The following is a 144,179-nucleotide window of genomic DNA, read 5'->3' as shown; positions in this document are numbered from 1 at the left end:
AATTTGGGGAATTTTTTTTGCTGAATTTTTGGATTTTTGTCAGACAAGGAAACAATATTTTTTGGTGCCTGTAAATGAGGACAGCAGGAGGGTTAAAGATAAGAATGCATGCAATATTCTTCAAAACACCTTCAGTCAGACGCGGCACAGATCACACATGATGTACTGAGGAATTCATGACGTCTCTCAAATGGTTTAGCTGACGGATGAGGGGTGGCAGAACGCGATGCCAAAACGGATTGAACTTTGGGACATCTCTGCTTTGGACAGCTTCAACAAGCAGAGGGCAGGCGGCGGTCACCGGGGGCAGGGCTCCGGTCAATGGGGGCTGGCACAACATCCCGAGGAGGGTGTCGGGTACAGAGGGGGGGGAGGAAGAGGAGGAGGGTGAGGATGGAGGTGGGGAGGAGGACCGGGGCAAACGAGGCGTTGCGGTGTCACCGTAATGTCAGCCCGTGTCAAGTGCAATCATCGTTAGCTGTAATTTTCTGAGCAATTAGAGTGCTTATATTGAGAACGCTCGCCAGCTGAAAAACAGGCAGATTGGCTGAAGGAGTTCCTCAAAGCGACGCCGCCAACACAAACACACAACGTCTAAAAGAGTGCAGGCAAATGTTGAACAACAGCCAGCAGTCCACACTTTTCTGCACCGTTGTTTTGTCGCCATCAGGTCGACTGTGGTCAGTTTTTACCTCCACCAGTGCGTGTACGTCTAGCAGTTTATCAGATATGGAAGGTAGGGCTGCACACGGATCAACATCACAATGTGTGGAGAGCAAAGTGAAGAAATGCAAATTAACTCAAACACTTCATGCTAGCACGTTTTTTCCTGCTTGATGCAAAACACAAAAAAAGAAAACTCGCACGTTGTCATCTTCTGCCAGACAGAGTGCCTGATAGAACATCATTTAATGCTTATTGGAAGCACTTTTTTTCAAACTTCATTACCAAAACACTGTCAACACGCAGGCTCCACCACAAAATGAGCAAAGAACAAGAGAGAAACACTGAAAAGGAAGATTTAGCGGCAAAAAGAAACACAATGAGTTGTTTGTTTCAGCAACAAAATGACAAAAACAGGTAGTCTATCACCAGTGTGTGACCATTTAAATCAGCACCACGAAGCTCTGTTTGATGAGCAAAAAAGGCCGATCTGAACCAACCAAAGCAAACAAAAATCACATGAGAAGGGTTCCAAACTATTTTTTGTTAATTATTTTGAATTTGCGATGCAGATGCAGTCCCCTACAAAATCAGCGCAATCATTATAGGATGATTACATCTCTCCAAATAGAGGTATTCAGGTCATCTGGTGAAAAAAAACTGCGTTTTTTCATATTGAAAGAAAACAAAACTTCATCCTGCAGCATAAATAAAGTTGTAGCACGACATATTGAACATATTAGATGTCTAATATCATTTTTTCTCAATTTTGTGCAGCTCAGACTCTCATTCTGAGGCATATACGCTGTGATTTATGTGTACACAACACATAAATGCAAACTAAATGGTAGCATAACTGTCACAGAAAACACAACTTACTAAAAAAATGTTTCTGTTGAAAAGAGACCCCAAAAACTGGAGGTGTGTTTGTTGTCGTGCTGCTGCTGGTGTTTGACAGGGACATGATTTGGAGATGCAACCTCAATCTGACACAGTTAAAAGAGGGGCATGTGGTCCCAGTCCACTCAAACTGGGTGATGACTGACCCCACCCACCCCCATCATCACTTCAACCCCACCGCACACGCACACACGCACACACGCACACACGCACACACGCACACACGCACACACGCACACACGCACACACGCACACACGCACACACGCACACACACACACACACACACAAATACCGACAGTTAGCGTGAGCAAACCAATCCAGACACAAAAAACAAACACGTGCACAACTCAAACTGTCTAAATTCAAGACATCCATATGTAAACTGGCCTTTGGTAAATTTACAATGGTTCCAATTCAAAAATACCTGAAAAGAACAAACATGCTACAGATCACAGTGAACAAAACACACACGCTGTAGGTGTATGTGACACTGAGTAAGCATGAACAAACCAATCCAGACACAAACACACAAGTATGTGCAGAATCTGCACATTTTTTGCACATATTTGAAGAATAAGAACATACATGTGCACGACAAACTCTTCTTGAGATGCAACATTTAAGTATTCATCATATAAACTGGCCTTTTGCTAAATTTGCTGCACCTAATTACAAAATATAGACCCAAAAAAAGACTACAGAAGTCAGTGAACGACACTTGCAGTCACATATATCTACCTACAAACACACAAGCATGTGCAGAATTTGCACATTTTCTACACATATTTGTAGAATAAAAACAGAGATGTGCACAACTTATACTCTCTATAAGAAATTAAATTCAAGAATTCATTATATAAACTGGCCTTTTGGTAAATTTGCTCTAATTCAAAAATATAATCCTAAAAAACAAACATACTACAGATCTCATTGAACAACTCACACAGACACATGTACCTAATGTAAGTAACCAATCCTGACACAAACACACAAATATGTGCAGAATTTGCGGATTTTCTGCACATATTTGAAGAATAAGAACACATATATGCAGAACTCAAACTCTTCATAAGATGCTAAATTTAAGAATAATCATATAAGCTAGCATTTCATGAATATGCATCAACCTAAAAACCATAAAGACTACAGATCTCAGTGAATAACACACACATACATACCTGCAAACCCTCAAGTATGTGCAGAATTTGCACATTTCCTACACATATTTGAACACATGCATAAATTACAATTAAACTCAAGAATTTGTTTTATAATCTGGCCTCTGGTACATTTGTTATGACTATGAATTCAAATATATATACCTTAAAACAAAGCCACTACAGCTTTCAGTGAACAACCACAGAGTGACGTATACCTGACGCAAGTGTGAACAAACCAATCCAGGCACCAACACATGAGTATGTGCAGAATTTGCACATTTTCTGCACATATTTGAAGAATATAAACACACGTGCACAACTCCAACTCTCCATGAGATGCTAAATTCAAGAATTCATGATATAAATTGGACTTTAATTCACAAATATCTTAAAAAAAAAAAAAAAACAGACTACAGATATCAGTAAACAACACACACACAGTCACATATACCTGATGTGTGAACAAACCAATCCCAGACACAAACATATGACTATGTGCAGAATTTGCACATTTGTTGCACATATTTAAAGAATAAAAACTCACATGTGCACAACTCCAACTCTCCATGAGATGCTAAATTCAAGAATTCATGATATAAACAGGACTTTAATTAAAAAATACCTTAAAAAAACAAATGCATTACAGGTCTCAGTGAACAAAAACGATAAATTACTTCATAAAAGCCAACTGATCTCTCACTGAGCTCCAGATCTGTTGAGCTTTATAGAGAGCAGAGTGCCTTGCAAGAGTTAGGAGGGTGGTGTATTTTCTAAGCGTAAGTGGAGTCAGTTCTCATGCATAAAAACAGACCACAAGAGAGGAAAAGGAAGAACAATCAAGAGAGAAGAAAGCCAAAGATGGACAGTTTGATAAGAGTCAGCTAATCATCCTGCTGAACTGTGTAAAGATAAATGTATACACATTATTCATGCGCCTCAGTTGCAGCTCTGCAGCCTTGCAGTGGATTAAAACAGACGTATATTCAGTCTCACTTTCTGTCTCCCTTGAATACTTTCAGAAAGCTTTAGCATCTCTTCCCCCCTGCATGGGCATCCTCCCATGTCACCCAGCTCTGTTTTACTGACATGCGTCTATCTGGGACGAGCTGCTGCCCACATCCTGTCTGCTCACGTTGGCTGGTCCCTCGTCACCACGGCCGCCAGAGCAACCAGCATCTGTCTCCACCGACCCCCGGACACTGAGAGCATCAGGATGTGACACCACCAGCCTGAAACGCAGGCACAGCCACCAGCCCTGACGCTTTACACAGTAAATTTCACCTCAGATACAGCTGTGGTTTTTCGACAGGCAGCAGCAGCAGCTACAGAGACAGGCAGCCACACATGTCGTAAGATTAAAAATATGAAGCTGCACAGCAAATTATAGAAAGCTCTCAAGTAGATGGGCCGAGATCACGATTATTCATTGTTTTTCGAGACAAAACATTCGTATTGTGCACTGTGTTTCACTTCCATGTTGTGCTACATTCATGCTAAGGTTTAAATCGTTGCTTCAAAAACAGGCCTAAAATAATCTTTAACTGAATTTGGTGCAACTTCTACATGCAAAATATACATCAAATTGTACAAAAACATCTTATTTGCTGAACATCTCCTTAATCAAAACACTAAAATTGACCACTGTTCCACAAACGCCTCATGTGCAGGCTACGCTAGCTAGCAAGACAGCTGCAGCGCCGTGCAAAGAGAAGCTTCTATTCTTCACTCAGTGCAGCGCAGCAACTCAGACAGGTGTGAGAACAAAAGTTACTTTTAAAAGAGTGAAATAAGGTGTGCTCATATTAGATTTACCCAAGCTGAAAGTAATGGGAGGCCAAAACTGCGATTAATCGTGCAGCTGTACTCTCAAGTTATAAAAGCTTGCAATAAATGTCACATCAGATATGTATTCTTACTGTCGTTAAGATGGTATTTTATGTAGTTCTTACATGACTTGTGCTTAGACGGCATTTATTATAAGGACTTTGTCTTTTATCCTGAATTTATATTTTAAAAGAAAATAAAAGTTCATATTTCAGAAAAGCAGCCATGAAATAAAAAAACACCCCTATGTGTTGCATCCCAAAATGTGTTAAATACTTAAAAGTGAGTTGTAACTTCAATACAGTACAGTAAAAATAAAAGGAAGCAAAAAATAAAATGTGTGAAAACCGTCAACCAAATTTTGAAAGAGCATATTAGATGGTTGCTGATCAGCGGCCACTGTGGCCACAAGTGGTAAATGTAAAAAAAAAAAAAAAAAAAAAACAATCTGTAGAGACTGTTTGCTTTAAAGAATACTCATTTTACTTTTGTAATAAAGGTGCATAAAGTGCACATTCAAGAGGGACGTGGCCTCCAGGTGTGAAAAGACAGTTTAGAAGTGCCTTAAGCTTGCATTCTTTCTAACAGCCACCAGGGGGCGACTCCTGGGCTGGACTCCTACAGAAGTCCATGAGAAAATGAACTAATTTCATACTAAGTCTGTTACTTCTGTAGACATTTTCCTCATGAGTTTGTGGTCTCAACTGCTAGTTTTAAGACTTTTTGAACACAGCAGGATCTTAATTTAGTAAATTATGGTTTCATTTAGCGGAAAATAGATGAGAACTTCTAGGGCAAATAAAAGATTCAGCTAAAAAAAAGTGAACTGATTAAATTATGTTTGAAATGGCCGTTTATGGTTTTAGCTAATGCTAGCCACCATGAGCTAATGGCCAAACCAGACCAAGTGAGGCTGCAGGAACAAAAAAAAAACTCAGTGTATTGAGTTGTGCAAAGATATCTGTGAATATTTATAGATCAAACACTTAATTTGTAATAGAAGTACAGAGTTATTTGTTCTGTAAAGTTTCAAACTCTTGCTTACATGCTAAACACTTAACTACATGTTGCAAAGGTTTTCCTATTAAAATAATCACTTCCTGCCTGAAAATGACTTTCATGTAGCTTGCTCAAAGGAGTGCCATTCTACGTAGCCGTTGGTCCAGCAGCTCGAGCACACCAGCTCCCCTGTAACTCTGTTTAAACACTGTAAAACTACACTATGCAAAAAAATGGCAAATTCTGATATTGGAGAAATTCAACAATACATGCTAAGAACCAGAAACCAGAAGCTGACAGGATTGGTTCTTAAAGTTTGTCGTGTACGAAACTCCAAAAATCTGAATCTGTCTTTCTGAGACCATCACCGGAACACTTCAGTGTCAAGGTTTAAATGCTCAGCAACGCTGTTGACTGATTATTTTTGTACCATATGGACATGTTACCCTGATAAAATACTTGATTTTCACCAAGCAAGGGTTTTAAAAGGGCATATTTTGTTCCTTTTCCACCTCATACATCCAACTCAAACACTTTAAAATCAAAAGAATTCGCTGTATTGTGCTCCAGTGTGTGATGGTACATCCTTGTCCGATCCTGTATTTCTTGTTTTACTCCGACAGCGGCGGGTGCGAACAGGCGAGAGGGGAGGCAGAAAGAGACGAATGTTGAGACGTACCAGACAAAGACAGAGGAAGGTAAACAGAGAAAGGGAGAGGATACACAGCAGACAGGGAGGAAGACTCAGGCCTTCCCCTCCTGCCTCCCCCCCTCCATCATGTGTAGGTGCCGGGTGTATAAATACCCCACATCCCCCCGGGGCCCGACTCAGCCCAGCAGGAGCCCCTCCATGCCCCCCTCTCGCCTCCTTGTCCAGCTCCCCTCTTCTTCTTCTTACCCCCTCCGCTCACCTCCCCTCTTCCAGCGTCTAATTAGGATCTTGGGCCTCGTTAGGGCCGGCAGCCCCCGGGGGCCCGGCTGATACAAAAGCTGATTCCATCCGACGTAACAAGTCAATGCCAAGGGGACGGATGCTAATTTTAATTAATTAAATGGAAGGGTCAGCTCGTGACAAACAAGGGCCAAAGGGAGGGTTGGTCGGCGGAGCGCGTGGACCAGCCAGACCCCCGTGTTCCTCTGGAGGGGGAAGATCAGCCCAGCGGTTGTTATTGCTGCGCTCCCAGATGAGAACTTTGCAGGCAAGTCATGGCTGGTAGGCAGGAGGTGTTGGCATCCACCTTGTTAGCACAATTTGTAACATGTATAACCCCTCTTTGGGGGCGAGATTTCGGAGGATATGATGCTTTACCTGCCATAATGTCCACGGCTGATTTAATTAATGAGACTTCTTTGCTGCTGCAGCGGAAAAAAAATCTGGGAAAATATCAACATTAGGGCTACAATCATCGTTTATTGAAGTGTCTTTAATTTTCCAAACCCAAAGATATCAGATTCAACATCATAAATACAGAGAAAAGTAGAACATTTGACAAAATTTCCTGATAAATTATAAGTTAATTTACTCATAATCCAAACTGTTGTTCAGTATTCTGTTGATTGACCCCAGATGTCTCTAGGTAGTGATGTAAGTTTTTTTTTTTTTTTTTTTTTTTTTTTAAATACAACTGCTGAGTTTTGGTGCCTTAGTTTCAAAAATCTACTAAACTTTCTGGTTATGTAGACGTCAAACAAGCAGTAGTACAGAATCTTTTCCGTCTCCCCAAAATAAGATGCATCATTTAAACAGCCAGTATGATGAGAAAAGATTAGAATTCTGTCTAGATTATGCCTCTATCAGTAAAACAAGGAAGGCAATTAAAGTAATAAAAGTTTTTGCCATTTTGCAAAATATTCTTGCTGAAAATAGCAAACAGGTGCAGCAAATATATTTCTGAAAAAACGAAAATTTCCGTATTTAAGAGATTTACAAATTGTATAATTGTTATTTTACAGATTGCACTGTTTTGTGAAATAATAGATTGTATAGCAAAATCACAAAAAATATTAATTTGCATGTAAAAAAAAGACCAAAATTGTACATAATCTTCACATCAAAAAAATTTCTTTTACAAGCATTTATTGTAAAAAAAAAATTGCACTTCTCTTACTGTGAATAAATCAGCTAAAAACATTATTTTGTAGATATTTGGCATTTTCTTCAGTTTGTACAGTTTTTGAACGTCTGTTTTTCTACAGATGTTTTATCTTTTCTGTTTTTTTAACAAAGTGTATGACAAAAAAATTGATTGAAATTGTAAAAAGTTGGCTAAAGTTTCATTTAAACCATCAACTATTTGACTAAAAAGATATCTGATGCCAACTTTTGTCACTCCTCGTGGGATAACATTAAATCATTGACACCAATCTCTAAACTTTGAGGTGGAGGTCTGACTTACAATGAACCCAAATAAACAGAAGGTTCAGAGAAATAAATGAAAGTAAACAAGGAGAAAATTAAAATATAAAAAGAATAAATTAATGAAATCTGTAAGAAAACAATACAGCAATCAAGATTTAAGAGAAGATGAAACAACTAGACAAGAACAGAAGATGAAATAAGATGAAATTAAATACCTATCAAAGATAAAAAATGAGCCAAGCTGTGGATTCTATTGCATCTTTTTCAAGGTTACAAGTGCACAGTGAATGAAACATGAATTCACAACTTCAGTACAAAAAGCTGCAAAACACCTGAAAAATAATCAGCTGCAAAATCATAGAGGTTGAAGTGGACCCAGATGTTTCTCAGTATGAATATTTCACATTTCTACCCTTCACTCTGAAGCTTTCAGTAGAAGTTCTTTTACTACCTTCGTCAGTATCAGTTGCTGTTTGTGTAGAGCGGCGTGGAGAACCTGTGGTAAGAACCACAGGTGTCTATTTAACTGCATGGACCAAACCAACGCTGACAACGAAACCACAAGCCTGTCATTGTCTGCTGGCCTCCGATGCCGTCGCCCTGATAACCGTCAGCTTGGGCTTTGACAGAGACGTTCGAAAGCCGTAGCTGAGTGGATGATGATGGTGATCTGGTGGGTTTTAGTTTAAGGTGATGAGTTTTTGTAAATATTAAGAACCCCTCCACCTCCACCACCCTCCCTGTCTCTCCTCTCTCTCTTCCCCCTGACCTAGTTCTGGCATTTGATCCTGACTGGAAGATCAACCCCTAGAGGGTGCACAGTGTCAGCCTTGTACCACGTCAATTCCCACACAAAGGGCAGCCTTTGTCACTTCATATTTTCAAGGCTCCAAAACGCAGGGTTTTTCATTGTTGTTTGTGTGGCAGGGGTCACTTCCTGGTGCTGGCCCTGCCTCCCCCGCTGTTCCTCCCCGTGGTGCACCTGCTGCCCTTGTTGACCATCACACACCAGGGAGCCAAATGTCTCCGTTCACAGATTATAGATCTGAACCTGATCCAGCACACCTCCAGCGGTGCACAGAAAATCTGTCCTCTAACAACAACGCATGAGTGGTACGAGGAGTCACTTAACCAGAGGGAGGAACCTTAGCGTAAAAACAGACTTTGGAGTGACAACGCTTACAGAAAATAGCAGCAACCCATCAATTACAAAAAAGTCCCAATTTAGGTTAAAAAAAACTATATTTTTTGTATTTTTTGATTGTAAAATTACACAATTTTTAAGCTATATTTATATTAGAAAAAACACATTATTTTACAAATATTTTCAGTCACTACAAGAAAATATTTATATATATTGAAAAATTTCAAATAATATTTCAAGCTGTTATTTTACAGATATATGCCTCGTTTTGGTATTTCTGACATTTGATGAACAAAAATGCCTGTTTTGCTTGGGAAAATGGTTCAAAATGATTTAAAAAATGGTAATAATTGCCAAAAAATAAACCATTTGCTTTAAACAGATTCTGTCAAAAATGACAAATTAAAATCTCCTTAGTAAAAAAAAATATATTTTTCAAATGTTTTAACAGTTTTCAACTAGAATATTTACTAAATTTGCTGTTATTTTACAGATTTTCAAAATTTTATTACATTACAGAAAATATGTTTAAAAAATCATAGGAAAAAAATCCTAATTTAGGTGTAAACTCAATTTTTTTTAAAAAACATACAGTTTTATTAATATCAATTTGTTCTTTTATGACATTTGACCATAAAATTACACTATTTCTTTACTCTAAATTTGCAAAAAATAGAATTATTTTACTCATATTTTCAATCACTGAAAGAAAAAATATGTACATTAAAAAATTGCAAGTAATATTTTAAGCAATTATTTTATAGACATATGCATTCTTTGTAATTTCCGACCATTTAATAAACAAAAAGTCCTATTTTGCTTGAGGCAATGGATAGAAATGGTTTGAAAATATTAATAATTGCCTAAAATAAACTGTTTGCTCGAACCAGATTCTGTCAAAAATGATAAATTATGAGCTCCTTGTTCCACCTGATCCTCGTTGACTGACTCAGCTTTGATCAAAAATTTAGAGAGTTTTCCATTTTTATTATCTTGGCCTATTCAGGATTATTCAGCTGCTTTTAAAGAATATTTCCTTTTCTTTTTTTTTTTACCTTTGGCTTCCAAAACAGCTGACGTGTTGTAAAGAAGCTGTTTCACCTAATTATCTAAAGTACTTTATTTGGAAATAAAATCACAAATGTGAAATGTTGATACACACGACTGGAGAAAGTACAGTTTGACAAAGTCAAGCCAAGATTTTGGTTGGTTAACTGTTATTGTTTAAAATAAATGATAAAGGTCATCCTTCATTTCCTCTTCTAAATGAGTCTGTCTAATCTTAGGGTTTGTTTACATACTGATCATCAGACTTTTTTAAAACACTTTTGCTGCATAAATAGTAAAACTGATGGCAAACCTGCAAAAATTAGAGTCTAACAAACCACAAAAATCTGTTAATTCTCTTGAGAAAGTTTTGTTCCAAACACTTTCAGACACTCCCTCATCCGTCTCCATGACTCAGAGTCGTGGGGCATTAGAACAAGGCGTCCTTGATGAGGCCCGGCACAAATTACCCAAAGTGCCATCTTTGCCATCGCCACTTACTGTTTGACAGCAGGAGAGTGAGGGCCGCTCCTGGCAGGAAGTGAGCCCAGAAACCTGGCATCGTCGGTGGCCGACACCGGCCGAGCGTCACGGCCAGCGCTCCGCCGGCGGTCAGCAGCCATCACACGGGGCGGCCTAATGCTGCTGATGAGAGGGAGGCCGCCTCGCAGGCCTGCACAGCCCCGAGGTGTGGCCGCTCGCCGTCAGGTTAACCTGAGCTGACAGATTTGTCCACCATGATGCACTCACGCTGCCGTGCACGCCCTCAAACACACACGGCCTTTTATCAACACACACATATGAGCACACACGCACGGATTCATAAAAATACCCACAGCCACACAAAACCAAAAGCACAGTCACGCACATACAAGCTGCACAGTTATTGTGGAGATAGAAGCACATCTTATACTCATTTATAAGTGGCATTTATATCATGTTAATAATATTTCAATTCTCCACCCAGTAGTTTACAGAAAAATAAGACAAAAGGTCAGAAGTTACTATGAATGAGGCCTGAAGCTGCAGCTTTGCTTCCCTCACTGAGTTCAAAAAACTCAGAAATCCAGGTGCATGACAAGAGAAAATTCAGAAACTTTAGATAAATATTTATAAAAATCAGCCCAGAGTCAAGTGTAATCAGTCCAGTAAAACAGGATGTCCATCCATCCATTATCTATACACCGTTTAATCCTCATTAGCATCACATTGGGGTTAGAGCGTATCTCAGCTGATTCAGGGTGAAGACAGGTCACCAGTCCATCATAGGGCTACACACACATTCACACCTTCAGACAATTTAGAATCACAAATCAACCTGAGCATGTTTTTGGACTGTGGGAGGAAGCTGTAGGAAACCACGCATGCACAGGGAGAACATGCAGACTCCACACAGAAAGATCCCAGGTCCAGTCCGGAACGTGATTTGGGGATCTTCTATCTGCGAGGCGACAGTGCTAACCACCGATCCACTGTGCAGCCCTTAAACAGGATGTACCACACCAAAAAAAGACCAGGGTCATGATCACAGCCCAGTGCAGATAAGGCACCAAAATACCAAACAGAGTTGAGAACTTTGGCACTATTGTAGTTTTAAAACTGTTTCAGCATTTACTTTAAGATGAACACAACGTCCAGCGCTCTGACTTCAAACTGCATCCTGGACCTTAAGAAGATCCAGCAGTGCCTCCACTGTCCTCATAGGATTGGATCTTTTCAGGCCAATAACCAGATTTTTTTCTCTTCTTTCTTTAAATCAATGACTTTAAGTGTTCAGCAGCCCCTCAGTGAAGCCTAAACCAAACAATTTAAACAAAATCTGTACAAGGATTATTACTGGCCAAACTATACAACACTCTTTATGCAGCTCACAACATGAGCGTGCTCACACTTGCTAATAATATCTCCTCTGATCTTCACACATCTTAAACAGCGTCTACAAACTTCTGTCCTCAAACGGGCGATTTAGACTTCCTCACTTTGACTGTGTTGTCTTGAAGACCTCCTTTATACATCAGTGTATTCTGCTAGTTAACCAGGATCTTTGTGTTGCTTAATACTGGAATTTGTATGATTGTTATGTATGAGTACAGTTGGTGAAGGGTCCCATGAATTTACCTCTTTGACAAAGTCAGCCTTGAGGATGCAAAGTGAATATCAGTGTAAAGTAACAGTAAAGTTGTATCATGTGACACTACAACATTTAAGCAGTGATGTGTAGTACGGCAGATATGTCAGAAAACAACTAGTGCAGTCAGAAAGTATAGAAATTACCTGTTCAACACAAATGAACCTCAGAACTGCAGATGAATCCAATCAAATACTGCAAATAAGAGTCTGCAAATAAGGAAAAAATAAGGAAAATGGTCCAAAAGTGTTTGAAGACCAGTGAAATTGACTCAAAAAGTGTACAAAATTAGACAAAATTGATCCAAAATTTCTCAAATTTGTCCAAAATGTCTTGAAGTTTAGCTGCATTTTTTGTCTTTTAGACCGTGACACCTGGATGGATGTAAAACTGATATGGCTGCAGTTCATGAGGAAGTTTTTGATGCTGCAGATGAAAAAAGAAGCTTCAGAGGAAAGTTTACCATCTGAGATGTAAACAGATTAATGGTTAGTCGCACTGCAGCACTAAATGAAAACTAAACATCTAATCCATCATTACAGTTGCAGCTTTAAGTATTTTTATGTTCACAGTCAGTCTGCTGAGGTATAGCAGTACTTTGAGCTAAATGCTAACAGGCTAACAGTGACGATGCTAACATGCAGGTATGATGCTAACAATGCTCTCTCTGCTAGTTTAGCATGTTAGCATGCAAACATTTGCTACAATTTGCTAATTAGCACAACATACCTACAAGTGAGGCTAACAGGAATAGCTTTGTGTTAAAGTAACGGTCAAACGGAAAGAATTAACTCAATACTGACTTGGTGTTGACCGATCACTGGCCTGGCTGATTATCAGATCAGTTCTTTGACTTTTTTCCATTTTTCGTCACTGTTAAAAGTTGTTGAAAGTGTTATTGTGGCTTTGATGCAGCTGATTCTTTATCTGTAGTCACCATTCTGTATGGGATAAATGTGCAAAATTAAGCATGAAAACATAAATAAACACATGCATTTCAATGAGTTTTTTATTGGAGTTAGTTTAAATTATGAGACCAACTTTTTTTTTAGTTTTACTGCAAATGATTATCTCTTCCAGATATCCGTTATCAGTCTCCTTGCTTCTACTAATCTGCTTCTGGCCTGATAAAACCTTGTCTGTCACTAGAGGAAGTAACAAGCTCACCAGTGTGATTTACTCTGATCGTAATCCCACTAAACACAGTGGAAACGCTTTCACTGAAAACAACAATTTCAGTCTCGTGGAGGTAGAAGAAAGGTCGACGAAATGATGAAAACTACTAGGATTATTCAGCTAGGAACCATTAATATTTGTGCAAAAGTTTGAGCAAATCCATGGAGCAGAGGCTGACACATTTGTCAAGTTTAGTAAAAACTTAGTCTACAAGAAAGTCAGAGGATTACTGTAGGTTACATCTATCTGTGCACAACTTCATGGCAGTTTGTCCAATAGATGTTGAGCTATTTCAAAGGTGACAGACAACGCTAAAGCCACGACACTCGCCTGGCTATAAATGGATTTCTACGCAAGTCAACTAAAGTTGACAAACAGAAATAAATCCAAAGCACAGAATAAACTTCTCTCCTTCTGCGGTCTTCCTATCAACTATAAAATGCATCACACATTCACAGAAATAAAAATTTTAAAAAAGGGGCAAAGGTCTGAGGGGATGTGATGGTTTTCACACCCAGCAAGTTCATGTGGGCATCATGCGGTTAGAAACATAAGAGTGGAAACTGCTGTAGGTCAAACGTAACCCTGCTGAAGTTCAGCGTATTTTTATCAAACCAAACAACTAATGACTACACAGAGGTCAGTACTTCACATGTTGTGAAGTTTACAGCGGATGGTTGATTTGTATTTTTATTCTAATTATTCTGAGTTAAAATTTGGCAGCGCAGAACTGATCAGTTTCAACAAATACCTCCATGAGACTCATGTTTCCCTTCATACAGCCCAGACTGCGGGTTGGGATTCGGTGCTTTGCTCAAGGGCTTTTCTAGGCAGCAGCAGTGGTGGGAGGTTAAGGTGGAACACCGGGCAGCACAACGTTTAAAATATCACTTCAAAATGTCACTTCAGATCTCACCATCTGAGTCATTAGGAAGCATCGGTGCTCCACGGGGGAAAAATAAACCTCAATTTTCATCACTGGTGGAATTTCCAGCGTCTAATATTTCAGCTTTGAGTAGAATAAATTTATTTATGGGAACACCAAGTTCAGCAGATCAACAAAAACCACAAGACAAAGCTGTGAAAATCGACCACAGGATACATGAGATCAACAGCAGTTAAAGCCCGTTGAAACAAAGCCAGCAGCAGCAAGTAAAGATGCTTTAAAACCAAACAGCAGCAGGTCATTAGTTCAACAGGAATGAATAAACAGCAGAAGTGTCAGTGTACACTTGAGAAATTTGGCAATTAATGTGCATGAGTTTAATTGCAGTGTTACCAAGAAAACAGAAGCTCAACAGTTAACAGTTACAGCAACGACATATCGAAAATAAATGTAGATGCGATTAACTTTTATGTCACAAATATGTTCCCAAAAAATAAGGAAATGGTCGTAAATAACCATACATACCCTCATACTTTGTTTAAATGCAAAAACAGTGCAGTCCATAGCACCTAAACCACATAAATAGCACAAAGCAGCACTGTGCCAATCAATAACCAAATGAAAACCCAACTTCAACCACAACAATCCAGTTTACAATCAATGCAAACACTGCAGACAGGTAGAAAACAGCAGCAGCGTTGGAGCAGAAATCAACCGAGCCTCAAAGCTTTCTGACATTTCCGAGCAGAAACACTGAAAAAAAGCAAAGCAGCACTTACCCTGACTACATGCAGCGGTGCAGCTTTTCCTGGAGGAGTCTCTGTGATCCCAAACAGCAGGCCGGGAAACTCCCAACGTCAGGTTCAGGTGAGGCTTCGAGGCCTGCAGGTGATATCAGCAACAATTAGCACCATTAGTTTGTCCACCAAACGATCGTCAAAGCAGCAAGACCGACCTGAAGTGTTTTAAGGATGCCGAACAAGCAGGAATAGCAAGTGTTAAAGCAGAACTAGCAGCAGCAGCACAGCAGAACTAACAGGTTAAATAACCCGCCTTGCAGCAAAGGGTGCGTTTGATATAAGCTACAGGGGACAGAAAATGATCTCAGCAGCAACTGGAAAAGTCTGCAGGCTTCATACCAATTGTGTTTATCCTTACACAATCCATTATCCAAAATTACTCACTCACAATGGCTCATATTAGGAACTGAATTTGGGCTGCACAAATTAAAAAATGTAATCTTCCAAGTTCCTTTTTTTGTGTGTTTTTTGCAGCTTTTCCATCATTTTACTCCAGACTCATATAGCTGAACAACTGTTTGATGGACTGTTGTGAAATTCTGCACAGATTATGAATATCTATGGCAGGGCTACTCAACTTACCATTGCTCATGGGCCACATAGAAAAATATCTCTGTTTGTGTGGGCCGCAACCTAAAAGTACTAATTTAATATGACTGAATTATGTAAAAGGCATTTAAATAATCACGGTAATATTCAATAACAAAATATTTTAAATGCACTACAATAGAAAGACAATTTCATTAGGCTTTTGTAAAAGTAAAATAAGACTTTGTTGAAAATATATTATACTTGACCTTATAGATCTATTTGTGGCTGTTTTCTGCATTTCCAGTAAAAGCAAAAAGGCCAAATGTCATGACATAAAAAAATTGTCATATATTTCAAATTACAAAATGGGGCTTTATTCACAAAATATGAACAAAATACATACTTACTGCATATTAGCACTTTTTTGTAACAAACAAAAGCACTGTTTCAAAGTTTTTAAAATATTTTTCAAGCAATGCTTTTTTGAGAAATTAACTAAATTACATCAAAAAACTAAGTAGGCTTTATTGCAAAAAAAAAGTAAATAAATTAAGAGATTGCTTATAAAAATTAATTGGCCTACTACTCCAAAAAATAAAGTAAAAATTAAATCTTGCAGATCACAGAAAAGTTCATCTGTGGCCAAAAACCAACCATTGTAAAACATATGAACATAGCTCTTTAGGTGACCTACTTTTTTGAGCATTAGGTATTACCAAATGAAATAAAAAAACATATAGGTGTGCATTATTCCCAGAAAGTGTGCATCAACAGGCAGCCCTGACAGAAGAGGTCAAAGCTAAAACAATTACACTCAGTTGAAATCAGGACATTGTACCACATTTCTTAGCATGGAGAAGAAAAGTCAAATTCACGCAGGATTTAAAATAAGAAAAAAAACTTTCTGAAGTGTCTCAGTAACAAAATAGTGACAAAGTTCACCCGAATACTGAACACAGAGCAGGTTCAACTGACTGACCTGTGAAGGTAGGTTTGGGAAGTGTGTGAAGTCATTGTCACCAAGCTGGTCTTCATAAAGAGAGAGTTTCTCCATGAAAGCAGAAACATCATCCACCAAGGCAGGCAGCAATTTGGTGTTTCCCTCGAGCTTCAAATTTAGGAAGTTCAAGTGCTTGGTTGTCAGCCAGAAAAGCTGCTTCCAGTGCAAACTTCTTATCGTTGACATAATACAGATCGGTATGCTTTCTCTGTGCAATGATCGAATCACCATCAGTAAATCCACAAACTTCTCCAGTACAATGCTTCTGCTTAACCATCGCACTGCGGCCTGCAGCATCAGGTCTTCATATTGTGTGTCATATTCTTCTGCTAAGGTGCGGAACTGTCTGTGCTTAAGAGCATCGCCTCTAATGTAGTTAACAACTTTCACCACCTTACCCATCGCTGTTTTCACTTCACCACCTGTGAGTTTGCAGCAGAGCTGTTCTTGGTGAAGAATACAATGGTAGGCAAAAAAAAAAAAGTCGGGAAATGCGTCTTCTTTTCTCATTAATGCAACAAGTCCTCTTTCTTTTCCAACCATCGACGGTGCACCATCGCTGGTAACTGACACCAGTTTCCCCAAATCAATCTCTCTCCCTGGTCCCCAGAAAAAGTCAGTGAGTGGCAAACAAATGTCCTCTCCTCTTGTTTGGCCAGTCAGTGGCAAAAGAGCCAGCATTTCCTCCATGAATGCGTCGCCATTAAGAAACCGAGCCCATATCATAAGTTGCGCTGTATCCGACACATCAGTGGACTCGTCTATGGCCAGGCTGAAGAGCTGCGTTTTCTGAAGATCGTCGATCAATTTTATGAACAAATCATCCGAAATGTTTTCCACACGTCTGCTGAGGGTTGAATCTGAACGCTGCAGTTTGGATATCTGTCTGGTGATCTCAGCTTTGTTTTTAAACTTGGTAAAAAGGGATTCACTGCAGTCCAGAAAACACTTTTTATCAGCTCTCCCTCAGTGAAAGGCCGCTGACTCCTTGCTACATTCTACGCTACTTTGAATGATGCCTCCGTGATTCTGTCACTTTCTTTACAGCTGAATCTCAAAACAGTTTGTTGACCACAAAGATTTCCAATGAGACTGCATATTCTGTCTTTTCTTATATTACTGCCATGGTGGAAAGTCAGCTTTGAAGCCTTTGTGACAGTCTTTGTGTCGTGGTGGCGCTGGAGATTCGTTCGTTTTGGAATGGACTGTTTCTGGCAAAGAAGACACACTGGCTTGTTATTTACCTCCACAAAAGCAAATTCTTCCTCCCATGACTGTTGAAATGTCCTGTGTTCATCACATAACTTGCGTTTAACTTTACCGGCGGCAGCCATGAACTCCACTTCCATTAGTCTTCTTTTGAGTCTTTTTTTTTTTTGGCGGTTAGCAAACAACCTTTTGCTGCATTACCGCCACCAACTGGTACAGTGCCGCAACTGCAACACTTACCTGATGATTTTTCCCATCTGCCACATATGGTACTGCTCCAAAAAAATCCTCCAAATATCCATCCATCCATCCATCCATTATCTATACACCGCTTAATCCTCACTAGGGTCATGGGGGGGCTGGAGTCTATCCCAGCTGACTGAGGTGAAGGCAGGGGACACCCTAGACAGGTCACCAGTCTGTCACAGGGCTACATACAGAGACAAATAATCACTCTCACATTCACACCTACGGGCAATTTAGAATGATCAATTAACCTCAGCATATTTTTGGACTGTGGGAGGAAGCCGGAGTACCCGGAGAGAACCCACGCATGCACAGGGAGAACATGCAAACTCCATGCAGAAAGATCCCGGCAAAGCCGGGACGCGAACCAGGGATCTTCTTGCTGCAAGGCGAAAGTGCTAACCACTACATCACTGTGCAGCATCCTCCAAATACAATAGAAAAAATGAGCTATTTTGTATGATTTTTTTTAATGCTTAATGTTTTTTGTTTTGCTAACCTGTCCATCACTTTCATCCAGACTCAAATATCTGAACAACTACCATTCAAAAGTTTGGGGTCACTTAGAAATGTCCTTATTTTCAAACAAAATCTTTTTTTTCAATGAAGATAACCTTAAATTAATCATAAATCCAGTTTAGACATTCTCATTGTGATAAATGACTATTTTAGCTGGAAACGGCTGATTTTTAATGGAATATCTCCATAGAGGTACAGAGGAACATTTCCAGCAACCATCACTCCTGTGTTCTAATGCTACATTGTGTTAGCTAATGGTGTTGAAAGGCTCATTGATGGTTAGAAAACCCTTGTACAGTTATGTTAGCACATGGATAAAAGTGGGAGTTTTCATGGAAAACATGGAATTGCCCGGGTGACCTCAAACTTTTGAACGGTGGTGTATTTAATAGACTCGTGAAATTCAGCACAGATTATTAATGTAAACGTTGCTGTCACTTAGCCTTACTGCTATTTTTTCAAAGCTGCTGCTGGTATTGCTGCTCCGCTATGAAAAAATACTCCAAATGCAAAATATATATATATTTTTTTTGTGGTTGTTTAAATTTTCCCAAAACATAGAGAAGAGAAAGCTATTTGAGCGACTGCAATGCCAATAAGTCAACAAAAAAAAAAAAAAAACACTGCACAGCCTGCAGCTTTTGGCATCTCAGGGAATCTTTGGACTTTTCAATGAGTTTTTGTGTGACTCAGCAACTACTGGTGGATTTCCAATGACATTTTATCACATAAGAGTGAGTTCTAATTATTTCAGTGTCCCTCAAACTTCATAATCATTAGCTATTTTTTCAAAAAATATTTCCAATTCTTCGGTTTATGGTGAAAATTTTCCCAAAGCATATGAGAAGAGAATTTTTTTTGAGCGAATGCAACACCAACAGGCCAAAACAATATTTACTGCAAAATCTGTAGCTTTCGGTATCTCAGGGAATATTTTGACTTTTCTATGAGTTTTGTATGAATCAGTAGTTATTAGATGAATTTTAGTAAAATCTTATCACATCAAGATAAGCTGTAATCATGTTGGTGTCGCTCAGTCACATTTAAATATTTCAAGTCCTTTGGTTTATGGTGAAATATCTGCTAAACTCAAGATATTCCCACAGCCTCAAGTGTACTCTTCGCATTGTGCTAATTCACAAAATGTTAGCATTGTGACGTACAAGTTCCAAGCTGACTAAAGAAACTTTTTTGACACCCAAGAATTTCCAACCAGCAAAGCAAGGGTTAAAAAAAAACGTCCTTCCAAAGTCCTTCCAACCTTAAAGTCGGTGATTAATTACATCGGTGTGATGATTAACATCTTTCCATGACACGGGTTTGGATGAGTGAAAATCATCCTCTGATGTATTGATATGAAACCGTCATCCTCCGCCGAGGCACTTATCTGTCTCATCGTCCAACTGGAAGCCAGCAGCCGCCAGCATTTCTAACACACATAGCCGAAAAGGCTGCGATGATTTAGGAGGGAGAAGCAGCATCGGTTTCCAAAAGAATATTTGCGAAGAAATACAGAGTTTATAGAGATTCGTCTCATTGCAGCAACTCGCATTTCACTAGAAAAGGTATGAAATAGAAGAGAAAAAGCATGTGAAACGTGACAGTTGCAAAGGGTATCATTGCAGATGCTGAGCTGCCACAAATGATGAGATAATGTGTAAAATATAAAGTGTAACCGCAGAACAAGAACAGATGAGTCAAAAAAGTTGGTGATCACACAACAAATTCCACCTTAGGTTTGCTAAAAGTGGCTAACAAGACCAGCTGTATTAGCTAAACTCATTAATGTGGTATTTTATTGCGTTTGTAAGAGGAAAAATGTGATATTTCTTCTTTCTTGAAATCATGTTTTAAAGTTTTTCTTCTGTCTCTCCGAAGGACAGTGTGTTTTAATTAGGGAAGCCTACAATGAATATTATTCTTGTTTTGGATGCTTGAGAACGCCTGTATTTGAAACAGAATGTTCCAGTCAAATACAGCATTTGATTTTCTTTTCTATTACCAGTGCATTGCTCTAAACTGGTGCAGAGCTTGTGGTGGGCGGCAGGGTGGTGGATGTGGGTTGGGGGTGAAAGGAAACACCGTGGTGTTGATCTCCTGGAATGCAGCATGCCAGAGAGCTGGCTCGACTGGCACCAAACCAAATGCCTTCAGCCTCCCCCTCCAGCCCCTCCACCACCACCACCACCACCACCACCACCACCACCACCACTCTCCCACTTTCTCCTGCTCTCCGACTCTTCCACAGCCCATGAAACAGGAGAGCCGCCATCTCCGCTTCCTCCGACAGGATCAGCGTTCGCTCTGCCCAGGCCTCCGGACAGACGGCATTCCTTCCCCCCCTTCTGCTGCTGCTGCTGCTGCTGCTGCTGCTGTTGCTGGCCGGCTGTCGCAGCGGGCATCTAGAATAGATCTGTGACGTCCGCCCGGTTACTAGAATACGCCACCGTCCTGAGAATCAAAGGGACACGCAACACTGACACACAACATGGAGCTAATTCATCTACACACAGCTTTCAGAGTCCATCGTGGCCGCAGAGATGGAGCCTTCCAGTGTTCCTGTGAGGCTCAACGATGGGGGAAGGGACGAACTGTTGGTCTAAATAGTGACCAGATTTCGACCCCGTTTACTAATTGCACGTATCAATACTAACAATTCAAACAAGTTGAACTGCTGCAGCCAAGGTCATTCACAGCCTTTAATTAGATTTTTCTGCTGCCTGATGTAAACACCCAGAACATATTTTATGTGAAAAGAACATTAAAGTCCTATCTTTTCTATTGAAGGGACTCTAGGGATGGCAGTTGTGGTGTTTCCCCTGATTCGTACTGAAATATCCCAGCATCTGTTGTATGGATTGATATGAAATTCAACACTTATGCATGTTGTTGTGGTTTTGAATCCTTATGACTTTGGTGACCCTCTGACTTCTTATTTAGCACCACTAGCAAGTCAAAGTTTTACTTTTTTTGTGAAAAATGTTAACATCTGGAAGACGAAGCCTTTATTTGTCATGAATACATTTTACAGCACTGAGAATTGTTGTTTTCACATAACCCAATTGGGGTCAGAGCGCAGGGTCAGCCATGGTACAGCAGCCCTGGAGCAGGAAGGGTTAAAGGACTTGCTCAAGGGCCCAATAATGGTGGCACTGGGGTTTTGACCTTTCACCTCCTAATCAGTAGCCCAGAGACTTGACCGTTGCCCCGCCACTGCCCAATCTATTTCATGAATTGGCACAAAATTTGCCCCAGATGTTCACGGTCCACAGAGGATGAACCCTGCTCATCCTGCATGTTTCATTTCACACCACAATTAGGTCAGGATTGCAATATGTCCAATGTTTACATGTAAAATCACCTTCCCACCAGAATCTGATGTACTTCGTTGTTAGTGCTAATAGGAATATCTAGAATGAGATGGTGGCATTTTAGCTTTAGCATTTTGAGCATGTTAGCATGCTCACATGAGCTTTTGCTTAACAATCTCAGATGGATTTAATAGGTCATGATTGTAGTTTTAAGGTCTGTTAAATGTGACACGTTTTATTGTTGTATTGTTAGAAACTAGTGTGGCTGCACTACTTTTACGCATTAATTTTATTTATCACTGTGGCGGGGTTTTTTAGAAATGGGCATCCAATGGTAAAGCCCTGAATGTTTAATGATCTATAAGTTTATTTTTGTCTTGTTTTTTTCTCTTTTTTGTATTAGACAACAGTCACATCTAACTTCTCAGTGCAGAAATTCTAAAATCAATGGAGAAACGGTTTTATATTACCATCTTCTGTAGCAATATATGTAAGTATTAACATGAGAAGGAGATAGTAAGTTTATCAACATTTTAAAAACAGCCAGTTTGTAAGTTAAAATGAACAATAAAAAGAAAACAAGGTTTAAAAAATTATCTGTAGCAGACCAGAAAGAAAAATTTTTCACTTAATGAAAAGAGTAGAGTAGTTATATGGAGATTGTAGTTAAAGAAGAGTGATTTTAAAAACATCAAGCAGTAAAAAACAAATGCAATACAACAGGAAGTTCTCTCGTGAAGAAACTTTAAAAAGGCTAGGGAGGAAATGAGCGAGGGGCTCGGCGGCGGTTGGCACGGTTGTCACTTTGGCTGGCGTCCATTTGCGTGATTCATGTTGACTGAAGCCCTGCGTTTGTCAGGGGAGGTGTCTGCAGTAAAAGTGCCACAGCCCTCCAGATTGACACTCATTAGTGAGGGGCTCGGAGGCAGAGCCGGGCCCGCAGGGGGGCAAGAGGGCAGGGAGGAGGGCGAGAGGCCACATCCCACTAAAAATAAATGATTTCTAATGATTGATACAGATAGCAGTGGACTGATCGGGCCAGATGAATCACAGAGGGGCTTAGGTGGTGGCGGTGGCGGGCAAGACCTCTGGTTGGCAAGCTGTTGGCAGCTGAAACGCCGCTTAAAGCCACCGAGTCCAGCGAAAACGTGTCCGTAGCCAACACACACCAGCTTTAGTAGCGGCTCATATCCCACCACCCCTCCTCCACCGCCTCACTTGTTGTGTTCCACTACCCCCAGCACTGCCCCTCTGCCTGCTGCCACTCAAGCCCTACACACAAATACACTCACATTACACACAAATGCCAGCGTTCGCCCAGGAGGGAGTTGAGACAAACACACACTCTGCAGTCTTGGCCACTTGTACAGTAACCCTGCTGCACTTTCCACGGCTGCACATCCCCCAGAAACACACCGTCCGCCGCCGCTGTGCGTTCAAGTCCGCAGACTCGGGTCATTCACGGCACATGTCTCAAGCTGCCAATCATTCAATCAATCGCAGCTTCATTACGGTGATTGTAATGTCGAGGCCGCCAGCGTCAAGATTGCAGGACGTTGAGGAGCAAAGGGGGCAGGATAATTTTAATACAGCGTTCAGATCGGATCTCCTTCAAAAGTGATTCTGTGCTGCACCTTCTTAGGCGGTGTTTTTCAAAGACTGAGGCAGGCTGCAAAAGTTTTGAGTGGACCTCAGACCGCGAGGTGACAAAGTTGGACAATTTCTAAGCTATGGCAGGACCCGCTAGCATGTTAACAAGCAGACATCTGAGTGTTTTTACCTTCCTCTGCCTCCACCATGTGAAATAAAAATGCACTTTCCTCACTTTTAAGGTCTTGCATTCCATAAACTTGAAAACTTTAAGCATCTGAATCTAAAAACCCACTACCATGTATCCTTTTTAAAAAAAAAAAAAAAATCTGCAAAAGGCAACATTTATCAGTGCAAGAAAACAGGTCAAACTGTCAGATGTTCAACTTGCCAACAGTACAATGTGTGACGTATAGTTCTGTTGGGGAAAAAAGAACCAAATCTCAGCCTAAAATGGTAATATTTCATCAAAAATCACTTTATTCTACATATTTCATTCAAAGATTTGCCTGAAGTAAACCAGTTGCATTAAATCTGGTAACAAAAGTCACAAGACAAAAACTCAGATGAACTGCAGGCTGTGTTTGCACAGAGCTGAGAGGTGAAAAAAAATCTATAAAATGAATGTGGAGTGGCTCAGACATGGTATACAGAGGAGCAAGTTGCTGGAAGATACATTCCGCATGGTGAACATCCTTCTAGAATTAATGTGCAGAGTAGCGTGAAAAACACTTTGTAGAGATTTTAAACATGTTCGTGGTTAAATATCTATGTATATCCAGTATTGGTGATGTATGTTTGGACTTGGAAAAATGTTGTATATGCTGATTCCAGGCTTTTTGAGTCTTTCTAGGATAAATAATCAACAGAGTTAGACTTTTTAAAATGAATTTCAACAAGACATTTTTGAGTTTCCTCTACTTCTAGCTATGGTTGTGCTCTTTTTAGAGGTCCAGAACTGCTATATTGCAGTGAAAATGAACCCACAGTGAGGAAAAATGTGACAGGCACAAGAAAACGCTCAGAAAAATGGAAAATGTATGAATCAAATGGTGTCTACAGGGAGGAAATAGAAGGTCTGAAACAATATAAGTTGGAACTAGCAGAGATTGTACAGAAAAGATGCTTGTGATAATCTGCAAAAAAGATGTTGAGAAGTTGACCAGTTGACAAAGTCTGGATTAGTGAAAACTCACCAGGTCTTCCCCTCTGACAGAACACCGTCAGCGTTGTCACCAGGGTTGGACCACGGTGACCCCATCAGAGCCCCTTTGAGCCCGACTCAAAGGAAAGAAAAACATGGCTGCATCCTTACATGATCTTTTCCCTGTCTCTCCCTCCATGGACAGCAGTGAAGCACTATGTTTCCATCAGTAATCCTTCACTGCAGCTACCAAATATAGCACTCAAACAGCAGAGGTGTCAGGTAGAGGCAGACGGTGGGAAGATGGCAAGGAAAGGTGGCCAAGTGGGTCAATGTGACTGTAAGGACAGAGAAAGTGTTTCAGCTCACTAACCGACAGTGTGAGGTTGATAGGCGTACTGAAAAAAGACATTTGGTTGGGTTGAAATTAAGCAAATCAGCAGGAAGGGAGAAATGTGACGTAATTCACTGAATATTCCACCAGCAGGATTCATCATCTCCTCCTTCTGCTGGTATCTCCTCCAAATTCCACCAGTTACACTACTCAAAGGATAATGAAGCCATTTCTCAAGCATCAGCATGGGATTAAGACAGCAGGGCCGACTCCGACCTACAACAGAAACCACGTTGGGTGAATACATGCCCCGACCCTGTATGAGGGTTGATCAATTATTAAGCGAACACCACTGTGCCTTTGTCTGGAGAGGTGACACAGACCCGTGGAAATCCTCGGCTGAATTGACAGCACCTGACACCTAGTTCAGCAGGATTTATGGCCTCATAATTAGGCATTAGGAGGAGAGAGGCAGCTGATGTACAGCTGCCTCTCTGGATAGACAGAAACAACAGAGCCGGCCGCTGAAGGGAAGCATACTGTATTTTCCAGTGTCCTCAATAACTTCAGTTAGACAAGCACTGTAGAATGAGCACAGTCAGAAAGATAAAGAAAAGTGTGACCTACAAACTTAGCATGGTGTTTTAGATAATGGTTTTTAATCAAGGTTGTCGAAGCCTAGTGGTTAAATGCAAAAAATCAAGATTTGGGGCTTTTCTTTGCAGGCTGAAACAAGACAAGCAAACTGTAGAAAGACGGGAAGCTGCAAACTCTGTAAGATGCAAATATTTTACTGCAGTTTCGGTTAAGTTCAAATATGTGTCCATTTAAAATGACTCAAATTGTTACATTTTTCTGTTAAAGGATTAGCTCTTCTTAAGTTCTTGACAAGAGTTAGGTCAAGGTAATATTTTCTTATGGTGTAAATTCCATCATGTCACCGGGTATGTGGTATACACCAATCAGCCACAACATTATGACCACTGACAGGTGAAGTGAATAACAACATCGATCATCTTGTAACGCAACGTTCTGTTGGGAAACCTTGAGTCCTGACATTCACGTGGATGTTTGACATGTACCACCCACCTCAACATTGCAGGTCAAGCCACCCCTAACCCATCACCCTCTGTAGCAAATTCAGTCCTTGATGTCAGTTTCCACCCTCGGCAGGACAATGCACCCCGACACACCACAAAAACTGCTCAGGAGTGGCCTGGGGAGCACGACAGAGCTAAGATGTTCACCTGGGTTACATCTTATTGAGCATCTGTGGGATGTGCCAGGATAATCCTGATCTAGGCAGGTCCCACCCTGCAACCCACAGGACCCACAGAGTTCACTGCCACCATCCCGGTGCCACAGGACATCCCAGAGGTCCTGTTTCCATGCCCTGCTGGGTCAGAGGATGTTTTAGCAACATAAAGGGAACCAACACAATGTAAGGCAGGTGGTCATGATGTTGTGTCTGATCAGTGTAATTTCTGCTAATATTTGCATGCACAGTCGATGTAGCGATTATGCAACAAGGGCAGTAGTGTACATGCTCAGCAGTAGCGTGTATGCATGGAATACAAGCTACTGCACATGTATAAGATGAGATAAGCTAAGATAGGATAGAACTCCATTAATCCTGAAGGAAATTACTGTTGCTTATGTTGTTGCATGATACCAAGTCTTCCAAGAAGACTGCCATAGATTATAAAAGTAGTATATTGACAATAACTACATGTCTATGAGTGTTCAGTAATATAATCAACCCTTTATATGAAATATGATTTTCATATCTGTCTAGTAAATGTGTAGCTGCAGCATGGAAACAGTTATCTTTATCATATCTTATGTAATCTTTTATTAGCATAGCCTGAAAACAAGGACTCACCATCCTCTTTACGTCTTAGGACCCATTCACACCTAACTCATTTGGTTCGAACATTTAGATTTGTAAATGTAGCTCTAATCAAACCAAAAACTGATTTGGGAAACATCCCCTTAAATATCGGTCCAACAAAAAAATATGATCACGGTTCAGCTCAATCTAAACCATGGTTTTGTGTGTTTCTTGTGTGAAAATGTTTTGTGGATGGTTTGGACTTTCTTTCCAATTACACACAGCTATGGCAGACTGTCAATAGAACCAGAAAATGGAAAAATGAGCCATAGCAGCACAAGTTTTTATCTGAAAAAAGGTCTGATGGAATTATTAAACATTAACTGGGAGCAACCCAATAGCCAAGTGGCACCATTTGTTGCATTCTTCTGTTTTTCCTGTCTCCCTACACGATCTTATAAAAAAGAGGTAAAAGGACCAAAAAATGATATCTTAAATAAAAAGAAAATTGATCAAAACTCTTAAAAATGCCAATATTTTCAGGTATTTTTGAAGGGGATGGGAAAGAGAAGCTGCAAGAGGACAGGAAAACAATTACACCTAACGCAGTAGCATAAAGAGGTGCAATTACAAACAAGGGTAAATTGCATCTTTATGACGACCTGGACAGCATTCTGGGCACTCGTCCATAAGCCATTCTATGTTGACTATAGACACTGATATGCAGTTCATGTAGGTGATGACAACAGGGCATAGGTATGTCATGTAAAGCTCTTTAGTCTTTAGAGCGCTTGCATAATTGCAATATGAAACCAAAACTAACTGGACCAAACTGACATAAATATGAACCTTTATTAGACTTTAAATTTAACAAAATCAATATAAAATTGAAGAACTAATCAATTTAAGCTCATTATTATAACATGTTTATCAACTTTATCTGTGCAACAATCAAACTTCCATTGTTCAAGATGAATTAAAATTCAGATTAACAAAAGAGTGTTATTAAATGGATTTTGTTACCTTCAGACAGCCTGATTCTCTGGTCCTATGCTAAGCTAGCTCCATATTTTGCCCACAGACTTGAAAAGGGTATAATCTTATCCTTTAACAATTACGTTTTCTATCATCTATTTCTTCATGAACTCTTCCAAACTGCAAACATTTAAATTTAGAAGCCTCTGTTTGCTTATTTTCTGCACAAAATCATGGAAACATCTGGTCTCACTTCCATATTCTCTTGCTTACTCATGTTAAAACATACTATGAGAACTTGGCAACACGCCACATACGTGCTCTGGATCATTCGTCACTGAATACACGACCACTCATTCACAATCTCAGCCATAAGTGAAGAAATTCAGGCCTTTAATGGGCAGTAACTGTATTTACTGTCATTCCATTTTAGTCTTTATGCTCTGTCTTCTATAAACTTATAGTTTCCCTGTAATTAAACCCCAACAGTAGCTGCACACATATCTGACCCAGGAGCAGCTGACTCTGACTGCAACACTGAGTATAGCAGGGTCAGCTTGGACCTGACAAGGGTGATGACTTCTTAATGTAGTCGCAGGGCAAGTGGACGGAGGCTGAGGTGGGGGAGTCCGTCTGCGTACGAGGTGGGTCGGGTGGGAGGTATGGTGTCTGTAAGGGAAGCCTAGCGATGTTTTTTGGGGAGGGTGAGGCTGGAGCGGTGGTGGCGACCATGGAGCATGCCGGAGGAATGTGGGGGAAATGCACAGCTGCCCTGTTTTGTCATAGCTGTGCGCTGCGCTGTCTGTCTGGGTAACATAAAGCTGCCAGTGTTGTGTGCTCATGTGCAAGGACCTCCCATGGATCCGCCGGGCCTGAGATGCACAACCCAGCATGAGGGAACCGACACGGGGCAGCAACTTCAGTGGAGCCAGTGCTGGGCTTGAAAGCAACACTGGCCATCAGTCAGATACAAGTAGTTTAGTTGAGCCTCATAATTCTGTCAAATCTACTACATGCTTTCAGCAAACAGTATGATGTATTGCTGGTCTTTTACAGGCAGAAAATTCAGGTTAAAATAACGTAAGTAACCACATAAAATGTAACTGGTTTTACACATACAATAGAGGTCACTTTCCTTGTCAAGGTGGGACAACCTGTGAAAGTAATATCTTGTAGGTTCTTCAGGATGAAGCAAGAAAAGCTGCAGACTGTGTAAGAGATTTGACTGTAATTTAAGTTAAAATGGGTCTACACCTAAAATAGCCCAAATTAGTTCCTTTTATTGTTACAGGAATAGTTCTTCTTTAATGACAGCCAGAAGAAAACATTATTTTATGATTATTTTAGTCTAAATAATACTAGGTATGTCCTACTTCTCATAAAATTTTACTTCCTTGTACTCTTGTTTGTCACACTTGACCTTTAAACATTCTGGCTTTAATTTTGTCATTGGGGGGGTCTTGGTCCATGTTACAAGCTGGCTGCAAGTTGAAAAGTGTAGAAACTAATGTGTTTGTGGTGCTTGATTCATTTTAGGGACACTTGTGCTGCTGTTTCAGCTGAATAAATACAATCACCTTCACCATTCTCTATTCCAGACTGAGCTGGAAGGTGAAGTCCTCAATTTACCAGCTGATCTAAGTTCCAACCATCACCTATGGTCATTAGCTTTGGGTTGTGACCAAAAGAATACGGAAAAAAAGCCCAGTCAAAAATAAGTTTGACTGTGCTTGGTTTTAGAGATAAGATGATGACCTTGGACATCCAAACGGAGGTTGAGTATAGTCCAGCTCTGTTGCATCAAAAAGAAGCCAACTGAGGTGTTTCCAGCATCTGGCTAGACGACTCGCTTTGGAGGTTTTCCAGACAACTGAGAGAAGACCCTGAGGTAGACCAAAAACTCGCCAGAGGGATTATATAGCTCATCTGGCCTGGGAACACCTTGGGATACCCTGGGAAGAAGAGAGACATCTGGAAGGACCTGCTTCACCTGCTGCCTCCATGACTCGACCTCATTTAACTGGAAGAAAATGGACGGACGGAAGGACCTTCAACACTCATTACGTCATTATCAATAACACTGGGGCAATGGTAGTTTTGAAAGAAAAGAAATGTCATAGGAGTTTCTTTAAATGTCTGAAAGTCATTGTGAAAGTTTTGACGCGTTCCAAGCTCCAGCCACTGATTAGTGCATCGGCCACAAATGCTTTGTCATGACTGAAACCCACGTAGACACAACTGGCTGACATTGTTTCAGTCATATAATGTGGCTTATATAGTCTGACTCACCAGACGTAGACTATAGGTACGAGCCTGTGATCTCAAGCTGGATTCTCATTCCCTTCTTGTTGCATTTTCCAAATTTCCCTTCACTACAGGACACAACAACATCATCTGAGCAGGGACCTTTTGGTAAGTTTCATCAAAGATTTGCACTATGCAATAAGGAAGGCCTGCTTGGGTCTTTTGGTGAATTCGCCATTTTTATGATCTTGCTTGCCTTCCCACTTGCAAATGCTCCCCCTAAACAAATCTCCATGACACTATGTTTGTGTTTACATGTGAAAATCTAGTTATTTATGTCCCTCTATTCAAAATAAATGCTTGAAGCCCAGTAACAAAACTAACTAGCAACTTCATTTTACATTGTATTTGATTAAATCAGTCTTGTATGGACCTAACTGAAGGATGTGTCTTTGGTATTCATCCATAATAGTGATGAGTGGAAAAGTTTTGGTGGAATATTTGCATGCATGGAGGTAAGACCTGTCATTAAAATGGATAATCTACTGAAAAAAACAGCAGGACTGCCATATTACACAATCCAAAAATTCTGCAAAACTTGAAATTCTCAGTGTGGTCAGTTGCCAACTCAGAGGTCGTTGTTGTTTCCCACTACTAACCCTAGTCAATGGCAGCCTACATTTGGTGAGTCAACCGCCTTGTTTCCAGCAATGGAAAGACAAAACTGACAGGAAATAATAAACATGTCCTCCACTTTGACCGGTGTCGGGATGTTACACTAATGCTGTCATGCAGAATAAAGGAGGCATGGATTAAGATATGCAGCCATGACAGGTGGAATAGAGTCGTCATGATGGAGTTCAGAGAGGAGTTAAAATTTCCATATGAGTAGTGCATCCTTGCGGAACCAGTTCATGATACCATATGAGTGTGTTTTTTAATTGGGAAGTTGTGTGGAATGTTGTTTGGTTGCTAATCAGTTTAGAGTTCACAGAATCAAAGTAAAAAAAAAAGTTTGATGTGTGTTATGTTGCAGTATGTTGGACAAATCAATGAGCCCCTTCATTGAAGTCAAAAGCAAGATGGAAACTATCCAGATAGTCTGAGTTTCTGGGAGTCATTTTAGCTGCACAGGTTGTCAGCAGTGGTCAGAAACTGGAATTACATTTCTATTTGTATCTGTCAGAGTAGTCAGCTAGCAAAATTTGCTTTCTCAATGCAGAGATAGCAACTTATCCAAGTTACTAATAACTGGATATGATGTTTACATGTGCATCCACAAAAACAGGATACTTCAAAAACATGGTTTTAGCTGAACGCAGTGTATCTTGTCGGGACAACATTGCTGCATCCTGGGCTTAGGACCAGCCAAGATAATTGTGACTGGGCTGAAGGAATACAAAGGTCTGGTTGTACAAGACTATGGCTGTCAGACTGTATCTGGTTGACTAGTCTGTACTGTTAATTCATTATGTGAGCATATTGAAGATGGAGCTCAAGCTGGTATCCCAAAACAGCAATTTGCAAATGGAGAACTGCCTGTCTAATGGGCACAAAGAGATTCCTGAGATACTCTATAAGATATGATAATCACTGGTGTCAAAAGCAGCGTTAAGGTCAAGTGGAGTCAAGACAAAGAATGTGTCAGCGTCGGCAGCAAAAAGACATTTGTCAGTACGTCGATTACAGTCCAGCTAGATGATTGGAGCTCAAAGTGTGGAGGGCTACGTGTTGATCTTGAAAACTGAGATACAGGTTCAGTTGTGGACGGTAAGGCCATGACTTGGACACGACTGTCTGCTGCCTCCGGTTTACACTCACTCTCTCTGTATTTATAGGGGTTAGCCAGTGTTCAGAGGTCAACCACTGAGTGCACACTGTCCCATTACTCTCCCAGCACTACACTCCACCCCTTCTTAAACAAGCTGGAGGAGAAAGTGGGAAGTGTCTGGGAGGATCACACCACAGCATGTGCCAATGGAGATGTTTATGAACTCCTCTGGGGAAATAGCATCAATTCAAAGGTTAGGCAGAGTTTTTTCAAAGGATCCTCAAAAGGTCACATCAGAAAAAGAAGCCGTGTGGCCTCACTTGAACTTGCATCAAAATTCTACATTGTGTGTCCTGCTGCCGTGTTTTTTCAGGCAGCGCTGACACGTGAGGAACACTTTCCGAAAACACGGCTTAATACGCTTTATGTTGGATTGTCATCAGAGACATGAGAGTACAGCTGCAGGTCTAGTGTTGCCCCACGATGGCTGGGGATGTCTGACAGGACAGAAACCCACCCAGCATTGATTACCAGCTAATTATAGGCTAAGGAAGTGGCAGCTTGTTTGTTTCTGGGTTGCTGAGGAATACATTTGCACTTCACCAAGAGTTCATGAGCTATCGGGTGCGAATTCCGCTGAGCACTAAGTGCTATCTTTTCTATCTCGCTCTGTCTGGAGCTCACAAGATCTCTCCATTCTCTCTTTACTCACTTAATTCCGCCACCCTCTGTTTTCACAGCCTCTGTGGGTGGTGCCTCCTGAAGCCCTGTTTCACACCCAGCTCCAAGATTTGAATAAACATATGTTGCGTTAATTATGAGCCAGTGCCGCGGTGCCTCAGACAGGAAGGCGTTTTTCAGGAGTCGCTTTGGAGAGTCGGAGCTCCAGCTAAGTCAGTCTAATGAGGAACGTTTACATGGTGATTATGAGGGACATCCTCAATCTGGCTTCTCACAGCTTCCAAACACCTGCTACCAGCACTGACACTCAAACGCATCAGAACTGAAACCAGGCTTTATCACAACTTTCCTTTTTACTTCGATCTTTGACCAACTTATCAGCACCTCCGCACCATGTAGCCTGTATGAATATGTACCAATAAAATACTTGTTGGCTCCTACTGCTACATAAAATGTAGGTATAGCTGAACAAAATATAGAATATCACTATTTTTAGTCTGAATAACACTAATTATGTCCTATTTCTGATTAAATATGACTCCCTTGTACACTAATTTTGGTACACTTGACCTTAAGCTCAGGTCAGATAAGTGTTTCTGAAGGTTTCTAGAATGTATGATGATCTTCCACACCAACTGCTCTAAATAACATATTCATGCACGCTTAGCGAGTTAACACCAGCTTTTTAACGATGTGATTTTTCTTTGCTTCTACAAACAGACAGCGGAGAATATATACCAATTAAGCAGAATATTTACCAAAATCATTCACCTTGTTACTATGTCTTAATATCTGATAGTTGCAGCTACACAAGAAGTTGCAGGAACAATTGGGAAAGCCCTGCAAGAGTCTTTTTAAAAGCTTTAGTGATAATCTGAATTTTTCATTGCAAAATGCTCAGTTGATACTAAAAAAATAATAATTTAAATGGAACAATATGTGCAGGGAACATCATCGCTCACAACTCAAAGAAAACTCATTGTGAGCTAAAATTGATCCTGAGACCCCCAAAAATTCCCAACAACTGCCTGGTGGCCTAAAATTTTAGAGTCTTCGTGCCACAGAAATAAAAAGTCTATTATATATTTGGATTGCCGTGTCATTTTTTTTAACTTGGAGGTCAGTAATAAATCTTACATGTGTGTCTCTATGTGATGATAACGTCATATTTTTTAATTGGCCTTCTTGCAACATGCGCCAAACTGGTGTCCAAGTGAAATGAATGCCTGCACGTTGAGTTTGATTTGTGAACTTGGTGTCAGTCATGCCATGCCCACCCACATCGGCGCAATGTCAAGACCAGATATTTAAGGCTGAGGGGTTAAGCATCCAGAAGGCAGTTGACGTAAATCATGACCGAAGAGGTTAATTAGAAAAAAAGATAAAGAAACCCAACAAAATAACACCACAGCGATTATTATTCTGAAGCTGTAATGAGGTTCAAATATAGACTTTTGTGGCTGAAACACAGTATATAGGAAGTGGATATTAATGACAAGTATATATGAGTTTGACATAGTGAACATTGTGGTCATGAGTTAGAGCAACATGTAGCCTCCTCGGGTTTCAAATGGGGGTTGGTGGGCCTTTCCAGTGCAGATTCAGCAGGAACAAGCTGTAAACTAAGTGGTGTCAACTTGAAAACTTTATACCTTCAGGGTTCACATGAATGAAGAGTCATTTAGACGAAGAAAGTGTTTATACAAGAACGTCCTACATATGTCTACACTCAGCTGAGAGACAGAACAGAAGCACAACTGTTATAAAGCTGCAAAGTCTATGTGAGGAGGAGGTTGGGGTGGATGGATGGGTTAAAAGCAAAAAACTAAACTTCATGTTTTTCTTAAAATTTCAATCAATAGTTAACGCTGATTTCTTTTAATCATTCGCAGTCTTTGCAAAGTAGTTCCGACAGTAACCTTAAACCCATGATGACCACATGAGGGCAGCAGAAACAAGTTGTCAATGTTAAGAAGAACACATTAACAAATGACTTATATATGCATCCAGCTAGCATGAAGTAATATTAGCATTAATTTGGAGTTGTGATAAGTCCAACTTTCCCCTATTTTTTCCAATTTCCACCAACTCCAGAGGTAAATATCAGTTTTTCTTTGCTGCTAAATGCTAACTAGCATTGTCTATCTGCTGTTTGGTGCAGAAGAGGTAGAGTACAGTGGGCTTTTTGCAGCTTTCTCACAAATTATATACTACCGCTCAAAAGTTTGGGGTCATCCATAATTGTTACACTTTTATTCATGTGCTAACATAATTGCACAAAGGTTTTCTAGTCATCAATGAGCCTTTCAACACCATTAGCTAACACAATGTAGCATTAGAACACAGGAGTGATGGTTGCTGGAAATGTTCCTCTGTACCTCTATGGAGATATTCCACAATGAGAATGTCTAGACTGGATTTATGATTCATTTAATGTTATCTGCATTGAAAATAAGGACATTTCCAAGTGACCCCAAACTTTTGAACAGTAGCGTAGCTGCTTACTGCATCTGAAAACGAAACTATGAAAGCTAATCAGAATAACAAAGCTCAACAAGACCCTGACACTCATTATGAAGGTTCATAAAGGTAAGTTGAGCTGCAGCTTCAGCTGATGATTCACTGCAGGTTCGTCACTTCAAGAAGCTTCTTTCACTATGTTTCCACATTATCATTTGAAGTCAGTTTAACCCAAACCACAGTGCTTCCCTAACTAACTCTTTTTTTCTGCTTGAACCTAACAAACCACAATCATAGTGCTGTAAGATCAAAAAACAGTTTTATTTGTTAAACTGTCATTAGAAGCTTATATGTGTACATTCTGGTAGAAATGGACTAGCTGTATATTTTGTTGTTTAATTTGGAAGACTTCTTGGCTTCAATACAGCAACTCTGTTATCTTGAAATAACATACAGTCCTGATTCACAACAGAAAAAACATTTTTAAATAACCATAATACCACCTAGAGTGCTATTTTCTATGAATACAATGAGGAAATCTTGCAAATTAATTTACCTTGCAAGCTTAAAATCACCAATGCTAAGCTTATCAGTAAAAATAATCTCATCTTTCAGAAAAAATATCAGATTCTGAGAGATAATATCCGCGTAGAGTGACTACAGCTATATTAGATTGTTGGTTCTGTTTCGGTGCACAGCAGACTTGAGGAAGATCATGTTAAAAGTCAAGAATGATTTCAAACATGAAAGACATCATCATTATCAAGATTTAACCACAATCACAAACCAAGGCGAAGCGTAAGCATGGATGTAAAACCTCACATCACAACACATGAAGTCCTGCACTTTAATCACCCATCGTCCACAATGACCCAGAAATATGTCACTTTATTCAGCTGATTACTGAGTTTGGCAAAAGATCGGAATTGGGAGAAGAGTTTAGTAACATATAGACGTAAGGTTGCATAAAGAGCAGTACAATGGGGATGTCCACATGTACTTTGAGAGCATTTTGCATTCAGTTTTAAGCAAGAAAAGACCCAGAGAATGAAGTTCAAACTTTGGTTTTTGTCTCATTTCTGCACATCTTGGTTACTACAACCTGAAACGACCTTAACAATTTACAAGAACTGCCTCCAACTGAAACACCCAAACACTTTCAACCATCTGACAAGTACACTGTGACGCCTTCATTATCAGGCAGGGATCCACAGTGTTCTTCACTGCAGGCCAAATCAAGTCTTCTCCTGCTATGCTTTACACCACCACAATCACACCATCTCTTAATCACCACCATCTCTTCCGTCTAACAGAATATCATGTGTTTTAATGAAGCAGTCGGGTGATACTGTTAATGAAGACACCCGATGATGTGTCTGTCTCTCACTTCTAAATCTGTCAGGCCCACAGAAGCTGCACACCAACTAACCACACTCGCTTTTACTGCATTCTTTTACGGCCATCGAGATTTTTACATCCGTGTCAGGTTGCAGAGCAGCTTCGAGTACGAGAGGGAGGTTTATAATCCACTATTTATACCTCCTGCTCACGGTCATACTTGCATGTGCATTATGGTGCATTCAGCAGCAGAAAGTTGGGATTCAGGAGCTTCCATCACGATTAAAAATGCTTCACTTTCGGCCTGCGCCACCTGACAGAAAATGAAAGCTTCACAAGGTGATGGCCTGGGGGCCGTCACCGGAAGCAGCACAGAGGAAGTGGTGAGTCCGGCCTAAAGGGGGGAGAGTGAGGGGGAGAGCTGGGAGGGCAGTTGGACACGCCTGGCTAGCCGTGGTGTCGCTCACACTGTGGCCCTCTCGCCACCCGTGTCAACACCGATGACTTCAGCCGGCGCCCTTGTGAGCTCACCTTGCTAGGAGAGACGCAGGATGTGGGATTAGAGAGGAGTGTGTCATACCTGCACTGGAGGGGGGTTTCATCTATTAATGTGGTCGCACACACACATGCAGCCGCTAATACCCCGGGGTTAGCTCTTTCATCTGTGTTTATCAAGCAGATCCTCCGTCCAGGCTGACCACTGACACACAAAGCACACAAAACGCACAAAACACAGCACTAAAAGGCCTTAAAGAGCCGCTGCTGCAGCACAAACCGCCCAGGTGTGGTCAGAATGCTTTCAGGGAACATTTGTGAAAGTTCATTTCTGCATATTTGACCAGGACTGAAACTTTACCTGCTGCTGTCTGAGACAACTTCTCCAAAAATATAATCTATATTCTGCACCAACTTCCCAGCATGTCAGTATTCTGGCCTAAGACAGGCTGATGCTTGAAGTCAGACCTTTTTCAACCTGAGTTTCCTCCTCATTTCCATTTTCAGTTTGTCTTCTGCAGCTTTGTACTCACTTGTTCCTCTCAGAGATTTGGCAAACCTCTCAGGAAGGAAACCCCCACTTAAACAAACATTTTATTTCATTTTGTGTCCAGCACATGACTTTGACACACATTTTTTTCCTGTATTCTTCTGCTATGTTGACAAAATACCAGGATTTGTTGAGTTTCTCTCCATAATATGCTCTAAAATCTTTCCTTTACTGTCTCAGGCTATTTGAGATTACCTGTGTTGTGAATTGAAACTGAAACTCAATTTAAAAAATAGGTTCTATCATTAACAAATACAAGAAATACACAAAAATGTGTCCATTTTCATTTCATCTTTTCATAAAGGATGCTGAACCACTTTCATTTCACCAGAAAATGAATTTTAGTAAAGTTTAAATCCGGTTTTGCTCCCTTAAAAACGTCCATGGATCACGTTTCTTAATTGCCACAGATATGATTAATACAATAAAGTCATTAAAGCTATTTTAAAATGAACAGCAAGTGGTTTTGTTGCTCGTATTTTTTGAAATACCATTTTTTTTCTTGACGCATTTCGTGTCTCAAATAGAAATTGAAAATAAAAACCATGCTGATGATTCACACCGGTGCTGATTTTTGATGAGGAAAAACAGAAAAGGTGAATAATCCCGCGACACAGAGTGGGTGAGGCGTTTTTTTTTTTTTTTAAAGAAATGTTTTTCACGTGTTACATAAATTATAATAAATCACAATTTGATAGCGAATAAGGTTCAGTTTTAGAAGGGAATGGCTAATAGAGTTTTTTTTTCGACTGAGCAGTGAGAAATAAAAGAAGTCATTATAACATAACATAATTCTAATCAGTCTCCTTAAAAATAGGATTTATAAGATTAACGACAGCAAAATGTAGAAACAAAAGGCGTTATATTCTATTTCATCTCTAAATTATGAATGGAGACTGCGGTGCCTTTCTTAAACTTACAAGTCTGAAGTTAAATTATTGGCCCAATTAATGACAGGCAGTACTAAATTATTTTTTCTTTAGTTTGAGTTCCCATAAATCCATTAAAATATTTACTTTTGCGTGTTAAAAAACAAATCATATCGTTAAATCTCAACGTGCGCAAACGAAAATGCGTAAAATGTGTCCAAGAAACTTTGTGTTGATCAGTTTTACATTTAAAGCAGCAGTTTTTTTTGGGGGGGGGATCATTCAAGTGTCCATATTTAAATATATTGTGCAGAAACAGAGCAGATTGAGCGCAAAGGGCAGCGTGTGTGTAACTGAGTGTTGTGGAGTTGTGATGAGGGGAAGGCGCTTTCATATCTGGAGCCTATCACGTCCTGCCTTCGCATCAGACACACCTCCAGAATATGACCACTTACAAAATGTATATATCATAGCTTAGAAACGCGAGCATGTGTTTGAGTCACTGGTAGCGACTTCGCACGTCAAAAAAGACAAGACAGTCACCTGCTCGTCTCATAAAAAGTTTCTGCATAGATATTCTAAATCAGATCGAGTGAGGGATGATTTCAGATGTGATCCTCTGAGCGGCGGAGGTCGAGCTGAAATTCCTGTCAGTGCGCTTTAGGTGAGGAAAAAAGTCCACAGTGTTGTTTTGTGATTTCTTTTTTTTTTTTTTTTTTTTTCTCTTATTCAGCTGGACGCCGGAGCGCAAACTTATGACATTTGACACCGCCCGGGAGCGGGGCTGCAAATGGGCGGCATAGGTGGCAACCTCTACCTCAGCATGTTGAATGGGACTGAAACGCAAACTTTCGGAAAGAACGCCGACATCAGCAGTCACCTCCACCGCGGCGGCAAGGATCTAGCCGAGTTTAAAATGGGGATTCAGGACGCGAGGTTCTTCTACCCGGACTCTGTTCAGGGCGGCCAGGACGCTCTGGCTCTGCCGTACCACTCGGAGCAGGCGGTGGGAGGGTACGCGGCGCAGCCCGGCAGGTTTTACGCACAGACCCTGAGCAGCTGCCCGTACGGCGGCGTGCGGTCTCCGCCGAGGAGCGCATCCGGCCAGGGCTACATCCCCACGGCGGGAGACGGGTTTCCCACCGGCGGTAAAGACGTGTACTCTCCCTCCCCGGAGAATTACCCCGCCAGCTTTCAGCACGGCTACCAGCGGCCGCCTCTCTACCCTTTACCTGGGCTACAGGTGTGCGGCAAGACTCAGGCTCTGCTCAATAACTACCCGCTGTGGGCCAAGTTCCACAAGTTCCAGACCGAGATGATAATCACCAAACAGGGGAGGTAAGTTCAACAGACAAACCCACAAATTCTCTTTGTCTTTCGCACTAATAAAACTTCGTAATTTTTTTTTGTAGGGAACTGGGTAAAAAAAAAACTATTATTTCGCTGTGTTGCTCTTTTAATTTTACACATTTTCCAATGTACGTATTCACCAATCTCATCCTCACCACAATGTAACCAAACAGGCACTTTTTCCATGAGGGTTAAAAAACTTTGACGCGTCAAGGATCACTTTTACGCATCTTTCAGCTCATGTGCACTTCAGCACTTTGCAGGCTTCACCACCTCATCACCGGTCAGCTGACAGAGGTGCTGGCAGCTTTGGGGTTTTAGTTGGCATAATGGTAAGAAGAACCACAGAAATTCTGTTAGACATAATATATACACCGAATTTACACTTGGAAGATTGTGCGTAAAATTGCTCCGAGCTGAGTCATGATTGGAGAATCTTAAAGTGTGACAATTTATAAGGAATCCAACTTGCACAAAGTTGCAAAATTTACATAAATAATTAAGATGTGCCTCAATAAATTGATCAGTGATTGGCCTTTTTGTGCAGTTAGTTGCAATTGAAGCTGAATGATGGCCTTTTGAGTGAATCTAAATTAATTTTGGACTAGAGTTGCTGCAAAGCTGCAGGCTGCTTCACCTCAAAAGTTACTGTGGCGTCTTCACGTTATAAAAGCCAAAAATGACCTTTTCCCTTCTTAACAGAGGAAAAAAAACGCACATTTCTTGGCTTTTTTTCGTCACTGGTCGTGAAACTTCACTTTTCCTGACGGCATTTCATCTTTTCTTCACTTCACAATTGATTAAAAAAAAACAAAAAAAAAAACAAAAAACGCACGTTTCCTTCCCGTGTTTGCAAAAAACAAACTCTCTGAGCTGATGACACTCACACGAATGCAGGATTTTCTCGATAATTAAACCTCGACCGTGAATATGCAGGTTTAAAAATAATAACAGGGAGGCTGTGATTAAAAAAACATGCGAGAGGCTGCAGCAGCAGGTCTCAGCGGAGCACAAAGCTCCTGACCTGAGAGGGAAGAGACGCCGCTGCCGGGCTCCTCTGATAGGTCACCGAGCATTAAGATGCAGCCACGTCGAGGAGGATTAATTCTCTAATGTGCGACACTTGTGTTTGGCAGAAGGTTTCAGGCCATAAGTTTCTCATGGCTCGGATCTGTGCACAGAAAACAATTGCGCTGTCACATTATAGGACACTGATATATTTCCAATGACTCCACTGTGCGCTGAAGCCTTCATTTTTTTATTAAAATAACTTCAGTAAAATTATAATTCAAATAATCTCATAATTATCTTTACATTTAAAACTTGATTTGGTGCGTTTTTGTCAATTTTACGCATTTTTTTGCGTTTTAAAACCTTCAGGTTTAAGAGTTTTAAATCAAGAATTTCACTTTACCAGCTGCATGTTCAACCTGCAGGGTTTCTCTGCTTTCTGCTTGACTGAAAGAACTATTCTGTGTGCAGTTCAGACTCATTTTTAGAAGTAAAAAGTGGATTTCTTGACATTTATTCAAACCTGAGCAAAAAAAATGTGCAAAATTTATGGAAGAATTATCTAAATTTATTTAGTTTGTATGTAGTTATTTTGTGAATGCACACAAAGATTCAGGCTGCAAATGTGTATTTTATTGTGTTATTTTTATCCAAGTGTGTGTGTGTGTGTGTGTGTGTGTGTGTGTGTGTGTCTCCTGTCATTTGACATAACCAGTTGTGGCAGTTTCCTCTCCAGAAACTGCTCACTGTGGTCACTAGCTATTATCTGTCCGCTCATGTAATCTAAGTTTTATTTTAAACCGGCTAATTTCCCCCCCGAGAGCAAAGACGAAACATTCTCACGTCAAACACCTGAGCAAACACCAGCCGCAATAATACCAGGGTCTGTGAAATACGCAGAGGTGTTATCCTTTCCACGTGTGACAAAAAGCAAATTTTCACGTCTTGCAAAAACCACAGACCTCATGTTGCGAAAATTTCAAATCCTGACAATGAAAACCTTCTGTGTCTTTTATCTCTCTCACGTGAACTGCAGCACAACCAGCGATGGAGGTGAGACTTTTTGAAACGCACAAAAAAATGCATAAAATTCTGCAAGATTTTGGAGAAGTTGAGCAAAAGAACACAAAAAAAAAATATCAATATCAGAAGCGACGTCCTTCTTAAAATTTCATCCCGAGTTCAGGCTCCCACAGTAATTTTGCTGTGATTTTAGAGAGGGCCTGCAATGTTAATCAAAACCCTGGTGCCTGTAAGAGAAAAGGCTGAAAGGAATTCTAGAGAAATGTAGAGAGAAGGGTCAAACAGCACTGAGGCTTTAGATGGCCACGCTGAGGAAGGTGAGGCGCCTTTGAAGTGCAGGAAGTAAAAGGCTAGATTCTCTTTTTTTTCTGCTTTCTTCAGCCTCCACTAGACGCTGGCTGTAAAAGCTGACAGATCTTCTCAGAGGCTTTGCTCGTGTGCCACACCTGGGCTTTGAAATCGAGGCGCATTTTCATGGCTTGTAGCAAAGGAGGGCCGAATTCATCTGCACTTCTCATGAGCTAAATTCAGATCACCTCACTGGTCGGTGCCATTTCAGGCTCCTCGGCTTCTGTTCGACTCAGGCAAAGTTCACGACGGAGCTGCACAGCGAGGCGCAGGTCAAAAAGGGCATTTGGGTGCTAAATAATGGGAATTTTTGTGTAAATTCATGTGACTAAAGCCGAAAAGAGAAAGTGAAGCTTTTGCTTCCTTGAGCTGATCCTACACCTGCTGTGTTCTTGGTTCAGATATGAGTCAAGAAGGCAAACTTTTCCCTGCAGCAGTTTCCAAGAAGTGCATGCATTTAAGGGAACTTTTTTCTGGAGATTTTTTAACAAAATAGTACAAAAACAATATAATTCACACTCAAATGTGCCTTGAATTGAATCAAAAACTGACATATTTTCCAGCAGATAACAAAAGCTCACAAAGAATGCCTTGACCAAACAATTCTATGTTCTAGGAAGAAGAAGGTTCTGACTAAGTTCTTACCATGAAAAAGCACCTTTTAGGGAAATAACGAACTAAACTTCAAACTCAGAGGAATCATGCTCATCCGCTCTCTCTGCTCCACTGACTCCAAACATGTAACGGTCTGATGTCTGCTGGGTTTTTTTTAGTAAGGAAACAATCCTTTGATTTGTTTTGCTCCCAAGAACAGGAGGTGACTACAAGGAAGTGTAATGAGTCGCTAAAAAGAAAGTTTCATGCAGAATTAACAAACCAGAACATCACAATAATCTTCCAATCTGAAATGTTTTGTTCTTACAAAGTGTTTATGAGCATAAAAGCAGCAGCTAAGTGAAAATTTCTCTAGTGTATTTCACTTTTCAAAGTAGTTATGTCATATTTTTGGAAATGATCACTTTGCCTCATCATGGAAACGAGGGTGGGCGTGTTCTGTATCACGCCTGGCTGCAGGCATTCCTGTTAAACGTGTCATATGAGACAAAAAAATGCAAGAGTTTTTATCACTCTCAGTGCAAGATGCCCTTTTGGGGAATGTTTGGAAGTCATGTGCGTTCATTTTCTCGCTCTCTCTGAAAGCAGAAGTGGGACTATTTCAAGGTTTTGACAGTATGACCTGTCACTTCCTGTTCAGCTGTTTATGTGTGTCTTTGCAGCTTTTCACAGAAACATCAAGTGCCAATATTTTCAGATGGCTAAATGAGCACTTCCTCTTACCTCCTCTAATGACTGAGTGGTTCGAGTCTACTTCAGCCGCAGGCCTGTTCCTGCTGGCCTCAGCGCTGGTATTTTCACTGGCGTTTCTCTATATTTGTTCTCTGAGAGAGTTGGTAAAAAACACTGAAGCTGAGAAAAGTGCTGCTAATTTAGCATGGAGATAATCAGATGCAAAATATAAACTGGCTGCTTGTCTGCAAGCTTGGTTTTTACTCACTGTTAATGAAACCCACAAAAACAACAAATTAATCCCATTATTAAGTATCTAAAGACCAATATTTGTCATCTGAATGTGCCACAGTGGTAACATATTGCCCTAAAGCTATGAAAAACACATTAAGAAGCCCACATACACCATCCTGCTCCTCCTGCTGCTGCAAATACCAACTAGTACACCAAATATGTATTAATCCACCACTGAAAATAGTCCCCAACAAACACACCGTTTACTCCAGTTTAAGTAACATTTGCTGAAAACTACAATGCTCAGCTGTTTACTTTTTTCCCCCAAGAAAGCATATGTTTGTGACCTATTTTACTACACTACAAGAACCAATGGCCTTGAGACATCAAAGTCAAAACATGTCATCGGTTTTGGGATTTCTTTTCAAAAATAACTGTAGTCTTTTTCTTCATGAGGCAGGAAATCAACAGTACCTGATGACATCATACCACAGCACTCAACCGTTGTTCTAAAACGACTAAAAACACATCAAGAATCCCAAAGACAACAGCGTGCTGCTGCAACAGCTAGAGCACCAAATATGTATTAATCCGCCACTGAAAATAGTCCCCAACAAACACACCATTTACTCCAGTTTGAGCAAAACTACAACACCCAGATGTTCAGAAAAATCTTCTTCTCGTGTTTTTTAAAAAAATATGTACATCTTTGTGACTTATTTTAAAAACTCACTACAAAAATTTGGGGCCTTGAGGCATCACAGTTGAAACACATTATCGGTTTGGTCTTTTTATGGGAATTTCTTGTCAAAAATGTGCAAAAAACTGCAGCTGTATTCTTTTCTAAATCAGGAAATCAACAGTATCAGAGGAGAGAGTGCCACAGTGCTCAACTGCTGTCCTAATACTACCAAAACTACATCAACAATCCCAAATACACCAATATGATGTTGGAAATACCCACAACAGCACCAAATGTGTATTAATCCGCCACTGAAAATAGTCCCCAACAATTACTCTATTTACTCCAATTTGAGCAACATTTGCTCAAACCCACAATGCCCAGATGTTCAGAAAAGTCTTCTTCTCTTGGTATTTAAAAAAAAAATTATCTTTTTGTGACTCATTTTAAATATTTACACATTTACTACAGGAACTAATAACCTTGAGGTGAAACACATCAATGGTTTTTGGTCTTGCTATGGGATTTCTTGTCAAAAATGTAAAATAGCTGCAGAATTATTCTTTTTTTAAGGCAGAAAATCAATAGTATCAGATGACATAGTGCCACAGTGTTCAACTGTTGTCCTAAAATGGCTAAAAACACATCAGTAATCCCACATACACCAACATGATGTTGGAAATACCCACTAAAGCACCAAATGCGTATTGATCCGCCACTGAAAAGTATTTCTCTCTTGTCTAATTTTTAAAAAAAAAACTCTATATATGTGACTTATTTTAAATATTTACACATTTACTACAGCAACTAATGACCATGAGATGAAACACATCATTGGTTTTAGCATTATTATGGGATTTCTTGGTAAAAATGTAAAATAACTGGAGCATTATTCTTTTTAAAAGCAGGAAATCAACAGTATCAGATGGCATAGCGCCACAGTGCTCAACTGTTGTCATAAAATTACTGAAACTCAATCACAAATCCCACATGCACCATTATGATGCTGGAAACACCCACTAGAGCAGCAAAAGTGTATTAATCCGCCACTGAAAAGTCTTCCTCTCTTGCTATTTAAAAAAAATCTCCATATATATGTGACTTATTTTAAATATTTACACATTTACTACAGCAACTAATGACCATGAGGCGAAACACATCATTGGTTTTAGTCTTTTCGTGGGATTTCTTGGTAAAATGTAGAATAACTGCAGCCTTATTCTTTATAAGACATGAAACTCACAGTATCAGATGACATAGTGCTCAACTGTTGTCCTAAAACTACTAAAAACATATCAACCATACCCATTAGAGCACCAAATGTGTATTAATCCACCTCTAAAAAAGAAGTTCCCAACAAATGCACCATTTACTCCAGTCTGAGTAGCGTATAAATCTTTACATTTACATTCACTTTAAGAATTTCATGGCCCTGAGGCGAAACACATTGTCACTTTTGGTCTTTTAATGGGATTTCTTGACAAAAACATAGAATAACTGCAGCCTTGTTCTTTATAAGGCATGAAATCAACAGTATCAGATGACATCCTGCAGTCCAAAATGGAAATTTCAACACCTCTAGTGGCTGCAATCCTCTGCGATAAGTCAACACAGAAAGCAGAGTGTCTGCGTGTTAAAGAGCGCTTGTGTCCGGCAGCAGCTGTAGACTGGCATGTTTTCGTCACAGATGATCAAGCGTACCCACGGTGACAAAAACTGGACCTGAACTCCTGTCCGGATGAATCAGCAGGTGCGCTCATGTAGAAAAGTCCTCTCCCCGGTGAATACCCAGCTCCTCTCCTCCGCTCGAGCTTCTGCCTCGCATCCTCCAGGACAAAAAAAAAAAAAAAAAAAAAGAAAAACCCAACCACCACCACCACCCCTCCCTGCATTCACTCCACCCTCTGCTCTTTCCTTTTTCCTTTTTCTAACCTTCGTTTCCCCCTGTGGTTTCCCCTCCCGTGTCCTCCATCTACCCAACCCCCTTCACCCTTCCAACATCCACACAGTTTATTTTGATTTTTTTTTCTTCTCTTTTTAAATGTCACCGTCTCTGTATTACTGGCTGGTTCACCACACTCATCTGCCTCGGCGGTATTTTGTCTGAAAAAGACTACAGTTATGAGTCTTCCTTTGCGTGCACACCTGGATGGGGCTGAAGGAAGACATTTGTTGTTACTGTCAGGTTTCTATGAATCAGAGCAGCAGGCTGGCAGGCTGGCAGGTTGGTTGGTTGGTTGGTTGGTTGGTTGGTTAGGAAGTCTGTCTGGCGGATGTATAGCTGCAGGTTTTAGCATTTGTCTATTAGCCCGCTCCAAATAGATTGGCTAAAACGAAGCAGACAGAGCTGTTTTCCTGTGGTTGTAGCTGCCATGTAAAAATAAAATCATGCATGTGTTGTCATGGTAGCTCGTGTACATGTGTGTCTATACCGCACTGAAAATAACTGCTCTGGTTCTTTCGCTGAACTTTGTACAGAAAACCTTCCAGCCACCCCCACATGCAAATTGCCCCTCTGTGTTGTGTTTTCTACAGTTTCCCCCCTTTTCAAGTTCTGATTTCCTATAAAAGCCTTTATTATAAGTGCACTGACAATATCAGTGAAGATAAAACAACAAGTTTTGATGTACTTTCTAGATTACTGTGGCGCAGCGTGGGCGGATCGATCCATTCATGGGCTCAGCAGCAGCACAGTTTCTGTTTTCACTTGTATTAAACACGGCAGTGGAAGAAGAGCCCTTTCACCTGTTCTTTGCAGGCCACTAAAGAGCTGCTGCCACGATTGTGTTTCACCGAGGAACTATGATTGATTGTTAAACTGGACTCGCCGCGTAGCCAGAAAGACCCAACTGGGACTGTTCACTGAAGGGTTTTGTCTTACCAGCGAAGGGTAAGAAGAGCGTCAGTGTGCTCTGAGCAGAAGGAGGCATCATTAAAAAACATGAACCAGAAGAAGCTTAAACCATCTCAGTGCTTCCTCACAAAGATTCTTGGAAAGTATTTTTAGATGTTTGCATGACAGAAATTAAAAGAAATACCCACAGAGCACCAAATGTGTATTAATCCGCCACTGAAAATAGTCCCCAACAAATGCTCTGTTTACTCCAGTTTGAGCAACATTTGCTACATTTTCTCAAAACCTCAATGCACTAATGTTCAGAAAAGTCTTCCACGCTTGCTATTTAAAAAAAAAAAAAAACCTATAGATTTGTGACTTATTTTATATATTTACATATTTACTGGAGGAACTAATGACCTTGAGGTGAAACACATCACTGGTTTTAGTCTTTCCGTCAGATTTCTTGGCAAAATGTAAAATAACTCCAGCCTTATCCTGTATAAGACAAGAAATTAACAGTATCAGATGACATAGTGCTCAACAACAGAAATTCAAAGAAATACCCACTGGAGCACCAAATGTGTATTAATCCGCCACTGAAAATAGTCCCCAATAAATACTCTATTTACTCCAGTCAAACCCACAATGCACAGATGTTCAGAAAAGTCTTCCTCCCTTATGTTTTTTTCAATATGTATATCTTTGTGACTTATTTTAAATACTCACTACAAGTATTCAGAGCCTTGAGGCATCACAGTTGAAACACATTATCGGTTTGGTCTTTCTATGGAAATATCTTGGTAAAAATGTGCAAAATCCGCAGCCTTATCTTTTTTAAAAACAGGAAATCAACAGTATCAGATGACATAATACCACAGTGCTCAGCTGCTGTCATAAAATTACTGAAACTCAATCAAAACTGCCACATGCGCCAACATGATGATGGAAACATCCACTAGGGCACCAAATGTGTATTAATCTGCTACTCAACATATAGTCCCCAACAAAAACAGCATTTATTCCGGTTTGGAAAAAAAAATAACAATATATTTGTGACTTATTTTAAATATTTACATATTTACTACAGGAACTAATGACCATGAGGTGACCATCATTGGTTTTAATCTTATTATGGAATTTCTTTTCAAAAATGTAAAATAACTGGAGCATTATTCTTTTTAAAAGCAGGAAATCAACAGTATCAGATGGTATAGCGCCACAGTGCTCAACTGTTGTCATAAAATTACTGAAACTCAATCACAAATCCCACATGCACCATTATGATGCTGGAAACACCCACTAGAGCAGCAAAAGTGTATTAATCCGCCACTGAAAAGTCTTCCTCTCTTGCTGTTTTTTTAAAAAAACAATCTCTATTTATGTGACTTATTTTAAATATTTACACATTTACTACAGCAACTAATGGCCTTGAGGTGAAACACATCATTGGTTTTCGTCTTTTCATGGGACTTCTTGTCAAAAATGTAAATTGTATACTTTCAAAGAAATTTTCAGCATCAGATGACTTAGTGCACGATTGAAATTCAAAGAAAACTTACAAAGAGAATGCAAAAACACATTTAGAAATAATAAATCATCAATCTACTAACAAGAGAGTTGTTCTTTTGTTTGCATTGCTTCTAATTTAAAGCATTGATAATATGGGAAGTGTCTTTCAGCGCCCCCTAAAGGTCACGTCTGCATTTCCTCTGTTCCTTAGCTAAAGCCTGGGCTGTATTCTGCAGTTCGTACACCCTCAGCTGTGGCTGCTGAGGCACGAATCTGCACCATCGCAGCTGGAAACCATAACCAGAGGAGCTGATTCACCAGTTCTGTCATCGAACTGACCGTAGCTGCAGCTGCGCTCACAGCCAGCGGCCAGAAACGTTCTCAGCTCGGCCTTTTGAAAGGATTAATGAGCACCAAATGTATAACGTAAAGGGTTGCATCACCGCCAGCAACTGCCAGGGGGTTAAAACTGGATTATTCCCCAATACCAACTGTGCAAATGAATCAGAGAGAATGTAAAAGTTAGCACGAAGTCACAGAAAAGTGTTGTCAAAAAAAATACCCAATGTGACCTATAGGGGGCTCTGTAATGCTGAACTGGGTGTTGTTTGAAAGTTGTAAGTATTTTTTGTATCCGAGTTTCAATCCTGACTCCTAAACCATAGTTTATTATTAACTATATTATTATTATTGTGCTGGTTGACTAGTTTATAAAGGATAAAGAAAATGCTCTGAAAACTGTCAAAATTTAGCACAACTTAATTGAAAATGTTAAAAATTGTCCGAAAAATATCGCATGTATCCAGAGCGATTTAATTCTTCAGTAACCACATCACATTTTTAATGCCGCTCCAATGCATATTGCATTATCCTCCAAAACACGACAACAACTCACAAAATAAAACTTCTTGATTAACTTTTTAGGATAAATATCTTGCGTGTTAACGTCACCATATTTGTGCTGAATGTGGTTATGAAGGGCTTTAATGAAGTGACTGCATTCTGGTTTGCTCAGACGCAGCCAATATACAACTTCAATTTCATTTTCTAGTTTGAAACTGGTTTTAAGAAGATGCCATGAGTCCCATTTTCCACCATGTTGGTTTATAGCATCATTAGCATTAGCACACAGAGAGGAGTACGTTAGCCTGTTTAGAAGATTAACTAAATATTAATCATTAGTTGAATAATATTCTGATGCTTTCAAACAAGGACAGCACCGCATTTTCCCATAAAAACATCAGATCACCTCATCACTTTAGAAAATCAACCCAACCAACCATCTGCACTTTAAGTATAAACGGGTCCATTTTAAGGGCATGTGGCGCTTGACTTGTGCTAATCCCGACAGCTATCGTGACTAACTTTTTAACTCATTAGTTCGCTTATATAAACACACGTATGTGCACGGATTCAGGCAACACACACATAAAACGCTCATTAATCCAGACAGGCCCTCCAGGTGTCGCTGTAGCCTCCAACTATCCGTCTCTTTACACACCTCGCTTGGTTTTACACCATTAAATGATCCGACTGCTGCAGGGAGGAAACGCTGCATTTAAATAAGGTCCATTTACGTTCAGCTACAACAGCACTTTCTGTAGTTTACCTGAACAGCACTGCCAACACGCAGCATTACCTTCTTAGACTGGATTACACGGTTAAAAAAAGATCTTTTTTTTCATGTTTTTAACTGATTTTCTTTAACAATTTAATGTTATTTTACACATTTGTCCCTATTTTGTGAAATTACAGATAATGACTAGTAACAATCACAGAAAAAAAATATGTTATGTTTAAGAAAACAGGCCAAAACTGTAAATAAAAACATCAAAAATCTAATAGTGATTCATTCTTTTACAGTGTCCGACTGCAAAATTACACTATTTTTCTTATTTCTTATGTATTTAAATCATATCCTTATTTTACCTATCTTTACCGTTATTTGAAAGAAAAAATAGGTATTTTCTGGATTGGTTTTATTTTATCGTTTTTGGATTAAATTACAGATAATAATTAGTTAAATCACAGAAAAAAGTTTAAATTTATAAATTAATTGTAAAAATTAAAAAAAATAAATAAAGAGGACAGGCCAAAACTTTGAATATTATTTTTTGTTTTTTACTTTTTTTTTACAGATGGTAATTAGGTTTGTTTTTTTTTTTACATTATTTGACTGTAAAATTACACACTTTCGCTGTATTTTGTCGAACTTTTTTACCATGTTCTTTACAGTTTAACATTTTTAAAAATATATTTTGTCCAGAAATCCTTTTAATGCCAAATTTTGCAAAAATTAGAAAATATATATTATTTTACAGTGTACAATTTAAAGCTTAGCCTCCTTCCTGGCGAAGAGAACAGATCAGACTGACATTAAATCTTATTTGTTTGCTGTACCCACACTGAAATGTTGTAGAAAAGAAAGAAAAAAGGTGGTTCTAAAGGAAAATAATTAATCTAAGCCATACACATTATAGAACACAGTAATCACATGTATTCTCTTTCAGTTTAATTGTAATTAGACAAAACACTTGCAGGCAAACCCCTCATTCAAAACGGTTTTCATTCAAAGTTGGATTTAAAAATACAGATTTGTGCTGGAAAAGTCACTCCAGGCAGCACATGTAGTAAAAATAATCCCTGTGTTCACATTGAAGCCATCAGAGGGATGCAGGGCAGCGTGATCTGCCCATCACTCGTTACAAATGCTCCATAGCCTCAGGAGCTGTTAGCCAGTGTAAACAGCTGGGCCAAATGTCAAACATGTTGCCCTAATTTATTCACACCGACTGCACTCTGGTGACCTCACATGGACCCACAGTGCATCACAGTTTAATCCACATGCACATAACATGACAGAGTAAAGGAAATCAATCCGGCAGACTCTGTGGCCTGTATTTGTGCTTCGACGTTCTAGGAAGTACGATTAAAATGAGTGGATGCTACTCTCGTGTCTGTGCAGCGTGTATTAGCAAGTAGCCAGTTAGCTTAGCATAGCATAAAGACCAAAAGTAGGGCTAAGCAGTTAGCCCGGCGTTATTGTACTAATAAAACAAGTATGATAAAACAGGCTTTTGAGTGAACTTCAGGAGCATTCCAACTGGTGGGCAGGTTTTTAATGTTTCCCAAATTCCCAGATCGTCATCAGTTAAATGGTTCACCCATCAAGCGTCCAACGATGGGCGGCAACACGACCCCTCGTGTCCAAAAACACCCCTTTGGACACATAACATAAAAGAATTAAGGTGGTCCTATGAACCTCAATGTGTTGCTGAATAAAGGCATCACTTGTCTGACTCATCAGGTGTAGATTTCTGGTATTAGTCTGTCATTTCAGATCGTATTTCATGTGGCTTTTTCCTGCCCATTAGCTATCTGGTGTGTAAACATTTCCAAAATCCTCTCCTACAGTAAACAACAGCATCCTCTAAGCAGCAACCTACATGTCGCTCTGCAGTAGGGAAGTCTTGCTAGTTTGTCAACAGAATTTGCATATTTTATGACGTCTCGATGCATGCAGATGTTCCACAAAAACTATTCCCCTTGACACTGTTTAGCACCATCGCTACATGCTGGGCTTTAGCTCCTCTGAGACGATTGTGATCGGTTTGAAGAAATACAAACAAGTCATGGTGTTTTTTCCCTACAGCACAATGATAACGAGTTGCACTAGACCAGAAATGAGTCAGCCTTAACACTGGTTGTTAGCTGATCCAACACTTTGATCCAGACTGAAATATCTCCGTAGCTGTTTTATACAGACATTCATGGTCCCCAGTGGATGTTTGCTATCCCTTTCTATCTGAATAAATATTTGATGTATCGGGATCAAATTTGGAGCAAATATTCATCGCACCTAGGCGATGATTCCAAAACACTTTGGTGGTCATTTGTCTTTTCGTGTTGTACCACCACGAAGCCAAAATTCAGATTTGGTCAGATTTAACTGAACCAAAAGCTGAAGACATTCCCATCAGCCACAGCTGTACCATGTGTGTAGCATGTACGTCTAAATACTATCCTGTAACTACAACTACAACGTCTTAGAGCTTCGAGGATGTTTATAATAAAACAGATCCACACTACCTGCCTTCCTTCTTTATAGTAAACTCTGCTAACTAGCTGCTTCCATATTTGACATGAGAGAACATCAATCTCATCTGACTCATGGTGAATTCAGTGAATAAACCCAGAAAGTTGAACCACTGCTAGATGATGCAACTGAGTGAAAACAAAGGGATAAATATGATTCCCTGGGGAACGACTGTAACATTCATGTTTAGTGTTGCTGGGACTCTGCAGTAAGTGCTTCTCTGATAACACTGAATGCACTCTGGATGTTTATTGTATACATAAATGTCAGCGGGGTCCGTCTGTCATGATGAGTTTGTAGTTTTGTGTATTCAGTATCTTTTTTTCTTTGGGTTTAACCCATCTTCTCCTCTCTGGGTCGTGGACCTTGGGACGCCCTGACCTCCCCGTCACCCCGTCTCACTGCAGACCTCAGTGATCAAAATAAGTTAAACATGTAAAGCTCCCAGCTATCAAGAGCAGCTTCTGGGGCATCTTTTATTAACTGCGGCATAAAATATTCACCTACAGTGTCAGCGTCGCCTCCACCTCGCGTCCATTACTCCGACTCAGATGGTGAATGAACAGAAAGAGCCTTGTAGTCTGGAGGTATGTTATCCTAAAAGAGCACTTACTATCCTGCCATTCACAGCAATAGACCGTCTTACTAAAATACAGTGTACATGTAAAATTTGCACAAACCACATTGGGTTTTATTGGTGTCTTTAGAAATATATGGTTGCTTGGGGGAAGGAGGAACCCACAACTGCCCATTTTTGACAGTAAAAGCTGCAGAAAAGAGCCATTAGTTGTACAAATCAAGGCAAACTGCAATAAATGATTTAAAGGAGAGCAATGTGTTAAACATGTCAAACATTGTCAGTCAAATGTTCTGTGGGTGTAAATTATACTTGCTGCTTGCATGTGGTTTTGCTACTCGTGTTGCAGGAGTTTAGTGGAGTGACGAATCCTGTCTCATTAACTTAAGTAGGTCTATTCAAATTCATTCACGTTAATTCAACTATAATACTCTAGTTTCCCCTTCAGACTGAAGGAGTGAAGTTACACAACATTAAATCCACCTAAAAGATTATGTGTACATTCCCTCTGTACTATAAAACCTGCTTTTCCCTATTGACGCTGGACTCTACAGATCTCTTAAGGTGTCTTGGAGTATCAGACACCACTAAGTTAGCAGCAGATCTTGAAGTCCAGGAAGAAGTTGTGAGGTTGAGCCTCCATGGATCAGACCTGTTCCCACAGATACTTCATTGAGATCTGGGGAATTTGGAGGCTGAATCAACTTCTTGAACCCTTTGTCATTGCTGAGTGTTTGCAATGTGGCAGAAAGTATTATTCAAGAGGTTTTATGCAAGATATATGGTTTGCAGCAATGTTTAGGTTGGTGTCAAAGTGCATCTTGCTGCCATCTCTTCACCAGCTACCACATGTTGCAATAGAAAACTGGATTCCAGCTTCTTCCCGATGCTCATATATGCATTGTATGGGCTTTAAGTGGTGGACTGGAGTCCAAATGGAGACTACTCAGGTTCAAACAGTGTGTTCTGACACCTTTCTATCATAGTAGCATTTAGGTTTTCTGCAGTTTGTGCAACAGGAACTCTTCTATGGCATCAAACTTTCATTCTCTATATGCATTGTTGAGCCTTGGACGCCCATGACTATGTCTGCGGTTCATGTTGGTCTTTCCTTAGACTTCTTTTAGTAGATACTAACCACTGCATACTGGAAAGTCTGTTCTCTCAGATCTTCAAGCTGCCCAATTTCAAGACCTGACTGTTCACTTTACTGCCTAATATATCTCACCTACTGACAGGTGCCATTCTAACAAGACAATCAATGTTATTCATTTCACCTGTCAGTGGTTTTAATGTTGTGGCTAAACTTCTAAAGGAATATGGCATCATATACTTGCTGTGTTTCTATAATAAACATTAAAATTATTAATTCTCTCACTAATGAAAACAATACAAACCATTAATGTGGGTTAGGTTCAATTTCAATTGCTACCTCCATACATGTATAATTTAACAAGGAGACATTAACGTGGAAAGCAAATCTGTGTCATCTATAAGCACGACTGAACTAATATTAATTACACGTAACGAGTTATAAGTGTTGACCTTGTTCTCTAGAGTTCAACTCCACTTGAATTGTTGTTCAGCCTACATTTATTTAAAGTCAAATATTTATAGTACAGTAACAGAAGATGTTATAGTTTTAAGTCCAACAGGTGTGAAATGATTCAGTGTTTGCATTTGTATTTTACATTGATTGTAAGTATATCTGCTGAAATCCCTGAAGTCATTATTGAGATTTTATGCTAGAAAAATACTGTATAAACTCAGGAAGTCAGATCCTCCAAAAATAAAAATTAAAGATCCACAAATACTTTAAGAATTTGTTTTTGTCCACTTGCATTTTTCAAATTTTGAAGGGAAATGGTGTCCATATCTGTTCCTTATTTAGTTAAATCTAAACTAGAGCATTTTTTTGGGAAATAATTAACTCTCCTGTTATGTTGCGGGTCAAACTGACGCATTTTAAAATTAAAAAACAGTCTAAAAACAAATAGTTAAAAGTATTTTTTCAGTATGAAAAGTGTAAAAAACATATAACATGGTTCATTTCACATATTTGCTAACCCATCCTGAACACAAGAGGTGTCTCGTGTTAATTTATATCAGTCCATTAAAAAAAATTCAAGATGCAAAATAAAAAATTGTAGTAATGAATGTCATGTAGAACTATTGTATTTCACATGTAGGTCTTTTAAATGTACATTAAAAAAGTTTTAACATACATTTTTTCATGAAAAACAAGTGAATTATCCTCATTGAACCACGATCTTTGAGGGGTAAAGAACACCACTGCACTAAATATGGATTGAAATGATTAGTAATGGAGTTAATAATGAGATGGGAACAATATTTGTTGGGATTTTGGGGGTACTAACACTAATCAAATGTTTCTTCTTGCGTTTTTTCAGGAGGATGTTCCCCTTTCTGAGCTTTAATATCAGCGTTCTGGACCCGTCGGCCCACTACAACGTCTACGTGGACGTGGTTCTGGCCGATCAGCACCACTGGAGGTACCAAGGCGGCAAGTGGGTCCAGTGTGGGAAAGCAGAAGGGAACATGCCAGGTACGACACGTCATATTTGTATTAAAACTTTGTATTTCTGCTGTGTTTATGGCACATTTTGTTGATCAGAAGAAAATAATTTATATCCAAAAGCACAAAAACTCAACTAAACGGGGCTGCAGTGGCTGTTGAAAGCTACTTAATGAAAGATACTGATTAAAAATGCAAAAAAATAAACATTAACAGAAAATAACTGAGTTACTTGTACTTAATTCATTTCATTTTATGCTACTTTATACTTTTGAATCACATTCCAGAGGAAAATATTGAACTGTATTTACTTTAAAGCTTTAGTAACTACTTTTAAGTCAATAAATGAGGTATATTATTGATTAAACATAGCAGAAATGCATATTAAATCAATTCCATGTTTCGCTGGATTTTGGTTGATTTTTTTGTGAATGTTCTTAAGAAATTTTTTTTAAAACATTTTTTTCCACCAAAAAATGCCAAAAAAATTTCCCAGAAATGTTGAAAATGTGGACATCAGAAGTTTCACTGTGAAAATATTTTTTTTTCCACATTTTCAAACTTTAAAATGGGTTGATTTGATCTGCAGGACGACACGAGGATTAATCTAATAATATTTTATACAGTATTTTAGCCTGAAACAGACTGTCCTGCATGATAAATACTTTCACTTCTGGTGATAAAAGATGTCTCCTACTCACTGAAAGCAGTTGTTGTTCTGATCTTTTCATTATCATTAATTTCAGAGAGTGATAAGCTGAGGATGCAGATGATAAACAGCAGATTTCTTGGAATCTGAAGGGTTTTTTTTTTTTTTTTTTTAGTAATCATCCATCAAAGTACCTCATTTAAATACTGTATTTTCTCTTCATCATGCCGTCGCCCCCAGCAGCCAGAAATGATGCACAGAAAAGCTCACGTTTTATCTGAGGCTTCCTGAAGCAAAATTCAAGTTGCTCAACTAAAAAGTGGCAGAGAGCATAAAGTCTGGTCAGTCTGTGAGAAGGCGACAGGTCTTCAGCTCAGCTCAAGCAGCCACCAACATGTTGAGGATGTGGTTTATTCAGCAATAATGTAGCACATCGGCATGCATAGCGTAGGGCAACCGAGGCGTGCATCCTGATGCACCAGCAGTCTGAGAGGCTTTTGTGGACATTTTGATGTCGACTTTGCTGCTGTTCAAGTCAGCAGCTTCTCTGCACATTCTGCAGGATGTGACTGAACAACACACAAATGATTAATTATTATTTACTTACTTGATTGGATGAAGAAAGTCGCTTTATTTTGCTCAAATTCCAGAGAAACATCTATAGAATTAACAGCTTTATTTTAGTTTATAGTAGATTCTGTTATGTTCTGTAATGCCACACTGTCAGACAGAAAAAGAAAAAAAAAGGTGACAAGGTGTCAAAAAAATACATTAAAAAATAGTGGAATATTGTGTCCGTCAAACTGTGACAGTTACAGCAAATATCTGTAAACTAATTATATTTTAGCAGATTTAGATACAGTAAAACTGTAATTTTATGGCCACACATGATAAAAGAATACATTAATATTCATAAAAATACTTTTAAAAAAATGTGGAGCATATGTATAATTTTGGCCAGTTTTTTAAAAATCATTCTGAAAATTAAGATTTTTTATTGTGTGCATGTGAAATAACACTTTTAAAAAAACTATATCATTTTTCAATCCTTAATATACATAGTTTTTATTTTAAATTACAGCAAATAAACACAATAGTGGTTTTTTTTGTTGCAGATTTAAATACTGTAAAAATGCTCTAACTTAACAGAAAAGCATTAGTTCCCTTTTTTTCCACCATCAACATGTGAATGAATCCCTTTTTCTGTGACTTTACTTGTTATTATCTGTGATTTAACAACACGGGGAACATCTCTAAAAAAATAACTGTTTTGTTTAAATACAAATAAAACCACTAATAAATAAATAAATAAATATTCGTCATTTTATTACAGTGAAGCCCATTTCCAGCTGTAGTAGTTTGATCAAACACTTTGCTGGACTAAATAAGAGGAGCCATGCAAGAGTTTGTTTTAGTTTTTATGTATTTGTCTGAATTATTTTTAGTTTATTTTAGATTCAGGTTGCATGTATACATCTAAAAGAAATTTTAAAATTACCAAGATGATTGAGTGCCAGATAATACAACATGAGACTAAATGGCACTTATTAGAAAATATGAGGCACTTATGGTGTTTAAGATAGTGAAGTATGGATTTAGGAACCTCACTGAACCTCTTTAAACATTTACACATTTGGAGCATCTGTGCAAATGTTTCTGTACTCGCTGAGGTTCAGGTTTCAGCTGCAGCTAAACTTTATATTTCAGCTTGATTACAGACAGAACATATCAGGTGGATGTCAACGGTAACAAGAAATCAGCAGCATGACAGAGCAGTTAACTTTCTCCACAGGTTGTTCTCCTGACAGCTCAGACAAAAATGGAAAATAATACGTGACTCCGCATACTGTAGATGTTCAACCATCTACATTTTTACGCCGCAAACTAGGTGGTTCTCACACTCTAGAAAGACGTTTCACCATGCTGAATGTATCTTCCAGCTACTTGCACTTCTGGATACTATTTCTGAGCCCTGCTGCTTTATTTTATTGATCCAGCATGTTTTACTTTCCTCTCAATCTCAGCTTTAAACACCTAAAATCTCTCAGAATTTTTGTCACGTGATTGTTGGTCACAGCTGAATAAATCATGTCTTCTCAGTTAGGCTGAATTTCAGAATATTTTTTTCTTTCACGAAATCTGGTGCAAATTGTTTATTTTTGAAGATTTTTCAAAATGAATAAAGTGATGAAATATCATGATTTTAAGCTTAGATTCTGTTATTTTTAGATTTAAACACATGAGTAGTTCAAGGGCTGTTGGAAAATTGTAAATCCAGTGATTCCTATTGTTTTTACAGCTTGTGGCTCTGATAAATTGTGTAATTTTGGCCTTTTTTAAAAAAAAAACAACATACTTTTCAAACACGTTTTTGGGATTCAGACGGTTAAACATAGTGAAAAAATCTTTTCAGCAGTTTAATAACCGTGGATATAACCAAAAACTGAGCTAAAAGTTTCTCCAGCAGCTATAAAATCAGCCTTAGTTCCACTTTTCCATCATCTGTGGCATCCAGAAATGTCCTATTATCACTTTTGCATGCCAGAAAATGTTCAGATTAGTCAACAAATACTTCTCCTTGAGTATTTTCCGATATATATTGCTCAGTTCAGCCTCTCATCTCAGAAATATTCACTACACTGGATTTGACTTTCTGTTCTTTTCATGTCTGCTTCCATGTCTTTGTTTTTTCCTCTCTATTCATTCATTATCTCTTCTCATTCACACCTCCACAAAAAAAAAACGTAAACAGCACCAAGAGAACCCAGATTACTTTTTGTGATCGCAGACAAACCACAGTTGTCTAAATGAGAGACACTGTAAAGGTGTTGTCACACATATGCCAGGTGTTGTGGAAAGGTGACTGCTGATGCGCTACACTTGTGGAAACTGTGGTGAAACAGCTTCACTCAATTAGATTTAATAGTGCATTTATGTGGTGCGCACATTTAAGGTTAGCAGGTCACTGTGGTAACGCTGTGAAAAATCTGGGTGCCGACGCTGAAAATACAAAAGGAATGACAACAATAGCATCCCTTACAGAAGAAATGCTTTTTCTTGGTGTTTACAGTAGATTTTCGCCTCTTCTGTCTAATTATACACAATCGAATACATTAAGGGGATTTTTTTAGCAGATTTTCATTTGATATGCTGACTTTTCTATGATAAATATATTTATTAGGACCACGTTTTGTATTTAATGTAAATTATATCTAATAAAGCTATATCTATGTATCTAATTTGTTGGTACGATGTAAATCTTTTCTTTTTCCCCTCAAAATTGATGTCAATAATAGTATTTTGAGCATTTTTTTTTATTTATTGTAATAAAGAAGATGATCAGCTGTTGTAGAAGGAAGGGATGGGACTTAGTTTCAGTCCCTTCACCAAACATGGAAGAAAACATGCAAATAATGACACATATGTGTCGTTTTTGATCTGTTATTTTAATTCCATTAATCTATTCCACCTTATCTGGGCTCTACTTCTTTTTAAACAGTCAAAAATCACAAAGCTGCAGCTGCTGATTCTGTTGCTCTCATTTGGCTGATTTATTCTCACGTCAGACTCAGAGCTGTTTAATTATCTTGTTGGAAGTGAGAATAAATCTGCAGTGTTGTCATTTGAGCTGTTTAACATGTGAATCCTGTTAAATGTTTCATTTAAAGTGCTGAATGGCAGTTTTAATAGTTTTTCTTTTAGTTGTAGCCTGGGTTTAACCACTATAAGCTGGAAGATTTGTACTGAAACGTGCAGCTCATGGTTTGCTTTGCTGCCTGCAGGTAACAGGATGTACATGCACCCCGACTCTCCAAACACAGGAGCTCACTGGATGAGACAAGAAGTGTCGTTCAGCAAACTGAAGCTCACCAACAACAAGGGCAGCACCAACAATGTGGCACAGGTACAGCTCAGACTTCTGCTTTATGTCTTTGTTGGAGCAGCAATGAATAATCACCAGCATTTCTGATTGTCAACTAAGACATTTAAGTAATGTTCTAAGGAAGCAAAGTGTACATTCTGTGATTTCAGGCTTTTAAATGTGAATATTTTCTAGTATTTTCACACTTCTATGACAGTAAACTGAATATATTTGGATTGTAGATGTCATCTTGTGCAGGAAAATCAGTTTCCTGCTGTTTTATAGGCCCAAACAACGAATTAAAAGAATAATCAACAATAGAAACCATCATTAGTTGCAGCCCAACTTGTTGTTCTGATGTTTTGTTGTTTTGTTTTTTGTCATCGCTGTGCACATTTAGAGGCTAAAACACTTTGAATAAAATCCAGGAATCATATTAAGAACCTGCAAAACCACTGCTCTATATTTATGTTTTGGTTATTGGTATTTTCCTGCATCTTCTGTCTGTCTTCTCCCAAATAAAGGTAAAAAAAATCTTAACTAATCTTTTAAAGGAGCTTTTTATTATTTTAATTTTATTTCATATATATTTTTTAGTCTTTTAAGGAGCACAGACTTAAAAACTTTGATCTTTGAGTAATATTTTAAGGGAAAAAAGTCCATGTCGACCGATTCCAGCTTTTTAAATGTGATATTTTCTAGTTTCTTTATACTTCTGTGACACTAAACTGAGTATAAATGTATTGTAGATGTCATCTTGGGCTTTGGGAATAATACAAATTTTTTTTTTCAAAGTTCCTACCATTTTATACACCAAATAAGTGATTAAATGATGAATCAAAAATGGAATTAATCATAAGTTGCAGCTTAAGTCTTTGTCTGGGTGTTTCCATCATCACTATGTGTGCAATCAGTGGCCGACAATCTTTCAATAAAATCCAGGAATCATATTAAGAACCTGCAAAACCACTGCTTTGTAGTATATTTTGATTATTGGCATTGCATGTTGTCATAATTTCCTGCACTTCCTGTCTGTTTTCTACCAAATAATGGTTAAAACTTCTCAACCAATAGTCTTTAAAGGACCCTGTTATTGTATCAGATGTGAGATTGTTGTTGTGTCTGTGTGCAGATGATCGTCCTCCAGTCGCTCCATAAATACCAGCCTCGTCTTCACATCGTGGAGGTGAAGGAGGACGGATCAGAAGACCCCTTCCTCACCTCTAAAGCCCAAACCTTCGTCTTCCCGGAGACTCAGTTCATCGCTGTTACTGCTTATCAGAACGCAGACGTAAGTCCACTCAACCGCAAAGAAAAGTTGTTGCAAACCATCGTGAACTTCATTTTATTTACTGCAAGATTCACTGATTTCTTTCACAAAAGAGTCACATTAACTCCTATTCGAACTTCCCTAACACCATTTTAATGATGTCTGCAGTTGAATGATTCATGTCGGAGCCATGTTTCCTCCATACGTACGTCTGACTAATGCATGCATGCATCAAAAATGCATAGCTGCTAATTTAAATCCTACAACCGACTAAAAGCGGCAGCATGTGTAAACTATACATCGCAGGTTCATCTAGGAGTCACTTCACCTCGGCTGACCTGAGCACAGCAGCTCTCTGCCCTCCACTATGTGTCGTCTACACTATATCTGCAGCAGCTGCTTAGTTAGTCCATGCCAAGGAGAGATCCTCTGGTTCCCACCCACTGCCTGCTGCTGCTGCTGCTGCTGCTGCACATGAACGCTCTCCAATAAGAGGAGAAAACTGCATGTTGGCCTCATTAATTATTAGTCACTGACCTCCTCTTGTTTCTTCTACGTGGTTGCTCACTCCTTCTCTTTTTCCTTTTGCCTACGTTCTCTCTCTTTGCCCTCCTCCTGTTCCCTACACAGATCACTCAGCTGAAAATAGACCATAACCCCTTCGCTAAAGGTTTCCGTGACAATTACGACACGTAAGTAATTCAGAAAAACTGTGAAAAGACGCAGTCATTCCTCTGCTTTTAAAGAGGATAAAGACGACGTGAACTTTGCATTTGCTCACCACAAATAGTAAGACTGGATCACTGCTGCTGCTTAACCCTCCTGTTGTCTTCACTTATGGGCACTAAAAAAATATTGTTTCTTTGTCTGAAAAAAATCCAAAAATTCTGCAAAAAAATTCTACAAATTTCTGAAAATTTGCAAAAGCTTCAGGAAGAAAATTCCAATAATTCCTTTAAAAATTTTATTTAAAAAAAAAAAATCTCCCAAATTTGGCAAGAAAATGTTTTCAAAAAAATGAGTAAAAATTATCCAAAAAATCCTAAAAAAATATCTAAAGTGATTACATATATATCAGTAAACCTTCGAATATTTTCTTGAAGAACATTCACAAAAAAAAAAATCTACCAAAATCCAGCAAAATTTGCTGGATTTTTGTGAACATTCTTAAGAAACATTTCTTTTTTTCCACCAAAAAATGTTCAAAGATTTCCCAAAAATGTTGAAAATGTGGACATCAGAAGTTTCACTGTGAAAATATTTTTTTCCCCACATTTTCAAACGGGTCATTTTTGACCCGCAGGACGACACAAGGGTTAAAAGTCCTCACAGCTCACGTCACCCTTTTAATAATCGGAGTAGATGCAGTTACTGCGCTGCTGCTGCTGCTGCTGCTGCAGTGGAAGGGTGTGAGGGGCTGTGAAGATGTTTGATAGTTGTTTGAGGTTTGGGCAGGAAATAACACCTTCTTTTTTTTCCTCCTCTTCTCACACTCTCTTGTCTTGCCCTCCTCCTCCTCCCTCCTGCTAGGCTGTACGCTCCTCCCGACTCTGATCGCCTCACCCCCTCCCCTACAGAGAGCCAGCAGCTGCTGCCGGGAAGCTGCTACCCTCAGGGCTACCTCTCCGACCAGTACATGAGCCCCCTGCCCCAGAGCCGCTTCTACAGCCGCGAAGCCATCGGCATGACCCCGCAGCACAAAGACCCGTCCTCCAGCCCGAGTCCTCACAGCCGCTGGTACCTGCCGCCTCAGCAGGGCGTCGCCCCAAACCGCCTCGACTTCGCCTCCTCCTACGAGGGCGATTTCTCGGGAAACAGCTTCTACAAGCCCTTCCCCCTGCAGACGTCCGCCCACCACGCCCTCGGCTACTACCCAGACCACCCGTTTGCATCTACGAGTGTGTCAGGAGCCACCTCAGCCGCCTGGAGCGCCAGCCGGCCCACGCCTCAGTACCTCAGCCACCCCGGTAAACCCGGCCCCAGTCTGGGCTGGTTCAGACCCATATCATCCTCGTCTTCCTCCTCATCGTCCTCCACGTCGCCCGGCAACCCCAGGCTCCACCCTCCGTCGCTCCTCGAGTCGCTGCAGCCGCCCCTGCTGCAGGACAAACCCAAAGACACTGTGGGGGTCGTGGCCGAGGACCCCTGGCTCGAGCCGCCCTCTGTCAAATCGGACTCGGCCGACTCGGGCCTGTTTGAGGGCGGCGTGGGCGACAGCAAGAAGAGGAGGGTGTCGCCGTACGCGTCCAGCACCGAAAACTCCCCGCCCCCACGCAGTGGAGAGGCCTGCGAGAAAGACAGCAACAGTGACGCAGACTACTACGGCTACTACACCCACTGAAGGCCTCACACGGCAGCGCAGCACCTCCCAGCATCAACCCACACCAGTCTGTCCAGTCAGGAAGAGCTGCGGTAGCCTCCACGTCTGCTGCAGCGCCACCTCATCCAACGCCACATCTCCACTCACTCCATAAAATCCAACCTCAAAGATGAGTTACAGCAGGAACTTTCAAGGTTGCTGTCAAAGTTAGCATTGAACACGAGTGGATGTGACCGGACTCCTGCCCCGGGTCACATAAACACCACGCAGACCTGTGACTTTAGCCTTCGAAACATCTGGAGATTTGAAAAGAAATGATCTGCATATCTGCCGGCTGACAGACGCCTGCAGGGATTGTCTGTTCTTTCTGCGTCAAACACTCTGTCTGTCTCTTCTGCTCTGCTTCTTCCTTCTCACCCTCAGCCATTCACACCTCCCCTCACAATATGCTCACGTTCACGTCTCCCGATGAGCGGAAATCACCTTTGCACACACTCAGGCGGCCCTCGGTCCAATTAGGCCCAGCATGCTCGGTGCAGCTCCCACTAGTGGCGGCAGAGCGGCGCTGCAGGCCGACAGCGCAGAGGTCAAAGTGTCTGAACTGATGTCGGGGCATTAAGGCAGCTTAGCGAGCACATGTTCTGAAGTAAAGCTAATCTGTCTCAGCCGCGTCAGGACAACCTTTCAGGTGTGTGTTTTGCAAATCAACAGCAGAAATAGCAGGTTCTGTACAGCTGGAGGCAACATATCGAACAAGTTTAAAAGAAAACTGAAGGGAGTATTAAATAAACAGAAAGCGGGTTGCAGCTTGCATCTGAAGAGTCTCTATAAAATTACTAATCTGGGGTTAAAAGCTACATTTACAACAGAAAATTGCCCATGTGGGTATTTGCAGGATAAATTAAGTTATTAAATCTATTTTAATAACTGTTTGCACTGTAATATTATTCATTTAAAGTCTAAAACTGACAGGCAGGTAACAGAAAAGCACAATAAATGTTTAAAGAGGAGCTTTCTCTACTAAAAAACAAACAAAAAAAATTATACCTTTCAGAGACTATTTTGATAATCTAATGCGTGTTTTGTGGTCAGATTTTAAGCAGAATTGCCCAACATTTGCTGGTTGAAGCCTCTCAGATGTGAGGATTTGCTGCTTTTCTTTGTCAAACATGTTAAGTTAAACATCTTTTGACTTTCACATGACTAGTCAGGCACATAAAACATCAGAAATCATCATTTTTCACTTTATATCTTGACAAATGCCGACTTACAAGCAGCAGATTAATCAGAATCAGAAACAATCATGACATGGAAATTTTTAACCAAAAGGTCCAACTTACTTGCTGTTTGGGAAGCTTTCAGTCACATCTAATACGAGTTTTTGGTCAGATTTTAAGCAAAATTGCACAGTATTTGCAGGTTGCGGCCTCTAAAGTGTGAGGATTTTCCACTTTTCTCTGTCAAACATGTTAAGTTAAACGCCTTTGAAACTGATAGTCGGACGTAAAGACATCAGAAATCATCACTTTTCACCTTTGTTCCTTTAAAAATTCATCAAGAAGGCAATCAGCAGATTAAACGGGTATGCAAACAATCATTTCATGCAAAATTTTCACTAAAAAGTCCAACTTACTTTGTTTCTCTGAAGCTTTCAATCACATCTCGTGGCCCTTTCAGTGTATGTGGTTGTCCAGTTGTTATGGAGATGAATTAGATGTTATCACACGTCTAAGGATGGTTTCTGGCATCAGGTATGAAGGTCCTCGCTTATTCTCTGTCTCCTGCTTATCGACATTTTCAGCTGGCTCCACCGTTCATTCAGTCTCTTGTAAAAGACCATTGCTTTTGTCTTCTGCTTTATTTATTTATTACTGACAAACATTTTCAAAGTTCCTTAGATACAGGAGGAAGATCATGAAGCATGCAGTTTGGTAGCTTAGATTCCAGCCACATGCCTCACCTGGCCTGCAACCACACCTGGCTGATTTCCTTCCTGTTTCAAAGCAGCCTTATTAGAAGTCACTGCCCCCTAGTGTCCTAAATGTGTATTACAGCTAATCAAACACAACTAATAGGATAAATACCTCCTAAACTGACTCCTTGTGCCTCTAAAGCTCACATAGATGTGACCAGTGGCACCTGTTCAGTTTGTTTTCTTGGTTTTAATGGTATCCTGTGGAGAATCTGACCTCTAGCTTGGTCAGGAGTTCACATCTAGCATCTGTTTAACAGTTTCACACTTTTTCTACTAACTGACAGGTTATGCAGCAGTGCCAGAAAAGACAGGGATGAAGAATGCAGTAAATAATAATATCAAAATATTTCAAAAACTGACTAAACTAATGTTTCATATGGAGACAAAATGGATTCAACATGTTTTTCAGACTTCAAAGATGCACAGAAACCTACTGTATTAGTTTTGTTTGTTTGAAATGGCAACACAAAGTATAAAAAATGAAAAACTAGAAGGTTTAGACAGAACTTTTTTTATGTATCTCTTTTTCACCTCCATACAACTGGACAATCCTGACATGAAGTTTGTATAAATATCTGATTTGAATTAGAAAACTTGGACACTGCAAAAAGTTCGAACCGACATCAGAAATGCGTGTAGGAGGAGGAGGGAGTTTCCAAAGCTAATAAACCATCTGTCGGTTCTGTGGAAGCATACGAGCATCTTTAAAGCGCGAAAATACTCCTTAGTTTACTAAAGCTGCGATGTGATGAGATTACATCATTCAGAAAAGTCCCTCAATGTGCCACAATTAGAAAAACTGACGACATTCTGTGTCTTTAGATGCGATATGTACACAGAGTGCAGTGGGTGAAGGGCTTCTTAAAGCAGCTGGTTTCCATTTAGGTGATGCAAAAGATGTTTGTCACTGATATGCTTTTTAAACAGTGTCTAGTGTTTAGTCAGTGTCAGTCTTTGTGTCAGCTTAGGAGTAATTTAAAGATACAGATGTGTGATTTAGCATTTAGGTTGCACTTCTTGGAATCAGGATTAAACATGTGCAGCTCCACACTGGTTTATTTGGATAAAATATAATAGGACTAAAGGTCCCAGCTAGAATGAGTCGATTTGGAAAGCAGACACAAATAAAGCCCACAATCAAAACAGGACTGGCAGAGGGAGGTTTGATAGCTTAAAATTCACAGGAACAAATTGTTGACCACATTTATTAGGAGCTTCCTCACAGTATGAGTTATTTGCATGCTTAATTGATCCAAAAAAGACAAATTCTATTATGTTATATCAGTGGATTATGGAAGGACCAACACTGATGAGCCTCCAGGTTTCCCCCAAACCTCTGTAGAGCATCAGTGAAAGTGGGTCAGTGAGGATCCACCTGTAAACAGACGAGGCGTTGTCACCCTCAGCCCGTAATAAACAGGAAGCTTGGAGTGACCAGTCAGACACTCTGAATTTCCCCCCCAGTCTTTGGGCCGATCATGTGGTGACACCGGCTGACAGAGGCCCGGCTTCCCGGCCCGGTGACAGAGATGAAGAGTGAGGCTGCAGTCGGCGCTGATCAGAGCTCTGCTCCTCAGTCCTCTCCAGGTGTGCTAATGGCCTCAGACAACACTGGGGGTGACGGAGGGGAAGTGGGTGTCCAGTAGCGCCGCTTAGGGCCTCTCTGAGGGAGACATGACAATATTTACACTACCCTTCAAAAAGGTGGGCTCACTTACAAATGTCCTTATTTTGGAAAGAAAAGCATTTTTTTCCCAATGAAGATAACATTAAATGAATCAGAAATACAGACATTATTAATGTGGTAAACGACTATTCTAGCTGGAAACAGCTGATTTTTAATGGAATATCTCCATAGGGGTACAGAGGAACATTTCCAGCAACCATCACTCTGTGTTCTAATGCTACATTGTGTTAGCTAATGGTGTTGAAAGGCTCATTGATGATTAGAAAACCTTTGTACAGTTATGTTAGCACATGGATAAAAGTGGGACTTTTCACAGGAAACATGGAATTGTCTGGGTGACCCCAAACTTTTGAATGGTAGTGTATAGCGGTTTGCATTTATGCATTTCAAAGGCTTGAAATTAGTGTCTGTAGTGTCCTATGAAGCCAGAAATGCAGCAGATGTGTTCAAATTTAAGACTTGAATCTGACCTTATGACATTTTGCATAACCGTATAAGGATTACAATCCTATAGAAAGTGGAATTTGGTGAAAAAAGCAAAGACAAATAATAAAAAATCTATTTTAAAAGCATGAAGCAGTTAACAAAAAAGCTCAGCAGACTAGCAGTAACTGTAGCCTCTCCCTTGAATAAATTACCTTTAAATCTTAAATTTATCATTCATTTAACTAAAGAAGACATGTTTAAACTACTTCATTAGCTCAAATGACTCAGAAATTTGAATGAAAAACATATTTTTTGCATATAATGTGGTTTCCGTGAACATTGTTGGTGTAGTATTTTAATATTTTCTGGGTTTTGTGGACAGTCCATGACTAATAAACAGCCCCAAAAAAGTATTACTTTAAGATTTTAGAAATTAAAATGCTGTTTCCTCAAATTCACTGTTTCTATAGACCACTCCAGGACAGAATATTGCAAATGTTGGTGCATATTTTACTTTATTTTAACTCCTTCTACTATTTTACGAACAACTAGATGACAAAAGATTCACATTCAGAGTCTACCTTAGGAGATTAACATTTAACCTGCCATAAAAGCACAAATTGTTGTTGTAGATTTCACTTTGTAGAGCTCAATCTGTGGGTTTTTTTTACAGCCTGATTCCAGTATATTTCATTTCAGACATTGATTCAGCATTTAAACCTTCATTGTGGGAGATCAAATCTGCAGAAAAAGTTGACATACTTGATAAAATATGAAAAATTCAACAGATTTTACTGCTGTTTTTGCCGTTATGTGTTGGACGAGTTGAACTCCTGACTTCAGTATTGCTGTTTGCCTTATTAAGTTTTCACAAAGACTTTCACTGGATCCACTGGAAGCTACAAACAATCCACAAATGTTCATATAATGGTCTTAACCTTGATGCAAAAAGGACAAACTGAGCATTTAAGTAATGAAAAGAAGAGCAGAATGAATATATTGTCTGATCAGCTGATGAAAAATATGTTTGATGCTTGTGCAACATTTCCAAAAGGTGTAATATTTAAATGTGTATGTTGAGAGGAAGAGGCGGTGATTCTGTAACCATGGACGATTCATGTTTTAAGTGCAATTAAATAAATTAGTTCAGAGTCGATGACGGCGTGGCAGCAAACGGTGAGAGAGTTTCATGTGAACGCAGGCCTGTGGATGATGTCGGCTGTTTATTTTACGTGCTGTGGTTTGTGTGGTTCACTGAGTGCAAGATTTCACAAGATACAGCAGCAGAGATGCTCTCAGACACCTCAGGAACGACCCCTGCTGGAAATCTCAGCTATTACAACCAACAAACCCAATCCCTGAACCTCGAATACCTCCATCTCCCATCAGTCTGTTTCCCTTCAACTGTATTTCCAGAGATTTTACTGTATATTATAGAGACGGAGGCGTGACGGAGGGAGACCAGACGGCTGAAGCAGCAACAAGCATGTTATGTTATTTTATTTTATTTTATGTGTGTGATCTACTGTATGTGCACTGTTCATGTGGAGGGAGATCCTTCAACTCCCTTCTTTGAGAGCTTATAAATGGCAATGCAGAAGCAAATAAGACTGAGGATTTCTGAGAGAGGGGAAACAGAAACTGTTATTTATTGAAGGTGGCATAAATGTGTATTGTATTGTTGTTTTTTTATTCATGAAATTAAAGCTTACACATGAGAAACCCCAGCTGCTTTGCCATTTATTTAACTAAAATCAAATTTCAACATACCGTATATTCGCTTTTTAGATTGTAAATGTCATTTTACCACACATAAATCATCTTTATCTGCAGCCAAGTGTATATAACACTGGGAAAAAATGACACAGTTGTGATGTTAAGAGTTTAATTTTACTGTATAAATACAGTTTGCATGTTTCCAACCAGCTGGATGATCGTTTCACTATTCATGACATAAAAATACAGTATAATATATCATCACCTCCTTGTTTAAATATGTGTCTATGCTTGAATGTTGACAATTCATACATTTTTACAGATCAAAAAAAAAATAAAAAACATTAAAATATAATTTTTATAGATGTTGCACCATCAAGTTTTCTATGTAAGCAATGACCATAATATTTAGGCAGATATTGATCAACAGTTTAACAGTCATATTCAGCATCATATTCAGTTCTTACAGTGTGAAAGCCACAGATAGAAGGTTGGATTATTGCTGGAGCACCTTTGGACAGGTAGCTAAATGCTATTAGCATCCGAAAACTGTAGACAAGGAAGCAGGCTGCCAAGGTTAATAATAATTTGATCTAAGTCAAATTTATTCAGGCATTTGCACCATGCATAGTGCACAACATGATTCCTATATAGTACAATAGTGCATTAAACCTGCAAAAAAATACTTTAGACACTTTGAGGCATCGGAAACACATTGTGGACCCAATATAGACATCTCATTTTAATTTAATATGGGGAAACTTGCTGGAAAACACATCTATTTTGCAACATTTTCATGCTTTTGGAGTATGTGAATCCATTTTCTGCTCTCTTTTTGCTTCATTTTTGGTCTCCACCATCTCCTGAGGAAAATATCAGGCGTATTAGCTGCTAAATGCTCCGAAGCATTCCCCAGCTAGTCTCTAACTGGCTTTTTAGTGAGTTTTGTCACTGAAAACAGTGAAGTAATATGGTAGAGTTGCGTTCAAGACCGTTAAACACTGACCTAAAACTCACTATAAAGCTTCTGCAAGTTCACCTGTGGGTTCATCACGGTTTTTACTTTGTCATTTTATGTTGATAAGGCCGGATTTAAAGTTACTTAAAACTACAACATCTAATTTTTGGACTATTTGAAACAACAGAAACATATTTTGAACCCAATACAGACTAGATTACATTTTGAATTAATATGGGAATCTCGCTGGCAACACATCTACTTTGCAAAATTTTCATACGTTTAAAGTATGAGAATCCATTCTTCGCTCGCTTTTTGCTCCATTTTTGGTCTCCGCCAGTCTCCTAAGGGAAATATCGGGCTTTTAAGCTGCTAAATGCTCTGATATATTCTCCAGCTAGTCTCTAAATATGTTTGGCCATTGTTAGGGAGTTTACAGCAAATTTAAAGTGACTTTTTTCACTGAAAACTGTAGTGTCGGTAAAGCTAAAGCTAAACAGCTAAAAAAAAATTCACCCCAAACTCACTATAAAGCTTAGGTTCCACTGCTAACTTTATGTGAGTTTGTCGCTGTTTTTACTTTGTTTTTGAAGTTAATATGACCTGATTTTGGGCTATTTGTCAAACAAAGTTGCAGTAAATCAAAGTATCACAAACCAGCTGGTCATCCTGCCTCTTGTCAAACCTGATTTGACTGAATGCTTACCAAAAAACACACTAATCAGCTTTTTAAAGACTTCCTTTCAACTTCCAGTATGTTCAGTGTGTGTTGGGCAGCAAACTGTGAAATTCAAAAAATATATAAATGCATATAGTTCGATTGAAGTTATCTAGAAAAATAAATGCAATAGAAAATGTTAAAGTCGTCTCTACGTCTCTTCACCAGTCGTGTTTACTGGTTCATTCTGCTGGTTGAAGTGTTTACTGGTTCATTCTGCTGGTTGAAGCTTCCCATGATCCAGTCACGGGTTCACAGAAGAGATCAGCAGCACTTTCTCCACTCGCTCAGAGCGGTTCATGTATGCTGTCCAAAACATCCACCGACGATATTTCAGATCTCTTTGACTCTCACGTGGTTTCGTCCACACGCCGCTGTCGTCTCGTCTCGTCACCACAGAGTTATATTTTCAACGTTGGCGAAGCCTGGATTCTCTCTGAGCTTCCAGTACGTCCCGTTTGACAACCACACGTCTCGTCCACAGGCGTCTTTGGCTTTCCTGAGGATGAGGGAGAACAAATAAATTGTTATTTACACATTTTTGAGTTGCTGTGATTCATGTATTTTTGCAGAAACCTGGTGAGAAAACCTGACAACAGCATGATATTATTATTGTGGGTGAGAACTGTTGTCTGTGCAAAATATTTAACCAAATAAACGTGCTTGTTTTGCAGCTTTGCCACTATAAATCCATTGGGTTTTGCGTTACATTCATTTAAAAAAAATAGTTCCACGTTCTTGGTTGGGAGAATTTGATCCTTTTCTTTATCTTATTTTACAATAAAATAAGTATCACCTGTTTTTGTTGGTTTAAAAAAAATTTTTTAGCCTGGCTTTCAAATAAATATTATTTATAAACCTTTTGTTTATAATTTTGTTCATTTATTTGACTGTTATGTTGCTAGGTTTTATTCTGTTCAGTTTATTTTTATGTATTTTTAATCTGTTTTGTCAAGTTTTTAGTCTTGTTTTATTACTTTATTATATTGTATGCTTTGTCTTTTAATCAAATTTTATCTTGTTTTTTCTTCTTTTCTTTGTTCTTTCGTGTTCTTTAATTAATCTGTCTTATCCATTCAGTTTTTACCAAGCTTTATTTCACTCTGCTTGTTCTGTCTAACTACTTTGGATGACATTTTTAAAGAACATTTTTAACAGTTTTTTTTTACAGCCTTTTAAAGGCCAAACAATAATTGATTTATAAAAATGATAACAAACTTAATTTATCTAGCACATTTCTTTAAAAAGCTGCGAAGTGTTTAACAGACACTTAAAGATAAGAAAATAATTAAACATAAATAAAAGGCCAAAAATCATAAAGGGTAACAACAAAAAAGATCATAAATTACAGTCAAAGATCAAACATTAAAGAGGAAATTTTTAATTGATTAATCAATAATCACCAAGTGAATGTAGAACAAAAATAATTTCATATAGCAGCCCTAATTGCATATATTTTTTGTATTAAAATAATTTACCAAAGGTGTTTTGACAGAAAACAATCAGAAATTAAATTTCAGTCCATAGATTCTGCCTGAAAATGTTGAGCTAAAATCAATAACAGACCATTGTTAAAAGCAGATTCACAAAATATGGAACTCAGGCAGATTTATGTACAAGACAAACATGCAATCAAACAGTTAGTAAGCGTTTGTGCCATAAAAGATGATTGATTTATTGTCTGCATTATTATCAATCAAAGCGTCCCTTTGCTGTAAGAAAACAGATTATTGATGATGGATGGCTTCCAGCTCATCGTTCTACAACCAGGACTTTAAAAGGAGTGAACTTACTTGAAAAAACGAGGAACGTGATCTTCACCCTTCTTGGTGAGTTCTTTTCTCCGCTCCCTCTGATATTCTTCTATCTCATCTTTCTTTATGTCGGCTTCATCCACTTTTCCCTCCTCCAGCATCCTGCAGGAAGATCCAGGAAGAATTTTTGAAAAAACTATGCTTTAATGTTCTCCTGGAACAACAGAAAGAAGTCCTGAAACAGTCAGAGCTGATTATTGCTGGTAAACTTCAGTCTTATTAATTCAATGTTCTTACTTCATCCAGATCCTTTCGGAACTCGGCCTGTTTCTGCGCTTTAATTCGACACTGTTTTTACTATTTTATTCCATTTATATTTAATATTTTACCATTTTCATCATGTTCCAGCTGGATATTAATCATTTTTATGACTTTCTTTGTTGTCGGTCTTCATTCTTGTGACTTTATGTCCAGTTTAAGATCCGCTTCAGGGCCTCGTAGATTAATTTCCACCTTATTTTTGACTTTCTCACCTCTGGTCTGGGCGCAGGCGGCTGTCGGTGGGGGGCAGCAGAGGCTTCAGGTCTGGGGTGAGTTCATTCAGCTCCATGGCGAAGGTGGAGAAGCCATAGTAGAGCAGGTAATCCTTTGGCTGGGGATCTGTGGATGGACAGAAGCCTCTTAGGTGAGCTGCTGCACAAACGTGACGCTTGGATTTGTACTGATTAGTTGCTTTCGGCAGCAGGAGTGCTTAATCATTTCACTTCACGTCCGTTCAAACCTTCCACCCTTAAAGCAGAAACACATGCGAACGGCACGCTGGCACCGACACGTGGCAAAAAGACGTGTTTGTTTCTGGTGATCAGGGACTCACTCGGCTTCCAGATGCATTTGGGAGTCGGCAGGGTGTCACAGAAGATGCCTTCATGCCACAGACCTCCAAACCGGTGAATGACGCTCCCGCTTTGGTCCAGCACCGTTCCCTGCACCTCGTTCTTGTTCGTGTCTGAGCCCCAGTAACGAGACTGAAGCACAATAAAACAGTCAGTAAGCAGTGAAAGAGTAAACAGGGGAGTAGTGGAAGAAGCTGATTCACCTTGACGAATGTGATCTTGCAGGTGCAGACGCTGTTTTTCAGGTTTTGGATGGTGACTTCTCCGTAATGTTCCAGATATCGCTGCTGGCTGAGAACGTTATGGATGCAGGTCACTACTTTGTTCCACTCGTAGTGGTCTCCATACCTGGACAGAACAGCAGAGAACAGCAGCGTTAGCCAGTAAAGAATCAACCAATCAATTCAAATGTATTTATATAGCCCTTTACAACAGCCCAAAGGGTGACCAAAGTGCTTTACAGGAAAAAAAACAAGAGAATAACTTAAAAACAACCCAGTAACTTCAAACTGAGACAGCAGTAATATCTACATTAAAACAATAAAAATAAAGAGCAAAAAACAACACAAAAACATACATTTAAAAGTTAGTACATAAAAAAAAAAAAACACGAAATGAAATGTCACTATGTTGCTGGTATTGAAAGCCATTTTAAACAGAAAAGTTTTGAGCTTTGATTTAAAAAGACCAAAGTCAGTGATGGTACACACATGCAGAACAGTTATCCATCTAGGATGAAGCCAAAACGGCAAAAATACTCTGGTTTCAGCTTTTCAAATGTGAAGGTTTTTGTTTTTTCTGTGTTTTGTTTCATTGTAAGGTGAATATGTTGATGTTAGGAACTGATTTTCAGGCTAAACAAGCAATTTAAAGATGGTTTTGGAGAAATGTGACTGGCATTTTGGACCATTTGAAGAGATTTTCAAAAAGAAGTTAAGACCTGGCAGAAATAATACTAAACAGACAAATTCAAGTGGAAAATAGTCTTTAGTTTGGGGCTCACAAGCACATGCTGTTCAAAAGTTTGGGGTTATTTAGAAATGTCCTCATTTTTGAAAGAAAAGTATTTTTTTCAATGAAGATAACATTAAATGAATGATAAATCCAGCGTAGACATCGTTAATGTGGTAAATGACTATTGTAGCTGGAAACAGCTGATTTTTAATGGAATATCTCCATAGAGGTACAGAGGAACATTTCCAGCAACCATCACTCCTGTGTTCTAATGCTACATTGTGTTAGCTAATGGTGTTGAAAGGCTCATTGATGATTAGAAAACCCTTGTGCAGTTATGTTAGCACATGGATAAAAGTGGGAGTTTTCATGGAAAACATGGAATTGTCTGGATGACCCCAAACTTTTGGATAGTAGTTTATAACCACAATGTCCCTTGTTCAGTGTCAGCTGGAGACATTTCCTGCATGTCCTAAGTCTCTCCTTCACCTCTGTATTTTTTCTTTCTCCACACTGTAACTGTCAAAACAAATGCAAATGAAATCTAAAAGATGTGGTATTATCACACATATTTGTGACATTTTATTCACATGAAAATTTCTCTAAATCCATCTTTCTTTTGAGTCCGGATTCCCATCTGTCACTCTGCACCCTGTTTTGGAAGCAATTACATAAAACCAGAGTCTGATCCCGAAGGAAGTGATGAAGATACTGGTAATATTTTGTCTAAATTACTTAAGAAAGACAAAATATTTTTTCTTCCAACATAACCTTTGGTCACTAGCTTAGCTCTAGCACCACTCGCTGACAGTAAAATAAAAACTGACCCAAAGATTGATTCAAACTGCTCCTGATGATGCTAAACAACCAGCAACACACGTTTCACATGTCCTTCTGCAAAATCCACCCACACAAGTTACATATTCTGTCACGCTGCTCATGCTAATGCTTCTAAGAACATGTGGACTTGACTTTTCAGTGCAACCTATCGCTTTAAATCTGCTCATTCTTAAGGCATGAATTTCAACATATCAAACAACTTAGAAAGAGAGGACAAAATAATCACTTTTACTTTTAGATTCAGTTATTTGTTCTAATAATAACACAAGTGTTGTGATTTTTTATCTTCAATATGAACACGAAAACACCTCCACAGTGCATTAGTTTATCATCGTGTTTACAAATGCAGACTCTGTCAGCCATTATATGAGGACAGATGGTTTAAGTTTGTCTTATCTGTGGTTCCTGAGACGACTGCCAGTGAAACAAGATAATTAAGTATTTTGCAGCTCATTGCACTCGGCTAAATTCTCATAAAACATGACTTTCAGTTGCACCTAATGACCCGAGTCGTACCTCATCAAATAGAGAAGCAGCAAACTGCAAACACACTATGATAGAAAGAATAAAACCTGACTGTGTACCTCGGAAGAGTCACGTTCACCATCCCTGTTGGCACGATTTCCAGTGACTTCCCCCAGAATTTATTCTTCCATCGCTGGTCTGTTCAGAGACAGAAATAGCGTCTCATGTCACAAAATAATATATGCATGTTTTCTGAAAGCATTTACAAGTCAGAGGATGGACGCAACAATGATTACAAGCACTAGCTAAAGAGAGATTTTGGTTTGACCTTGCCAAAAGGAGAAGTTCTCTGAGTCTGCATGGCAGGCGGAGATGGGTGGATGGTGGCAGACCTGGTAGAAAAAAAACAGAGATCACAAATGGACATCTGCTGACTTAGTTGTAACTATTTTATAATAAACAAAGAGACAAAGTGCATCATTTGTGGTCTCTTTTGTTTTGCAAGCTTATGTACAGGATATCAACCCTGTAAAACCCAAATATTGACAAAAATGAGAAAAAATAACATATATATATATATATATATATATATATATATATATATATATATATTTAAATATAAATAATAAAATATAATATGTAAAACCTAAATATTGACAAAAATGAGAAAAAATAACACACACACATATATATATATATATATATATATATACATATATATATATATATATATATATATATATATATATATATAAATAATAAAATATAATATGTAAATCCCAAATATTGAAAAAAATTGCAAAAATAATATATATTTATTTACATATAAAACCTAAAAACTAATATCTGACTAACTAACTGATGTTGTATTTTTGCAGCAGTGGATTTTAGAGGGTTAAATGTTTTTTGATGTTCTTAGAAGATAAGAAACCTGAAGTTATTTAATTATGGAGCCTGGAAAGGACGTGAGCTGGGGTTCATCTTTTGCTTTTAACACATGCAACACAGCAGAAAATCACAGATCGAACAGACAACACACAATAACTGGTAATGCAAAACCTTAATGCAACACAATCATAGTTATTACTGTTGATTACATCAGAGCACGATGAAGAAAAACCTGCACATCTCCATTACAAGCTGCAGAAAAATTTCAAAAAACCCCGTAACACTTAGATAGGCATATATTACCTAAAAACTACATCTCTCAGCTGTTTGAGTTATTAATTGTTGAGGTTTGACATTTAATTATTTCCACTTAATTGCAGCCACTTTGAGATAAATGATTGAAACATTTGTGCTAATTTTTGGTTACAGGGTTTTATTAAAGCGATAAATCACCAGCTCAGTGTGACTGATGGGCTCAATTAACCCGGTGAGTGATCCATCTTCATTCAGCAGGAGGAGATGATGGGAGCTCATCTTCTCCCACTTATAGAAAATATCAGTTAAACTGCGTTAGGTTCCCTACAGTATTCAGTTGGTGCCCTCAAGGGCTTCGTTGTATGGATGTAAAGTCAAGTTATCATTATTTATACAGCAGAAATGGTACAAATTTACCAGATGAGTTTAAATATTGAAGTTAAGACCCAACAATATGATCTGTTGTACAAATTTAGGTTACAATCCTACAAAAATTGTACATGGAAAACCAAAAACTCCCCAAACCAGACCCTCCTGGATAAGATACCTGCTCACTGATGAGGCGGAAACCTCGGTCCTCTCTGATGCACTCGAATGTTTCTCCCAGAACCGGGTTGAAGGGCTTGTAGCGGTTTCTGAACGTTGCAGTGGAATAACCGGAGATAGCAAAGGCAGCAATGTAAACCTGCAGGAACAAAACACAAAACGTAAACATTTGCTGTCTTTCTGAACATAAAATCGACAATTTGGTTTGTTCAGTTTATTTTATTGGTGCACAATCTGCAAAGAAAAAAAATTCTTCAGTTTTTTTTCATTATTTTTACATAAAATTAATTTTGCTGTGATTTCAAAAACATTTCCTTTTTATTTAGTCCAAGTTATTTACCCTACAATTTAAGTTTAATATTGTAAATATATTTCTGAAAGTAGACACAATTAGAGACAGTAACTGGAAAAATAAGTGTTTTGATTTTGTAATTTTACATAGATTTGTGTGAACTTACTTGAAAAAACGAGGAACGTGATCTTCACCCTTCTTGGTGAGTTCTTTTCTCCGCTCCCTCTGATATTCTTCTATCTCATCTTTCTTTATGTCGGCTTCGTCCACTTTTCCCTCCTCCAGCATCCTGCAGGAAGATCCAGGAAGAATTTTTGAAAAAACGATGCTTTAATGTTCTCCTGGAACAACAGAAAGAAGTCCTGAAACAGTCAGAGCTGATTATTGCTGGTAAACTTCAGTCTTATTAATTCAATGTTCTTACTTCATCCAGATCCTTTCGGAACTCTGCCTGTTTCTGCGCTTTAATTCGATACTGTTTTTACTATTTTATTCCATTTATATTTAATATTTTACCATTTTCATCACGTTCCAGCTGGATATTAATCATTTTTATGACTTTCTTTGTTGTCTGTCTTCATTCTTGTGACTTTATGTCCAGTTTAAGATCCGCTTCACGGCCTCGTAGATTAATTTCCACCTTATTTTTGACTTTCTCACCTCTGGTCTGGGCGCAGGCGGCTGTCGGTGGGGGGCAGCAGAGGCTTCAGGTCTGGGGTGAGTTCATTCAGCTCCATGGCGAAGGTGGAGAAGCCATAGTAGAGCAGGTAATCCTTTGGCTGGGGATCTGTGGATGGACAGAAGCCTCTTAGGTGAGCTGCTGCACAAACGTGATGCTTGGATTTGTACTGATTAGTTGCTTTCGGCAGCAGGAGTGCTTAATCATTTCACTTCACGTCCGTTTAAACCTTCCACCCTTAAAGCAGAAACACATGCGAACGGCACGCTGGCACCGACACGTGGCAAAAAGACGTGTTTGTTTCTGGTGATCAGGGACTCACTCGGCTTCCAGATGCATTTGGGAGTCGGCAGGGTGTCACAGAAGATGCCTTCATGCCACAGACCTCCAAACCGGTGAATGACGCTCCCGCTTTGGTCCAGCACCGTTCCCTGCACCTCGTTCTTGTTCGTGTCTGAGCCCCAGTAACGAGACTGAAGCACAATAAAACAGTCAGTAAGCAGTAAAAGAGTAAACAGGGGAGTAGTGGAAGAAGCTGATTCACCTTGACGAATGTGATCTTGCAGGTGCAGACGCTGTTTTTCAGGTTTTGGATGGTCACTTCTCCGTAATGCTCCAGATATCGCTGCTGGCTGAGAACGTTATGGATGCAGGTCACTACTTTGTTCCACTCGTAGTGGTCTCCATACCTGGACAGAACAGCAGAGAATTTCAAAATATCAAACAACTTAGAAAGAGAGGACAAAATAATCACTTTTACTTTTAGATTCAGTTATTTGTTCTAATAATAAGACAAGTGTTGTGATTTTTGATCTTCAATATGAACACGAAAACACCTCCACAGTGCATTAGTTTATCATCGTGTTTACAAATGCAGACTCTGTCAGCCATTATATGAGGACAGATGGTTTAAGTTTGTCTTATCTGTGGTTCCTGAGACGACTGCCAGTGAAACAAGATAATTAAGTATTTTGCAGCTCATTGCACTCGGCTAAATTCTCATAAAACATGACTTTCAGTTGCACCTAATGACCCGAGTCGTACCTCATCAAATAGAGAAGCAGCAAACTGCAAACACACTATGATAGAAAGAATAAAACCTGACTGTGTACCTCGGAAGAGTCACGTTCACCATCCCTGTTGGCACGATTTCCAGTGACTTCCCCCAGAATTTATTCTTCCATCGCTGGTCTGTTCAGAGACAGAAATAGCGTCTCATGTCACAAAATAATATATGCATGTTTTCTGAAAGCATTTACAAGTCAGAGGATGGACGCAACAATGATTACAAGCACTAGCTAAAGAGAGATTTTGGTTTGACCTTGCCAAAAGGAGAAGTTGTCTGAGTCTGCATGGCAGGCGGAGATGGGCGGATGGTGGCAGACCTGGTAGAAAAAAAACAGAGATCACAAATGGACATCTGTTGACTTAGTTGTAACTATTTTATAATAAACAAAGAGACAAAGTGCATCATTTGTGGTCTCTTTTGTTTTGCAAGCTTATGTGCAGGATATCAACCCTGTAAAACCCAAATATTGACAAAAATGAGAAAAAACAACATATATTTAAATATAAATAATTAAATATAATATGTAAATCCCAAATATTATATATTTATATATTATATATAATATAAAATATATATAATATTATATATATATATATAGTACAACCCAAATATAGAAAAAAATAGCAAAAATAATATATATTTATTTACATATAAAACCTAAAATCTAATATCTGACTAACTAACTGATGTTGTATTTTTGCAGCAGTGGATTTTAGAGGGTTAAATGTTTTTTGATGTTCTTAGAAGATAAGAAACCTGAAGTTATTTAATTATGGAGCCTGGAAAGGACGTGAGCTGGGGTTCATCTTTTGCTTTTAACACATGCAACACAGCAGAAAATCACAGATCGAACAGACAACACACAATAACTGGTAATGCAAAACCTTAATGCAACACAATCATAGTTATTACTGTTGATTACATCAGAGCACGATGAAGAAAAACCTGCACATCTCCATTACAAGCTGCAGAAAAACTTCAAAAAACCCCGTAACACTTAGATAGGCATATATTACCTAAAAACTACATCTCTCAGCTGTTTGAGTTATTAATTGTTGAGGTTTGACATTTAATTATTTCCACTTAATTGCAGCCACTTTGAGATAAATGATTGAAACATTTGTGCTAATTTTTGATTACAGGGTTTTATTAAAGCGATAAATCACCAGCTCAGTGTGACTGATGGGCTCAATTAACCCGGTGAGTGATCCATCTTCATTCAGCAGGAGGAGATGATGGGAGCTCATCTTCTCCCACTTATAGAAAATATCAGTTAAACTGCGTTAGGTTCCCTACAGTATTCAGTTGGTGCCCTCAAGGGCTTCGTTGTATGGATGTAAAGTCAAGTTATCATTATTTATACAGCAGAAATGGTACAAATTTACCAGATGAGTTTAAATATTGAAGTTAAGACCCAACAATATGATCTGTTGTACAAATTTAGGTTACGATCCTACAAAAATTGTACATGGAAAACCAAAAACTCCCCAAACCGGACCCTCCTGGATAAGATACCTGCTCACTGATGAGGCGGAAACCTCGGTCCTCTCTGATGCACTCGAATGTTTCTCCCAGAACCGGGTTGAAGGGCTTGTAGCGGTTTCTGAACGTCGCAGTGGAATAACCGGAGATAGCAAAGGCAGCAATGTAAACCTGCAGGAACAAAACACAAAACGTAAACATTTGCTGTCTTTCTGAACATAAAATCGACAATTTGGTTTGTTCAGTTTATTTTATTGGTGCACAATCTGCAAAGAAAAAAAATTCTTCTGTTTTTTTTCATTATTTTTACATAAAATTAATTTTGCTGTGATTTCAAAAACATTTCCTTTTTATTTAGTCCAAGTTATTTACCCTACAATTTAAGTTTAATATTGTAAATATATTTCTGAAAGTAGACACAATTAGAGACAGTAACTGGAAAAATAAGTGTTTTGATTTTGTAATTTTACATAGATTTGTATGTAGATTGGGGCTGCACAGTGGTGTAGTGGTTAGCACTTTCGCCTTGCAGCTAGAAGGTCCCTGGTTCACGTCCCGGCTTTCCCGGGATCTTTCTGCATGGAGTTTGCATGTTCTCCCTGTGCATGCGTGGGTTTTCTCCGGGTACTCCGGCTTCCTCCCACAGTCCAAAAATATGCTGAGGTTAATTGATCATTCTAAATTGCCCGTAGGTGTGAATGTGAGAGTGATTGTTTGTCTTTGTATGTAGCCCTGTGACAGACTGGTGACCTGTCTAGGGTGTCCCCTGCCTTCGCCCGAGTCAGCTGGGATAGACTCCAGCCCCCCCATGACCCTAGTGAGGATTAAGCGGTGTATAGATAATGGATGGATGGATGTAGATTTGAAATTTCCATAAAAAATGTTAAATGTAGTGTATAATAACTATATGCATTGGCTAACTGTCAAAATATTTTTTATGGTAACATATACCATCTATGGTTACATTTATCTACTAATCTATCTAACTATACATAATATTATTCTGTATTATAGGTGATTTAGTTGTTTTTACACATGTAAATATATTTCATTAAACATTAAAATCCCAAAATATACACATGATCTCATGCAAAATTCAGGCTAGAAAATGGATTTTAAATATGGCAAGTTTGAAAGGAAAATTTCACAGTATTTTTTGGCACCCTAACTAATAGAATATTCACATTTTTATTAAATTTTTGGGGCATAATGTTGTTAAATACAGCAATAACACAATCTTCTTCCTATTTTTTTTTTTTTGTCAGTCAAAGAGGATCAAAGACATGTGCATAGCAATTTTAGTTATATGATTATCTTTAAAAATCTAATATTATTGGGTGTACTAGAGTATGTTTACATCCTTTAATGTTCCAAAACCACCTTATTTTTCTCAAACTGTACTTCACCACTGCAGCTCTTCTCTGTGTTATTTAGCTCCTGAAAAGCCCAACTGGCTGTGATATATCAGCTGCTAACTCTTTTCTTAAAACATTTTTATTTAACCTTTATCTATACAGGTAAACTCATTGAGACGGAGTCTTGTTCTCAAGAGAGACCTGTCCTCAGATAACATAACAAACCAACACTGAGCTACTGAAAAACAACACTAAGGGACGTGTACTCGACAATATAACAATGTAACACTGAGTTACAGACAGACAGGTTCATGACAAAGCACAACATAGACATTGAAATAAATGTGCAAAGTGCCAAGCAATAAAGCTAAAACATAAAAACACTAAGAACAAGAACAACAACAACAAGTTGCTTGTGGGTTTTCAAAATCAGCCACCGAGCAGCTGACATGCAATTATATTACATAATGATGTAAATAAGTAACGAAAGAAATGCCTGAACTTTAAATTTGGTGTTTCAGGCTGATAAAGAGCAGTGTTTTCTGTGGGAGATAATTAATTCATTTTGTAAGTTTGCAGACTGTTTACATGCACAAAAGCCTTTAAAATACTGTGGGAAAGTGGAAAATCCAGAAAGCAAAACATGGGCTCTATAAGAGGACTAAATGGAATCCGGTGGATATCTTAAGGAACATTGTCAACATCATCAGCATCAACACTTTCCACAATCAGCAGCATGACCACGCTGGACCGTCCGTCTTACCATCCTCTGGTAGGGGTCTGGGGTGTTGTTGGCAGTATCCAGCAGGTCGCTGTACTCCAGCTCCTCACACAGCCTCTGCAGCAGGTTAACTGGTTCATTTAGAGCCGCTGGCATCGACACTCGGGCTAAATCTTTACCTGAGGGGAAACAGGACACAAGGCTCAGAAAACTGACTCAAATTCAAAGGCCTTACTGCTTTGTCATGTGAGTTTTATTCCAGTCCTTACCGATGTTGTTGTAGAGGATGGCCATGAGGCCTACGTGGCTGTTGTCAGGACAGTGAGCCGGAAGTTTTGTTCTCCGGCCGGTGCTTTTAGGAACGACACTGTTGGGAGTCTTGGAAATGCTTGCACGGTACTTCCTGGTGGCCGACACTGTGGCATCGGTGTAAGGAAATAATATTTATCATACTGGCAATCAAAACTGGAAATAAATCACAAGAGTAAAAGTGCAGTCTGAGGCCACCGACAAGCAAACATTCTCACAATAACAACACATAGACATTGATGTTTAGCAGATATGATGTCCACCACTTTAATTTAGTGTCATGTCGTTAGCTTCACATGCATTTGGTCATAAAAGTACCTGATGATGAATAATCACTCACTAAAGCTACAGTCTAACTTGTGAGGAACATGAATGTTTATAATAAATTTCAAAGTAGTCATAGAACTCAAACATGGAACAAAATGAAGAAACTACACTTAGAACCTGCCTTGATGCTCCATTCTACCTTCTTCAAGTCAGTCTTTTCTGTCTGTAGTTCATGTTCATGTTTCCATCTCCAGCACTGACTTCATAAACTGCTTTGCATTTGCAGATTTAAGTCACAATTATTCATATAACTCATTTAAAATAACAGACATTGAGCCAAAAAGCCTCTCATTAGAGAAATAAGTAGAAATATTAAAGTTAAGACACCACAATATTATTTATATTAGAAATTTAAATGCTCAATTTAAATATTAAAGTTATGCTCCCACATTATATATAAAACAAATTTGCATGAGCAAGTTAAATATCAGGCATAAAAAATAAAACTCCAAAAATTACTTATTAAATATATTTATCTCAATAATTTAAAAAAAGGTTATAATGTTACAATATTGTATATAATCCACATTTACATGACTAATTTAAATATTAATTATATGGTGTTTTATGAAATACAATATTAATTTTGATGACTAACTTAAGTACTATTATTAAATGATGCGAAATGTGAGTCTTAAATGAATAAAAATAATGTAATTAGCACAAAAGTCAAATGATAAACTTGTAAAAGAAGTTTCTGTGTAAATATCCAACATATTTGCTGTTATTCTTGTTCTTTATGTTAATTTTTAAGGTGCAACATGTGCAGATAAGTGAGACGTGAAAAAATATTATGAACTCTGATCTGATTATTGCATCGCCAGCAATCAGATCTGAATTATTGGCTCAGATTTGATAAGAGGAAATATAACACTTCGGTTAGAAATATAATTAGATCTGAGTCACTAAATCAGATTCAGCATACGATGTGAACTTAAGCAGAGTGTTGTGGATTTTTTCCTCTTTGTGACATTTAATTTTTAACCTTACAGAGTTCATATTCCATTTCTAAATATCCTCTTGGATGTGAACCAGCTGTCAGAGGAGGTGAGGAACTTAAATAAAGCATCTAAATGATATTTTAATGCCTTGATATGTTGTCAGTTAAAGGTCAAAGACTGGACAAAGCTGCTGGACTACTTCTACTCACCATGTCCCTCCTCTGGCTCTGAATTGGTGGTGCTTCCATCGCTGAGTCCCGATTCCTCAGACATCTCTGAGGAGCTGCCACAAAGGATGTCGTCGCTGGCGTCGAAATACTCGGCAGCTGAATCTGCGACTGAAGGAGGCCCGTGGGCCGAATGCCTCCCTGCTGCAGGCTGAGGAGGAGGAACGGTGAGGAACAAAGAAAACTCGGGGGAGAAATGTGTCAGAGAACCCAGATGGCAGGTGTAGCATTGATCTTACCACAGCTAATGTGTTAGACTGGTGGATGTTGTTGGATTCCCAGGCTTCCTGCAGCTTCTGCCTCTCCTGGGACAGAGTCTCATGCACCGACTTCAAGGAGGAAAGCACTGAGAAGACGAGGAAGTATGTTAATATTTCCCCACGTGGTTAATCTCTGTTATTCTCTCTGAACCTGTCCCAGTTAAATACAGAGCCTATAAAAAAAGTGCTTACCTCCCTTTGGAAGTTTCCCTTTTTATTGCTTGTCAACACTGAATTATTTTCAATTTAATGGGGTTTTTTTGACTAAAACTTTCATGTCAAAGTGAAAACAGATTTCTCCAAAGTCATGTCAATTCATTAAAAATATAAAACTGATTGCATAAGTATTAACCCCTTATGCAATCAGTCATTAATTACAATCCTCATTCAATACAGTTGCAGTCAGTTGGTGCTAGAAGTCGAACAGTTTGTAAAATGGAGATCATCTGAGTGCAGTGAATGTGTCTCAAGCGATTATTATATAAAGACACATGTATCTGGAAGGTCCAGTAACTGGTGTATTAAAATCTGAGCTCTAGCTACACTTGGAAGATGAAGAAACACTTCATGCAACTCTCTGAAAAGGATTTTGAAAAGCAGAAGACAGATGATACACAGATGATACAAGAAAATGTCCAAGTCTCTGAATATCTCTTGGAGTAGAGCTAAATCCATCACTGACAAATAGAAGGAGCACAGGTGTAAACCCAATCTGCATAGAGCAAGTCAACTTCAAAAACCGAGTGACTGAGCAAGAAAAAGACTAGTGAGGGAAGCCACCAAGACACCTATGACTCCTCTGAAGGAGTTACAAGCTCCAGCGGCTGCAACGCGAGACATTGTGCATTGAACAACTGTTGCCTTTTCTTCGCCAGTCAAAACTTTAGAGCAAAGAGAAAGACACTGTAGAAACAAGCTCAAATCTGGACTAGAGTTCAACAAAAGGCAAGACTGAAGTCAACTGAAGGAAGGTTCTTTAGTTTGATGAGGCCATAATGAAGTTTTTGGTCATCAGGCTAGAAGCTTTCAGGGATGAGAATGACAAATGGAAAAAAACTCTGAAAATGTCTGCTAAAGGCAGACATAATGCACGCAAAGCGGAAAATTTTTGTAAAATTCACTTAGAAATGGCATTCTCTGGTGACTTTTAACAGTGAATATATAAGGCAATCAACACCCAAAATCCATTAATTTCTTCAATGAATTTCACCTGTTTTTTAAAAAAACAATATCCCAATTTGGTGGGCTACCAAGGGGATACTTGATCATTATCATTTATGGTAAATTCAATTTTTGAGTTTCATGCCTTTCAAGGAATCTGTTCATTTAAATGCAACATATTTATACCCTGTTCATTTTAAAACAACAATATCGTGTGCTTGCATATCCGCGAAATTTAACATGTGGAAGGAAACAATCAGATGAAACTGGCGCCAAATTGCTGCCGAAAATAGGTGGATGCTGTCATTAACATAAATAGCGAGCGATGTTTACAGATAGCAATGCTTGCCGCTTGCCTACCCCTACCCCTACCCCCCTACAATTTTCTCAACGGATTTACACGATTCACAAAAATTATACTTTTGGCGGAAAAAAACTCGGAATTCCGCGGATCCGCGGAAAATTCTCATCCCTGTGCTTTATTCGGTAGAAATCAAACAATGCACATCATCACAAACACACCATCCCCACTGTGAAGCACGGTGGCGGCAGCATCATTATATGGAGATGGACTCAAGCAGCCAGCAGAGAGCCAGTCTGCAAGACAACAGCAACTTGGGAGAAGATTTGTTTTCCATCAAGACAGTGAACCAAACGATGTACAGAAATGGCTTAAAGACAACCATGTCAATGTTTGGAGCGTCCAAGTCAAAACCCAGACCTTAATGCAGTGAAGAATGTGTGGCTTGATTGAAAAAAGTGGTTCACTCACGATTTCTGTGCAGCCAGACAGAGCTTGAACAGGTTTGCATTAAAGAATTGGGTAAAATTGCAGAGACCTATTCACACAGGCTACATACTCTAATTAAAACCAAAGGTCCTTTTCGTAAATACCAACTCGAAGGGGATGAACAGTTTTGCAATCACTTATTTTATACTACATATTAGAAATCTGTTCTCACTTTGATATTAAAGAGTCTGTTTTTTGTAAAATCTTATCAAAAAAAGCCCAGATAAATTGACCACGATTCAATGTGGAGAAGCAAGAAAAGGAGACAACTTCCAAGGTACTGTATATCTACATTTTGGCAATTTGCACATCTATTTATTTATACTTTATTGATAAAAAATGTAGTATTAATTAAAAAATCCATTAAAAACTTAAAATTGATTGGTTCTATAAAAGCTAGAAATTTTGAGTAGTGGGTCATTTTGGTAGAATTTAGTTTTATTAGTTTTTCTTGTAAACAATAAACAAAAAATATCATTTGTATTTGTTTGTGTCTGTCCAATGCAGCCACACTTTTTGAAACACAAAAAAAAATTTTCCACAAATAATTTATGATAATATTTGAGATCGTATACAATTTTAAGGGTGTCTGAAAAATGTTTTACACCACTGTACAGTCAAACAAAAACACAAGAAAACAAAGAAATAACACATGACATAAAGGCATTGTGATGTAAAACATCAGAAACAAAAATCAGGGGTAAAAAAATCATTAAATGTAAAATAAAGTGATTAACTGCACAAATAACCTCCTCATGTCAGTAAGAAAAGATGGGAATATATGATTTCTGTTAATTACTAAAAGATCTGCGGCGTCCACATATGTTGCAATAAAGGAAATAACAGGATAAATAGTGAATTATTTGAAATGGAACCACTTTGTCCATATCTGTCTGCCTGTGTGTGGATATAAAAGTGTTTCTCTGACCTCGTAGCGACATGGCGCAGATGTCCTGCTGGATCTTCTTGCCTTCGGGCGATACGACGGTGGGAGGGGACAGCTGAGAGTAGACGTAGTCGGGAATGGAGGGCACTGACGCTCCGAGGTGGGCCGAGCTGCTCAGGTGGCTGGAGGACAGCTGTGAGGTGAACAGGAGAAGATGTTGGATTTAACAGTCTCCATGTTACCTGTCAGTTTGTGAGTCACTGGTTGTGTTCACCGGCACAGAAAGTTTCAGCCCTGGTCATCAGCACGCTGAAGGAAAGTCACATTTTTTCATCACACAGAGGGAATATTTCATCTGCTAAAGGCAGACTATCTATAATGTAGAGGTCTTCACAAGTCCAGAACCTGAGTCAGACCAGCCGAATTATGTCAGATTTATTAGCAATCGAAGAAAGTTCCTTATTTTAGTTCTCTGTTTTTGAACATTAATGTCGACTTCAGGCCTCTTTGGACCTGTAAAGACCTTGTATGTAAAGCGCCGTATTAACCAAACACAGAAGCATGTAAATGTTAAAAGAATAATTTCATATTTTACTACTTACAATTTTACAGCATCTACTTCTCATACTCCTCTGCACTTCCACTCTAGAAAGATATTCCACCATGCTGAATGTATCTTCCAACAGTGTGCTCCTCTGTTTACTGTTTTTGAGCCATGCCCCATTTATTTTACTGCTCAAAAATGTTTTATTTTCCCCTCAATCTCTATTTTTGTGCTCTGTGGGAACACTGCCTGCAGTTCAACTGAAAACGTTCTCGATCATCTCTGATCAGTTGAGGACTTTTTACAGAATTTGGGTGCCAACAGCTTATTTTTTTGGCAATTTTTCGATTGAAATATGTAGAATAAAGTGATTTTAACAGCCTAGATATCCTAGAAATAACCTGAATTTAAGCTTAGATTTGGGTTAAGTTTTCGACAGAAACAGAGGCACTGCATGATTAGTTCAAGCGCCGTTTAAAAGTTGAAAATCTGATGATTCTGCTCCCAATAAATGGTGGAATTTAGCCTTTTCAAAATTGGCTTTTGGTGTCCAGCGGATTAAATCAGGTGCTGCAAGTCTAGTAAAAAAGGAAACCTTCAAAGCTCTAGAGCTAGAAGGCAAGACAGACGATCAACACAGCTGTGAGATGTGATTTATAACTGCTGGTCTAACAACTAAACTAAAAGCAGGATCTACGAACTCTACAAATCACACTTTTCTAGAGTTACGAAGCAGTTTTGGATGTTGACACCTCAAAGCTCGACATACAACACATTTCTGAATGCAATTAAAACAAACTACAACTTTTAAACCTGAAAAGGAAAACATTTACTGTCATGTCATAATCATACAGTCATCGTCAGGATGTCAGTCTGCTGCAGGGAGTGATTGGAGAACACTGGATGATTTTTATGCATCAACTTGTCTCTGCCTGTTGGTGACTCACCGATTTAGTAATCCCACGAATAGGCTTTGGATTAGATTAGAGAAAGGCCCCAAAATGTTACTTAAACCCAAAATGTTCTAAATGTTACCAGTATAAATACGACTTCATGTATGAATTCAATGAAAAACCAGATAGTACCTTAAATGTACTGTCAAATAAATGCACAAATCACTGTAATTTGATGTCAGTCTTATTTTTTCTTGAAAATAAAGCGGGTTACAAACCATTCTTACCATTCCCAGGGCCTCCACTCTGGATAACGTACGAGAGTGGCCCCACATCTTCCCCGACTTCGACTTCTTCGGCTTCTCAAGTGATAGATTCTGCACCAAAAGACAAGCATCATACTTTATTTCTATGTGATTTTGCTTGGAAAACGCTGCACAGAAGTCCTCAGCCTGTGTGTACCTGTATGCTGATGATGCGCTGCAGTTCTCCGTTAGTAAAAGCCTGGCCGACCTCCAGCGCCTGCAGCCTTTGGATTAGGCGGTTTAGCTCGGAAAGATCCAAATGACACCGGTTCAACTCTGGAAGGAAACATGTGAGACGAGTATTCTGTTACTGAGATTCTGTAGCTAATTAATCAGATTTATATTGTCTTGAAGGTTAGCAAGGATTACACGGAGGTAACTGCATTGCTGTGGGAGCACTTTAAAGAAAAACAAATATCAAGTTCTACGCAGATGACTACACCCTGTTAATCACTAAAAGCTACAATGAAAATCAAGCATTTTAATGTGATTTGCACGTCCATTTAATCACAATAATTCAGTATATCACCAAAAACAAACCAAAAAAAACTTTATCAGTGATGGAATACTGCCAAGAACATTTACTACGGTACTTTAATTGTACTTTCAACTGCACTGCATTTATCTGATAGCTTTGTTTTTTTGGATCCAACGCATAGGATAAGAAAAGTTTCTATTTGCTTTGCTCTAAATTAATCTATCCAACAGTACATTTAAGCAAAACTTAAACAATTAGTCTAGTAATCAAATATATCAGACATTTCATGCAAAAATACCAACTATTTAACTGTTCCAGCTCCTTAAATATGAGGATTTTCTCGTTTGCCATCATTTTATTGTATTTCTTTATATAGATAGATTTATTGTATTTCTTTATATAGACATTTTGAGCAACTGTCACTTATGGCTTATAATTGTAAAAGAATTAAAAAAAAATCTTGATCAATCAATTAATAAATTAATAGAAAAAATAACCGGCACATAAATCCACAATAGAAGCAATAATTAGCTGCAGCCCTGTGGCATTTTTTTTTTTTAAATTTGCTTAACTTCCACCAACTACAACAGTAAAAAATCTGCTTACATATTAATGCATGCGTAATAAATATAATAATAATAGGCACATGTGATGTTAGAATAAATTCTTTAAGTACATTTTCTTCTGATTACTTCCTAAACCACTGAAAATAACACGCTGTCAGCGAATGTAGCGCACTGAAAGTAAAGCATCTGACCATGAGCTCACATTATTGACACCGTGTCTACTTATTTATCTAAATTAATAATAAAATTTACCACCAAAAACATAAAAAATATGACACAAAATAAGCTTTCAACTCTCATAACTTTGTCAGACTCACAATGTACAGAATAAACATCAAAATCAATGCAGCAGAACCAGTGATATCTTCTAATTGTAGAAATTCTTTTTTGTCAAAACCTGATGCATACATTACCCATAATGCACCTGTAATGTTTCCTGATCTTAGATTTTGATGTGTAAAGTAACTTTGATTACTTAGACCTCCAGTCAAAATGTGTTTCTTGGTTTGAGAAGGAAAAGTATGTTGAAATGTTCTCACTCTGTTCCAGGGGTGTCAAACATGTGGCCCGTGGCCAAAACCGGCCCACGGGACGACTTTGTGAAGTGTAAAAATTACAGAGAAGACATTAACTGCGAATTTGTAAAACTATAAATTTAAAATAGTTTCTAGACTATGATAAGTTGTTTTGATCATAAAGTAGAATACCATATTGATCATTGTTCTTTTGTCATTATGTGTCTCATTTCTGTCATATTTTGTCTTGTTTTTGTTGCTTTTTGTCTTTTTTAGTCTGACTTTTGTCGTTTTGTTTTATGTTTTTATCATTTTGTGTTTCCTTTTTGACATTTTGTGGGTTTTTTTGTCTCATTTGTGTGGTTTGTCTATTTTTTTGTTGTTTTATTTCTTGCTTTTGTCATTTTTTGTCTCGTGTCATTTGCGCAACTTTTTTGTCTAATTTTTTGTCTTTTTCGTTTTGTTTCTGGTCATTTGTCTTGTTTTTGTCATTTTGTGTCTCGTTTTTGCAATATTTTGTCGGGTCTTTGTTGCTTGTTGTCTTTTTTTGTCAGATTTTTATCGTTTTGATCATAAAGTAAAGTACTGCATCATTCAGTTCCAGATAGCTGTGATTAAATGTTGTGTTTCTTTGTCAATACTCTGTGATCTGGAAGTTGTAATGTGGAAATGATAAACTGAGGCTAAATGTTGTTGAAATTGAATTTATTTTTCTTAAGAAATGTCAGGATATTCATGATGTTTTGTAAAAAGATAATTCCTATAATGTGAACATTTTCAGAACATACTTTCCTGCATTAAAACAAAGGAAACATTTGGATTTGTGGTTATTTATAGGTTATTATGCTGTGATTTTACTGGTCACTTGAGATGTAATTGTGCTGAATGTGGCCCTTGAGCTATAATGAGTTTGACACCCCTAATCTATTCAATTAACCGCCTGTTTTGGGAGCATCTAATCTGCATACAGATGTTCTTACAGCTGTGAATGTTCGTACCTTGAACACAAGAGTCTGAATCGTGGCTTTGCTGCAGCCAGGCGGACACTTTACTGTTGACAGCGGTGTTGGCTGAAGGCAGAACTCCTGAAGCTCCGGCTGAATCTGAAATCACTGCGGGGCTCTGGTGAAGTGAAAACAGAAGGAAGCGTTACTACAAGACTCACTTTGAAAGAGTGTGGTGTTAAGTGCGACTGTCTTTTTATTTAATAGTCACCAAATCTCCGTTTCTCTGAGCCGGTCCAGCCACAGTGTTGTTAGACAAAGACAGCAGGAAGCCGCTCTGAACGTGAGCCGCCTCATTCTTCTTGAATAAGCGGTGAGCTTGGAGCTTCGTTACCCAGATGTAGAAGAGCTCGTGGCTCTTTGCCTTAAAATAAAGTCATATAGAACCCCTTTAATCTGAGGACATACAGTTAATAAAGAACCGATTTTTGCTGAAGTTCTTTGGAGCATCATTTATGGTGTCTAAACAATGTGTTTTTTTAATGTCTTTTTGAAGCATCTTTGGGGTTTTTTTTGTAAAAAAAAGAATTTCTTGCTTAAAGGTTCTTTGTGGAAATCAAAATTGTTCTATTGTGTCACTGCTAGAAGACACTTTTCCACACATCAGCTGACTATCTTTAAAGAACCACCTTAAAAATGGGTCCTTATATAACCTGTTTTTGCTAAAGTTTTTGGAGCATCATTTATTGTGCCGATGGAGCCATTTGTGCTGATTCTTTAAAGGAAGCAGCAGCATTTAGTAAGTACCTTCATGTGATAGAGAATGTCTCCTGCATCCAGGTCAATGCGGTTGGACTTCTTGTTTATCGACATGACAGCGAGGCTGACGTCCAGAGAACCCTGGACTCTTCCTCTGAACACCTGAAGTGACAAAAAGTGTTTTTTAAATCCTGTTATTTATTTTATATCTCTACAGAGCATGATATTCACAATTTCAAAAACTTGTAAAAAAAAACAAACATTTTAACAGCTATTAACTGTGATTTGTAAAAAAATTTACTGTTATTTTAAAGACTTTCTGTCTTTTTCTGTCTTTTGTTAAATTACAGACAATAAGTATTTTTTAACAGATAAAAATCTGTATTTTTATGAATGATCATTTGTTCTTTTACAAGGTTACACCATAAAATTACACTGTTTTTGTTGTATTTTAATAGTATTTTACATTATTTTAAAGAAAGAAAAGTATATTGAAGATTTTAAAATGGAAAATTATTTTTTAAACTGTTATTTTATAGATTTCTCCATTTTGTTATATTATAGAAAACAAGTAAAATCACAGAAAAATTAATTTGTTTCTATATTAATCATAAAAAAGGCAGAAAACTGTAAATAGTCAATTTCAAAATCTGTGTTTTATAGGAGTGATCAAAAATGTTCATGGCATTACATGTAGAAATTAGATTGGTTTACTGTGTTTAAAATGGCTAAAATATATACATATTGGCTGTTGTGTCACAGTTTTTACAGTTTTTGAACATGACAGTATTTCTGCAATAAAACACTACAATAAAAGCATAATTCTAGGACATATCTAAGCAGATTTCAAGCATGATTTCAGTTTAAAAGTGCACATTTCACCAAATAATATGAGACCAAATAAGTAAATAATATAAGAGTGGTGACCAACTTGTAATACCAAGGATGAAGCGTGAGACGATCATTGCAAACAATGAAAATGTCAGATTAAATCTAAAACAACTCCATCACAGTTGTAGCTTTTTTAACTTATTTACTACTTCACTGTGTTGGCAGAGTTGGTCCTCGAATTCAAAGCTGACTTACATCTTGTTGGTTTTTGCAGTAGCGTAAGATTCCTGCTTCCAAGATGAAGTATCGCTGAAAAACACATGCATCATTTTTGTTCAGACTGACACTTTTAAAATATCCAAGTAACAAGCAGCATTAGACTGAAGTGAAATAAGACAAAAATAGAGAAAATACAAAACAGAAAAAGATCAACAGAATACACAAGAGTGGAGACACCAGAATGCAGGAAGGTCTCACCTTGTGCCAGCCTTTCAGAGGCCACTTCCTCCTCTTGAGCAGATATCCTTCACAGATTCCTGGAGTCGTCATTTCCAGAGGATGTTCTCCTCCTGAGTGTATTTCTACCTGAACATCTTCTACGACCTCCCAGTCTTTGATCACCTGTGCAGAGCAGGAACAGGAGAAAACACTCCAGCTGTTTCTCTTCAGGGTTTTTTTTTGTCCTACATACTTATAGAAAACCGGTTTGCTGTCTAAACATACATTTCTCTGGAAAATGTATTTTTAAATTTGGCTCAAGGGGGAGTTGGCTGTATTTGTTGAGAGAGCAGGGAAGAGCTGCTTCTTCCTCACTAACGTCTAAATCTGCAGCAGAGCATCCTGCAACAGTCAGTGTAATTCAGAGTGAAGAAATGAATTCTGCTGTGGAGACGTACATTATAAAGCCGTTATTCAATAGAGGAAACCCAGTCAGACACAAAGCCAAATCCCCTCTGATTACAGAACCTGACCCAGTGACCTCCCCTATGGGAGAATCATTTTGTTCATGTCCATCATAATCCCCTGGTCCAGGAAGATCGGAACGTTCTGACTGACCTGAGACTCACCTGTCTGGAGTGACGAGACGACAGAGTGCTGCTGCTCCTGGAGTGGGTGGGTTTGTTCCACGTGGGCGAGGTTTTCTCCAGGCCGCTGGCCAGCGACTGGCTGCGATCCAGGGAAGATCCGTACGAGTCCATTTCAGAGCAGAAACCTCAGACTCTCCTCAGACCGACTGATTGGTTAGAGAGACCTGCTGCAAAGTACCGAAAACCCACCTGAAAGGGCAAATAAGAGCATCAGATTTCTGGATGTGTTTCATAAATTACAAGAGAAATACAAAAAAAAAATCTGAGGTCGAGCTGCAGGTTCTGATTATTCAGTTCAGTTTCAGGGTAGAATTTGATTCCTACCTTAAAAACATCCCTAAACTCAATCAGTAACAGCTTCACAGGTGAAAAGACAAACGGAAGAATCTTGAGTTTTATTTTGAAATACTATAAATCTCTGTGTCTCCCTCACCAGACTATTAAATACTTCTTTACAACTCTTTTGTTATTGGAAAATACCAGCATGATTCTGCACCTTCTACTAGCACCATTAGTTTTTTCTTCTTGCACCAAAACTCGATTCTTCTACAAGCACAATTTGCACCTTATTTCCTTATTTTTCTTGAATATAGCATGTGAACGACTTTACTTCACTTCAAAAACATCCCTCTGGATCTTCAAGTCACCAACACTGAGCAAAAACTAAATGTCAAGGACAAACTCAGATGACTCATTTGAGAATATATGAAGTGAAAAATCACATTTAAGGAGGTATTTTTGTCCTTTTCTATTACTTTTGAAAATTAATCTTGTATTAAAGTGTTGCTTATTCATATTTGTCGATCCAAAAAATCCTCAACTCGATCGCTTTGGATGTTAACGTATCTGACACTAAGCAAAAACTACAAATGAACGTCAAACTCAGATGATTTATTTGAAAACGTAAGCAGTAAGTGATCACATTTGAGGAGCAATTTTGTCCTTTTTCTATTACTTTTGACATCTAATTGTATATTAAACTGTTGCTTTTTAATATTTTGTCAAACAAAAAAATCCTAAAATAGATCTCTCTGTAACTTAAAGTCACCCACAGTGTAAAAAAATAAATATAAATGCCAAATTAAGATGATTCACTTGACAATATATACAGTAAATTATCAGACTACAGCAGATGTTTTTCCCTTTTTCTATTATTTTTGAAAATAATCTTGTATAAAATGTTACTTTTTCATATTTTGTCAATCTGAAAATTCCTCAACTATCAGTCTGGATCTTAAAGTCATCCACACTGTGTGAAAACTAAATATAAATGCCAAATTAAGATGATTTATTTGAGAATCTACGCAGTAAATGATCACATCTGAAGAGCTACTTTACCCTTTATATGTAACTTTTGACCATTTATCCTGTAATAAAGTGTCACTTTATATTATTTTGTTCATGCAAAAATGATTTGACTAATCAACTGTTAGAAACTTCAGATGAAATCAAAAACATAAAGTTAAAAAAGGTCACGGCCTAACATAAGACTAATATATTCTTGGATGAACAAACTATCCATCCATCCATCCATCCATCATCTATACACCGCTTAATCCTCACTAGGGTCGCGGGGGGGGCTGGAGCCTATCTCAGCTGACTCGGGCGAAGGCAGGGGACACCCTGGACAGGTCACCAGTCTGTCGCAGGGCTACATACAAAGACAAACAATCACTCTCACATTCACACCTACGGGCAATTTAGAATAATCAATTAACCTCAGCATATTTTTGGACTGTGGGAGGAAGCCGGAGTACCCGGAGAGAACCCACGCATGCACAGGGAGAACATGCAAACTCCATGCAGAAAGATCCCGGGAAAGCCGGGACGCGAACCAGGGATCTTCTTGCTGCAAGGCGAAAGTGCTAACCACTACGCCACTGTGCAGCCCATGAACAAACTATCACAATCCTAATTTAATTGCTATATTTCTACCTTAATGTCTTACTTCTATGAAATGTCACATGTCAGGTTGAATATTGTCCTTTTTGAAGGTTGTATCATCAGAGCTCCACGAGCGAGAACATCAAGTGAAAGTGTTAAGTCGACTGAGCAGAGCAGGAGAAGAGAAAAGGCTCTGAGTAATCCAGTTACCTAACACAGGTGAGCGCTGAGCTCCCGGTTCAAGCCTGTGATGTCAGAAAAGTTACCTGGATGCAGCAGAGAGTCTGCTGGATCCTCAGAGAGATCACTGACGATCTTAAAGTCAGCCACACTGAATATACGAGGCAAAATCAGGCAATACTAGTGAGAACATCTGATAGTTTTCACTCCAAACTGTAAAATGAATGAGCTTTTTGTTTTAGTTTATCACCCGTGAGCAACTCAGGCTTCACTTCCGTAATTAAAGTCAGCACAAACAGAAAATCTAAGAGAAAATTCTGGCAGTTGTCTTTTCTAAGCGGTAACTCTTGTCAGAATCACTTTGTCATTCTTGTGGTTTCTGTGTCACTGAATAATCTGTTAACCTTCGAGCCTTTGAACATGTGTAGCGACGGCAACAACAACAAATACCGTCGCCGTGAAGCTGAACATGTTCACGTTTTAGAGTGTAGCAAAGAAAAAAGAGTTTGGAAATAAATAAAATGCAACTGAAGGAGGAAATCGGAGCTTTCGGTGTCTGCAGCAGCTGTTTGGATCGTTTTTACATCTAATTCTACAAAAGTCTGTTTGTTTTCTCTTATGAACTTCTCATACAAACATCTTGGATTTCATAGACAAAACTTTTTACAAGAAAAAAATATTTAATCTTGGATTATTCAGTTAAAACATAGCAGGTTTTCTTGTTGCTCTGTTATCAAATGATTAGATTTGATGGCAAAATAAAATGTTAAAAAAAGTATTTTAATGTACATGTGCTCTTGATTGTGGCGTTGGAAGATACTTTTGTTCATTACAAAACAACAGCAGCTCCTACAGACTTCTACTTTTACAAACCTGAAGGTTTTAAATGCCCCAAACCAGCATTTTTATGTGAAATAGTTTACAGTTTTGGTTCATTGGCAGCTTGTTTCACATGTAAACAAATAGCAGATGCAGGTTCTGCAGAGAGAGGTAAAGAAACTAAAATCAACTGTATATATATCCTGAGACATAATGAAGGATCTCTGCATTGTGGACTGATATATCAGTCAAAATAATCATTTTCTGACATTTAATGGACCAAATGATTAATAACTGGCAGATTAATTGAGAAGAAAATGACTGTAAGTTGCAGCTTTAGAGTAAATTTTACAAATCAGGCTCATGGCTTCAGTAGAAAATGTTTTTATCACACAAAATATTCAGATTTGTACAGGCTGTTAGTGCAAAAAGCTTTATAGTGAGCCTCTGAAATGAACCCTGCTACCAAACAATGTGTTACTTTGAGATAATACCTTTAAATGCAACTTCAGAAATATAAAGATTTACAAAAAAAGTTTGACAAAATAGGCCCACAGATCTAACTTCATTAAAGCAGGACTCGCTGGAGTTGATAGTGAGCACCTAACTTAACGCATTTGTAACTAAATTAAATTGCCAGAAGCAGTAAAGATGGATGAACCCGAGGCTTTGGGGAGTCGATAATCCAGCTCTGTGTGTGACACCATGGCCAATACCTCCCGCAGGGAGAGGATTAACCTCTGCCTAATTGGTTTTCACAGGGGACGTTTTTAGCAACGTGAAGCAACTTGGACGTGAAGTACGTTGATCTCAGAGCAGAGAGCACCGACGCAGCATGAAAAGTCCACAAACACAACACAATTCGGCACTTTGTCTGTTAACAAAATGTTAACAGACAAAGAGAAAAAACTCACTAAAATAGTCTTTTTGCGAATTAAAGAGTTGCTGCAGAATGCATTTAGGGGATAATGGCTGTATTCACATAGAGAAAAGAAGACATTTGTCTCTTGTAGGCTTTGCAGGACAATAAATTGCAGAAATTTTTGTGTGCATTTGCATTTATTTTGTGAGTTTGCAACTTTATTGACTTAATAAAAGAAGCTATGTTTTGGTTTTATCATTTTTTGCTTGTATTATAACACAAAAACAAGTAAACATGTCATTTCTGCAAGTCTAACAGCAGAAGTCTGCAGAATCACTGTGAAAATATAAGAATATAATTTGGATCTTTCAGCCCAACTGACTTCACACAGCTTCTTCTGGAGCTTTGAGTGTATTCTTGCATTTTTTAGTAGATAAAAGGGAGAATGGAAACACAAAGACAGTGGTTCACTGCATTTGATCTGATGTCTAAACGTCTAAATCTGTCCAGAAGCAGTCTGTCTTGCTGTTACATAAGAAACAGGAGAGGATGAGAGTGACTGACCTCAGGAATGAAAGCATGTGGCGGAAACAGGATGAAAGGATTTGCCGGTTTCTGAGCTCGTTTACTCAGGGAGGAAGGAATATAGAGAATATGTTATATTTAAGAAGGATTTTGATTTGAAAGTCTGGTTTCTTCGAGGTTTTAACAGACAAAAAACTCTTATTTTAGACGTTAAGCTGCTGCAAAAACATAAAAACAAAGATGATGTAGCTCACTTTTGCAGTATTTGACACTGGAAAAAGCGACATTTACAGGAAAAATATCATAGTTGTTGAAATTTGACGGTGTTTGCTTTCAGGAAATGTAAAGCAATCACATTTTTATCCATTTAAATAAGACTTTAAAGTGCAATGAAGTGCTAAAAGAATCAAAATTGAGCAAAATTCCTTGGCCAGACTGTTATTTCTGCTCAGCACAGATGAGACAAGTGACCTCATGAGATCATATTTAAATGGTGGCCAACAAAAAACAAGTAATCCAAGGAGAAGACAGCCTCATTCCAGAGGGTGGGGTTAAGATGCACAGATTATGACAACAATAATCTGTTTTCTGGAATAAAAAACTAACACAGGGATCAGCCGTTTCCATGAATGAGTCTGAGAATCTACAGCTTCACTCTTTTAGCAGGATGAAAATTTAGACCCAGCAATGATTCTCCAGATAATTATTGAGCACTACTTGTAATCCAAAAGCAGGAAAGACAGCAGAATACTGTAAAGCATCTTCGCTGATGTATTTTAGCGGTAATATTTCTTTATGATCAACTAAACTGATTATACTTCCTTAGTTGAGGCCCACAAAGTCCTTAATGGCCTCTGTCAACTATTCAGGGCTGCACAGGCTCTAATCTAAAGCCCTTTCAGATGTCACTGCATCGGCAAACACGAATAAATTAAGGTTTTTGCATATTTAAGCCAAACGTTTTAAAACGTGGGATTTCACCACTGGGAACAGGTGGCCATGACGCACTCACTGCGCGGAGATTACGGTGCGTAAAAGAGCCAAGAATGTCCTGCTTTTGGTTATTCGGAGGTTCCAAAACGATTTAAAGCAACAAATTTGCATTATTTGTGTCGTGTTTTGTCATTTAATGAGGGGAAAAAAGTTTAGAAATCTCACCTGAAATTCACCTTCGACTCTCATCATCTGCTTCCGTCCTCTAAATTAATCCAACCAAGGTCTCATTTGGCGCTTAGGAATCTGCGAAAAATCACCATTTCGGCTGAGAAGATGGTTCAGAAAGAGAAGAAAGAAGTCAAACTACATGTTCTACCTGCAGATAGTCACCAACTCTGACCACATAATCTCAGCGCCGGTGGGTGCAACGAGCCGCCTCCAAATCCAAGGAGGGCTGCGCGTCGCCGGCAGCGCGCACCGTGCGCAATGTGTCCTGGACATTATCCGCATTAGCTGGAATTACAGCGGAGTGTCTAGTTGGGAATTGGTGGAGGGCAAATCTAACCAGGCTCCTCTCTCTATATCCACACCCAGTTTGGTCAGTTTGAAGAAGAAAGTATCGTGAATTTATGAATATGGCCTTCTAAAGACAAAATACAAGCTTATATATGACAGAAATTTTACACGAAACACATGCATTTGTTGATATTTGTTCCCTTATTGTTGATTACTCACTAGAAGTTATAATTTACAAATTACTTCCTATTATATAGTGCTACCAAATGATGTAAAAGACCCTTCCTGGTGTGCAGCTTTCATCATTTTGCATTAAAATCCAAGCATGTTCACTTATTTTAATGCAAAATCCAGCAATTATGAGCAGCTTCACTTTGGTTTCTTAATATAAAATGTTATTTTAATATTGCTCTTTTGCTGAAGTGTGCGTTGCTGGACCGAGCGCCTGTGTGTCTCCCTCAGAAAAGCAGGCCATAATAGACTAACTGACCCAGATTAACATGCTGTAATCTGCAGATTAAAGTATCAGGATCTGTGACCACTTCTGTTTATTTTGGCTGGAGCAGTTTTTTTATGATGCCACTTACTGTATGTGTTACAGCAACAATATCCCAAACTGGACAGCATTTTTGCATGAATAAATCACATTAATGTTTTATAATAACAGCGTAATAAAGGTGAAGAGTGCAGTGATCATGCAACAGAAACTTAAAACTGAGAAAATAGTCACAAAACGTCTTCAATTAAAAAAAACTGAGTGCGAGCCACAAATAGAGTAGAAGTTGTTTATTAACATACGACTATATCCTTAAATAAAGGAAGGATTGAGGGTGACACTGATACTTTTGCAGCATTGTCCGTTCAATAATTCCACCAAGAGCACGAGGTGCGTTGAAATCAGTCCAGGGTAGAGGTGGATGCACAGTTTTCAGACTTTTTCCTCTCTTACAAGTCTTCCTGGTGCTGAATTTTTCTGCGAATCAGCCAGTCAACAGTTCCAGTAAGTTCCTCTATGTGGCCTCCTCTGCTTTGGGAGCTTCCTCTGAGCTCTGCTGCTTGACGTACTGCTGCAGCAGGGCGCTCAGGTGGGCCGGGTGGCGCTGCAGCATGGAGGCCGTGTGGGCGGTCATCATGGCCAGACCGCTGACCAGCTCGCCCTGGACGACGCTCACCGACGGCAGCTTGGAGTAGCTCACCACGCCCTGAGCGCTCAGCAGAGTGTTGTCTATGCAGGCTCCTGTACACAGATGGGCAGAGAAATTAGTTGCTCAGTAATTAATTACTTCTGCACTAATATGAAGTCTGTTTTTATTTTAATCTGAGGTTTTGAGACAAAGACACAGTTGGTCAATTTAATAAATGATGCATTTTGTGAACTCACCTTTAATACTGAGAGGACTTGCTGTAAATTACAGGCGTGATCAGCGTATTTGATAGTTCCGCTCTACAGTGCAAATAATCCGCGACTATTTTGATAATCGTGGAATGAAAACAGCTCATGTCTCCCGCTGCTCAGATTACTGCCCACATAAAATTCAAACTCTGACACTTGTGTTCAAAAATCCAGTGAAAACAGCTCCCTCCTACCTGAACTCTGTCCTTCAGGTCTGTACTCCCTGCTGCTCACTACACTCGGCCAACGAAAAGCTCCTGATCCAACCACAACAGTGCCAGTCCATAGCTGGACTCTTCTCCTCTGTGGTTCCCTGGTGGTGGAAGGAGTTACCAAACTCTGATCTGCAGAGTCTCTCTCAGTCTTTAAGAAAGACTAAAAACCAGCTCTTCACTGAACACCCAAAAAATAAAAAATAAACTCCTATTACCTCCTGCACTGCCTGTCCTTTTGTCACACTTGTCAAACTTGTTTCATGGCTCTTATCCAGGTTGTTCTCTCCTGACTGGATCCTTTACTTATGTTGTATCTACTCTCAGATGTACGTCGCTTTGGATAAAAGCTTCTGCTAAATGAAACTGTAGAATTGCAAGACATTTTTGAATCAAAAATGCCACTTAGTGCTTTGAGAACACAAACACAGTGAGGTGCAGGCAAGTCTGAGTCCAACAGAAGGCAATTTAAATCAAACATGTTGCACAATTCTTCTACAGTTCACCATGCTATATTTAACAAATGTTTTAAGGAATAAACATGGTGAGTTTTTAGAGACAAGAGGAGACTTGGAGAAACTTCTTTTTTAAAAAATCCTCCAATGAAAGTAAAGTTGTTTTTCTATCCTGTTAACGTGTCAATATGGTGTGATTTTAATATGCTAGAGTACAAATCATGAACAAACAAGCAGTGAAATGCATTGGTAAAGAGCATTTTTACCTTAATACTGCAGCATAGCGATAATAAAAACACAGATTCAGACAGCTGGGGGCTCATATGTAACAAACCTAAAGAACCAGTCTGTTCATAGATTGTAAACATAGATGGAGAAACCCTTCATGACATCTTTCACTGACTTCCTGTAGAGAAGTTTTGAAATTCAGACCATCCCCATCTTAGCAGTGCGTCACTCCTCCTAATTTTCAGCTAATTTGCTCTAAAATTATGCAAAGAGTTGGAGTTTAAGTGAAGCTGAGGCAGGATATGGACTGACCTTTAATATCACCCACCTGTCACTCAACGTGGACACACAATTAATTATTTACGTCTTAATACAACATAAACTGGTAAGTTAAATTAAAATTCATCTCCTGTACAGTTGCCATCAACTGGGAAATATATAGACTAAACTTGTCTTGTATTTCTGCTGTGAATTTGTACATTTTAACAAGTGGTTTTATGGGGATTGACTCACTTTTGGAGTCAGAAAGTGCAGCTTTTGACACCTTGGTGTTTTGTTGGTGGTTTCATTTTTCTGTTTTGCATGTTTTTGATTTCAAAGTTGCCCCAAATGTGAGCACAAACCCCTGCAACTTCACGTAGCCCAGCTGTTGCCATCTCTGCTGTCTTGCACTGTTATCGATGCTCCCTGTAGACTCATCATTTTCTGGATAAAAATGATTAGCAACTGCTAGTTAGCTTCCTATGTAGCTACACTTCAGCTACTTCTGGCTGTGCTTTTAGCTTGTATTGAGGAAGATGGCAGGACATTGATACCACCTCTCCACCCCTAGTCACTACTGTACAGAAGATATTTACATCATTTTAAGGCAGTGGCCATTTCCTCAATATTTAGCTTCATTTCTGGAAAGCGGTGATGTGCTCCATCTTTATATAAGTCTACGTTTTCCGATGCATAAAACAATAAACGTACCCAGAAGCGTCATCTGTGGACTGGACCTCAGAGATGTCAGCATCTCCTTCACCTTCGGCTCTTTGCTAACGAACAGAACTGTCGGACCAATGAACAGAGGAGCCATGTTGGAGTAAACGCTGTCACTCAGAAACGAACACATCACCTGAAAATGAAAAGCAGAAAATTAGGACACACCAGGTCAAATACAGGATGTATGTAGAAAAAAAAAATCACCCTAGTAGTAATTTAACCATTCTACAAAACATGCAGGTCAACACCAGTTCAGCAGAAAAGACAACAAAAAATGAAAAAAAAAAAAGTCATTTTACAGCACACAAGGCAGTATTTTATTGTACCTACACAATTAAAAATAAAACCAGATGCATGACTTTTTGTCATGTGTAATCAGCAATAACTGCTTAAATGTTATTTTCCTTGTGAGCACCACAGTCTAAGATTAAGCAGTTTCTTAAGTTTTTAAACAGCAAAAACTGTCCATGTAGGTATGCAACAGTTAAGATTTCTGATTTTATCAACTGCCAGAAACAAAATGAAAACAAGAAAAGCACTCTGAGAGTGCAGTCCTCCTCCAAGGCTGCTTATTCCCACATAAGGCATTGTTAAAAGTGCAGCATTTCTTTTTACAAACGCAGCATCTGTTTATTTATTAGTTATTGATGATCAGAAATCACGGCAACATAGAATATGTCCATTTAATATAGATGTACCCACAAACTAAATGACCTTGCCCTGAACACAGGCGTGTGTTCTGCATGTGTACGTTATGTACTGATACCAAATCACGTGACCTAAACATGTAGCGGGCGGCGGGAATGGTGAGACTCAGAAACACCCCCACAATTTAATCAGTTGTTCCTTGTAACATTTCTGACGGATAAGTCCATAGTGGTGGATTTGTAGTAGGATCACAATCATGTGACCATCAGCAGGCAGCTGATGTAGTGTTCACTTGTTGTCATGGTTACAGTGACACCGCGCCACTATCTCGCAATGATACAGAAATCTTTAACAAATCAAACAAACTTCATCCAAACCCATTAGTCCGTTTTTGAGTCACAGAAGGACAAACATACGCCGATCGTCACTTAACTCCGCCGTGTACTTATTAGTAATAAAATTAGCAATAATTAGTAGTTATTAGTAATAAAATTAGTAATAAAAATAAAACATGAGGAAAGTGGGATCAGTTCTTCTTTGGTAATTTTACATGACAGAAAAACAAATAAATACTAATGTTGACGGCTCCAGTTTTACCTGATTGGGGAAGAACTTGACAGCGATGCCATGTCGGTGAAGTCTGTGCTTCAGAATCCTCATGTCCTCAGCGTTGCTGTTGCAGTTCTGGGCCACGGCAACCATTTTATAATCCTGGAAGAGCTTCTTCAATTCCCTCTTCAGGAGTAACACGAAACCAGACTCCTGACAGAAGAAAATGAAGAGATGGTTTTATACTGAAGCTACAAGTCTCTGGATTAAAACGGGTTAATAAAAAAAAAAAAAAAAAAGGCGCTCCATGACCATTCTTGTAATCTGATATCACCTATAGTGTTTATACAGTTCACAATGATGATGTTAGCTGTAGTGAAACAGCCACTAAGATCCTTGCATGTCAAATAGGACATAAAGTATTATGTAACCAGCTGCATCTTTTGTTGTGTTCATTGTATTCTTCAGGTAATACACCTTTAGTGATACCAGGCATTGAAATGAACAAGAAATTGAAGATAACAAGGGTGGTCCAATATTTTTTCCATGACTGTATACCCAAGATTGAAGAGAATCCTTAGAATCGATGCTGCCGGTGCTCACATCACTGTGTTGATCGTTGTATCACTTCTCCTGATATCAGTAAACCTTATTCTCAACATAAGCCATCTGAGTCTCCAGTGTCTCTGTGTCTGGCTCCTCAATCCTCCCTCAACATCGCAGAATTTCCGTGACAGATTCCCTGGATCTCCAATGAGCAAAGTTTGTTTTGAACTTTTCCACTTTTGCATTACTATTTTATTAAAATATTACACTATTTGTCACCCCACTGCAGCTCTGTATATTTAGAAGCACACTCCAAACGGACATTAGTTTATGTGGAAGGCTGAGGAGGAGGGATGCAGGTGAGTGGAAGGATGAGGAGGACGGATGCAGGTGTGTTACCTCCTTGACTTCTTGTCTTTCGGACGGATAAGCCCCTTTGGGAACCACCGGCGTCGGAGGAACATACTTTGTAACAGCCAGCAGCTTCTGTTTGAGGATGTGAATCGGTTTTCTGTGTCGAGTCACCGCCTTGGATCCGTGACGGACGCTCTGTGTAACCGGCAGCCAACCTGGAAGACAGGGAGTCGGTTAAGTACCTGCTGCATTGACTCTGAATGAGAGGATGCTAAGCTAAAGGCTGCTAACTAGCTGGACTCTAACCAGCAGTTTAACCGAAGCGGGGCTATAAAAGCTAACAGCGGCTGGTTAAATAAACACCGACAACTAATTAAACAGCCACAGATATAAAACTAATGTTAGGAATGCAGCATAAAATGGGAATTACCCTGTTTAGGTAGCAGCTTTCCACACAAGGTCGCCGCCATCATTGACAGGAAAAACGTGATTCCGGATGTGACGACGGCACGTATGATGCATTCACTGACAGGCCGGAAATAAGAGAAATAGAGGGCCCAATCTTCAATTGGTTATTTTTAAACAGGTTATGTACAGTTAATCTTGTAAAACACGTGAAAATAAACACTAAATGGAAATGTGATTAAATGTGGGTGTGTGGATAGTAAATAATGTTAAAGTTTTAATATGTAATTAATTGAAATTAACATTATAAAGCTTAAAATTCAACTTGAGAGGGAGATGAAACCCTTAAAACCAAATTTTATCACAATACATTCGTTAGATTTCAAGAAATTTGCCTCAAAACCAATTTAATAGCACTAGAGGAGAGATCAGTGTGCTAGTGCTACAGTTATTGTTTATGTCGAGCCAAAAACCTTTCCTCTTGTCAACTATTTCTACAGAAACACAAACTAGCTGACTGCAGTGTTGCACTTGTTCATCTCTCTGAATCTAGAATATCTATTGCTATACTATATCTATGCTTTTTTTTTTTTTTTTTAAATAAATAAAATAATGGTGGTTGTAGAATTTTAATAAAGTTAATACTTTAACCAACATTAATTTTTTTAAACTTGGTTTTTCTAATGATTTGCAGAAATGTTGTTTTTGTTTTGTTTGTTTCTTTCTGTCAGATCCAGTTTGTATTTGAAACTAAAACACAAAAAGTCCAATCTACTTCAACTTCAACTTCAGCTTTACTATCATTCAGCATTGTACATAGTACACAGTTAAACGAAATGACGTTTCTCACATCCATTCACAGTGCAGAAATAAAGGTAATATTTTAAACAGTTAAGAAGAAATATCAGGTAAAATAAATACAAGATAAATTAAAAAAGACTAAGCTAAAAAAACTAGCTTATCAGCATGTTATCGAGATAAGTTCTTAACTATTTGCTTAAAAAATCTACTGTGGTGTAGAAATAAGAGCATTACTTCAGCAAGATTTTAGTCAAATGAGGTTTAGACGTAAAAATAAATTAATACATTTTTTAAAACATTATTGTATTGTATATGAGATTTCGAGTGCTTCTACATGGCAGTATTTCTTGCATAAGGATGTGATAAGGCCAAAAAAATAACTACATGGGTGGATAAATAAATTAACAACAACTGTACAACTTCAAGTATGATCAACAGGAAGGATTTTTTGTGTCACTCAGATCTTCTTTTAGCAGATGTTACCTGAACGCACCATGACGCATCTACGTGTAGTTTTAATCATCGATGTCATCGCTGATCGGCTTTTGCTGTAAAATCACACCTACTGTGCTCACAACCAGACATTTCTTTCCTTCCAAACGGTAAGTACACAAAAAAACCTTCAAACTCAGTCTTATGCTTCAACATTTCGCTCCATTTTCTTGCAAAAATCCCGCGTTTGCATAATATTTTACGTAAGCCAGTGTGCGCAGTTACGTCAGAGTCCATTTGACAAGCATGAGGCGCATACTCAGTGCGAGTTTATTGAGGAATATCTGTTTATTAGCTGGAAATCTGCCCTCACCTGCTTCTGCGGCCGCCGGACGACACAGCTGGACTCTGAGTTTGTGCAGGAAGTCGAGCGGTGAGAGAACAAACATGGACCTGAGCGACATGAGGAAGAAGTACAAAGGAGATGAGGAGGTGAGAAGCATAGAAACACTGAGGTACCTGCGTTTGGATGGAATTCAGAGGGTCATAGATTACTTACAGTTGTTTTAATGCTGTCCTGCTGCAAGGTCATGGTGCTGTAGAACCAGTGTTGCATTTAGTCTGTGTTGTTTTTGTGACACATCTGGATAAGTCATGAGTGTTTGCTTTCGTCCAGATGTTTCAGTCCTTGACTTTGACTTCTGGCCTTCACAGCCTGATTAGAAATCTAATTCTGCACAAGAAATTAAAACACAGAGAAACAACCTGCTTCCTGTATAATCCTAATGATGCAATGAGGCATTCAGGGTCAGAGGGAGGTTTATGTAACTGCATTAGTGTCTCTTTGTTTTGTTGACAGTGTTTTGAGGAGAGTCAACTGGTGTCTCTGGACCCCATCAAGCAGTTTGGAAACTGGTTCGATGAAGCCACGAAGTGTCCCGAGGTCGGAGAGGCCAACGCCATGTGCATCGCCACCGCCACCAAGTAGGTAACCCAGAAAACACCTGGGAGGACAAGAAAGAGCAGATTTATTGTCACGATTTTTTAAAAAATGAACCTTGTCTCTGTCCAGGGAGGGACGTCCATCTGCCCGGATGGTTCTCCTGAAAGGTTACAGCAACGAAGGGTTCCGGTTCTTCACAAACTATGAGAGCAGGAAAGGTTCAGAGCTGGTGAGTGACTTTCAGAAACTATCAAGACTCCAATGTGATGTTAAAATTCATAGAAACCACTGCTGTGTTTTCCTCTATTGGTAGATTTTTACCAGCTTCTTACTTTTCTATTCTATTTGACTGACTTATTACTCCACCAAGGAGTGCGTACGTTTGTCTGTCTGTTCCCAACATTACTCAAAAACGGACTCACGGATTTGGATGAAATTTTCAGGAAAGGTCAGAAATGACACAAGGACCACAAGAACGAACCTTCTCTTGAGAAGAGAAGTCCAGTTAAACAATCCTGTTGTTTCTCTACACAGCCTTCCATTTTCTTTTCTCTAAAATTTATATTTTTACTCCGCCAAGGAACGCGATGGAGTTACATGACGATCGACGTTGATTTGTTTGTCTGTCTGTTTGTCTGTCTGTTAGCAACATCACTCAAAAACAGACTAACAGATTTGGATGAAATTTTCAGGGAAGGTCAGAAATAGTACAAGAACAAAGTGATTAGATTTTGGCAGTGATGCAGATTATAGTCTGGATTTGTTAAAGATTTCTGTATCATTGCGAGATAACGGCACGACGTCCTGAGTTCTCATTGTGCAGTGATTAGGTCGAGGAGTGTAAGAGTCAGTTCCTTCGTTTTGATTTAGGTAGTGATATCTTAGTCATCTAACATCTATCTACATGAAGCTGCCAACAGTGGAGTTCCACAGGGCCGTGGGTTAGAACCAATATTATTTACTTTGTGCATGCTCCCTTTAGCCAATATTAATAGGAAGCGCTGCATTAACTTCCGTTGTTATGCAGATGACACCCAGCTGTATTTATCTATGAAAACAGTCAGTTGGTCAAACTCCAACATGTCTGAAGGACATAAAGACCTGGAAGACCTGAAACATTCTTCATTTAAATCCAGACAAACTGCGGTTATTACTCCGCCAAGGAACGCAGCGAAGTTATGTGACAATCGATGTAGGTCTGTCTGTCTGTCTGTCTGTCTGTCTGTCTGTCTGTCTGTCTGTCTGTCTGTCTGTCTGTCTGTCTGTCTGTCTGTCTGTCTGTCTGTCTGTCTGTTAGCAACATTACTCAAAAACGGACTCACGGATTTGGATGAAATTTTCAGGGAAGGTCAGAAACTTTATTTTTAGAATAGAATAGGATATCTTTATTGTCATTGCAGTTTACAACAAAGTTCGTCAATCTTTAAGTGCATAATAAATAAATACAAAGTGCAGAGACAATGAATAGCGCTCATACAATATAACTTCAACTTTTTACTATTATTGAAGAAGTTACTTCTTATTTTCCTATTCTAATTTTATCTTAAATTATTTTGGTATTCTTCAGGCATGGCTGTTAGGTTGTACTCCCTTTACACTTATATTTACTACTCTTGTTTTTTTGACATTTTATTTTTCATTTTTTTCTGAATAAAACCTGGCGCAACAATTTCATTTGGGATTAATGACGTTGCATAATCTTACCTTATCTTATCTTGAAATACTGCACTTTACTCTGTGTGAAGATCATAGAAACGGGTTTTACTAGAAAATTATGTGAGCTGGAAGTTTATGTAAAATCCTTTAGTTTTGCTTTTCTGGACAGAAATAATCAAAACAGTACAGCAGTGACCAGTTTTCATAACTGTAAAGAGTCACATTCGCTCTTCTTGGATCAGTTTTTGTCTTTAATGAAAAGAGAAAACATCACCTAGGAGTTCAAATAACAGCTTTTAGGATGTTTTTTTTCCTTCAATAGTTTATTTTTAGGACTTTAGATTCATTGAAATTGTAAACACTTGTGAGACATTGCTGTAATTTTCATTCATTCATTCATTGTGTTTGTGTCTTTTTGTGGGTTTTAGCATTTCTTGAAATGAAAAAACTTGAAGTTAAAATGAATATTTGATGAACTGAGCAGGCAATCAGTGAAGTTTTTAGTCAACTAGCCCAATCCTTTACGCAAAAATATAGAGAATTTATTGACTCCAGTTTCTCAAATGTGAGTATTTAGATTATTTCTAGGATAATAAACTGAGCATCTTTGAATTTTAGACAATTTGACAAACAAGAAAAGTTATTTGAATACGTCAGATTGGGTTATGGGAAATTTTTTTCTGTTTTTCTGACATTTTATGGATCAAAAAGTCAATTAATCAAGAAAATTATTGAAATTTGGTTTATGACACGTCATCATTATTATTGTGCATTTCTCAGCCATTTTTATATTTCTTAGGTTTCTAAGTTATTCTCTGAATGCTGACAGATGTTGCTTGTCTGTTTATATCATCATCCTAACCATTTACTGACTCTGTTATTGTCTGAATAGTTACTGCAGTTTGTGTATAAAGATGTTTCTACGTAGAATTGTAAGTTTAATGAATGATAAAAGTCTTAAATAGAGTTTCTTTTCCACAGGAGACAAATCCTCACGCCTGCCTGGTTTTCTACTGGGAGCCTCTGAACAGACAGGTACAGCAGCTTCCTCTAAAGCTCTTTTATTGGTAATAGTTCATGTTTTTTGCATAATAAATGTGTTTTTATTCTAATGTTTGTGTGCAGATCCGTATTGAGGGCAGCGTAGAACGGATCCCCTACCAGAGCTCCTGTGATTACTTCCACTCCAGACCAAAGAGCAGCCAGATCGGAGCCGTCGTGAGCCGACAGAGCACCCCGGTTCCCAACAGAGACGTAAGAACCAGAATTTTACTCTGTTAGAGGTAATAGAAACCCTGCTGAAGGCTAATTTTTTACCATTTCTTTCAGTATCTGAGGCAGAAAAACTCTGAGCTCGAGGAGAAGTACAAGGACACGGAGGTACCGATGCCCGACTACTGGTGAGGATCAGTTTTTAGTCTTAAATCTTTCACACATGGAGCTTGTACCAGAGTGAAAACATCACTGACTGGATGTTAGATGACCACAAACATGCGATAAATTATTACAAACATTTTTAAATAGGATCATTATTTATTCTTGTTACGACCCAGCCGCTAGGGTCAGCTGGGTGTAACGAAAACAACCAGATGTCACTTTAAATATTCCTCTTACTTTGTGTGCACCTGTATATTTAATTTACACAACTACATTTTCCTACAACTCATAATCCCTTTTTCTGTACACTCTAGTCTCCGTTTTATTTATTTTTTGACTTCTTTCCTACTTTGTAAAGCAACTTTAAGCGTCTTGAAAAGTGCTACAGTAGTATTATATACTCTGAGTTTAAATTAAAGTATTTTCTCCTCACAGGGGCGGCTACATCGTGAAGCCTTCTCTGATCGAGTTCTGGCAGGGTCAGACCAACAGACTCCACGATCGCATCGTCTTCACCAAACTGAAGGACGGAGAGTCGGAGCTGGGAGAGTTTGAGCACTCAGCAGAGGGAGGCTGGGTTTACCAGCGGCTGTCTCCATGAAAACTGCCTCAACGGACTGTCACAGGAAGGGGAAAAAAAGGACTGAAACCTCCTCCAGAATATGAAAAAAAAACTTGAGATAACTACTATTCAATGCTTGTTAACTAGGTGCTGCTGTTTAGGATTTATCTGTCTTTTAACCGTGTGTGTGTTGGTGGAAACTGACTAAACTGTGCAACTTTTTCATAAAACTAAAGTTCACTGACCGACACGGCAGAACAAACTCCAGCCGCTCTGTTCTGTTTCATAATGATTGACAGCTGGTTGTTTTAAGGTGTCGTCACTGACCTCTAGGACATAAAAACTGTGTCTTACTTCTTCAATAGCACAACCTGCTCCACTTGTTAGGCGCAGGGTTGCAGTTGTTCTCTCCAGATGTGACTTAATGCAGTTTATTTTCAGTATTTTACAGCTTCCACTGAGCTTTTCTACATTTAAAACATGTCATTTTGTACTAATTATGCAAAAAATGAAGGCAGTTGCTTGAGTTTCTTTATTTCCAGGAAGAAAGAAAAGCTCAATTGAAACAAAAACAACTTATTAGCTGCACCTGAACAGTTAAATGCAGTTTAAAATGATGCTAGAAGGTTTATTATCGTGAAATGTTTGGTTTTTGTTGCCACAGTCACAGAGATTTAAAGTCAATAATGTGTTTAAATAACACCGAGGACTCAGTAAATGGTGGTTATGTAATGCACCACTGTTAATATAACCTGAGGTGTGCAAATAGATGGAAAAAAGAGAAATATGTGCCAATTTTATGTCTATCTTTGGCTGTAAGGGAACTTACAGGTTTCCAGCAAGTACTGAACATAGTAAAGATTATAAAAGTAGAATAAATGGCATCAAACTGCTCAGGTGCACCTGTTACATCCTTGATTCTTCACTCTGGGAAACTATGTTTTCCATTTCTGTTAAATTTTATTCAAATGTTTGTATGTTTAGATGTCTAAATGTGCAAATAATTTGAATTAATTCACCTTAAACAACTGAACACTGCCTCCTTTTTTTCTGTTAATTAGTACTAAATGTTATTATAGTTTCCAAAAATCTTCTACAGAAATGGGAAATGAAAGGAAAATAATTGATATTGCACTGACAGTTAACCGTAGGGTCTTAAATCTAACTGCCTTTTAACACTGAGATTAAAAGAGCTGGTGATAATCGTGCCAACTGGTGTACTGTCTGAGTGTGATTGTGGTTCATTTTTGTCTTGAATTGTCTGAGAGAGAACCTGTAATAAAGTTTAATTTGTACCTGAGGATTGAGTGCATGTTTGGCCAGCAGATGTCAGCAGCTCAACAGATTCAAACTTAAAACAAAATCAAAAAAACTGCATTACTTTAAGACTTAAAGGAGGAAATATTCAGCCGATTAGAGGGTTTTTATGAATAACTAGATGATACCTGCATAAATCTATATATTAAAATAAGAAATACTGTGTTGTAAGACACAGAAACAGTCTGCTGGGTGTCAAATATCAGTGTCTCTTTTCTGTCGCCGACCAGAAGCAGCTCAGGTGAAACAACAAACAGCTCAGTGACCAAAAAGAATGATGTAACAAAGATCAACGCGCTTTAACCAGCAGCATTTTATCAGCGTGTGAGGACAAAAAGCACAAATACGAAGAGCTGCTTCATATCAAAGTCTTCTTATATTTATTAAAAACAAAAAAGATTCCAGATGAGATCATATAAACAGCATGTTTTGTTTTAATTTATCTCATACAGTGGCCCCAAGAAGAGTTTTAACAGTGAAAAATAATACATTTCATACATAAAATGTTGGAGAAAGTGATATTTGATGCATAGAAAACCACATTAAGCACAACTACACAGATATTTCCTCCAAAATAAATCAAGCAGGTTGAGAAACACTACAGTACATTTGACACCTAATGTGGTGAAATCAATTTATTTTTAATTGTGGTTTAATCGTGGACAGATTATGGAACACTGGGCCCCCAGATCATCCCAGAAAGGAGGGTTTGTTGTTGTTTTGTCTCCAATTATGCATCGTGCAGCTGTTTTGCATAATTTTGTATCTCTTTGTAGTCATTTTTTGTCCATTTTTGGTCATTTTGTGTCTCTTTGTGGTCATTTTGCATGTCTTTTTGGTTATTTTCTGTCCCATTTTGGTCATTTGATGTCTCATTATGATCATTTTACATCTTATTTTGCAACTCCTTGTCAATTTTCTATGTATCTTTGGTCATCATTTTGTGTTCCATTTCAGTTATTTTGGATTTTTTGTCACATTTGGGACATCTTGGGTCTCATTTTGGTCATTTTGTGTCTCATAATCTTAATTTTGTATGAGGTCTTCAGGTCATTTTGCATCTCTTTTTGGTTGTTTTTGTCCCTTTCTGGCCATTTTGCATCTCTTAATTGTTTTGCATCTCTTTGCGTCCAGTCTGTGTCACTCTGAGGTCAATTTGTGCAACATTTGGGACATTTGGTGTCTCATTTCAGTGATTTTGTATGTCTTTGTAGTCATTTTGTGTCTATTTTTTGCCATTCTGTGTCTTCAAGGTCATTTTGTGTCTCATTTCTGTGATTTTGTGACACATTTTGGTCATTTTGCGTATGTTTTGTGTCTCATTTTGGGACATTTTGGGTCTCCTTTTCATATTTACATCTCTTTTTGGTATATTTTGTGTCCCACTTGGTTATTTTATGTCTTATTTTGAACATTTTGCATGTCTTTGTTGTCATTTGCATGTAATTTTGGCCGTTTTTCATCACGTTTTGTTCTCTTTGCAGCCAAACTGTCTCTCTCTGAGGTTTTTTTGTATGACCTTTAAGACATTTTGTTTCCCATTTTGGTTGTTCAATATCTGTTTTGTGCCACTTCTGTGATATTTTAGGTCTCATCTTGATCATTTTGCTTTTCTTTGCAGCTATTCTGTCTCTTTTTGTGGTCATTTTGCTTATCTTTCTGGTGGCCTTTTTCACATTTTGGTCGTTTTGCTTCACTTTGTTGCCATATTGTCTCTTTCATGTGTCTTCCTTCAACATTCTGACATAAGACCAGGGGCCACAGACTTCTTAGGTACCGATACCAGTACCAGCGGATCTGTTCAGTAATCTGTCCGTTGGTTTTTTACTCTCTGGGGCCACTGTATGGGAAATATCCACCACAATACTTCAGACACAATACAGTCATTTAAATCAAGTCTCTGGTTGCATTGTCATAAAAATGTAATAAAAATTTATTGTGCTTTGGTTGCACTGACATATCTCCACTTAGGTGCTGATTGTGCAAGACATATAAAAGGGAGAAATAAAACTATAGCTATAACAATAAAAATAAAAACTTAAATTACAGTAATGTTACTTCATAATCATGGATGCATGAGGTCAGGTTTGACTTTTCCTTCATGTCAGTGATCATTTTTGTCAACATAAAACAACAAAAGTTAATGTAAAGCCAGTTTTGGAGTAAAAATCAGAAGAAAGGTGTCTCTTGTTTGGATCCGACTCCGTTTTGTGAACAGCTAAAGGTTGTTGCTGTTATCAGCTGTTTGTTTTAGGTGTGAGTCCATTGGTGACAGTATCTACCAGGGTGTGGTGCTTGGTAACACACATCACAGTGCAACATCGTTGTGTTTGCATATATCTGAGCTTTCTACAAAGCTTTTGTGAGTGTGACACTGATTTATGACACATTTATGATCAAGTGTGTGCATTCTGCTATTTGTCAGTCTTCGTTTTGTGGTTCTCGTCGCTGAGGTTGTGCTCTGCAAACAGGTTGGGGTTCTCGGCCAGCGTGGCTCGCACCTTCTTCTTCTCCTTGAAGCGGCCAGAGTTGGAGACCTTGACGTGGCGGCCTTTGGTGGCAGATTTATCCACAATCTTCTCCAGTCTGACATTGAACTGGCTGTCCATGTGTTCTGCAGATGGGTTACTGCTCTGGTGCTCTTTGTTCCCGGTGTTGCTGCCGTACTCCGCTGGGATCTCATATAGAACCTTGGATTCAGACTTCTTCTTGCGTGAGAAGGTCAGCTTCCACCAGCTTGGGTCAGCCATGGCACGAACAGAGATGGAGGACGGACCTGCAGGACCAGAACATTACAGTTAATGACAGTATCTATGCATGTACATCTGGTGCATGTTGACTGAAGATTCATTAAAAGCAGGCAGTAGATTGGGATGTTTGTTCCTCTTCTCGGGGTTATTCCATCTCAAGTTATTAAAGTTTTAGAACACTTTCTGCTTAGTTCTGCAACCAAAAGTGAGCTGACTCAGGTCCTAAATTTGGTTAGATTTGTGTGTCTGGATTTGACCTTTCTGGGCTGAAATTCAGTGCATTTGCACTGACTACAGATGATGTGTGGTTGCTTTATTTAGCAGGACTTGGTTCGAGTTATTTCTTCTGGTGCCAAAATATTGTGGCTATCTGGGTGACAATGCTAAGGTGAGGTGAGGAGTGTTTTATCCTCAACAAGCAAAAAAAAAAAAAAAACACAAGATGGGTTTTGAAGGCTTTAGAGTGTTTGAAAGTCATAGAATAGGTGGAATAAAGTCAGATATGTTGGGCTTTATACAATTAGGATTTTCAGTCTCAACACATATATATGCAATATGACTTTTTAGCAACACATTCATCAATCTGCCAAATTTTGAAGTATTTATGACACTTCATGGTATCATTTAGATGTCCACTGAAAGCATGGATAGGACTGGGACCATTTTGATTTTTAAACTGGGTGGTCTGCAGGTCATCGAAAGCAACCTGTAACCTGGAGAAAGCCTGTTATGTAGTGAGATTGATTGTATATAAGATGGTATCATCAGCATAACAACTAACTTTACACTGCTAAGCTGGAAAATAAACTAAATAAAGAGTAAAAACTATTGAACCTTGAGGGCCACCATCAGCAGGTGGATGTGCTGCTCGGTCCAAATTTCCATTCTAGGTCATGTGACAATACCTGATCCATCACCATGACAACAGAGACAGCTCCATCTACTGAGGAAAGTCAAACTATTGTCAGACTATGTTTATTAATTTCAGAAATGAATCTTTAAGTGCAGCTATCTCTGAATGTTTCTGGGGTGATTTGTTCCAGGATTTTAAAGATTTTATGTGGAATTTAGACTTATGATTTATGAATGTTTGTAAAAATCCCAGTGACCTTGTTTTTCGATGTTGTTTAACTTTTGTGAGGTCATAATTTGACTAACAAATTGTTCTAAACCATGTGGTAACAGAACTATTAATCTTATCAGCATAAACAGCAATAGCACATTATAAAAATATTTTACGACAAGCTAAAGCCATGTGAAGGTTTAAAGTATAATCACAGAACCATTATACTTGATCACTATTATTAACTTTTTATTGACAAAAAACAACACACATTTAAATAGTTACTGTAAAGAATTAATGTATATTAATACAGTGTTTTTGCTGCTATATATTATATACAAAATCCTAATATTTCCCTCTAACTTGTTCAGTTTAAAGTAGAATCAAATATGAATACTTCAAAACTGCACATAAGAGAGAAGAAATAAGCCTACATTTGTCAAAAATACATGATAGCAATGTGAAATGCTCTTTTTCTTTTGCATATTACAGCTTTTTAGCAGGTTTAGGTCAGACCTACTGCACCACGTCAGTAAAATAACTTGACCACAAGCCTAATTAGAAGTCCAAAATAAGATGTAGATTTATCTTACATACATGATTTCTGCTGCGATTTGTATTGAAACTGGACTTTGTAATGTGACTTTATTCTCTCTTTGTTCATCGGCCTTTTAAAAAAGAACAAATAACACTTTGTACTGTTCTGATGCGTTCTTGGAAAGGAGAGAGTAACTACGGTCGTCTTCTTCCACCTCCATCTCTGTGATGAGGAGGTGTAACCTAACGTTGGAAAACACCTGACACTCTGATAAATTAGTGATCAGCTGCACAGGATCATCTGTCACTTCCATGTGATCTGATATGGAGTCAGAAAAGAAAAGAAGAAAAATTGGCTTTTGAGTGATGAGGAAACAAACTGTTGTCTGAATGCTGAACCAGGAGCTCAGAAACTTATTTCATAGATTTATAACGAGTCTGTCTATATGATTCCGGCTACATTCATTTAGCTGCATAGATACATGTAGATACAGCAGCTCCTGGTAACTGCACAGCTAAAATAACTTCTTTAGAAAACAAATATTGACTCAGTGTTTGATGCTGACAGTTGTTGCATCACATGAAATGGAGCAAAATCAATTCAGAGAAGAGTGTTTGTAAAATGTCTTACATAATGGGATGAAGGAATCCTTATTACATGCAGAAAACTTCTCTGTCTTATAAAATATTGATACTATTTCCTGATATTCTTTTTGTCTTCTGTCTTTTGTTGCCCTTTGCATGACCTTTTCTGCTGCCTTGCTTTGAATGTAGCTAAACTATTATTAAAATGAATGTACTTTGCATGTTTTAATATTTCAGAAGTGCAAATTCTTCATTTTTTCCTTCATGTTCACTTGTCTATTGTGTCCTTTGTGCTGCTGTTATCTTATCAAACAGACTTTTCTTTTATTACATAAAGTGACAATAAAGAATCTTCTGGTGTTTCCATGGTGAAGAATGATAAGTAGTAAACCAAACCATAGCCAGTGAACCAAAACACAAGCTGGCTTCATTTTTCAAAGTTTGCAGGGCGTTGCAGTGCAAAGGCTGCCTGGTACTGCTAGAATTGAAATGGGTGTAGCTTTTATTGTTCTTCATTTCTGTTGGAATTAAACTTGATAGAGACGCAGCTGAGAGTGTTTAGAGGAGTTTCAATGCCATCAGTGTTCGTTATCAGGCTGCTATTTACTGCTATGATTCACAGTTTTGGTTGGGTGTAATTAAAAATGTTACTTTTCACAGTTCTTTTTTTCTAAATCTCATTTAAATCTAGTGATGGGGACACACAGACTTGCTGTATTTCTTATTAATTTAGTCCAGAATGATTAACTTTTCCCCCCAATTCGTAGAGTAGAAAAGTAGTTGGGATGTTTCTTAAGGTATAAAATTGCAGAGGGATTAAGAGACATATTAGCTGCAATTACAATGAAAAATAAGCTTCAAGTATTTCTACAATTGATTGATCACTTTGGTCGATTTTTAAGTAAAAACGGCAAAGTATTGACAGGTCATGGTCCTCAAATGTGCATTTTTTCTTGGTCTCACGTTACAGTAAACTGGAAATCATTGCGCTTTATACTGCTGGTCAGACAAAACAAGACATTTGATAAAGTAATCTTGGACTTTGGGATCATTTGATTTGGTTATAGATATAAAATAATAGATGTAGATGTCCCCATAGTCCTATCATACAGCCACAATGTCTCTGATTAGATAATCTAGGTGTAAGACGACACTCTAGAATCTTACAACATTCTACGATCTTGGCCTACGATAACATTCTAGAATCCATCAACATTCTGGAATCTTACAACATTCTAGAGTCCAACAATATTCTGTAATCTTACAAAATTCCAGAATCCTAAGACAGCATTCTAGAGTGTTGATGTGAAACGACACTCTAGAATCTAACAATATTCTAGAATCCAAAATGTTCTGGAGCCTTTACCTATGACAACATTCTGGAATCTTACAACATTCTCGAATCCTAGGACAACATTCCAGAATCGATCAACATTCTGGAATTTTACAACATTCCAGAATCTTTGGACAACATTCTAGAAGCCATCAACATTCTAGAATTTTGATGTAAGACGACATTCAAGAATGTTACAACACTCCAGAATCTTAAAATTTTTTTAGAATCTTGACCTACGACAACATTCTAGAATCTTGGGGTAAGACAACATTCAGGAATCTTACAACATTCTGGAATCCTAGAATCAATTTACATTCTGGAATCTTAACATTCTGGAATCTTAGCCTAAGACAAGATTCTAGAGTCCTGGGACAAACTCTTTGATCCAACAACAGATCTTTGTTAATGCCACTCACACAGTCTTGAAATATGCCAAAAAAGTCTTCAAGAAGGAACACCGAAGTAGTAAAATATGGAATATTATTGGTAATTTGAGGAATAACAGTGATAAAAACATATTTTTTAAAATTATAATGTGTCATCAAAACTGTGAATGAATCTGTAAGTTGCTGTACTTAAGTACAGTTTTGAGGTATTTGTGTTTCACTTAAGTATATAAATTTAAGGATGTTTATACTTGTAGTCCACCTTTGTACTTCATTGCATTTATCTGACAGTTTTAGTTACTAACTACTACTAAAGTTTAGTTATACAAAATCGAAAAATAAATTGTGTTATTATTATAAATATTTATATCTAACTGTATATGAAGCTTTATCAGTTGCAATATTAGATTGAAGATGAAATATATTTCTTCTTCAGAATCACGTTTTCTGTCTTATAACTGCATCAGACATTTCCAAACTGAATAAATTCGTAACTTTAATCTGCAAATAAAACACAAGCAGCGTTTGGATAAGGTGGAGCTTACAGATTTTACGAGAACAACGTCTGTTTTTATGAGGGCTGACAGGAAGCAAAGAAGCTCGCTAATCCTTCTTTGGTGTGGTCATTTTATCATGTAGCGCCCATGCAAATAAAGAGTCGGAGCCCTCTGCTGAAACACTGGTCTTACTCTTATCTGAACCACGTGACGTCAGACACCTGGCATGTAGAGGCAGAGGAAGGTTTAAGAACAGAATTTTGATTTGATGGCGTTTTATGGTTTAAAAATTAACTTTTAACGTCTTCATGTGATACTTAGAGGCACATGTTTTATAAAACAGCCTTCATCCTTTGACCCAGTGTTGCTTAATTACACTTATTTTGTGTATGGACTCTCAGGTAACAGGTAGTTGCTGAGCAGGAGGAGCTTTTATGAGCTGCTATGTCATCCAAGGAGTTTACTTCTGCTGCTTTAATGTTGCTTTTTGCAGATTTTAGGTTCAAATTCTCTTCTTTCTACAGCAAATGGACATGTTTGTTCCATAACAAAAGACAGGTTGCTCTTTTACAAACATTTACGGAACATTTGCATGCTGTTGTAGACTCTCCATCAAGCAGTTTCTGCAGAACAGAACAAACCGAGCAGCACTTTCACACCATGTAGAGTCCGACTACACTGTGCACACATATTTCTTTTCGTGTGCCATGTTTGACTTAGATGTGACCTTTGAGACAAAAACTGGTGTTGACACAAAGGAGGCCCTCCATAGTTCTTTTTAATAAGTTACCGTGTGTTCTCTCATGTGTGGGTGAGCCTCAGAGAGATCAGAGCAGGAAGGGGAACGTCGTGGAAATCACTAACCAGCCGCGAAGCAGCACAATGTTTGAGCTGCAGAGGGAGAAAAGACGAGGCTCCAAGGGCACCGACCGAGCTGAAGGATCATTAGATTCTCAGGTTTCGTCCCTCGTGCCAGACGCATTGTTTGACCCATAACAGCAAAGCTGAAGAAGCTGATGAGGAACCTTTGCTGTTTTTCTGTTCCTGATATTCATGTTGAAGCTAATTTGCATCAATCTGAGCACCTGTAATTGTTTTATTGTTTGATTTGTTGCTATTTCTGAGCTCACCTGACTACCAAAGTCCAGAAACATTCATAAAAGACTTTAATAGTTTTATGATTTAGCATGTGAAAGTGGATTCAAGTGTCACCTGCTCAAACATCACATAAACAAGTTCCTGAGGTAAATGATGCACCGTGTTAAACTACTACTATCAGATATTTCCAGCAGCCCAAATTCAGACGTTTCTATTTGCATGTCAAAAACTGTCATAATTTTACTTTTACTATAATATAAAATGAAAAAAACCGCAAATAGTCCCTTTTAAGATGCTAAAATATCAACCTTTTTGCTTAAAATGTTGACTTCAGATATTATTTTGCCATTGAAATAAATTCCAATATCCTCAGATGTTGCCTTTGTCCAACAAAGTTATTGTATATATGCAGCTTTCTATTACATAAGATGAGATAAAGCATAGAATTGTGACGTCTGAGAAGCTAAAAACCATAAAAATGTTAGAAATTCCTCTCTATCTCCCTAGACATTATTCAACTGTTAAGGCAGTGTGCTTGCCCACATCGATGTGTTCAGATATTTATTTTGCCCCACAAAATTCCAAAATATTCAATTTATCATCACGTAAGATGAGAAAATGCAGCAAATTCTCTTGTTTCAGAAACTGGAACCATCAAATATTAGCCATTTTAAAACGCTGAACAGTTGTTCTTTGTCATTATTCAGTTATTAAAACGCAGTGATTGCTCAAGTTGCGCAAATTGGTGTTATCAGTGTTTACTTTGTCACTTTGAAACTCCAAAATATGCAGCTTACTTTCACATAAGATGAGGAAACGCAGCACATTCTCACTTTGGAGAAGGTGAAAATATCAACATTTTTTGCTTAAAAACTTCTCCTTTGACATTACTGAACTATTCAAAGACAGTTCTTGCCCAGGTTCATGAATTTAAATGTTTATTTTGTCCCTGAAAAATTCTCTGAAACTCGATTTACTATCACCTAACATAAACAGATGCAGCAAATTCCGGCATTTGAAAAGCTAAGAACAATAAGTGTTTGACATTTTTTTGCTTGAAATTGTGTCTTTTGCCATCATTTGACTATTAAAATACAATGATTTCTCAAGTTGCTGTCTCTCAAAAACTCCGCAATGCTCAATTTAGTATCACATAACATCATAATAAGATGAAGAAAAGCAGCAACTACTTATATTTGAGAAGCTAAAAATGTTTGACCTCTTCAAATGTTCATTTTGTGCCTCAGAAACTCCTAAATATCAAGTTTACTATTATATAAGATGAGTAAAAGCAGCAAATTCCCATATTTTAGAAGATGAAACCATCAAACGTCTTCTTTGCCATTATATGACTATTAAAACACAGCGTTTGCCCACATTGATGTGTTCAAATGTTTATTTTGTCTCTTAAAAACTCCATAATACTCATTTGACAGCCACATAACATGATGAAATACAGCAGATTCTAACATTTGAGAAATTAAAACTCCAATATTTGACATTTTTATGCTTGAAATTGTGTCCTTTGCCATTATTTGACTATTAAAACACAGCAGTTTCACACATTGGTCAAGCTGCTGCCTTCAAATGTTAAACTCGTCCTTCAAAAACTGTTCAGTACAATGTTCAGTTTAGTATCACATAAGATCATGGTGATCAGGTGAAGAAAGGCAGTAAAAACTTACATTTGAGAAGCTAAAAAAGTTTGACCTCTTCGAATGTTCCTCAGAAAGTTCTAAATATCAAGTTTACTATTATATAAGGTGAGGGAAAGCAGCAAATTCTCACATTTTAGAAGTCGAAACCATCAAACATTTGGCTTTTTTGACTTGATTTTTATTCTTGGCAATTCTTTAACTATCAGAATTCAAGTTTGCGGCTCCAACATCTTGATAAAAGTTGTTGAACTGTGGAAACATCAGGGACAACACAGGAAACAGGCCTCAGATTTTATCCATCTAGCTAAGTCTACAAGTTTTAGCCTGTCTGTATTTTCCTGCAAAGTTTGCTGCAGCAGTTTGTATAATTGACATATTTGTCTGTGTTTGTTTTCTTACCTTGTTGACGATGAGCCGGCTGCACTTGATTCTCTCACATGTGAAACCGTCCCACCATGCTGACAAACCGTTTCTTCACCTCCTCTCTCCCTGTTTAGCTTTGGTTCTTCCTCTCTGTGCTCAGGTGATGGGGCTCAGGTGCAGCATCTCTCCCCGTTGCCTCGTCGCTCTGAGCTCCACTCCCGTCACACACACCCTCCTCAAACACACACACACACACACCTAGAGCCCGCCCAGCTCAGTGCACGGCTGAGTAAATGTTGCAAGCGTGTGATTTAGTGGGACCTTCCTTCAGGATTACTGACATCAGGGTTAATGTGAACTTGAGAGGTGAGCAGCTCTCCAAACTGCAAATAAAATCCCGTTATCAGTTTCACTTTAAGTATTGTTTTAATGTGGAATTTGGACGCAGAATAAAGTCACCTTTGTGTCTGAGTTTTCCCCTTCCTGCTAACACAAACTGTGTGATAACGTTGAGCTGTAGAGAGAGAGACACAGGGCTGTTTTGCATGGGTTGTGTGAAATCACAGACACTGAATGGATGCTTACTTTGCAAGTTGGTTCACCATTCAAATGACATGAAATTAGGCCACCGCTGCTGGAACCACATGTAGGGATTTAATGCTTTCCATTTCCGTCCAGCTTGGAGTTCAACAAGGTGTCAAACAGTTGTGTTACCGCCATTAACATTTTTGTTTAAAACACTTAAAGACACACTGAAGTTTGCTCTCGCTAAAGTTTAATGTGGTTTTGTGGCACCTTATACTTCGACTTAATTGTATTTTTAAGAAAAATGTTGTATTTTTATTCCACTAAATGTATCAGATGACAGCAGTTCAATGCCTTTCACATAGATTTTACATTAAAAACATGTGACAAGCACATTTTTGCATTTTAAAGTAGTGTTTTGGTTCCACCTGTCGTGTTTAAAGTGCTATAACTAGCTCCAGCCTGACCAACACTAACAGTAAACTGTGACACATTAATGCACCTGTGTTACTGATCTACATCCAAGTGCTTTTATTCGTGCAGAAAGTGCCACCAACAGGTTACTCAGGGGAATATATATATAATATTGTAAGCTCTTCATCTAATTGTGTACAATTGAATTAACTAGAACTGGAATAAAATCTTGAATGTATGACTTGTTTTTGACTCATGGAGCATTTTCAGATTGTTATTTGCTATTTCGCATTGTTAAGTAATTTCTAAACAGTTCACAAATGATTTATAACACACTATAATGTGGTTGAGAGCAGATATACATGTTTTAAAATGCATTTGTCAGCCAATATATTTACATTAAAAGCTGCTGTAGTAACAGATAATAAACGAGGATCTAGTAAGTCACTGCTGTAATATCATTAAACAAGCCACAGATAATAATTATTGACACACACTGTTTATTAATAGATATTTAAAATATGTAGATGTTTTAAGACATTATACAGGCATTATAAAGACTATGTCATTGGACAAAACATTAAATAAATATTCTATGTTTTCAAAAGAGTACACAACTTTCTAAATATACAATTTTAAAGACTAAATTAGGACATTACATTAATAAAATATTAAAATTAGATTAATAATGGAGAAAGTATTGACTTTAGTGAGAGATACTTACTAAAAATAGAAAATTGTTCATTAAAAACGGGAACTGAGAGAAAAATGCAATGACTTTATGTTGTTTGAAAGAAACGTTTTTATTATTTGTTTAATTTGACATTTGTATTTATTGTAAAGAAATTTTCAACTTTGTATTATTATTATTCATATTGCTTTTTCATCATCATCATGGTCATCGTTATTATTGTTGTTGCTGGTATTGTTATTGTTATTATTATTATGGTAGACAGTTAAGAGATTGCACCGCCCTCTAGTGACTCTTTCAATAACTGCACCAATCACGATCCAAGCCTTTCCACCCAATCAGCTGCAGCTCTCAGCATACTGAACTGTCATTGGTCAGTCGTTTCCGCGGACGTACCATCGCCTCCTTCTATTGGCTCTGCTTCTCCTAACGTGTCATAAACAGTGAAATCCGGATGGTGACAGTGGTTTTTAATTCGTGTCTTTAATTTAAGGCTATAATGAAGCCTTAAAACTTGGAAAGCTTTGTTGAAAGGTGAAGTAACAATGGAGGTAAGCACTTTTTTCTCGCTCGGTTTTAAAAAATTAGCCTGGGAGCTAACGTTAGCCTAGCAGTCAAAGTCCAGCTAAGTGAGAAAGAAACACTTTTCTGCAGCTTTAGTTAACAAAAATCATAGTTAGCTCTCTACTGTTCAGCTCATAACGTTACGATTTTCGAATAAATGGATTATTTTCTCCTCGTACAGCTACAAAAAGCTAGAAGAAGGTGTGTACATGAGAAATGACTGTTTCTTACTTCAACAGAATATTCAGAATCTTCCCATCGACATTCAGACCAGCAAGCTTTTAGGTAAGACAAAATGCTCATATTTAAAATGAGGTGTGTGTAGTTGTATTTGTTCTGCAGGAGAACTATAGCCAGCTGTTATTATCCTGTATGATTCTTACTGTATGCAGCAGAAGTGAGTACACCCCTGGGCAATGTCACCTAATTCCTAAATGATTCAAAACTGCATCACCGATCAAAACTTGGATGATAAGTTGACAAAAGAAGGATTTAATTTTGCATGATCCCAATAATTATTCAGATCCAAAAATCTCTGAAACTGTCATCTCTTGTATCACTTTCCATGTTTAAGCAGAAGCTGCAGCAGACCCAAGCTGACCACTGACCATGCTGACTGTTTTCACTCAACTGCTAGCATTAATTTACACCGTTTTTAATCTCTGTTTAAATGATTGTGCGTCCTTTTTTGTATATGTATTGTTTATTTGTTATCTTTCTTCCTGCTGGGGCATCTTGCCAGGTCATCCTTATAAATGAGAAATTGTTCTCAACTGATCTTATCTGGTAAAATAAAGAATTAAAAAAAAAAGATAAAATAAATACCGTCCCAAGGAACAGTACAGGAGGTCATTCCTCCCCACAGCAATAAGACTTTTGAGTGCAGCTGTTTCTGGCAGATCACAAAAAGACTGTATCGCTCTGCCTGCTGATTAAACCACTGTACATACTGGATGTTTTACATTCTAAGACCATTTATCACATCTGTAAACTCATCAGCATCTACTTATGTCATCTGCACATTTAAGCACACTCTCATTTGCACATTTTTGTATCACTTGTATATTTTATTTTTTTCTTTCTATATTATACTTTCTGTTTTCTTATTTTATTATATCTTATTTTATTTTATCTTCAATCTATCCTTGACCCTAATATTCTGTGTTGTCGTGTTGTTTACCCCCTTGTTGAATATCCATCTGTTGTAACAACAGAATTTCCCTCTGGGGATGGATAAAGTCTGTCTAAGTCTAATAATATAACACACAGGTATGAGTGTGATGATGTGAGACTGCATGAGTGCAAAAGGTGTTGGTCAGAGGACATTTGTAGATGAATGTGTATTCTGACAGAATGACTCCCAGTCTGCAGAGGCTTGCCAGAAGTGGAGTATCTTAGCCTGGTATTGCCAAATTCACGCAATTTCCAAAGAAGAAAAGTGAAAACTGCACCTGTATATCAAAGGCAAAGGTAAACAAGAGCAACACAACCTTTTCAGCAAAGAGCAGCTGGAAAACAATCTCAAGAATGACAAATTTGGTAGCTTCCATGCCGAGAAGGATTGTCATCAAAAATAAAGGTGGACTAAACGGTGTACTGACTCTAGTTGCATTGAATTCTTACTGTGGGCCTGTATTTTTACTAAAGTAAATCTAAACTGTCACCTTAAGAGTGTTGTAATTGCTGTAAGGCGATGCAACTCAGAATCATTTGACGTGGAAGTGGTATTGAATGTGGGTGTGTTCTCCTCTGTTATGCGCTGTATATGCTGTACATAATGGCATCATATCCACCAGTGGTAATGCTGTTAAATCATTCTGTGTGGTTACAGACTGGCTGCTGGATCGACGTCACTGTAACCTGAAATGGCAGACTGCAATAAAAGCAATCAGAGAGAAGATCAACGCTGCCATCCAGGACATGCCAGAAAACGAGGAGATCAAGCAGCTTCTCTCCGGCTCCTGTAGGTCCTCCATATACTGCTAGAATCCCCTCATATCCTTCTGCTGTCTTTATTTGGTTGAGGGAACATAGCAGTTTACAAGTTTTATTTGTTTTTTCATACAGAAAATACTATTTAAAAATAACAATGCTTTGCTTTTAACTAATATAATACATGATATCTTTTTACTTAAGTCCTTTCACCAAATTAGCTCTTTGCACATCATTATTTTTGAGGCTGGTCTTTGTTGTTTTCTAAGCACTTAGAGGACTTTCTGTGGCAGCTATTCTTATGTAATGTAGACGCTGTCTGTCTTTCTCGTCCTCTGTTTCAATGTTTGGAAATTCACATCTTTGTTGTTTTATTCGACAGACATCCACTACTTTCACTGCCGGAGAATAGTGGAGATACTGAAGGGAACCGAGGCTTCCTCTAAGAACATCTTTGGCAGATATTCATCTCAGAGGATGAAGGTGAGAAAATTCAAACCAGCTGCAGCTGTCTGACTCAAAGTAGAGTTTATCACAAGGCCAGAGTTTATAATTAAGTCCTTTTTAGACATGTGCTCCTAACGGCAAACTTAGAATTGTGTGAACTGGTTTAGGGATGGCTTATTCTACATTTCAGCACCAATATTGGTCCAAAAACATTACAGAGTGTTAAAGATTGGTATAGCTTTAAAATACAACTCTCCTGCGATGATAACAGCTCAGATTAATGAGTCTCACCAATAATAAATGTAATCCAGGTTTTGACAAAACAATAACAGAAGCTGAAATTTAATGTGTAGTGTTCAGCTGTTTGTAGACTTTCCTCTGAGTTTATTAAATATCTGCAGCATTAACCAGCAGCAGCATTTAGATGAGCCTCCCCAAAGAGAGACAGTGTTGTGTAACTGTAGTAATGACCTAGAATTAGAAATTATCTGCACATAGATAGATAGACAGACAGACAGACAGACAGACAGACAGACAGACAGACAGACAGACAGACAGACAGACAGACAGACAGACAGACAGACAGACAGACAGACAGACACTTTATTAGTCCCGAGGGAAATTCAAAGAGACAGAATCGATGGAAATTTAACAGTAGGTCCTACTTTTGTATGTTTCTTCACGTCAGACAGGTCATCTGTCACACAGAGAGTCACAGTTTATACACGGCAGTTAACGCTTCATCGGGAAAGGAATCATATTTGGTAACTTCCGCACACATTAAATATGCCGTTGCTTCTGCCTCTCAGTGAGGTTGAGAAGCATGTGGTTTTCAACCAGCCAATCAGTGAAGATCACTCTGCGTTACAAAATGCTACATCGTGTTATTTGACCAATCAGTAGAGGCCTGGAACGTATCTTTCTCTTTTTTCCGAAGTTGTAAAAAGACAGACTTGCAGCTCGGTCCTCTTCCATATTTGCGGTCAAAACTCACCTCGGTTAGTTGACGGAACTCACACATTTTACGGTTGAGTCGTCGTGCTAAGTGATGACATACATTTCTTGGAATGTTTTTTATCATGAACAGGCAAGGAACCATATATAGTAACTTCATTGATCTTGAATTTCAACATGAAAATTGAAAATTTTGAAAAAAATCTTCCAATAACACTCTAGGGTGAAATTGTGAATTTCAAAGTATTTCACTGAGTGCCCTTTGTTGCATAGGAGATTTAGATTGAATCTTTTGTTGATTAGTGCATTATTCTACATTGTGTCATGTGATGTTCTAACCTCATGTGTAGGACAATATCATACCGTAGCTCTTCGTCACTTTGTCGGTATGAAGAACATCAATATAAATGTAACTTACGTCTGAATAACAGATTGTTGCCTCTTTAACAGACTGATGATGCAGAAATGTTACGATCTCATGTCTGAAAAGGGCTTTTGTTTCTAAAAACCAGGATGTTTTTTTTTTTGTCTCTCTGCAGTAAAACAACTTAAAATGTCAAGAAAAAAAACTACACTGGAATTTTCTGTTTCTGTTGTTCCAGGACTGGCAGGAGATTGTGTCCCTTTATGAAGCAGATAACGTCTATTTGGGTGAGTGTAAATGGAAAACTCACATCTCCAGGTGTGCAGTGTCGTGTATTTTGCAGCATAGGAAGGCAGTATTAATCATGCACTTACCTTAACAAGCACTTGTAATAGCTGTTGCTAGTTGTTTGAAAAGTTTCTAAGCTGAGGAAACAGTTGTTTTTGTTGCTGCTGTTGCTCTTATTGTTGGATCAGCAATATAGGATGTGAAGAACCGCATCTGGCAGACGAAACTAAATCACTGCATGTGTGGAATTCTTTATCAATAAAAAAAACACGATGGTGTGTCCCAGCGGAAGTGGCCAGCCTGCTGAGTCGGAATGTGAGCTACGAAGGCCCGGCTCTGAGGAAGCAGCTGGCCAAAGCCCAGCAGCTGCAGCAGGAGCTGAGCAGGCGGGAAGTGGAGTGCCAGAGTTCAGCTGCAGACCTGAGGGAGCGCTACTACGCTGCCTGCAAGCAGTACGGCATCACAGTGAGTGCAAGAACACCTACCAGACGGCATCACATCACACCTATCCTGCTTCCCTCCACTGGCTCCCTGTTGGTTTTAGAATGGATTGTAAGATTTTACTGATCACTTTTAAAGCTCGTCAGGGTCTCACCCCAAGCTACATTTGTGATGTGTTGACCCCGTATGGTCCTGCTGGCAGCCTTAGATCCTCAGGTGGATCCTTCTGGTCGTTCCAAAGTCGAGGCTTAAATCTACATGTGACCGAGCGTTCTCCATCAGGACCTCCACTTTGGAACGACCTTCCTGAGGAGATACGACCTGCAGAGTCAGTAACTTCTTTTAAATCACTTCTTAAAACACACTTTTATAGACCTTTTATGTGAGGTTTACTTTTAGCTTTACTTAGTTTTAGTGTTTTATTCTATGTTATGTCCTGTTTGTTTTAGATGTTCTCTCTTGTTTTTTTTATTTATTTTTCGCTGACTGGTTCTTTGGTGTGATGTCGTCTCTGTAATTCTTTAATTCTCTATTTTTGACCTTTAATTTTAACCCTCAGTCTTGTTCTTTACTTTTCAAACTGCCTAGTTCCCGTGTTTGATATTAATGCTTATCTCGCTAATGATTCATTTATTTTCTTGTCATTTTTACGATTTATTTTTCATTGACTGCTCTGATTTGTCTCCTGTAGCTTGTTAGATTGTCTGTGTTGCATATTTTAACTTTCAAAGCACTTTGTGAACGCTGTTTGTAAGGTTGCTATATAAATAGAGTTATTATTATTATTATTACCTGCAGAGACATACATCAAGACTCTGTCATATTTGCAGTTATGCGTTTTACTACCAGACAGATGAAGGTACCTGTTTCCTCTGCCAGGGTGAAAATGTGCCTCGAGAGCTTCAGGCTCTGGTCAAAGACTTACCAGCGGTTCTTGACAAAGTGGGGAAGGATGCAGTGAAGTTAGAAGAGCAAATCCAACTTTATGCTGCTTTTACAAACTTTGTATGCGACTGGTGAGTCCAAAATCAAGGCACAGTCTGTCTTTTCCCTGCGTTTCTAAAGTTTACAATGTAATCATTTTCAACATTTAGAAGACAAAATGTAATTTAGAAGAATCTGTTCATCATCAATGGTACTTATGCGATTGTCTTGTTTATTTTTATGTTTTACTGGTGTTATTTACATTTTTGTACTCTTCCCTTTGCTGCAAATTTCCTCACAGTATGATTGATAAAGGATTATCTTAGCTTATCTAACCCACTCTCTGTTCCATTTAACAATTTTAACTATGAAAAATGTTGCTTTTGGGTCATATGAGCTCCCATGTTGCTATTTGTAGGTCTGAACCCATCCTGCCCATGCTGACATTTGCTCAGAAGAAAGGGAACACGACGTTTTATGAGTGGAGAACAGGGAAAGTCCCCACTGTTGTTGAAAGGCCAGTTGTGGAGGAAGCACCTCCTGATGCAGCCGCAGATGACACGGTTAGTTTTACTGTCTCTGAAGTGGCTTTTCTTCGGTCACGTCTCATCTTTTATTCTAGATCCTCAACAAATCTTCATTTTATTTTTGTTGTGCCGTTCAGTTATCTAAATCAGGCCTTAATTAAAATTATCAGGCTTAATTAACAGATTTCAGTGTTAAGATACTCCTTAATACAACCTCAGCGTTCCCTCAGTTTTGCTCTGAAATATTCAGCAACTAGCAGCATGGATCAAACAAGTTTTTTCAAATGTCTACTCACAACAGATATTTGTCTAACTGTGTTTCTTCTTGTGTTTTGAAAACCTGCTTTAGATTGACTGGGGCGACTTTGGCAAAGGAGCAGATACTCTGAATTCGGGCATCGCAGTTGAGGATGGAATCGACTGGGGTATCAGTCTGGAGCCGAACACTGAGGTAAAACACCCAAACACACCTGAATTTTGCTTTTATAATATCATGTGCAGACACAGAGAGACACACTGGAGACTCAGAGGACTTTCCTTCCAATCTCACATCAAGAACATCCCTCGGGCTGCATGTTTCCATCTCTGCAACATCAGTCATCTCCGCCCCTCCCTCACCCCTCCATACTACCTCCATCCTGGTCCACAGCCTCGTCACTTCCTGTATTGACTACTGTAACTCTCTCCTCTTTGGTCTCCCTCACAAATCCCTCCATGAGCTTTGTCTGGTCCAGAACTCAGCTGCTCGCATCATCTCCAAAACCTCTCATTTCATCACATCACACCCGTCCTACAGCAGCTCCACTGGCTCCCTGTCAAATCTAGAATAGATTTCAAAATCCTCCTGCATACATTCGAGGCCATCCACAACATCACTCCTCCCTATCTGTCTAACCTCCTTCACATCGCCTCCTCCACCCGCTCTCTCAGGTCCTCTTCCTCCATCCACCTCAGGTATTTCAGCCGCTCTGCTCCCAAACTCTGGAATTCACTCCCACCAGACACTGAAAATATTGACTCTCTGCCTCTCTTCAAATCCAGACTCAGAACTCACCTGTTCAAGACTATTTATGCTCTCTAATTGCCTCTTTCTTCTTATCTTTTTTCTTCTTTTTTTTAATCTTTAATATATGTTTTTTATCTCTTCTGTTGTATTTGTTTTTCCTGTAAAGTGACCTTGGGTCAAGAAAGGCACTACAAGTAAAATGTATTATTATTATTATTATTAATAATAAAAATGCCCAAAAAATAATACTTTAAAAGAAGATATTCATACCCAGTTTAGTCGTGCATACGGCGTTGCATAATTTCCTCTAATCCCCAGCCAGGTGTCCTTGTGCAACAGAAGGTGCTCCTGCAGGTTCTCAGTTAACTAGAGAATATGGAACTAATAATCCTTGTCTTCAGACAGCTGTAACACCTGAATGCTGCTTTTGCAGTTCAGAATGTGTTGAAAGTAGCTGGCAAGCAACAGAGATACATAAAGTTGAAAATGTCAGAATATGTAGATAACAGTAATGGACAAATGGTTGAAATGGCTAACTAAAAGTATTTAATTATTGGTGGGAATATATTCAATTGCTGAAATAATGCATAAATCTGCCATTAGGATTTTTTTGCTCCCCACCAAAAGTGATTCTAAGAAAATCACCAACATCAAAATGCTAAGAAACGAGAATAACAATAGCAATCCAATTTTTTTAACGAGTTTTTTTAATTGGAGTATTATTTACTCAAGCATAATGTGCATTTTTATTTATCATATGGTCAGAAATAACTAGAAAATGCACAGATTTCTGTCAAATACGGTGACAGAAACTCATTTACTGGGCATGGACTGATCAAGCTAATTGCTTTGTGTATTGCAGGTAAAATGGATCAATAATATTATGGATAACTGGTGAAAAAGGCACCTGTTAAAGCAGATAAAGAACGCTGTAATATACGAACCTCTCCTTTGTCTCCGTCGTCAGGACCCTGCTGGAGGCGGCATCGACTGGGGCGACAGTGAACCAGCGCCCGTTGAAATTGAAATCGTAGATGCGGGCACAGACTGTAAGTACTTCTTTAGAATCAGCATCACGGCTCCAGATGAACTTATCACAAGCTCAGCTGCTGAAAGTTCTCTTTGCTAAACGTGTTGCCTTGTAGGTCCTGATGGCGTGGCGAGGGGCGAGGACGCTCTAAGTGTTCTGGAAACCTCTCAGTCACGAAGCCAGTTCATCGACGAGCTAATGGAGGTAAAGATGACAGTTGTTTAGCATCAAATTACTCCTTTAAAACCGCTGATATTTGTATATAACATAACAGTATGCTGTTGGAGTTGTGACACTGGGGTGCTACAAACATTTAAAACAACTTTTAGACTGAAAACTAACAAAACTTTACACACTAGGGCTGCAGCAAATGATTAAGTGGAGTATTTATCAGCTAACGAACCAGAGTTTAGCAGCGAAATATTCAAACTTACACTCATCAGGTAGAAAAGACTGACTTTAAATGAATGTAAATGCATAATTAAGGTGTACTAAGCAACTACAATTCTACAATTTCATTTAGCACACACTTTTATCCAAAGCAACGTACATCTGAGAGTAGATACAACACAAGCAAGGATCTAGTCAAGAGAAAACAACCTGGATAAGAGCCATAAAACCAAAAACTGTTGGCTACATTACTAGATAGACAGATAGATAGATACTTTATTCATCCCAGTGGGGAAATTAATGATAGCCATTAGCTCACAAATGCTACATTTAAGAAAAAACAAGGAAACCAATGTACAAAAGAATGTGCAATTAACATGCAAATCATGCTGGTTGAATAATTAAGATGCTGGTATTAACAATAAAGGTGTAAAAATGTAGGTAGTTGCAATAAAGTTGCATAATTTTACAATAAAAAACGAGTAATAATAAAAGAGTGCATGATGATAATGTGTCTGTTTTTCTGTTAAATAAATCTGTTTGAGCGCGACCTCTTTGGACAATGTTGTTTAGGCTGCAAATTCAAACACTGAGTACAACAAACAACGAGAACCGTGGCCCTGGAAATATTAGTAAAAGCAGTTCACAGTGTCTTTTTTTAAATCTCAGATAGTGCCAAGTTAAAAGTTACAAAAATGTAGACAAAATGGGAGTGGAGCAATAAGTCAGATGGAATTATGAGAGTAAAAATAGAAATTATGAGATGAAAAAAGAATAAGAGAAGGCAAAGAAATTATGAAGTGCAGAAAAAATCTCCAATATCTATACATTGGAGTTAAAATTCTAAGACTTTGTGTTTGCAGAGTTGTTTTTAGGGTTGAAGATGAGGAACTGGGGTTTTTAATGGTGCGGTTAAAGGAAGGTTTCTACTATCCAGAACTTTATACCCTCAGTTTCATTCAGAAAATAGTTAGAACAGCTTGGATCACCAGGCTTCTGCAGGATAATTGTGAGGTACAAAGTCAGTCATGAAGAGTGAATATTTGTGGTATTAGATTGATACAGATTGGATCATCTTTTCCAATCAAGTGACGCTGATTCCATTTTTTTTTTTTTTTTTTTCTTCTTGCAGTTGGAGGTGTTTCTAACGCAGCGCATCAGTGAGATGGGAGAGGAGGGAGACATCGTCGCTATGAGCCAGTTCCAGCTCGCCCCCTCCGTCATCCAGTCCCAAACCCGCCAACATGTCCAGGAGAAGCTGTCACAGGTCCAGGACCTTCTGGGCCGACTCACCTCTCTGAGGATGCAGCATCTGTTCATGATCCAGGCCTCTCCACGGTACGCTGAAAACAACACTATCAACATCCAGCTTTGTTTCAGACAGATAAATGGAACGCACATTTTACAAGAAACTGTCGACTGACATTTACCAAAACACCAAAGACTTCATTATATTCTATGCTTTATATTCAAAGTAAATAAATCAACAAATAAGTAGAAATTTCAACACTGTTGCTGTGAATAATGTCCATCAAAACACACAGTAAACCATATTCTCAAACTCATTTAGTACACAATAGTCAGGTAAATTTTTATAATATAATATACAAGATAATATGGAAGTGTCTTAAATGAATCTTTAATTTGGCCGGTAAATTTCCAATCTTATTGTTATTTTGAAAGGCCTTTGGGTTAACATCTGGTGTTTTAAATGGAATATATAAATAACACTGACTTGACTTGATTATTTTTGAACATCTTAAACATTATGATTGTTTTACTCGTTTTTTACACATCCTCAGTTTTGTCACATAAATTTACATCATGTGTTTTGTACAGCGTGCCTTGGAGGAGGACTGCAGTTTTATTTTTTTTATTATTGGTTTTATCGTATTTTAGTTTTTTATAATATAATATGCTTTTATAATGTGGTGCTACAGCTGGACTGTTGTGTAACACTATTGCCCAAGACAAATTTTGATGTAGGACAATAAAGTTAATCTGATCCTATCTTATCTTTAAAAGAAATGCATCTTAAAGGTCAAGTTAGACAAATTTTATCTAAAATATTGACTTGTTAAGGTTAAATGATACCATAAAAAGGACCTGTAAACATGTTATGTTTCTTGTTTACCTGAAAATGTTGGAAAATACCACATTATTAATTATTTTAATTATGTGCTGACAGATCTGTAGCTTTTATGTAAGATGCAAATTGGACCAAAAATAATAATTTAAAATAAAAGGTACTGTTTGACCATATTCTGGTACATACTAATATACTACTTTTTTTGATTAAGTTTTAATTTGTTGTTGCTCTAGTTTTCTTCAACGTAGTACTTTCTTTAAGATTAATAGGCTTTTTAAAAATATACATTCTTCAGGAGTCAATTATTGTTACTTTTATATAAAAGCTAAGCAATTTTAAAGTCTACAGTACTTTAAATCTAAGAACCTGACTTATTTTTTTTATTATTATGGCTTTCTTCGGTACAAATAAAAAGGCTAAACCAGACTCCCACTAACTGCCAAACTTGCAAAAATACATTGATTTTGAACATTTCAGTGCGAGACTTTCATCAGGCAAGTCACAAATAAAAGTATTTTTATGTTAAGTATGAAGATTTTAGACTGAATATACAGTGCATTCTTGTGTAGCAGATGTTTAGCTTTATATAAAAGTACAACTGATTTGAACAAATTCTTTCAGCATTAGTTGTGTTGTTACTTTTTTTTTACACCTTTCTAATATGCAGAATCTGATCTAACATGAGCATCTGATGTGAAAGTTGTTGAGAAAACCGTCGCTGCACCTCTGAAAAGCTCCATATGTACCCGTTTTCTGAAATTCTACATGTGAAATGTGTGTGTTTAGGTATGTTGAACGTGTCTCGGAGGTGCTGAGACAGAAGCTGAAGCAGGCAGACATCCTGGTGCTGAAAGGTGCCACGATGGCTGAGAAGAGGCAGGAAGCCCTGGAGGAGCAGTCCAGGCTGGAGCCTCGTGTTGACCTGCTGGCAGGATGCACCCGGGAACTCCAGAAACTGGTATTACATTACTATTTCCGTTTATTTATGTTCGCAGGGCTGGTAATTTCCCCGCAGGAGACTGCAGGAAGCACACTGAAAATCTAAACCCCTGTCAGTTATATTATCTGTGCATGTGGAGGAATATAAAGGAAGAAATATCTGTGGCACAGTATCGTTATTATCTGTTAAACCTTCAAGCATCGCAGTAATAATGAGTGTTATTGCCGGTATTTATGAGTGTTTGTTGTTGTTTGTTTTTGCAGATCGAAGCAGACATTTCAAAGCGATACCACAACAGGCCGGTCAACCTGATGGGGGTTAATATTTAGTGAACCTCACAGACATTCACTAAAAATAGTTTGTCACGTTCTTCAAGGAGAAATAAAAAGTGGTGTTTAATAGAAACTTCTGTGGTTGTGTCTTCTTTGTATTTTTTCTGTATTGAAATTTCAGTTATATTCGAATCTATTACCCCAGTTTAAGCAAATTTATGTCTTTTTTACACAGTACTTCTTATAGCATTTTTTTAATTTAGAATTTCTCAGATTTGTATTTGTATATTTATTCTTTTACTGACTGTTGGTGTTGCTAGGTACTGCAACTCTATACACAAAGTCAGATTCCTTTTGTGTGCTCACGTGGCAATAAAAGCTTTTCTAATTTCTGAAATGAAACAAACATTTAACATTTACAAATCATTTACAGCTTTTTAACTTCTCTGTTTTGATCAATAAATGAACAATTTTTTTATATATATATGTGCTTTTTTAATTAGGTTTCAGTGTAAATTAATTGCTTTGTCTCAGAATTATTAATATTAATAACATTATATAAATATATTAATAATTGTTATGCAGAAAAGCTGTGTTTTTCTGGTTTTCATTATCTGATATGTATGTAATAATACTAACTACTTTATTTAATTAATATTTTTTTCAATGCGCAGTCGCACTAACTTTGTCAAATCAAGTCTGCCCTCTTATGATTATCAACTTTCTATTATAAAAACTAATTTTCAGAAGCTGGCATATGAGATTTGGTGATGTTCTTTTGGTATTTTTGGGGGGGATAACTTTTGAAGCATGTTAATTATTATTTTTATGCTTAAGAACCTAATTTTCAAAGTATATTTATTAATTTACAAGACTGGTGGGCTATAGAAAACTTTACTGAATAGTGTAATGTAGTGTATTCCATGGGGAAAGCAGTGCATCTGATTTGAAAATATAAATATTTAATAACTATTATTATAATATGTGCAGTGGATGTTGTAAATGTGGAACGTGTCCTAATGAAGTCTAAAAAAAAGTACAAAGCTGTTCTATTTAGATCTCTTTAGATAATACCTGAAATGAGTTAGTTATTGTTTCTATGCTTAATAGTCCCAAATACTGTATTATTATATAATTTGTTTTTATGATATAAAGAGGATTTCTGGCCCCTAAACTTTGACTATTTTTGCAATAAGCAAAAATAACTATCAATTCTCCACTATAAAGTAAAATTTTCATAAATATTTTTAAAAAATAATTATCGAAGTAGAGTAATTAAGATTCTTTCTTTAATTAATATTGTTTTTAAAATGCCTAAAAGATGTTGTATATGTGGTAGATATCCTAATGAAGTAAAGAAAAAAATCCAAACTGTGTGTTTAATCATTCAGAAGAGGGATTTAGAAAACTTTACTGACAACTAAGATAAAATATACTATTTTGGAGGAAACGCTGTATTTTTCAGATTCTTGTTTTTATAGTATAAAGAGCACTCTTGCTATCTTCACTTATATGTGCATTAAACAAATGAATTTTCCACTTTTCACTGTAAATTTCCTAATAAATTACACATGATATTTATGGATGTTCTTTCGTGTAGTAATGTACAGTATGAGCCACGGTTTTGCTTGCTAATATGTTTAAATTCTGAGTTTATTTCTGACTTTTGACTGTGGTGTTACACTGGGGGTTTTCGGTCGGCTGATGAAAGCCTGCCACTAGAATGTTCTACGCATGCTCTGTGTGAAAGCGTGTTTTGGTGTCAAGCGGCGCTGCTAGGCTAGCCGGGCCAGCTAGCAATTCTGCAAGTCATGGTGGGCCATTCAATGAGGAAAGGTTGGACGATGCTATATCGGGCAGCAGCACTGTGGAACTTTTAATGAAACAGGACTTGCTTGCTGGTCTTAGGTGATAGTGGACTGTTGGGCATGAAGACACAGTTGCAAAATCTTCATGCGTAAGTATTAAAAATCAAAAGGTTTTGCGGGTTTAACTAACTAATGCGTGCGCCGTTGTGTGAACTGCAGTGATTCACGGCACAAGCTAACGTTAGCAGGCACGTATGTAAATAAAAGCTGTATTTTTGAGTGGGCGGCTGGAAACGGCGGTGTGTCTTGTTTAAGTTACTTTTCAAAGTAGCTGAACGGTTACGGTAGTTAGCAGCAAACTAGCTTACAAGGCTAGCACAGTGTAGGTTTTGAGTTCCAATAGTAGTTTAGCATTTTCACGAAATCCCACCCACCTCCCGTTCCTATTGGCCAGGAGTTGCTGGAGTCATTTGTCGTTGCCGCGTTTGAGGCACGCGAATGGCTGGGCGGCCCGTCAATCATCTTTTCACCACTTGTTGCTAGGGAGATTGTTTGATGCTAGCTACAGCGGAAGTGGATAGTCCTGAAACACCAGCAGAGCTCCTTGTCACTTTTTTAGGGTAAACAGAGATGCAAGTTTGCGAGCTAATTTAGCGAAACGGCGTATTACAGCTATTGTACGTTGTGTTGTAACTTGTGTATTGGCTGTAGCCGGGTGTCAAAACACAAGGTGGCTAACGGCTAACGTCATAAGGACGAAGATAGGCGCAGCTGTGCGAGAGGAGGGAGGGACCCTGCCTGCCACCTAACACTGCCGTTGGTGCGTGTGCTAACCAGCCCAGCGAGCTTTCTCGACTCTCCCATTCACCTTCAGCAGCACCCACAAGAAGTAGTTGTCCTGTCAAGGGTGGGGTGATGCCTTAAAGCTCTGTGTTCATCATCTGTGGTCTGCTGAATTTCCAAGAATGAAAAGGCATTGGGCGGTGCGAGCCGACATCACTTCTCTAGTCTTGGGAGGATGGAGTGGTTGCAGCGGGCTAGCAAGTCCTGTTTTTTTTCCATTAACATGTGCTTAATGCAAATGTAGGTAGGTAAGAATTGCGTGCTTGTCTGAACTAATGCAGCTTACAACAGAGAAATAAAATGTCATTTCTCACTTTTGTCAGGATTGGGAAGATGAGAACCTTATGAAGAACAAAGCTTTGAGTACAAACTGGACTCTGAGAAGTGGAAGCCTCATCCTGGATTTTATTCAACACATACATAATCCTGTTGAAGACCCTTTCCCCCCCTTTTCACCACCTTTAACCACTTTTTACGTTCATGTCTCTATCTCCGTCTCTTAGTGGTAGTACAGAAGTATTGATCCAAGGTAGTTAGCCCCTTTTTTGTTTTTATTTTTTACTTTCACCTTTTGTTCCTTTCTAAAGAAATGCTTTACCTGAAAAAGTACTTCACAGAGGGCCTGATTCAGTTCACCATCCTTCTGAGTCTCATTGGGGTGCGGGTGGACGTTGACACCTATCTAAGCAATCAGCTGCCCCCACTGAGAGAGATCATCCTGGGGCCTAGCTCAGCCTACACCCAGACACAGTTTCACAACCTGCGCAACACGCTGGACGGCTATGGCATCCATCCAAAGAGTGTGGACCTCGACCATTTCTTCACCACTCGACGGCTGCTAAACCAGGTGCGCCAGCTGGATCGCCTCTTCGTGCCCAGTACCGAGCTCAACACCTGGCTAGTGCATCGTGACTCTGAGACTGTGGTGTCCGCCAGCAGCCAGTCCAGCCCCAGCATCACCCTGGACAATGGGGCCGGCCTAGACGACATTAACAGCCCTGACGCTACCCCGGCCATGAGGGGAGGAAGTGGAGCACCTGAATCCACGTACAACCTGAACGCAGCAGACAGCAGCCTGGGAGCCGTGGCCCCAGAGGGCAACCAGGAGCAGGGCAACAGGGATGGAAACGACGACCTCACCAAAGAGGTACTGCTGCATGTTTCTTACCTTCTCTGTGCGAACACCTGGAGAGCATCTGTCAGAGGGATGGGGGGAGGGACACACCTCCTTTTGACAGATGCTTGTTGTCACCACACACACCTGCCATAAAAAAAAATAGATCCAGCAGATTAGAAAGTAAATATTAGCTTGTAAATGTTTTCCAAAGTAGACAACAAAAATTATACACACATGAAAGCTTTTAAATATCATAGCATGACAACTTGCATCAGTCAATATAATATTTCTATGTCTTATAAGTAAAGTTACTATTTAAAGTATGACATCATAAAATACACATTAACTGTATTCCACTGTATGTGGACTAGAGGTGACATTACACACCAGTATCTTTTATGGTCCACACCCGAGGTCTTTTATCAGTGTCAGCTATTTTTAGTCAAACCAGTTGAGTCACATTCATTACAGCTGTGATTCTGGTCACATTTAATGTTGTCCACGCGGGCGCAACTTTGAAATGCACAGCAAGTCTTCATCTTGCTGAATTCACTCCCTTAAAATGGCCCAAAGGCAAAGATAACGGTGCTGTTTTTCTACTTGTTACATAGCTGTCGCTTTTCTATGATGTTATCCATCACTTTAACTTCTATGTAACTTAGCAGAGACACACACAGTGGTTGTATTGTTGTGTGGAGGTACGGGGGTCACAAAAAGTCATTATTGGGTTGTAATTAAGCAAGACTTCTTTCTGATCACATGTTAACCACTGTGCCAAAGCGTTTATGTCACGGTCGCACCACCTGATTTGTGTTACATGATCTACAGCCCTCCTTCCAAAATTATCCACTGTGATGGAATATAGTAGCTTGTATAAAGGGTAAAAAAGGGATAATTTACAGACATTTCATCAAGCATGACCCAAATATGTTGCGACAGTATGAGTTGGTGTTCAATACGTTGCATGTCTGCACAATGCCATATGATTAAAGTACCTCTCTTCTGTATGCAGGGCCATTTTTCAATGGTTGCTATATGTTTTTCCAGGACATTGACTTGATTGACATCCTATGGCGACAGGACATCGACCTTGGTGCAGGAAGAGAAGTGTTCAACTACAGCAACCGTCAGAAGGAGAGCGAGGAGGAGAAGCCCAGCCCACAGGAGAACAAAGACAGGAACGAGGAGCAGGAGAGCTGGAGAAATGGCATAAACCTACAAGGAGCTCAGCCGGTGGACGGCGAGACTGGAGAGAGCATCCCAGAGCAGGTCTGTTAAGGCCAAACCCATCTTTATGTGCTATTGTTTTGTCCGGTGGGATTTGACCACAGTAGCTAAAAAATAACTGTGTGATTATGAAAATTTTTGGACACTGAAACACTAAATTACCGTCAAGACACAAACAACAACAAGACTGTCAGAATGAAGGATGCTTTCAGCCCTTATCTGTCTGGTTAAAACAAGCTTTGGTGCCCAGTTGAAGCGTTTAATTTGGGCTGGTGTCAAAGCTGAAAGCCAAAACTGATCTGGATTAAACAACTGGAACTAGACGCTCTGAAAAGGAGAGTCTGAATCTGTCTGGCTTGTTTGTGGTTTAAAAACAAAGGTCTGGTCATGAGCTGAGGGAGCGATCTCTTCATCTGTATTAGCAACATATAGATTATAAATTATTAGAAATGATCGATTTGTAAACCTTCTAACAATATACACGTCAACAGATCAAGGTTGGGATTTCCCTTGTTTATTTTACTTTCGTTTAGTTTGTTTTTATTTCTTGGCTTTTTGCCTTTTTTGGATAGTTGCAAGCATAAAGTGTCAATAAAAGCTGGAGACCTGTTGGTTTGTGAGCCGCTGTTTTGAAGCCTTGAGTTTGGAATTGGCTGTAATGAGCGACTACACACTGCAGTGTCTTTGGCCCAATTTTCCCTTGATTTCACTCCTCAGGAGAAATCTGGTCTGAAGCAGTGTTGGGCCCACATTATTTAGTAATGTGAGGAGTTTACAGATGGAGTCTTAAACCTCCTTAACAGACTCATCAGCGCCACCTCACTTAACCCTCATGTTGTCCTGCGGGTCAGATTGACCCGTTTTAAAGTTTGAAAATGTGCAAAAAAAATCTATTTTTACAATGCAACTTCTGATGTCCGCATTTTCAACATTTTGGGGAAATTTTTGAACATTTTTTGGTGGCAAAAAAAACAAATAGAAAAAAATGTTTCATAAGAACATTCACAAAAAAATCAACCAAAATCCAGTGAATTTCACTGGATTTTGGTTGATTTTTTTTTTGTGAATGTTCTTAAAGAAAATATAAGTTATACTGATATATATGATATACATATATCATATAACAAGACAGCCACGCCCTAAAACACACCATGCTTCGTTGTCTGTTTTACTCTAAATGGGACCTTCATTTATAAAATGAACTTCACACTGTATTGAAGCAGACTTTAAACTAGCATTTGAGAGCAGAAACTC

At 38.5% G+C, this 144,179-nt stretch overlaps 7 protein-coding genes across 14 annotated transcripts in view; 4 read left to right on the top strand and 3 right to left on the bottom strand.

Annotated features, from left to right (window-relative positions):
• Positions 1-38,654: 38,654 nt before the first annotated feature.
• Positions 38,655-69,593, top strand: tbx21 (T-box transcription factor 21). The gene is made up of 6 exons (XM_055004198.1): positions 38,655-39,523; positions 55,553-55,707; positions 60,109-60,230; positions 61,321-61,479; positions 62,089-62,150; positions 62,989-69,593. The coding sequence occupies exons 1-6, from the start codon at positions 38,976-38,978 to the stop codon at positions 63,797-63,799; spliced, it is 1,857 nt and encodes a 618-aa protein (XP_054860173.1). The 5' UTR covers positions 38,655-38,975; the 3' UTR covers positions 63,800-69,593.
• A 141-nt stretch (positions 69,594-69,734) lies between these two features.
• Positions 69,735-101,617, bottom strand: osbpl7 (oxysterol binding protein-like 7). Of its 5 annotated transcripts, XM_023298627.3 has the most exons (23): positions 100,704-101,617; positions 95,255-95,464; positions 94,665-94,808; positions 94,443-94,496; positions 93,405-93,518; positions 92,869-93,021; positions 92,652-92,775; positions 90,252-90,370; positions 90,077-90,166; positions 89,844-89,867; positions 88,395-88,545; positions 85,495-85,601; positions 85,238-85,406; positions 83,721-83,867; positions 83,494-83,630; positions 77,855-77,992; positions 76,493-76,556; positions 76,284-76,362; positions 74,109-74,253; positions 73,887-74,037; positions 73,546-73,672; positions 73,052-73,174; positions 69,735-71,757 (listed from the first exon to the last, which is right to left on the bottom strand). In XM_023298627.3, exons 2-23 carry the CDS (start codon positions 95,384-95,386, stop codon positions 71,649-71,651), a joined length of 2,601 nt encoding a protein of 866 aa, XP_023154395.1. In that variant the 5' UTR covers positions 95,387-95,464; positions 100,704-101,617; the 3' UTR covers positions 69,735-71,648. The 5 variants fall into 5 exon arrangements, with proteins under 5 accessions (XP_023154395.1, XP_035798985.1, XP_054860172.1 ...); XM_035943092.2 differs by lacking the exon at positions 89,844-89,867; XM_055004197.1 differs by lacking the exon at positions 100,704-101,617 and having other exon boundaries at positions 95,244-95,385.
• A 151-nt stretch (positions 101,618-101,768) lies between these two features.
• Positions 101,769-106,891, bottom strand: mrpl10 (mitochondrial ribosomal protein L10). The gene is made up of 5 exons (XM_023298644.3): positions 106,797-106,891; positions 106,412-106,581; positions 105,515-105,679; positions 104,258-104,402; positions 101,769-102,234 (listed from the first exon to the last, which is right to left on the bottom strand). The coding sequence occupies exons 1-5, from the start codon at positions 106,837-106,839 to the stop codon at positions 102,008-102,010; spliced, it is 750 nt and encodes a 249-aa protein (XP_023154412.2). The 5' UTR covers positions 106,840-106,891; the 3' UTR covers positions 101,769-102,007.
• Positions 106,892-108,024: 1,133 nt separating this feature from the next.
• Positions 108,025-113,842, top strand: pnpo (pyridoxamine 5'-phosphate oxidase). Of its 2 annotated transcripts, XM_023298626.3 has the most exons (8): positions 108,025-108,174; positions 108,360-108,496; positions 108,864-108,988; positions 109,077-109,176; positions 111,585-111,638; positions 111,729-111,857; positions 111,933-112,003; positions 112,416-113,842. In XM_023298626.3, exons 2-8 carry the CDS (start codon positions 108,452-108,454, stop codon positions 112,579-112,581), a joined length of 690 nt encoding a protein of 229 aa, XP_023154394.1. In that variant the 5' UTR covers positions 108,025-108,174; positions 108,360-108,451; the 3' UTR covers positions 112,582-113,842. The 2 variants fall into 2 exon arrangements, with proteins under 2 accessions (XP_023154394.1, XP_023154393.1); XM_023298625.3 differs by lacking the exon at positions 108,025-108,174 and having other exon boundaries at positions 108,285-108,496.
• Positions 113,843-114,213: 371 nt separating this feature from the next.
• prr15lb (proline rich 15 like b) lies at positions 114,214-124,401 on the bottom strand. Its single transcript, XM_023298613.3, has 2 exons — positions 124,169-124,401; positions 114,214-116,635 (listed from the first exon to the last, which is right to left on the bottom strand). The coding sequence occupies exon 2, from the start codon at positions 116,607-116,609 to the stop codon at positions 116,274-116,276; it is 336 nt and encodes a 111-aa protein (XP_023154381.1). The 5' UTR covers positions 116,610-116,635; positions 124,169-124,401; the 3' UTR covers positions 114,214-116,273.
• Positions 124,402-126,168: 1,767 nt separating this feature from the next.
• Positions 126,169-138,063, top strand: cdk5rap3 (CDK5 regulatory subunit associated protein 3). The gene is made up of 14 exons (XM_023298642.3): positions 126,169-126,313; positions 126,566-126,611; positions 128,158-128,289; positions 128,641-128,741; positions 130,262-130,310; positions 130,598-130,776; positions 131,632-131,768; positions 132,095-132,239; positions 132,553-132,654; positions 134,177-134,258; positions 134,355-134,443; positions 135,762-135,967; positions 137,505-137,676; positions 137,922-138,063. The coding sequence occupies exons 1-14, from the start codon at positions 126,308-126,310 to the stop codon at positions 137,985-137,987; spliced, it is 1,512 nt and encodes a 503-aa protein (XP_023154410.2). The 5' UTR covers positions 126,169-126,307; the 3' UTR covers positions 137,988-138,063.
• A 1,651-nt stretch (positions 138,064-139,714) lies between these two features.
• The window catches only part of nfe2l1b (nfe2 like bZIP transcription factor 1b), a 9,540-nt gene continuing 5,075 nt past the window's right edge, over positions 139,715-144,179 (top strand). Inside the window, exons 1-3 of one of the 3 annotated variants that reach the window (XM_023298607.3) lie at positions 139,715-139,887; positions 140,905-141,728; positions 142,746-142,967. In XM_023298607.3, coding sequence (XP_023154375.2) covers positions 141,171-141,728; positions 142,746-142,967 — 780 coding nt within the window. In that variant the 5' untranslated portion in view covers positions 139,715-139,887; positions 140,905-141,170. Of the gene's footprint in view, positions 139,888-139,934; positions 140,826-140,904; positions 141,729-142,745; positions 142,968-144,179 lie in introns of those variants that run through there. The other 2 variants (XM_023298608.3, XM_023298609.3) reach the window with 2 other exon arrangements.

The sequence above is a fragment of the Amphiprion ocellaris genome, chromosome 18 (assembly GCF_022539595.1).
Source record: "Amphiprion ocellaris isolate individual 3 ecotype Okinawa chromosome 18, ASM2253959v1, whole genome shotgun sequence".
In the NCBI taxonomy this organism is placed as follows: domain Eukaryota; kingdom Metazoa; phylum Chordata; class Actinopteri; family Pomacentridae; genus Amphiprion; species Amphiprion ocellaris.
Note: the sequence above shows the minus strand (reverse complement) of the source record. Positions and strands in the feature narration are given on the sequence as shown.

Excerpts from the sequence above, each read along its gene's own strand:
- tbx21 (XM_055004198.1), top strand. The coding sequence starts at position 38,976 with ATGGGCGGCATAGGTGGCAACCTCTACCTCAGCATGTTGAATGGGACT. Across the intron at positions 55,708-60,108 it reads AGCAGAAGGGAACATGCCAG|GTAACAGGATGTACATGCAC; the intron begins GTACGACACGTC and ends TGCTGCCTGCAG. Across the intron at positions 61,480-62,088 it reads CTGCTTATCAGAACGCAGAC|ATCACTCAGCTGAAAATAGA; the intron begins GTAAGTCCACTC and ends TTCCCTACACAG.
- mrpl10 (XM_023298644.3), bottom strand. The coding sequence starts at position 106,839 with ATGATGGCGGCGACCTTGTGTGGAAAGCTGCTACCTAAACAGG. Across the intron at positions 106,582-106,796 it reads AAAGCTGCTACCTAAACAGG|GTTGGCTGCCGGTTACACAG; the intron begins GTAATTCCCATT and ends CCTGTCTTCCAG. Across the intron at positions 102,235-104,257 it reads TCCACAGATGACGCTTCTGG|GAGCCTGCATAGACAACACT; the intron begins GTACGTTTATTG and ends ATCTGTGTACAG.
- prr15lb (XM_023298613.3), bottom strand. The coding sequence starts at position 116,609 with ATGGCTGACCCAAGCTGGTGGAAGCTGACCTTCTCACGCAAGAAGAAG.
- osbpl7 (XM_023298627.3), bottom strand. The coding sequence starts at position 95,386 with ATGGACTCGTACGGATCTTCCCTGGATCGCAGCCAGTCGCTGGCCAGC. Across the intron at positions 77,993-83,493 it reads CAGACCCCTACCAGAGGATG|GTTTACATTGCTGCCTTTGC; the intron begins GTAAGACGGACG and ends TTGTTCCTGCAG. Across the intron at positions 71,758-73,051 it reads CACGTTCCTCGTTTTTTCAA|GAAAGCCAAAGACGCCTGTG; the intron begins GTAAGTTCACTC and ends CCTCATCCTCAG.
- pnpo (XM_023298625.3), top strand. The coding sequence starts at position 108,311 with ATGAGGCGCATACTCAGTGCGAGTTTATTGAGGAATATCTGTTTATTA. Across the intron at positions 109,177-111,584 it reads GCAGGAAAGGTTCAGAGCTG|GAGACAAATCCTCACGCCTG; the intron begins GTGAGTGACTTT and ends TCTTTTCCACAG. Across the intron at positions 111,858-111,932 it reads CCCCGGTTCCCAACAGAGAC|TATCTGAGGCAGAAAAACTC; the intron begins GTAAGAACCAGA and ends CATTTCTTTCAG.
- cdk5rap3 (XM_023298642.3), top strand. Across the intron at positions 132,240-132,552 it reads ATGCAGCCGCAGATGACACG|ATTGACTGGGGCGACTTTGG; the intron begins GTTAGTTTTACT and ends AACCTGCTTTAG. Across the intron at positions 134,259-134,354 it reads CGTAGATGCGGGCACAGACT|GTCCTGATGGCGTGGCGAGG; the intron begins GTAAGTACTTCT and ends GTTGCCTTGTAG.